This window comes from Watersipora subatra, chromosome 10 (assembly GCF_963576615.1).
Source record: "Watersipora subatra chromosome 10, tzWatSuba1.1, whole genome shotgun sequence".
NCBI lineage: Eukaryota > Metazoa > Bryozoa > Gymnolaemata > Cheilostomatida > Watersiporidae > Watersipora > Watersipora subatra.
Window position 1 is genome coordinate 59,319,435 of NC_088717.1, and position 106,645 is coordinate 59,426,079.

General features: G+C 38.6%; 2 protein-coding genes across 6 annotated transcripts; one reads left to right on the plus strand and one right to left on the minus strand.

The window, feature by feature from the left end:
* The first annotated feature begins 12,517 nt into the window (after nucleotides 1-12,517).
* Nucleotides 12,518-74,654, plus strand: LOC137407387 (rho GTPase-activating protein 7-like). 5 transcript variants are annotated; one of them, XM_068094028.1, is made up of 18 exons: nucleotides 12,518-12,602; nucleotides 14,806-15,088; nucleotides 21,389-21,537; nucleotides 22,495-22,692; nucleotides 30,907-31,144; nucleotides 40,428-40,458; nucleotides 58,446-58,599; nucleotides 59,503-59,566; nucleotides 65,123-65,413; nucleotides 65,852-66,762; nucleotides 68,718-68,912; nucleotides 69,289-69,524; nucleotides 69,719-69,904; nucleotides 70,091-70,223; nucleotides 71,902-72,172; nucleotides 72,326-72,500; nucleotides 73,072-73,201; nucleotides 73,375-74,654. In XM_068094028.1, the coding sequence occupies exons 4-18, from the start codon at nucleotides 22,604-22,606 to the stop codon at nucleotides 73,664-73,666; spliced, it is 3,396 nt and encodes a 1,131-aa protein (XP_067950129.1). In that variant the 5' UTR covers nucleotides 12,518-12,602; nucleotides 14,806-15,088; nucleotides 21,389-21,537; nucleotides 22,495-22,603; the 3' UTR covers nucleotides 73,667-74,654. The 5 variants fall into 5 exon arrangements, with proteins under 5 accessions (XP_067950129.1, XP_067950128.1, XP_067950131.1 ...); XM_068094027.1 differs by lacking the exon at nucleotides 12,518-12,602 and having other exon boundaries at nucleotides 14,700-15,088; XM_068094030.1 differs by lacking the exons at nucleotides 12,518-12,602; nucleotides 14,806-15,088; nucleotides 21,389-21,537; nucleotides 22,495-22,692; nucleotides 30,907-31,144 and adding an exon at nucleotides 35,600-35,803.
* Nucleotides 74,655-74,789: 135 nt separating this feature from the next.
* On the minus strand, nucleotides 74,790-88,160 carry LOC137407388 (protein amalgam-like). The gene is made up of 9 exons (XM_068094032.1): nucleotides 87,949-88,160; nucleotides 79,907-80,034; nucleotides 79,698-79,827; nucleotides 78,818-78,960; nucleotides 78,049-78,225; nucleotides 77,284-77,485; nucleotides 76,331-76,476; nucleotides 75,273-75,417; nucleotides 74,790-75,028 (listed from the first exon to the last, which is right to left on the minus strand). The coding sequence occupies exons 1-9, from the start codon at nucleotides 88,007-88,009 to the stop codon at nucleotides 74,925-74,927; spliced, it is 1,236 nt and encodes a 411-aa protein (XP_067950133.1). The 5' UTR covers nucleotides 88,010-88,160; the 3' UTR covers nucleotides 74,790-74,924.
* Between the last annotated feature and the right edge of the window lie 18,485 nt (nucleotides 88,161-106,645).

Below are 106,645 nucleotides of genomic sequence, written 5' to 3' on the forward strand. Positions count from 1 at the left end.
GATAAATACGTGCTACATGACAGGGGAGATAGATTACTGGATATGAACATAAATTAGAGCCAGTGTTCACTAGATCTGGTCAGCTCATATGATTATGCAGAATTTTTTTCTTTTTAACTAGGTCCATATTCTTGGCAGCGATTGGTGACAGAAACAAGTTTTATCGCTGACTTTCCGCTCATCATCTTACAGCTCACTTACACTATCATCTCGATGAGTGTGTTATAAGTTGGAAACCAGTAGTGCGCTTTGCTCTAATTATGTGGCCAAGTTTCTTATCAGAGTCATTTCGAGTTGTTGATATTTCCATATCTCATATCTTATGTGTCACAGCGATACATCTAGCGAGCTGTAACCTTGCTGAACGTACTTTACATTTCACGTGCCAAAAAGCTTTGATTGCCTGCTTTCTGAGAAGCATTAGATTAGCCAGTATTACCATTGATACCTATCCATTCGACTATCACTGGTTATGATAGTGTCTCCTCAGACACAAAGATCCACTAATTAAATGTGTATTCAAGCCACCTGCTTGACCTGTCAACTGAGCTTCAACAAGTTTGATGACAAAAGAATAAGCTGAATGATGGTTGACTCAGAATGTTATTTGGAATTGGATTGTTTTTATTATAAACCAAATTTTAAATTCTTCTTCCATAAACACTATAATGTTTAAAGTGGCTTGCTAGCAATTGGGTGGTTCTGTGAACCCTTCTATTGTATAGGTTTTTAGATAGCTATGCTCTAAACTTACAAACAGAGATTCTCCATCACTGATATCTACTTCTTTGTTTCCAACTGCTGATATCTTCTCTACAAAAAGATTTTAAAGTTTGTCAGAATGAACGTAGCTTTAGTAGTACTAGGCAATGCCTTGTACCATACTCGGACAAAATTATGAAGATGGTCGTAGCTGAAATACAAGTATAAATTGTGGAAGGGTTTTGTTTATTTGTATTATTTTGTTATATTTTAAGAGACCAAAAGAAATGCTTTAGGAAGTATGGACAGATATTAATGCTGTGGCTACCGGCCATACACCTCTAAATAAAATGGAGTCACGATGTACGGTTAGCTCAGAACCCGCAGAGACTCTAGAGAGAGATGATATATTCGTGTCTCCAAAACCAGTGATAACAACAATTATAAAACGAGCGGAAATCTCCCCTACAGAAAAGTTTTTTAACTCAAAGAAAGCTCAGTGTAGGAATGCTTCAAGTTCTTCCAGAGAAAAGACCAACACGAAGCAACAAACCAATACTCAAGAGGATGCCTCATATAATACTCAATCTAGACACGACGATAGACTAGAAGTGACCACCTTAGCCACAGGCAGTTCTGCTGCCTTTTATCAGGATGATGAGCACCCTTTACACTTCCTGCAGAAAACTGTAGCAGGCAGAAAAGGAGCGAGCTCAGGTCAGGATAGACTTGATAGCCTTGACGAACATCCACTGCAGGTAAGAGTAATTGATGATGAACACTCACTGCAGGTGAGACCGATGATCTAGCATCTTTTACAATTTCAATTAAAGACCTGATTATTAGATTAAAAAAGATTAAATTATACAAATGAAAAAAATTTATTATAGAATTTTGACACAGTCGAGACAAAATTCATGTTTTTATGCAAAAATTATTTAGCATTAAAAAATGCCAACACGGCTGATTTTCGCAATACATCCCTGAGTGTGTGTGAGGCTTTTTGTGTTCCGTCTACATAGTAACTGATCAGTGGTTTCTAAAGTGGTCATATCTCTTGTGAAACATCCAAAGTCTGTAAAGTAAGGCTACACAGGTCCAGACTGAACTCCGAATATTAACACTGGTCCTGCTGTTTTTTATTGGATGGTCACACGGCTCCATCTGTTGTGTTCGGGATCATCCTTTAAGTCGATTGTTAGTGACAAAACAGAATGAATACTGCGGTAGCTAATAATATATCGACCCGAGGTAGCATAGGCTACACCTAGCTGAACCAAATTGAATACCTCTGAAGATATTCAACTCAGTTACTTCGACTGCTTCCCAAACAAAGTTCTGAAGTCAGAAGTGTTATTCCGATTGCTTCTTTACCCTCGGTCAATTTTTGTGAGAAGGTGAATGTCAAAAATAAATAAAATTAAAATAAGTAAATAAATAAAATTAGCTGTAAAAAGCGATTAAGAAAGTTATCCAAAAGAAATTTATAAAAGTTCACTAGCCAATCATCTGCTAGAGATTTTTAGCCGGTGTTGCGAGGACCGAACTCCTTCACAAGCGAGCACTGACCGATCTAAACGGCGATGGACATTAAAAGTGCAAATTAGCTATTTTTAATGCTCATATGTAAGTTACCTATTCCTATTGCTTAAATGTAAGTTACCTATTCCCATTGCTTATATGTAAGTTACCTATTCCTATCGCTTACATGTGAGTGCCTTGACGTTACAAGGTCAAGGTGTACCAAACAGTTCTTAAAGGTTGACTTGCAACAAAATTCGCATTTCAGTTATTTAGAATCAAAAGATTCACCATGTCTTACTCTGCGGTGTTGTAGGTGCAAAATATGTGGAAATGTGATTGCAAGCTCTTAAAAGCTCAAAAACGAAAGTTGATCGCAGCCATCACGAAACCGCCGTAGATCGGAATCAGTTTATTTCTCTGACGTAGTCATTACATTTGGTCACTGTTTTGTCACGTAATGTTCTCACGTGAATTGAAAGGCCAATACAAAGCTCAATATAAAACTTATCGTAGTACTAGTTTATGACAAACACTTCGGGTTTTACCGAAGACTCCGTATCGAATATAAATTTTGTAGATGCTAGCTACTTTACAGTTTTGTTTCGGCTTGGTCTAATCGTCTGGTCGTAATCTGATCATGTGACCCATACTTCACGAATAATTTCTGCAGCATTTTTCGATTATCACAGGTGACCAACAGGCTCGTCATGTTTATCAGACAATGATTTGTACTCCTTCGAGCTAAGGTTGAAAAATTTAATAAATTTTCACAGTAGGTTATAAGATATCAGTGCTGAAAGTAGCAGCATTACAATGATGATGAAATAGACGCTTAAGGACAATAGACATGGTTTTATTGAATGCATGAAGTATACTTGTGAAAATATTTCGACGAATGAGGTTGCGTGAAAGTGTAAACAGAAGCCATCTTGTACAACTATGTCCCATTTGAGCTGTTTTGGAAAGAGATTCTAATCTACGGCGGTTTTGTGATGGCTACGATTAACCGTTCCTTTTGAGCTTTTAAGAGCTTGTAATCACATTCCCATATATTTTGCACCTACAACACAGCAGAGTAAGACATGGTGAATCTTTCGATATCAAATAACTGTAATGTGAGTTTTGTTGCAAGTCTACCTTTAACAATTCCAGACTGCTGCTCTGCCGCTAATTCGGTATATCTTTAGTCAGCAACACTAAGGATATTTCAAACTCTATCAGCCAACCAAGATTTGAGCAAAATTGATCAGATGTACATGCAGTGTACTTACCATTTAACATACATGTAGCTCACTTACCACGATAAAGGATGTAAATTTACAACTATGGAGGCTTCTGGCTCAATGTACACAATTTTTCCAAAACACCAATCACAGAACACATCCATAGAGTTCCATCTGAAATGGTGTTGTAATGAAAAGTAAAAAGAGCTGAAGTTGTCGCCTCATTTACCATTTTAAACATGATAACTGATAAGATACATTGTTAAATAAACAGGGCGGTGATTTAGAAGACAACTTCAACACATGTTTGCAAACTCTTTCTTTCAGAGTTAGTTGGATGAAAGTTTTTGCAACAATACGGCAGTTATATTGCATTATTTAACCTTGGCAAAATTATGTAGCAAGTCGCACACCGGTTTTATATGGTATAGAACAAAAGCGAGCTGATGACAACAGCAAGTATGTGTCATTCGGTCAAACACAGGTTAACCTCACATCCTGTGGGAATACCTTCAGATGGGAGAGGAAATGCACTGCTTTCAAATATTATCGATTCAATTTTTGCAATAGCTGACAAGAAAACAGGGTGTTACATCATTTCCTCTCAGATTTTCAACCAAGAAGAATCACGCAGATATAAGCGACTGTAAAAAGCTCTTACATTTGTCAGCCGATACTCGTGCTAAAAAGAGAGGCATGTGACACTATACTAAGGGCAGGAGATTATTGACTTGACAGATAGCAGGCAGAGACTGTAACTCATCTTTATTTCAATCTTGTAATCAATTATCTCTGTCAATCAAACTGCTGACTCAATCTTAAGCCTGTTGTGGTCAGTTTTTCTTGTTCGTTTAGTAATAATATTTAGTCACAAGTGGGATGCGTGAAGCTCTCCACGCTTCGTGATTGACATTTCCATTACAGCCAGTGGAAGAGGCCGTTCTGGTTGACTCCCTAATGAACTTTAACCTTCTCAACCTGCTCGAATCAGTTTTCCCTGCAGTACTTGTCATTCAAGAGGCCCACCGTAAATTTTAATAGATAATAAAATTGATATGGGTGGCAGTGCTATCCTTTGGATGATTTCCTGGTTGTATAGGTGTTACTTATTAGATAAGGAGAACCATAGCTATTTAGGAATGTAGTGAAAACTCTACTATTGGTCTAAAAAGTTTTGATAGCAGTTCTGACACACTTAGAATTGGAACAGCTCCGCTTAAAAATCTGCCAACCATGGCTTTTGGTGATTCAACAAGTTTTTTTTGACAGTAGGTTTAAGATGGCATGTACAGCGTAAGTTCCTGCCAATTAGTTACACCCCATAGCATTCAGTTAGTCAATGTCATTTACATGTAGCATAAAATGTTATCTATTACCTTCCTAACACAAAGTTTAATGTCAAAATTGTCTGGATTTAGCCTGACGAGAATAACTGCTTTTTAGAAAACCGGAAATTATGTGTTAGCCAGAGAAAAATCTATTGAAGTACATGTCCAACCTTGGCATACAAATCTAATTTACTTTATATGTCAAAACTGTTGTATGTTTGAGCAGATATTTTTATAAGAGTACATTGTGTTTTATTTAAGTTGTTTCGCAGCTCAAAAACTTGACACTAAATACTCCAAGTACTTACCCATAGCATTGCAACATTTTACTTCCACTATTCGCTCTATTCTTCTTCGGAGCCATGATTTGGGAAATAAAAAGAACAGTAGCTAGGAAAGGCTGCATTACTTGAGTAGCACTCAACTTAATTTTACTGTCAAACTACTAACAACTAACATGTTTAATCAATCTGAAAGCTGACGGTTGTACAAGTTTGATTTTACATAAGCAAGGAGGAATACTGCATGGTGGAGTGTAAAACTGAATAATTCAACTCAACATTCAACTCAACATTCAATTCAACTCAACATTCAACTCAACATTCAACGCAACATTCAATTCAACATTCAATTCAACATTCAACTCAACATTCAACTAAACATTCAACTCAACATTCAACTAAACATTCAACTCAACATTCAACTCAACATTCAACTCAACATTCAACTCACCATTCAACTCAACATTCAACTCAACATTCAACTCACATTCAACTCAACATTCAACTGATTCAACGCGAATCAGCTCATACAGCAAAGGTTTTTCATTTGTTTTGAATAATTATGATAAGCGCCGCTTGGACACGAGTTTCACTGTCAACTTTATTATTAAACCAGATGAATGCCCAGAGTTGCACTAGGAAGAAAAAGGTTTTTGAGTAACTTATGAATATGTATACATTCATGAATATGAATATATGAATTGTATGAATTTGAGTGACTTGAGTCTAAATCTACTAGAATAGGAGCTGTTTGTTGTTTTGTTGGGGCATTAAAAAAAGATCGCAACTCACTGAAATCGGATGCAGTGATGCTGAGCCAGGGGCACTACCACTAAACTATGCCGCCATCTTGCCATAGCTTGGCATAATTGTGGTTATAATTGTTATGCATCAGGATCTCTGTTTTTGGGCAAGTCTGGATACGTATTTTCTTTCCAGTAGTTAAAGCTGCTAGTTTTAGTTCCTCTAGTAGTTCAAGCGTGTGTAGTTTAACCAATCACAATAGACTGGACATACAACAGACAAACAAACACTTTGATTTATATATACAGTGGGCCTTCGCCATACGATTTTAATTCATTCCAGTGATGGCATAGTAAGACGAAAATGTCGTATAGGGGGTATAGAAACCCATAGTAATTATATAATGCAAACACACCCTGGGAACAATCATCAAAATTTCATACACGTACTGTACATATTAAAAATTAGTAACAAAATAGGTAGTAGGTGTGTTAACCTTAGTAACTATAGTTACCTACAGTAACTTTATTGTATTTAGTGGTTATGATCTGCAATAAAATGTAACATTACATTGCACTATGTACAGTACGACTATATAGAGTTCTCAATTCGAAACATAATATAATATATAATATTATATACTTTAATAATAAAAAAGTTTATATTACATACTTTCATAATATAAAAATTGAATTTAAGTTAAATGAGTTAAGCTTACTAAACACATGCGTAAACCTAAGTTTTACTATGTGTTTTACTAAACTTCAACTTTGTCATCGGCTAAAACTGTATCACCGATCTGTTTCTGGTTTTGTTTTCACTATAACTTATGACGAATAACGCTGAACAGAGAAATAGCGAGCATCATATCTATTTCAGGTGGTGTGCGAGAGCTTTCAGTGAATAGCATATCGACATATTTGTTATTTCAATGTTTTCAGCACACCAACAGGCAAATTTTAATTTCGTGAAAAGATTTTGTTGATATCGTATGGCGAAAAAGGTGTTGTATGGCGAAAATGAAAAAACACCGTGTTCCACATCATAAAGCGAAAAATTGTATAACAGGTGCGTCGTAACCTGCGGCACACTGTATAGATGTACAACAGGTAGTTCGTAACCTGGGACGCACTGTATAGATGTATAACAGGTAATTCGTAACCAGGGACGCACTGTATAGATGTATAACAGGTAGTTCGTAACCTGGGACGCACTGTATAGATGTATAACAGGTAGTTCATAACCAGGGACGCACTGTATAGATGTATAACAGGTAGTTCGTAACCTGGGACGCACTATATAGATGTATAAAAGTTTAAATAGTTTTTAGAGAGGGAAGGATCCTATCATGTGTACTAAACAGTGAAAATAGCAAACTCACCTGACCTTGTGTAGACAACTCTAGTCATTTATTTAAGGCACTTCGTGTAAGATTTAGTTAATTTTGTGGATCTTGAGACTAATGTTTGAGGCCCTCTACAGCAGCCCGTATAACAACAGTTAATCAATACAAGTCATGTTCCTCACTGAGTATTGACTATCTGACAGGCCTTCTCTCTCAGTCATCTGTCACAAGCTCCCCTCCCCCTTCCCCCTCCTCAGCTATAAATCAAAACAATCCTGTACTAAGGCTTTTTCGCTTTGCCAGACAAAACTGAGCAAAACCGTTACAGCACATGGTAGCATCTGGTGGACTAACTTTTTATTAGAGACTGCAATGTTTAAGCAGTCTTTGTGGGCTGTACAAGATTTCCCTCAACAACTCATAAGTTCAATCGTAAAGTGGATATTTCTGTAACTCTTTGGTTGCTGCCACATGCCTGGCCTGTTGTCATAGTTTCACTCTGGTTCTCAATGATGTCCCTGGTTTTCACGTGTTTTATTATACACATGTGATGTATTTATGTCAGCCATCCAATAAACTACATACAGCATTTATATAGAAGACTATAATTATGAGCAGTTTTATAACCTCAAATAGCCTGCTAGTAAAATTTAACAGTAAATCACTAGTCACATCTGATAATCATCAGCAATCCATCCACTGGAGTTGTCTGTCCGCTAGAGTTGGTCTTGTCAAATTACCAATAACCTATTTCAAGAGTTAGCAATTATATTTCTCAGTTGTTAGGCTAATTTTTAATTTGAAAAAGAAACAGATACGTTCAAAATTATTTGACTATTACTATTAGCTGTTCCATGAGCAATTCCATTGGCCAACATCAAACATAAGCAAATCCGGGATGTGAGCCATGAGTTTCATACAATGGTGAGGATTTTCTTTTTAAATGTTGACTTGCAACAAAATTCACATTAAAGTTATTTGCTACCAAAAGATTCCCCATGTCTTACTCTGCTGTGTTGTACATGTAGGTGCCAAATATGTGGAAATGTGATTACAAGCTCTTAAAAGCTCAAAAACGAACAGTTAATCGCAGCCATCACGAGAACGTCGTAGATTGGAATCCATTTTCAAAATAGCTCAAATAGGACGTAGTTGAACATGATGATGGCTTCTGTTTACACTTTCATGCAACCTCATTCGTCGAAATATTTTCACAAATATACTTCACGCATTCAATAAAACCATGTCTATTGTCCTTACACGTCTGTTTCATCATCATTGTAATGCTGTCACATTGAGCTCTGACATCTCAAAACCTACCGTGAAAATTCGTTTAATTTTTTAACCTTTGCTCGAAGGAGTGCATATCATCCTCTGATAAACATGACGCGCCTGCTGGTCACCTGTGGTAGTCGAAAAATGTTGCAGAAGTTGTTTGCGCTAGTTGACAGGAAATATGGGTAACATGAGCAGATTACGGCTAGATGATTAGACCAGACTGAAGCGAAACTGTAAAGTAGCGAGCATCTATATTTGATAAAGGCTTTCTGGTAGAACCCGAAGTGTTTGTCATTAACTAGTGCTGCGAAACGTTCTATATTGAGCCTTTTATTAGCCTTTCCTTTCACTTGATCGCATCGCCTGTCAAAACAATAACCGCAATGTTTGAGTATGTCGTCGAAATAAAGAAATTCCAAACTACGGCGTTTTCGTGATGGCTGCAATTAACTGTTCGTTTTTGAGCTTTGAAGAGCTTATAATCACATTTCCACATATTTGGCACCTACAACACAACAGAGTAAGACATGGTGAATCTTTTGATATCAAATAACTGTAATGTGAATTTTGTTGCAAGTCAACCCTTAAACATTTCACTAAAAAGCCTATTTCACATACAGTCATACTTCGACTTACGAGCTTAATGCGTTCCGAGACTGAGCTCGTATGTCAATTTACTCGCATGTTGGTGCAATTTATTTATATATAGAACAATTAAATATATATTAATTGGTTTCTTTACTCTAAAAATGCAAATAAAACACTCAAAACAAGATATTGTAACAGAAAAAACATGTTGGTTATTGTCCTAACTTACCACATGCTTTCAAAAAACAACAAATAAAAAACAATGCAAGGAAATGTGATTAATTAAAATGTAAAATTAAATACATACAGTAGCAGCTAACGCTAGCATTTGCCAGGGAGGGAGATATAAGTGTTATTTTGCATTACAACAGTTGAATTTGATAAATTTGGATTTTATCAAAATCTTAAAAAACAAACTTAAAAGCAAACCTAAAAGCAAACTTTCACTTTTTGTAATTAAAATTTCTTCGGCGTTCATAGTTGGAAGTTTCTCGCTGTTTAGCTAATTTTTCCTTTGTTTCGCTTTCACGCCTAGCCGGCCTTTTTAAGATAATCCTATCTAAGGACGTTTGCCTTTGTCGCTCTTTCAACGTGTTGCGATTAGGACGAACACTGGTGTTGTCACAAAGGGTTAATGCACGACCGCTAGCCAACTTGTCCGAAAGTCTATTTTTATAATTTTTATAGATAGCACCGGCCTTTTCACATAGGCCTTCTCGCCTTTATTGAATCATCGTTTCAGTTACGCTGTCACCGGCCAATTGTCTAATTTTTATCCAATGCCTGAGCAGTCTCTCCATCAGCAGTCGTGAAGATCGCTGCGTCGTTTAGAAACGCATTATGGTTAGTCCTTTTGCAAACTAAATGCCCTGAATATAACCCTTCGGTTTGATAATTGTAGATGTATTTCTGTCATATTGCTGAGCTAGATCAATCACGCATACACATTTAGCATATTTTACAATAATTTTTCGTTTAATATCAATTGTTATCATTTGCTTTTTCTTTCCATTATCTTTCATTTTACTGGCAAACTTTCGGTCTACGCACCGTACTTTTAATTCACATAATTCTGCACTGAAAATTGCGCACAGAAAACACGGTATAAAAGTATAACCTGAGTAGTTGAAAAATACAGAGTGATGCTGTTCTCATAAAACACCTCCGGCATACTTGGCAACTGACTCACGTGCTCGTATCTCAAACATTGCTCGTATGTTAGTGCTGAAACTTGCTTAAAAGCGGGCTCGTATCTCAAATTTCTCGTACGTTAGAGCACTCGTAAGTTGAAGTATTACTGTATCAGTAATATTTCACATATCAGTAATATTTCACATAACGCATGACGTAAACTCCCCATAAATAAAGATGGTATAGACTTCTATTGGCATGAATATTTGGGATTGTTCATTGTAGATTTATATATATATATATATATATATATATATATATATATATATATATATATATATACTACTAGAAATTCCACTGTCATACAGCCCACGACCAAAGTGATATTGGAAAAAAGAAAGGGTACTGATGGTTGAGAAATGCAATATTAGCAGTCAAATAGGATAACTGCAATGGTAGCTGTAATGTACTGGGTGTTATTATATACAACAAATAGCAATAATGAAAGGAAAAGATTATATGTTTATATCTCTCCTCCTGCAAAAAGAGAAATGCAATATTGGCCAATATTAGAAGTAAAATGCACTGATATTATTAGAATAACCAATATTATTTATATAGTAATAATAAAAAACCAATGCACAATTTTGTTTACATTTCAAAACGGCATAGCTAACAATATCACGAAGTTGTGATATTTATATAGATTTTTAGAAAATCTGTACTACGTAGTCATTGTCCTGTAGTCATCCAAACTTATAATTAATTATTGCAATAATCTCATTAGAACCGTTAGAAAAAATATCATCGTCATGCCTTTACTTACACTGCGTTAGATTTTTAGAAAATCTGTACTACGTAGTCATTGTTCTGTAGTCATCCAAACTTATAATTAATTATTGTAATAATTTCATAAGAAACGTTAAAAAATATCATCATCATTTGCTTTACTTATACTGCGTTGGACATCAGTTAGAATGGGAAAGTATTCAAATGTGTCGGCAAATGAAAATGAAAAAATTGAAATCGGCAAAAATGAAACGATTTCTGTACTCCTATGTTAATTGCTAAAACCTTTGGCAATTCGACAATGCTATAGACTGGTGAAAAGTGCACGTTATTGTTTCGTGAAATGGGCAAAACTTCATCGTTCTATTATCTGTCCCTCGGCATTTCAATTTTCGGTCTTAACTTTTATTAAACCAAGCTTTTCAAGTGTTTTGTGGCGATTTTCGTTGAAATTAATCTGTCTATTTGGGTATAATCCGATCAGATGGGTAAGTTTTAAGATAATACCGACGGTTTACAATGACTTGGTAACATATTTAAATAGGTTTATATGTGTTTTGTATCGTTATTATACTTTAACGACTTTACATAACGATTCTTAAATTTGTTGATGAAATTTCTTGACGAGGGTTCGTCTCATTGTTGATGAATAATTTTCGTAAGTTGTGTGCACATGCATTTATCATAAAAACTCCCACACTTCGCTCCGCTCGTTTGGTCGTGGGATAATTAATTATTTTATAGACATGTATATATGTATCAGTGTGTTTATACTTTATTATCGCTTACAGATGAGCTGTAACACCGAACCAAGGAGAAAAATGGTGCTGTCTGTCGGGTCTGATGATAAGGCTGTCGTGAGATTCGTACTTCTGAAAGATAATAGTACTGAAATAGCAGAGGGTAACAGCGTCAACCAACGGACAACTGGCACAGAGGACAGCTCCTACCATCGGAAATTGATAGCGAATAGGGTTGCACAACTAACGAGTGAGGTGTTTGGATTGGATGCTAATGATGAATGTACAGAGGCAATGAGAGAGCGAAATGAGTTAAGTACGCATGACCATGCAGAGGAACCAGCAAACACCTGTCAAAGGTTGACGCATATAACTAGCGACATGGCTGCATCACCTATAAATGATAGTTCTATTTTGACACCATTAGAGATAGCTGACAACTCCAATCGACAGGCACTTGCTAGTGGCTGCCAAAAGGTGGCATTAACTGGTGATAATTGCACTGACATTGCGAGTGATGCTCACCACTTCCCTGAGAATATTTCCTACAGCCCCTGTGTTCCAACTAAACCTATACTAACCTTAGACTTTTCAGATGACAAATCACCCCTCAGTGATGACGCTGTATTTGAGCATACACAGATAGTAACTAGTAACGCTGCCAGCCAGGTAGCCAACAACAATATTCCACTTCATTGTCAAAAGGTTTTCTCTCCGCAACAAAGTTTGAGCTTCCCTCCTGATATTTGGCCATCATTGATGCCGACCTCGCGTGACCTTGGCAAGAAGAAGGAGAGAAAGGAAGTTCTCACTAATGGTTCCTTACGAAGAGTAGCAAAAACAGCTCCCACCAAAGCCACTCCTCAAACTTGCCAAAGGGAGAAAGTGGGCGTGGCTACTGAAACAGCTGATGCCGTGGAGAATATAAGGTAGCTGTTGTATTTTTTTATTTTCTTTTGCAAGTTCTATGTAAGTGGCAGTGAAGAACGGTCTTGCCATATGCCGGCCATCCATATTTTTTCAGATGTTTCTTATTCAACGATTCCAGCCAAAAGGTATACATAGTAATAAGCCATTGACTCAACATTTAAAAATTATGGTGAATAAAAATTTCAGAAAAAAAACGTTTTTATAATTGATAAGACTAACATAAACATAACCGCACATTTTCAAAGGTTTGTTATCTATTTTACCGACTTTGATAGGGCTGATTCCTGCTGCATTGATTGCTCTGATGTTCATCAACGCCGGAGAGAGACATCACGGCGTCTGCTAAAGATAAACTTATGCAAATCTTTAGTAGATTGTATCAGAAAGTCTCGGTATTTCCAATATTTGCGACTGTGTTTTATGTTTGAGGTGATCTGACTGCCAGGATTGCAATCAACAATACTTGATTGCAGTTAAAACGCTCAGAAAAAAATGTTATTATTGCTATAGTTGCTATTATTGCTATAGTTGATATTATTGCTATAGTTGTTATTATTGCTATAGTTGCTATTATTGCTATAGTTGTATTTATTGCTATAGTTGTTATTATTGCTATAGTTGTTATTATTGCTATAGTTGTTATTATTGCTATAGTTGTTATTATTGATATAGTTGTTATTATTGCTATAGTTGTTATTATTGCTATAGTTGATATTATTGCTATAGTTGTTATTATTGCTATAGTTGTTATTATTGCTATAGATGCTATCATTGCTATAGTTGATATTATTGCTATAGTTGTTATTATTGCTATAGTTGTTATTATTGCTATAGTTGTTATTATTGCTATAGATGCTATCATTGCTATAGTTGATATTATTGCTATAGTTGTTATTATTGCTATAGTTGTTATTATTGCTATAGATGCTATCATTGCTATAGTTGATATTATTGCTATAGTTGTTATTATTGCTATAGTTGTTATTATTGCTATAGTTGTTATTATTGCTATAGATGCTATCATTGCTATAGTTGATATTATTGCTATAGTTGTTATTATTGCTATAGTTGTTATTATTGCTATAGTTGTTATTATTGCTATAGATGCTATCATTGCTATAGTTGATATTATTGCTATAGTTGTTATTATTGCTATAGTTGTTATTATTGCTATAGTTGATATTATTGCTATAGTTGCTATTATTGCTATAGTTGTTATTATTGCTATAGTTGCTATTGTTGCTATAGTTGATATCGGCTATTATTGCTATAGTTGATATTATCACTATAGTTGCTATTGTTGCTATAGTTGATATCGGCTATTGTGTTAAAAATACAGCATTACGTGTCTCTATTTTGTTGGTCTCTTTGCAACTAATAGACATCATAATCACACTTTCGCTTGAGCTGAGCGTTTAAACCGCGATCAAGCTGAATCGATTTTATTCATTTGAATGATGAAATTCAAAATTCTGGCAGTCAAATCATCTCAACATAAAAAAGCACGAGTAGCAAAAAAATGCTGATACTTTCTAATAAAATCTACTGAGTTTTTATGTAAGACCATCGTTAAAAGGAGGCAGCCCTTTAGACATTGAGACAAAGAAATAAATGTGGCAATTTGAGTTTCAGCAAAATTGCTCTTTCATAAGGTCGACCTAATTTTGGTCGAGACACAGGCCTAAATGAGTTTCACTAATGCAGTAATTAATACTTGCCTCTGTTTATCCTTCCTTCCACTTCATTTCACTATTAGCTCGGCTCACGCAACGGGCCACACCTACAGAAGGAAAGTCTTAAATAAATCAATTATATTTTTGAATGATAGAAATTGATTTGCTGCTAATATTGTCAACTATTGATGAGAGGCTCAACATAATGCATCGAGTGTACTCACATGTAAAATTAGTCTTGTTAAAAGATTTATCTAAGCATAATAGGAATCTTTCTGTCGGTTCAGCGTGATGTTTGTTAGATTTACAAAAGGAACATTTTCCTACCGATGTCCAGATGCTGCCTGCAATGTCTAATTTATAGTACCGCTTGGCAGCAGCAGAAGTGCATATCAGCTGACAATAAGAACGGTAGCCGACAGCATTAGTTTTTCATCTCTGGCCATAAGTCAATTTCATCACAGTTGTTACTAGGAACTTTCTCGCTCGTGTTGGCCATGATCCTAATGCGCTGTTATTTCCTGTACAGGGATAAATCAGAGCTCGCCATTTTGTGTGACAATGGAGAAGATTTCAGTGTATCACCACCAGTCCAAAATACTCGCCTTCTTTCATCTTCTTCTCAACGACCCAACTCACTAGATCTTAAGGTCCCTCAATACTCAGGGAGCTCTACCAGCGCCTCCTCGACGCTTGTCAAGCAATCTCAGGACGTAACGCCGTCTCAGACACCTAAGAGCTGTGGACTCGTGAATCCAGGCTTTGTGTTTGAGACTGTCTCATCTAATGGCTCATCAGCACCAGTAAAAAAGGTGAGTACATGTTTGGTTGATTATATTCATTCCCTAGCGGCCATGTTGAACGTAATATGATGAGCCATATTGGATTGAGAGATTTCCTTGTGCTTCTGTGTGTTTTCATGATTCAATGTTATCCGGCGTCGTTGGTCAGAAAAACCGGGTGGTGTTTCTGGCAACTATAAGCTCCTTGGGCTTTTGAAAATTTAATTGTGCCCCTCCCGAACAATGCGTAGTTATTGCATTTGATCATCAAAACTTCAGCAATTCATATCATAATTCAACAGAACAGCACGTTCAGCTGTTTTCCAAAAATAATGTTAATGTAACGCTGCGATTTCCTTCAAAGATGAACTTGAGCAAAATGTTACTGGATTTTATCAGAAAGTATCGATATTGTTCTACCAGCTGTGATTGCTTTTGACGTTTGAAGTGATCTGACTGTCAGCATGTTTCAAGATTAAAATTGGCAAAACTTGATCACGGTTAAAAAGATCAACTGAAAGTGCGAGTATAAAGTTTATAGTTGCAGAAACTGACAGCATAGAGACGTGTAACGCTGCAACTTAAATGCAATAGCTGATACCAACTATCACAACTAGTAATGTCATTTCACACGTCTTGTTCTTCTGAGTTTTTCAATCGCGATCAATTTTGTTGATTTCAATCTTGAAAATTCTGGCAGTCGGACTAATTCTGGCAGTCGGATCACCTCAAACATCAAAAACAATCGCAAATGATAGTTTTCTCAAATGACTCAGAAACATTATATAAAATTATATAACACGAAGTAAGGAATATTCGTTTACGTTAAAATAAAACCTAAAAATTGTATAGCTTTATATATTAACGGTAATAATATTGAACATCCCAGCATGCAATTCATATGAAATAAAGCAACTACAACGGAGTCAAGTCAAAAACATCAACATTTCTTGAATGTAAGATCTGTATAATTATTCTCATATGGTTTAAAAAAGATAAAAGGATAAACTTGAGAAGTTGTGGGCTTTAATAAAATCAGTCTATTTCTTATCGATTACATGAAATACGAAACCAAAACATAACATATATTCTTTACACTATGTAGAATTTACATTAGAAAAGCGACTACCGTATCTTTAACTCACCTCAAACTGCTGATGGCATCAAGTAATGCACTCACCATGAGCAGAGGACAGTAGAGATTTGCCTAGTTTCTAAACATTTGTCGGGCGTGATATGAGTGTGCCCTGTCTCAGGGCTAGAACCCTCCATGGCTATTAATTACTACACCATCCTTGAATTGTCTCAGCATAGCCGTAGCCGTAAGGCTGGTTCACACTATATCGCTGTATCTCGGTATTGATGCCACAATACTTTGGTGATGGTCGATGATAACAATGTTCACATTATCACAAACCAATCCTATATGCATCAGGAAATACCTTGACCTAGTGTTCCCAGTTGTCTTTTTAAATTTTTATGAAGAAGTCTCTTTGTTTCCCGTGCTGGAATTGAAAACTAGTCCCGCAGCTACTATCTTAAACGGATATGAATAAATCACGCTATCCGTGACAGTGAATTACCATCGCCGAAATGTTTCACATTTGAAAGGCGGTCGTCGTTAATAGGCAAAGTATTGGGGAAGCTTGACAGCTGCCAACTTTCCCGATACCCCAGTGTTTCACATTTCCCAGTGTTTCACATTTCCCAATGTTCCACATTTCCCAGTGTTTCACATAATCAATGATGAACGTCGAGTGGAAAACAAGAGACCTGCATATTTGAGTAGCTGAGGTTTGATGAGTTCAGTTTGTTTTACACCCAACTACTGGTTTTCTCTTCCAATAACTGGCTCTGTCTCCGGCCAGACTGAAGCAACCAGTTTATCTAAGTATGCTCTTTTCATTAACCAAAATTGTGGGTCTGAAATCCTTGCTTTACCATGTTTTTATTGTCCTTGAGAGTTTTTTGTTGATGTCAGTAGGTACTTTAGCATCATTTTCTACTCAAATCCGTGAGAGTTTTATAATAAGTTTTATAATAATATTTAGTGGTAAACCATCTATCTGTCAAATCTTTCCAATACCTACATGGCGACACTTTAGTAGTAGTCCCTCTTACCAATAGCGATGTTATACGGTGTTATACGCTGAGGCTAAGCTATCTAACGGCTCTTTAAAACACTTGTATTCATGAAGATGTATGAATTTAGTGTTATAAAATATTCGCTGTTTCCATAAGACAGATGAAGCAGATTTGGAGTTGTGTGCACGTTGAGTTAGCGTGCGATAAGTGTGTCAATGAACACTCGCGTGTTGCCGATTACCGCCAGGCACTTTGTTAAAAAACAAAGTTTTTTATGTCAAAGGCCATAGCGCCACATTCGGAAATGCCCAAATCTGAAAATTGCAAAGTGCGAGAAATGCTTCAAAGTGTGGAAAACATTTGAAATGTGCGCTATTCCTACCTTAGCGCTGTTTCTACCTTTCGCCGTGAAACCTTTTATAAAAACTTTTGCGTAACACAACTCACTTGCGTTGCAGCCTTGCAGTTTCCATATTTTGCGGAAGACGCAAGGACGAGGATTGACTGCTTCAAGGAAACAGCGACAATCCTGCAGTACTTAACTTATCAAAGGAATTATGTAGCAAAACACATATTTGGCACTAAGCTAAAAAGAGAAAAAGCACACTTTTAATAGAACCCTTCCTAGCCATGGTTTACAGCTCCTACTGATAGACTGGTAGGTTTCAGGACTATACCTCTCCCCTTTGTACACTACTTAGGTTTCAGGACTATACCTCTCCCCTTTGTACACTACTTAGGTTTCAGGACTATACCTCTCCCCTTTGTACACTACTTATGTTTCAGGGCTATACCTCTCCCCTTTGTACACGACTTAGGTTTCAGGACTATACCTCTCCCCTTTGTTCACTACTTATGTTTCAGGGCTATACCTCTCCCCTTTGTACACTACTTAGGTTTCAGGACTATACCTCTCCCCTTTGTTCACTACTTAGGTTTCAAGACTATACCTCTCCCCTTTGTACACTACTTAGGTTTCAGGACTATACCTCTCCCTTTTGTACCCTACTTAGGCTTCAGCACTATACCTCTCCCCTTTGTACGCTACTTAGGTTTCAGGACTATTCCTCTCCCCTTTGTACACTACTTAGGTTTCAGGACTATACCTCTCCCCTTGTTCACTACTTAGGTTTCAGGACTATACCTCTCCCCTTTGTACATTACTTAGGTTTCAGGACTATACCTCTCGCCTTTGTACACTACTTAGGTTTCAGGACTATACCTCTCCCCTTTGTACACTACTTAGGTTTCAGCACTATGCCTCTCCCCTTTGTACACAACTTAGGTTTCAGGACTATACCTCTCCCCTTCGTACACTACTTAGGTTTCAGGACTATACCTCTCCCCTTTGTACACAACTTAGGTTTCAGGACTATACCTCTCCCCTTTGTACACTACTTAGGTTTCAGGACTATACCTCTCCCCTTTGTACACTACTTAGGTTTCAGGACTATACCTCTCCCCTTTGTACACTACTTAGGTTTCAGGACTATACCTCTCCCCTTTGCACACAACTTAGGTTTCAGGGCTATACCTCTCCCCTTTGTACACTACTTAGGATTCAGGACTATACCTCTCCCCTTTATACACTACTTAGGTTTTAGGGCTATACCTCTCCCCTTGGTACACTACTTAGGTTTCAGGACTATACCTCTCCCCTTTGCACACAACTTAGGTTTCAGGGCTATACCTCTCCCCTTTGTACACTACATAGCTACCGCTCTGGCCTGGAGTGAGTTGAACTTTTAGCTAACGATAAACTAAAGGCAGCAGTTAACATTAGAAATTGCGGCTTCAAGAATGTTTTTTATAATTTGAACTAAACAGTGTTTTATTAACGTTCTGAAGCCATAAAAATGGAAAAACTTTATAAAGTTGTTTGGTTTTCTAAACTAGAATATCTAAATAATTGTCCAATCTGTGTCCTTAATCATTTTGTGTATTGATAGATTTTTTTTAATTGGTTTGCTACTGCCAATGAATGTAAAGGAGGAACCCATGGATAGCACACCCCAGGAGTGAGACATTTAATTAGGTTACTGTAATTTTATAGCCAACTCTTGAAAGCTGAATCTGGGAGTATGACTAAAATAAAAAGTTGTATTTCATTGGTATCTCTAAATGGGCTTCGACAGGTTCGGCATGTGCGGAAAATGATATAAGTTAGTTTTATCGTCTCCCCCAATGCCTGACATTGGCATAACTTTTCTAACTGACTGTAGATTAGCTGTCAACTTTGGCCTAAAATACTCTTCATGCATCAGCATTAAAAACTGGGTTCAAGAATTTTAGTTTGACAACACAGGTATGTTATTCCACTGATATCCAATTTATGGCAAATGAAAGGCATGATTGCATTGTTATTAAATTATTGTAATATTAAAATGCTGTCAGTTTTCATTTGCCCAGAATCCAGTCAATTGCATGAACAATAGAATACTTAGCTGCAGCATAGCTGGTTAGTGACACATTCCAAGTTTATATCTAATGGGCCAATATATTGCTTCTTGGCACTTCAACATTGGCCTTGGGCTGTAGCTAAAAATTTTCTTAGCAGGCAGACAAAGCTTCAGTAAATATTGGTGGGTACTAGGAGCTCATACTGAAGACTGGCAGCTCAAAGTAAACATAGTTAGCAGTAGAAAAGTGTTTTTGAATCTTTGCCATTGTGTTATTGCATGTTGCGTCTCTGTTTTGACCAGAGATGAGATGTTTTCATGATAAATAACTCTGATTGACACATATAGAAAGGTCAGTCAGGCAGGGATGTTTATCACAATTATTTTTTATCTGTGTCTTCTCTCTCTCTCCCTCTCATTCTCCCTCTCCTGCTCTCCCTTTTCCTCTCTCCCTCTCTTCTTCTCTCCTTCCCTCTCTCCCTCTCTCCCTCCCTCTCTCCCTCTCATTCTCTCTCTCTCTCGCGCTGTGTCTCTCACGAGTTGGAGAGGAAGTTTTCCATGTGCCTGTATTCTTGTTTGAACCTTGGATACTCATGCTCCCTATTCGGGATATCCTTGTTGTCCTTAGCTACTCAAAACATTAGAAACCCCAAATTGATCACAGCTTTCTTTGGTGAGCTCCTAGCTTCATCTGATGTGTGTTGGTTCATAGCTTATGACAAGACTTTTAAAATGCTCCATGATTTCTGCTTCTCATCAATTCTGATTGAAAGAGTCATTAGTGTCAATCAGAAGTAACAAGCTGAGACTTTGATCCCTGAAGCAGGACTCGTCATTAGCCTGTCATATGCAGCTGCATCCTCCTGGCACTTCCTCGCATGACTATCATCATGCTTCTGCAAACTTGATGATGGCCCTGCAGGGAACGACATTATCACATGCAGAGAACATCTACATATGACATTGATTCCCCTCCAGATCTTACTCATATGAACTAGGCAGAGAGAGGGGGTAGAGAGTTAAAGGGAATTGGGTGACTAACAGAGCCTGGTGGGGAAGTGAGGGAGGCGAAGGAGGAATGGGAGAAGGAAGGAGTGGAGAAAGGAGTGGAGTGAAGTGGGGGAGAATTAGGGGTTACGTACATACAATTAAAGTAAAATTAAAATAAATTGCTTTTTTTACAGTTTTTTGTTTTTGTTTGCTTATTGCTGGGATAACCTCTACTTAATCTTAGCTGATAAGCCAATTAGATGCTTACAAATTTGTAGATCTACCAAGCGGCTGGTATCCGTAGAGTAACTCATTTCCATAGAGCAGTTTATATTCATAGACTAACTCATATTTACATGTATATAGTAGCTCATATTCATAGAGTAGCTCATATCTATAGAGTAACTCCTATTCATAAAGTGGCTCTATCCATAGAGCATCTAGCAAATAGTTACAGGCAGGGTTTACAATGACTAATTTAAACATTCCTTCATTTATATCCATTTGCACATCTACTTGATGAGAAGGACAGTTTTATGATCACAGGGAAGGAAAGTGTTTCTCTACCAAAACATTTTTTGAATATGATTTTTTACAATATATTTTTCAACTGTTAGTAACGTCTATTACTTCAAGGGCAAAACAGGCCAATCGAACTAACGCCATTTCAAAAGAGACAAACATTCCTTGTTAAATAATGGAAATAATTGGTTAATATTTCCTAGCCATCACCTGATACTTTCTCATGCATGTCAGGTAGGAGGATATTTCAATTGTTCACGTAAGAACAACTATATAGAAGCATAGTATGAGAGTTAATTTGAGGTGAGTTCTAATATGATGGCTTCTCATGCAGGAAGATAAATCCCCTAATGCTCCCTCGCTCTTGGACATTCTTCACAAAAAACACTGGGCTAACAATAGTCCAGGTTCTACTCTCACTAAACGACAGACGGAAGCCCAGCCTTCGAGCCCCGATAGCCCTACTAAGCCTTCAGCATTTCGGTATGTTAAAAGGCAACAACACATTGTGTATTGAAGATAATCTGAGCACCATAAATATTCACCGGGCTTAGCTTCCAACTTGGCAATGTTTCCTGATGACGAGCATAAATATTTACTGCTGTAGCATACATTATTATTATTATAACACTAGCAGTTTGCATCTTTCACCCGGACACGAATAGCTTTTCTCTCAGTCCAAGTATTGCCTGCTTGTGTCTTTTCAAGTAGTACCTGCTTGTGTCTCTTACTTCATGTAGTACCTGTCTGTGTCTCTTAGTCCAAATAGCACCTGCTTGTGTCTCTCACTACAAGTAGCATCTGATTGTGTCTCTCACCCTGAGTAATACCTGTTTGGGTCTCAAACTTCAACTAGTACCTGCTGATGTCTCTCATTTTAAGTGGTACCTGCTGTGAGTATTTTACCCCAACTAAAGCCAGCTTGCATATTCTAATCCAAATAAAATTAATTACAACTTTCAAATTTCTGTAAGGAGAAGTTGTCCTACCTTTAAGGCTAGTTTTTGTAAAACAAGATAACTCTCTTGCTCATGATCTCATGAAAATTTATATGAAACACCACCTATTCTATGAAAAATAATAAAAAATTAGGACTAAAATTAGGATGCGTCCTATACACAGTTACACAGTTTTTCCATCATCTTGGGGGCAAATATCCACTGTGTCCTTCACATGGTATCGTCCTATATGCGGGTATTTATGGTAGTTCACCTTAGCAGTAGTCAAATAGCTTAGACTCTTAACCTGCATCAGAATGGGCGATTCCATTTAGTTCACTTTAGCAGTAGTCAATTATTTTAGACCCTTAATCTATATAAGAAAGATTTTACATCAATGAAGTCAGCTGGATTGTCGTCGTTAAAAGTTGTTCTGAAAGGTTCCTAGACCAAGTTGGTTTCAAGAATGTCCGTGAGTCAGCTTTCTCTACCTTTCTTACAGGGCTCGGCATGAGTCATACCGCCGTGTCGTTGACCAGAATGCGAATGCTGACTTGTCACAACAAACGCTGCCATCGAAGCTGAGACGGAACTCGGGAGAGGCTCCGGGTATGAGAATGTTTGGAAATGTCTCAGAGATATTTAACACGCTGCCCTCTCGTCCAGAACACAAAGCTCGTACTTCCAGCGAATCAGAAAAGTAAGTTGAACTTATTGTGAAAGGTCAAACTAACAAGAGGTATAAATATATATGTATAAAAGAGATATTCCGTAAAACATAATAATTGTAACACTTCGCATGAAAGGAGATTTTCGCAAACAATTTGCTGTTACAGGAGTTGCCTAACCTTTGTTGCTACTTTTTAGAAATTTCCTGCAGCTTAAAGGTTGACTTGCAACAAAATTCACATTACAGTTATTTGGTATCAAAATATTCACCATGTCTTACTCTGTTGTGTTGTAGGTGCCAAATATGTGGAAATATGATTACAAGCTTTTAAAAGCTCAAAAACAAAAAGCCGCCGTAGATTGGAATCTGTTCATTTCTCTGACGTTGTCATTACATTTGGTTATTGTCTTGTCACGTGATGTTCTCACGTGAATTGAAAGGCCAATAAAAAGCTCAATATAAAACTTATCGTAGCACTAGCTTATGACAAACACTTCGGGTTTTACCGAAGACCCTGTGTCAAATATAGATGCTCCGCTACTTTACAGTTTTGTTCCGGCTTGATCTAATCGTCAAGTCGTAATCTTCCTGTGACCCAATACTTCGCAAATAATTTCTGCAGCACTTTTCAATTATCACAGGTGATCAACAGGCTCGTCATGATTATCAGACAATGATATGTACTCCTTCGAGCTAAGGTTAAAAAATTAAACGAATCTTTACGGTAAGTTATAAACTAAAAGTGCTAAAAGTGACAGCATCACAATGACGATAAAATAGACGCGTAAGAACAATAGACATGGTTTTATTGAATGCGTGAAGTATATTTGTGAAAATATTTCGACGAATGAGGTTGCATGAAAGTGTAAACAAAAACCATCTTGTAACAACTACGTCCCATTTGAGCCGTTTTGGAAAGAGAATCCAAACTACGGGGGTCTCGTGTGGCTGTGATTAACTGTTCGTTTTTTAGCTTTCAAGAGCTTGTAATCACATTTCCACATATTTTGAACCTATAACACAGCAGAATAAAACATGGTGAATTTTTGATGCCAAATAACTGCAACGTGAATTTTGTTGCAAGTCAACCTTTAAAAACTTTTCTTTGCAGGCTAAATATTTTTAAGTATATACGGTAGAGTATGGTGTACAGTATATAGTATACATTGTGGTTTGCAGTATATGGTACCACGTACAAAGGGCTTACTAGTGTGATTTTTTATGTACAAGCCTACAATGTATATATAGGCAGATTGGTCAAAGCTAAACTATTGGCTAAATTGGAGCACCTACCACCCTATCAGTCTACTATAACTATGGTCGACTGTGGAATTAAATGTGTTATTATTTTAGCATAGCACATGAGACCAGATTTAGTACATTACCAGTTGCTAGCAAAGGTCTGCTTGATGGCGTATGAGAACTCGAGATTTTCCTTAATTCTATCTTTAAAGTCGGATTCTAAAGGCGCAGATAGGCTCGTTTGAAAGGAGGGTAGCTCTATTGTTACTTTATATTAAAACTGTACATGTCCCCAGTTTGTCGGTGTAAATCATGTAGAAATAACAGCTTTAGAGATATGTATACACTAGCTGCTGGTCTTTCAGGTCAATGTAAAAACCTGCTGTGCCACTCTAGCGAATATGCAGTGAGGATTGCTTCAAATTCAGTCAACCTATTTTAAAGCTATTAGCATGATATTAGTTTAACTCACCTATTCTGCATATAATGTATATATGTAATGTATGTATACACTGTATATATACTATACTAGATGAATGCGTGGTGTTGCACGGGTACTAAAAACAACTTATAAACAGTAACAGGTAAAAACAGTAACAGGTCATGTTAGTTGCCTGCCATTTGCCATTAGCTCGTCACATTGCCAATGGCTAATTTGAGAGAGCAAGCTTTAGTGACGTTGCTTGCGTAATGTAACGCAGAGTGCTATGCGTATTTTAACCGACATAACGACTCATGTCTCCTTAGAAATCAATTGCATCTCTCATAGCTTAATTGGTTAGATTATCGTCTGGTGAATGGGAGGTTTGAGATCAAATCTAGCCTTTCAGGCGAGATCAATCTAGTTCTTTCATTCCTAGATTTTAATAGCTATAGCTGGAAAGACCAAACGACTGACTTTGGGTTATATATATATATATATATATATTTTTTTTTCATATATATGTTGTTTGCATATATAAAAATTTTACCGCCCATTGTGCTCTTCAAGTGAACGATTTAAAATTATTGTTGGTACAAACAACTGAAATGGGTTCGACAATAAATTTGTATTTTTGCTGAACACATAAATGTAAGTGTACCATGTATAATATATATACATGTATATAAAATGTTTTAGTTAACTACTTTACTATTTAATGTTGAACTTTAAACTCCAACCTACTTTTGTGTATTCTAGTCTATTTCGGCAGCAACTACTTCATATTTCGGCAGCAACTACTTCATATTTCGGCAGCAACTACTTCATATTTCGGCAGCAACTACTTCATATTTCGGCAGCAACTACTTCATATTTCGGCAGCAACTACTTCATATTTCGGCAGCAACTACTTCATATTTCGGCAGCAACTACTTCATATTTCGGCAGCAACTACTTCATATTTCGGCAGCAACTACTTCATATTTCGGCAGCAACTACTTCATATTTCGGCAGCAACTACTTCATATTTCGGCAGCAACTACTTCATATTTCGGCAGCAACTACTTCATATTTCGGCAGCAACTACTTCATATTTCGGCAGCAACTACTTCATATTTCGGCAGCAACTACTTCATATTTCGGCAGCTAGCAACTACTTCATATTTCAGAACCTTACAACTAAACTGCCTGTAGCTATAAATAATATATCGTGCTCAATACCCCAACAACCACTGCTAAACAGTGCTTCTGGCGCTAAGGGCTTTTAAATCAGTTCTTCTGTATATTGGACAACTCTAGCAACACCCAAATGCCAACCCTAATTAGTGTTTAGTGAATAAGCATTGAATTGCGAGTGAATCGCATTTTGTTAATAGAATATATTTGTTTATTTTTCTTCAGAGCAATCAGATCAAAAATGAATCCAAATGCAGTTTTTGAACCATTATCTAAGCTTCACTAGATTGAATATAATCCCTGAAAAAAGTCTTGACATACTTTTTTGGTGAATCTTTATCTTTGGTTGCAGCGATTTTTAACCAAGTTTCCAGATGCTTTCTCCTAGGAAATGATTTTAATATCTTATACTAGTAGATTACTAGTCTACTAGTAGACTAGTAGATCAGTCAGTTATCTGTTTATTTTTACTAAAGCCTTTGTTATCAGAACCTCTGATATCAGCAGCAAATGTAGGCAGAACCATTCTAAATATTGAATAAGTTAGAAGAGATCATATTCTGATAATATACTGGGTGAGCTATGTCCTAATAATATGCTGGGTGAGCTCATATCCTGATAATATGCTGGATGAGTTTATATACTGACAATTACGGAGAATACATGTAACTCATTATATAACAAGAGCATTTAAAAAATACAGGAACATTGTTTGAAGCTCACAGCAGCAGCAGTTGCTGATGCAACTGCTGCTGCTGCTGTGAGCTTCAGCTGCATTTGCCAAACATTGAAATGGTCTGCACAACACAAAAAAAGTTTTTTCCAACAAAATAGTGTTTTTTTCATTACATTTTTATAACAATAATATAAATATCAAATATAACTAGAAAAGATTCTAATTTAATTAAGAATGTATAAAACTGAGAGATTTAATGCGACTACCATCACATTAATGGCAATACATTAGTTGGCATTATATTATGTTTGTGACTCTTACCGCTGTAAGGACACTATAATATAATATAATATAAAGTACTTATTGATAGTTTTTATTACAGCTTATGAGAAGGAAACTGGTAAAATTTATTTCATGATAATTTCCTTAGTTAGCAAAAAACAATACATCTCCGATCTCAATGAAATTGTTATAAATAGATGGAATAACAAGTGAACAACATGCATACATGTATAGACTAGTGAATGTTGTGGTATTTTCTGTTTACAGAAAGCAGAACTTTATATTATAGAATATAGGTGAATCGAACATGTATCAGAACTTTATATTATAGAATATAGGTGAATCGAACATGTATCAGAACTTTATATTATAGAATATAGGTGAATCGAACATGTATCAGAACTTTATATTATAGAATATAGGTGAATCAAACATGTATCAGAACTTTATATTATAGAATATAGGTGAATCAAACATGTATCAGAACTTTATATTATAGAATATAGGTGAATCGAACATGTATCAGAACTATATATTATAGAATATCGGTGAATCAAACATGTATCAGAACTTTATATTACAGAATATAGGTAAATCAAGTATGTATCAGAACTTTATATTACAGAATATAGGTGAATCAAACATGTATCAGAACTTTATATTACAGAATATAGGTGAATCAAACATGTATCAGAGAACTTTCTCTGTTCATAAAATTTAAAGAGAGATGCTCTAATCGAATTTGAATCTATTGATTAGTGTTTATTGTTTATGCAATTATCATATGTTAGTAAACATCTTCATAGACATAAAGAGATAGTTGATACTAGTATACAGGACTGATTTAGTTTGTGTAGCTATGCCGCTATCATCATAACTACATTGCAGCACATTATTGTCATAACAAGTGTTCATATCCAAACACCGCTATGCATCAAAAGGAAATCTTCACATATTTGTTTTGCATAACATCCTTTGATATGATCATTTCAGATCTCTTGAAGATTATAAGCTAAAGCTGTGTCAATTTCATTGAAGACACCGTAAACACTGAATAATGTAGTTTACTGTTAAGAGTAGACAACTCTTAATGAGAGTTTGTCAACAATCTTTACAAAGTTACATTTGTATCAAAACTTACCGTGACAAAGATTGTATGAAAAGATGGCAGGTAAAATATTGTTTCTCAATTCCTATATCTGTTCCAGGTTTGCCGAAAACTTCTGTTAGTAGATCTGTCTGATTAGAAAAGCTGAGTACATCACGCGTGCAACCACTTAAATCATGGATATGCATACTTATAATACGTGATACGAACATACAGCTGTAGTTAATAGACACATATGTTACCCATGACACATATGTGGTATGATTGGGTACACATGTATTAGATGATAAATACGTACAAATATGTAGCAGCTGAAGAAGTGTGTAAAGTTTGATGTGTAACAGTTGATGGATGTACAAGTAATTAACAGTTGACACACAAGTAGTTGTCAGTTGGCACACAAGTAGTTGTCAGTTGACACACAAGCAGTTGTCAGTTGACACACAAGCAGTTGTCACTTGACACACAAGTAGTTGTCAGTTGACCAACAAGTAGTTGTCAGTTGACACACAAGTAGTTGTCAGTTGACACACAAGTAGTTGTCAGTTGACACACAAGTACTTGTCAGTTGACACACAAGTAGTTGCCAGTTGGCACACAAATAGTTAACAGTTGACACACAAGTAGTTGTCAGTTGACACACAAGTAGTTAACAGTTGACACACAAGTAGTTGTCAGTTGACACACAACTAGTTGTCAGTTGACACACAAGTAGTTGTCAGTTGGCACACAAGTAGTTAACAGTTGACACACAAGTAGTTGTCAGTTGACACACAAGTAGTTGTCAATTGACACACAAGTAGTTGTCAGTTGACACACAAGTAGTTGACTGTTGACACATAAGTAGTTGTCAGTTGACACACAAGTAGTTGTCAGTTGACACTCAAGTAGTTGTCAGTTGACACACAAGTAGTTGTCACTTGACACACAAGTAGTTGTCAGTTGACACACATTAGTTTGCAGTTGACACACAAGCAGTTGTCAGTTGACACACAAGCAGTTGTCAGTTGACACACAAATAGTAGTAGTCAATGGTCAAATACATACCAAGCGAATACAGGCTAGTAGCTTATAGGCGGGCCCAAAGACGAGGGTTGGGCTAACCGACTAATATTTACCAAACGAGATATAAAACATTTTTCTGTTCTTCACCCAGTAGCCAATGAGTACTACTCTAATGATAATATGGTTATCTCTCCAAATAGCTGCTATATTAGCTCGTAGTCAGTAGAGAGCTTGATGTCTACTAGGAGAAAAAGTCATTGCTCAATTGTTGGGTCTGCACTCACCTATGCACATAGTTTAACATCTATATTTTATAAGCTAGCGACTGAACTTTGCAATACTAAAAACAACCAATGATGTGGAGCTTTGATTTCCAAAGGAATCCAAGTGATGCACGCAATTATTAAGATCGCTCTTTGTGTAGGTCTATAGAGCGGTAGGTGGTATGTTAAGAGCTCGGCAAAAATTTTACTAGCACTTGGAACATCTTAGCGGTTCGAGAGTGTTTTACAGCCGACTCTCATACCAAATCATATAAGGTAGTGCTAACGGACACATGGGTACTGTTACTGCACACACTAACATGCGTGGAGCGGTCTCGGAATTTGTCGTATATTTGGATGTTCCGGTTGAGGGAGAGTTTAGAGAGAGAGCCCAAACGACGTGTGGTGCTTCTACTTTCACTGCCAACAGGTAGTCTTTGCTGTTATACACATGTAGATCTATGCTCTTACCTTCGCACTTAGACTAATACCAAAGGTTGGGAACTGCTTGGATCTACTGAGGTTACTGTTAGGTTGTGTGGCACTACCTTCTTATAGTCGTATAGAAGACTTCTTTTCGCTTGAGCATATCGTATTACAGCATATCGTAGCCTTTAACTCTTTCGCTACCGTAAGCCGATGTATCGGCTATCACGGTAATAGAAGTACAGACTGTAAGCCGATGTATCTGCTTATCAATAGGGGTTCACTTTTCTTTTCCTTATGAAGCCTACACATTAGCTAGACCAATCAAATTTGGTCTCCAATGAAACAACCTTGTTGCCAATCACGTGCAACCAATAGAAAATCTTTTTGCTAAGCAATTCCATTGCTAATCATTTTTTAAATCGAGAAATTCAGATCTCTATCGACATGGCAATAAGAAATTCACCGCGTTCGTTCAATGCAAAGGAAGCCTCAGGAATTTTGCGAGAGTGGGATTTACTGAACAATTTTATACTTTTCTTGTAAAGAATTTTGTTCTGAATAAGGTGCATTTTACAGCAAAAAATCTGCATTTATTCTCAAGATATTGCATAAATACTAGGGGTAAATCGAATTTCTGAAAATCTGTTTGAATTAATTTGGTCAGAATAGCGATTTTAGCGCAGCAGCGAAAGAGTCAACATCTGATTTGATGGATTTTTGATTGCGTAACTTTTTTTGATCACATAAGCAGAGTAAACAAAGGGATTCAGTCAGCGGTTTAAAGCTGCAGGTATTTTGCCAAAGGTTGTTAATCTTAAGAGTAATATACTAAGGGACCTGCTATGTTATGTTTTGGGCTATGTTGAATTTAGGGTTAACGTTGTTTAGGGCAGCTGAGCAGATGGTTTAGAGTTATGATTGGATGAGAACACTAATATAAGCTATCACATTAGCGTACACTTACCAATGAGACAGATAGCAGACGACTCTAAAAAAACATGTTTACCAACCTCTTATCACATAAAATGTTACAGCTTTTGATACAATGCACAGCGAGAAAACATCAGGTCTACATGTATGTGTTGCAACATCTGAGACAATAGTTTTCATCACTTTATACATTGGCTTTTTACAGACCCTTCACATCTACTGTGCCTGCTTGGAAACTGAAACATTTACAAATTTTTCATATTAGGCGCGATGTATCTGTCATCTTCTGTACTTCAAACTTGTTATATTAGCTGCACGTTTTTAAGTAATGAATTCTCTGCCTCGATTTTACCTCTCCTTGCTCAACTTCAACTGCCTTTCTCAGAAAAAGTGTAACAACAAAATTATTTTATCCAACTGCTAAAGATGATGTCTTCTAGGACATCAAGGATGCTCTGGTCAAGTGGAAGGAGGTTCTTTATTCATGCTAGAAAAACTAAAAATTGCACTTGCAACTCTGATGCACATCCAAACTTTGATAGTTAGGCAAAAGATAGTTTTTTTCAAGTCTGCTGTATGATTTCAGTTGCTCTTTAGTAAATGACCTTGACCTCTATAGTAAATGACCTTGCACCAATATAACTTCCTGACCAAAAAGCCAGTAAAATGCCGTACTGCCTTTTTATTATTGTCTTCCTTTTTTATTCGACAGGCTCAGCCCTTTTGGAGATACTCTGTCCAGAGAACAGGACCTATCAACTGGAAGATTATTACAGGTGTCAGCGCCTACAGGAACTGGCAGCAAACTAAATCGAAAGTTTTCACTTTCTCCCAGAGTGATCAGAAGGAAGATTATAGCCAAGCTGCAGCAAGAGCATGACAAGTCTACCAGCAGCGGTAGTGAGGCTGACGAACAGGGAACATCTTTTTCCAAGTTTCGTCAGCAAAAGGTTGGTACTATTGCATCATGCTTTATCCCACACCTTAAACTGGTTGCTTAGAAGCTCCTCATACCAATCCTTGGTAAGAGCATTACTTGCCAGGAAAATATAAAAACAGAAGTATGAATGTGCAGTTGTAATATACATGTAGATAAGGGACTATTGTTGGAGGTATGAGTTAGAGCATATATAACAGTAAAAGCTATGGAAAGCGATAGGAGTATTTCAAGCCATAACCGACATAGTAACTCTCCTAGCACACACTATTTATGGAAAAGGCACATTTATACCAGAGCACATGTGCTCTACCTGCTGCGATTAATCTAAACTATTTTAGTTTAATACTAAAGCAGTGCTCGGTCTGCGGTGTCTGGAATGCCTTTTTACTATGTAAGATGTTGCAACTACCGGAGTAAATGAAACATTTAAACATATAACTACCGACTTCTTCAAGTAGGAAATACTTGATACAGAATCTTTATACTCTCTCAACAGTTTTGAACAAGTAAAAATATAATGAGAAGCTGCACTGACCCCTCATCATGTCTAAGCCCTTGTTACTTTTAAATGTGTAGCAAGTGTTGCCAGTTCATGCAACTAACTCTGCACCCTAAAGCTTACTACTTTTCGTAAACTAATTATTTTACCTGCAGGAGCAATATGTTACTTGTAAAGACAACATATAATGGTTCTTGTTAGAATCAGTGTATGTGGTAGAAATAGGCAATCTCGAAGGCACTCAAAATAAACAAATTTCTTAAAAAGGTTTTAAAAAAACTTGTTTTGTGGTTTTACCATAAAAACAATCCACAAGTCATTTTCAAAACTTTTTGTTACTCACGGAGAAACTACTTTAATAGCCAAAACATTAAAAGTTTAATCTAAAAACAAATAAAAAATAGATTTGTAAATGCAGTGCCAGTGAATTTTATGTGAGCGAACTAGTAGGTTTTCTTACTTATAACCCGACAAAATAAGCTCCTGTTTAAACTACAAGCGCTGTTGAATGTTGGTGACTTGTTGTCAACTCATGCATGTTCTACATATGACCTAGAAAGTTTGATACCACTTGTCAATAGTTTGTGAGGCGCCATGGCAAGTGACACTATGACAAGTGATGCCATGACAAGTGACACCATGACAAGTGCTATCATTACAAGTGACACCATGACAAGTGACCCCGTGACAAGGGATACCATGACAAGTGACACTGTAACAGGTGACACCGTGACAAGTGACACTGTGACACTGTAACAAGTGACACCGTTACAAGTGACACTGTGACAAGTGATATCATAACAAGTGCCAGTATTTAGCAAGCCTAACCTATGAGTTTCACCAGTGTTTATCAACACCCAACATTAATTTTTTTAAAGAGAGCCAGTAGTGCCGAAGCCAATTAACAAATAAATAAATTTAATCAGGTTTTACAGAAGGCAACAGCACCTTCAAGTCTAGTATTTCTTACAAGAACAAAGAGTTCTTCAGACACGAGTCTGATTTAAACGCATCCGACAATTGACTGATTTTATGGATTAAACATGTGCATCATTTAGTCCGCTGAGTCTTTTGGTCTTTTGTCATAATCAATGGTTATGAGTAACTTGCTTGGCACTCTTCTACTAGTCAGCAAATTATCTTTTTACAATTACTAATAGTTTTATTAGCTAAACAAATCTCGGTCTTTGCTGCAAATGAATAGTCAGTCAAAATATATTTTAAATCGGACAAAGGATAGGTTTTAGCAATCGTGATATTAACAAGCTTTTGTCAGGAAGGTAGGTTAGAGTCCGTGTGCGTTATTCAATACATGAAATAATGATGTAGGTATGGTTTGATAGGCTTGGCGTATATTGTACGTGTGTAATGGACTGGTGAGTGCATCCGCGGATTGGCTCATTAGAACAGTCAGCTGTCTAAGCTGATAACTTCTCTAACATATTAAACACGTAAACATACATAATACCTGACATATGCTCTATCTCTCATCCTTCGCCACTCCTTCCGACCCTAACTTACTCATTTCCCCAATAGAAGAAGCTACAGCAAGTGAACTATGGCTAAGGGTTAGCTAGTACAGCTATTGCTTCAAGAGTTACGGATTCGTGTTAGGCTGAAAATACGCTGACATTTAAACGCAATCATTTATAATAGTGATTGTTACTTTGTTTTTGCATCAGACAAGAAACTCTCAGCGATTTCTGACTATCTGCTCACTTTGGTTGAAAAACTGTCTTGTGCTTCATAATATTTGATCAGCTGTATTAATGTATTAATCTTGTAGCCTATATTCTAAGATATCTATAATCTAATTGTTTCACAAACATTTTATGTAATTATTAGGAGTCATCTTCTCTATATATTTAGGTATTATTGAGAGTACGCAACTCCTAATATTTTAGATTATTGTTTCTCTCACGTTGGCTATGTTGTGATGGATACTAAATTAGTTGTTCTCCTTGGCAAAGCAAGCTTCTCACCATGCTGTACCTAATCGCTAGAATTTCATGTTGCTTCAATCTTCTATAGGAATAATATAACATTGTGTATAACGTTGTGTATAACGTTGTGTATAACCATTCATAACGTCTACCATGTTAACCACAGTCTCTGTAACCTATTTGAATCAATTTAAACCATTATATAATATACCATTATTAAGAGAAAAAGAAAAAAGTAGTCCCAGCTTTTAACTATTAATAAAAGGAAAGCAAACACTTCAGAATTATTCATTTTTATATGTTTACATGCAACCCTTAATAATGTTATTGGTTATAATACTACTTAACACAATCACAATCTTACAATGACGATCATCAATATACTAACAGAGATGACTGACTTGTTATAGGTCCATGTTTGGTAGGAATGTGTTTGCTGTGACTTGAAGGTTCAAAAAGATTAACTTTTTTCAAGTTCCATGATTGCTGCAAGAAATCAAATATGAAATCATTATTCATCATTGTTTATCCATGTTTTTAAACTAATATTCTAGTTCATTGAGTGTATAACATTACAATAAATTTAAGTTTTTTACATAATACGTTGTTATAATTACATCTCAAGTTGTACTGTCATGGTATTATATTATTTCTGTCGACAGCTAAAAAAGTAAAAAGTCTTTAGTTCTGATACTGCTCTGATGTAATGGTTTGGCATCGTGTCTATACAATAGCAAACTAGTCATGATTGATATCAATTCAAAGCTATTGAATAACATAGAAACTTTGGCAGCAGCTCAACAAGGAATATATTATGTATCACTAAAACCAGTGAGTCACAGAGAGAGTGACAATTTATTGGCAATCAGACTGCAATATGTTAATAAGTTGTGTCAGTCAGTTTTCACTAGTCTTTATTGAAGTTCAATATTTGATGATTGTATTGTTTTTCCTGTTATTATATTAAGCAATGCCATATAAATTGTGTTTTCATGATCAGCATAATCTTGCATGATTCGCAAGTTTGCGTAATCCAAAAAACAAATACGACAAAGACCTTGACCTGCAGGTCAAGCGAGTTTTGTTATTTGAAAATTTATATCAAATGCTTCCTGCTTGCGAAAGATGGAAACAGCACTTGTGATGCGCAAGAAAAAACTGCGTAAACTATTATATTTCAATTTCCACACTTCAGTCGTTTGTATTTCCATTTGATGAGACGGGAGTACGACATTATGTCCTCCGGTATATAATTCCTTATATTCTTAACAAAAATCTCGCGCTAATCCGCTACATACAAATGTTCATTGAAATACTTATTACGGGTAACTTATCATCCACACAATAAAAACAGTGATAAACTTGTCGATCAATTGTTCGAGCGGCATCGTATATCAGGCCTATTTAAATTGTAAATATGGATTCTTCTGATGTAACTTTATGATATTATTGGAACCTAATTTTAGATTTTGTTTTGTCACTCATGCTATCTCATCTCAGTATTTGTGACTCTGCAGAGATTAGACAGAGTCACTAGACTCGACAGTATAAACTGCCCATAAGTTGAACATGCCAAAGTCCCAATGACCCAGCTAACAACCATATTAGCAAGCATTTAACTCTAAGTTTGCACAGCTGTTAGACAATTTTTTAAAACTTGTAACTCGCCGAACTGGCTTTCGTTTGCAATACCTTCAATTGATACGCGTAATGGTTGATACAGGATGCTACAGATAATAATATCTTAACAAAAATACTGTTTACTTGTTTTCCTTTGGGCCTAAGGCTTAGGAGTCGGAGTTGCTGCATGTCAAGTGCTCTCCACTCCGCTGGCTTGGTAATCACTAAGTACACAATTGTTGTTTGTTGAATGGTAGTTAGAGGCAGTAGGTGGTGCTCGTTGCCCGCGACTAACCAGCTAAGCCCGATTAGTGTTCAGTCGCAGGGGCCATTTATACGAATGCTTGGTTCCCTGTGCAGATCGACTAGCGACTTTATTAAGCCGTTTGCTAACTTCAGCGATTCTCGCTTTAACTAGACGAATGTCTCTTCGGACATGGATAGAATAGATAGCAATGTAGCGTTAGATATCTGTTTTTCCTCGCCATGGAGGGCATTTAAACTTTGGTGTCCTCTGACTAATAGAGGCAAGTACTACTGCGACCAGAATACTAATGGATATTCAAGCTCCGATTTTTCTGGAATTATCTACAAGACTCCTGTGAAGGTAAATAAATTTGATAGCTAGTAGCCGTGAGAGATACTGAAATAGAGAGCAACATCAGTAAAAGCAAATGTTGTTGTCATTTAAATATGTCAATAGATTTTATAGATAATATAATAGATTATCGTATACTATCGATAATTTAATCTATAGTTCTATAATAGATTAAATAGCTTCTCAACTTTTCTAAAGCAAACGCTTGCTGGATTGTTTTTTGGCGTTGGAGCCAGGTTCTTGTACATGTGATCGACAATAGATTGGTGCAGACTTTTCACATGACAAGTTCTGATGGTAAAAATTTATATTTGCGCGTGCAAAGAATGAACAGCTACAAGCTAATAACAGTTATGTTGTTTGCTGCATACAATTCAGATAGAATAATTCAGGTCATTAGTGACGATGTGCTATATTTATAATAATGTTCTAGTTAAATAAACTGTCATTTATTAGGTAGCTTCAGCCCTTCATCTCTATACAAGTGTTATTTATATTTTATAATATATTTATTAAATTAGTTCTCTATTAGCCAAGTTGGTCAAATTGTACAGAAAACCAGAATCAAGTGAGGGCTGAACAAAAAAAAACATTAATGCAGGTCTGTCAGCCACTCTGGGTCGAATATAGAACTATTGCTACAGAATAAGCACTCAGCATTTGAACAAATAACATCAGTTGCCTCTCATTCTTATTGGCGTCCATTTTAGCTGCTAATCATTTCAGTTTTTTTATGATCGTCAGTCAGCAAAATAGGTCTGTTGTTTTTTTGGGTTATATTTATGCACACAGATCTGAAATTTTTTACTGTAATTATGCTGTCTACAAAAGTTATGTTGAAATTATGTTAAACATGAATGCATGAGTCGATATTAACTACTCGCAATGATAACCGCTAGTGACAAGTCATTCCGCACGTATTTTTCTTTCAAGCGTTTGAACCGCGATCAAGTTTTCTCGATTTTAATCTTGAAACATCCTGGCAGTCACATCACCCGATGAAATACCTGCTTAGTTTCATAAACATCTTGAATTTTGTCACAGCAAATTGGAAGGAGGTGATGATATCAACATTTATAAATTAACTTGTACTCAGACAATATCAAAGACATACTAGGGATTCTCTCACATGTTTCTCTAAACATGTCGGGAGATGTTTAAAAAATGCACCCCTCTGTTGTTCATATCATCAGCTAAACATCCTGACCGGATTTTGTCACGAATCTGCAACAGCGTAAGGATGCTAATCCAAGAAGCAGTATTTCAATTTTATCATGTTCTTTCCTCGCTCTGTGATGCTGCCATAGATAGCAATGGGCGGAGTAAACTTAGATAAAACAACGTGTTGCTGGGTGGCTGAGGTAGATAACGACTCTGTTTTTGTCAAAACCAATTAATTCATTCGAAACTTCTTTATACAGCACTAAGCTTTGTGGAAACATATCAGCTTATAATAGCTTACTAGATGGCTTACTGGTGGCTATCAGAAGCTTGTAGGCATAGCGTAAATCCTGGTTAGCTGATGAGATTGTTATGCAATATAGTCCTTACTAAAATTACTTTATTTTTGCACAAAGGAGCGCATTAACCTCCAGTGTAGGCGTATGGAGATGAGACTAGGTTCAGTGTTGATGGCGACAGTACGCCCCCCAGTCATTCATAGGCAACAAAGACCCAGCTTGTTTTCATTGCTCTATAATGGCAGATATAATTATAGCTAGTAATTTAACTGTAACACAGTATTGTTGTACAAAGATGAGATGGCACCTTGTCTGAGTCTATACAATAGATTGCAGTTAGGAAGAGTACCTGTGGCTATCTGTCAACAACTAAATATTACCCGCTACTCTTTTGCGATTATATAGTTGAATTTTCAAATTGACGTAAACATTAATAATATGCTACATGTTAACTATGGTAATGTTTAGTACATGTTAACTATAGTAATGTTTGATAGATGTTAACTATAGTAATGTTTGGTACATGTTAACTATAGTAATGTTTGGTACATGTTAACTATAGTAATGTTTGGTACATGTTAGCTATAGTAATGTTTGGTACACGTTAACTATAGTTATGTTTGGTACAGATGGTGCTTTAAGAATTCTTTTAATGTTTTGCTATGAATGTTCTAAATAAAAACATTGAAAGTGAAAAAAAATTGATATGAATAAATGTTTTTGTTTAAAACTGATCCGCTACCTCAGCAAAATCTTGTTGACGCTGGCCGAATCTTCTTTGTAAACAAGCGCAAAAACTAAATACCACGTTTCACAAACAAAAGACGGAATTGTATATCTTTCAAAGCTGTCAAGAAATTATTTATTGGTTTTTGTGTTTGGTTAAGTTTACCACTTATGGGAGGCCGGTTAAAGCATTGTGTGGGGAGCTTCAAATCTTGCTACTATTGATCAGCGCAGCTCTAACTCTAGCGAGTAATTAGCGGTGCAGCTCTAGGTGCACTCATTGAACCATTTATTTGCAGGCTGCGGATACAGACCTCTACATATATCAACCATTTGCTTATCTGTCATCTATGCATCCTTTACTTTAAAACCAATTTCTATTCAACAACTGCTAGAGTCAACATACGCTCACCAACAGATCACTGTGATAGCATTTAACACTACTGAATAGAGACAGGTGCTCTCTCGAGCTGGATGACACCATCTCGAGCTTGGCTAGTCATAGCGCACTCGGTTTTTCCTTGCCACATTGAAATTAATAAAATATTGAGGTTAGTGCTGAGAAGGCACACAATATTTGTCTAGCTTGTCGTGTATGAAAGCTGTCAGTGTGTAAAGAAAGCTTACATAGCTGGTAGAGGAAAAAGTGAGAGCTGCCTATAAATAGCTGCTCTTTGATTTGAACCACTTCAAAGAGTCTTTCGACTACTCTCATGGCAGGGTATAATAACTAGAGCGGACAGGTGTCGCTTATCTCAAACAGCTGTGGTAGTAACTCTTGCTAGATGAATACGAAGACGCCTGCTCCACTCTTTTATATATATTGCTTTTTGCCCGCAGTAAAATCTACGCCTTCCCTAACTCCTTAGACACTGTAAGCACCGGAGTTCAACAGTAAATATATAAGAAGCCTTAATATGAAGCTAATAACAGATTTGAAGCGTTTAAAAGAGGCTGGTGATCAACAGATGGTTAAGTGCTGATATTGGAATCCTTGACCAGTTAAGGGCGCCTAAAAATCAAATGTTGACCTATATTTAGTACAGAGTATGATATGACTCGTTGCACGTATATACGTTGTCAGTGATGCGTATATATCACTAGTGACAGCTGGACAGTGTATAGTATGCTGTTAGACTTGACATGCCAGCATGTGACGTAACCGGGATACCATGCTTCCTTCAAACCTCTTCTGCGGTTGAAACACGCCAGAGTAGTGCTGATGTAAGGAGCAGACCATTGATGTTATGCTCTTTGTGTTTACCTTGTAAATTTAGACATTGTTTTGTTAGCTTAGTACAAGCAAATCCATGCAGTTATGTCTACAAATACCAGCTCCCGCTCAGCGTGCCACGTCCTCCTCGCTGCCAACGACAGCGCGTTATTGTAGACTTCCATTGCTCCAAACAGCACTGAGTTCTTCAAATTACCTGATTCTTGGTGAAATACTCTCATCTGTCACGGTTTAAGAAAGCAGATCAACAGGTTTTAAAAATTTGACAATTTCCTTCATTTCACCAACGCTATTAACTTATATTAGCTCATGAAAGCTTGGTTATCTTATCTTGTATCATTCTTGTTGACCGACAACAACAAAGGCAAACAAGCAATGATGCAATTCTACGTAGTTATCTTACTTTTAACTATTACTGTTCGTACTGATCTCAGCAAATACGCATTAAGATAGCAATTCATTGAAAGCTCGTCACTAGCTGATTGTTCAATGCATGTTTTGTAATAGCTTTTTCCTTGTCATTATTTTGCTTAAGCTTTCACAACGACAGTAAGAGGCCTAAAAGTCGGATAAGTGGCCCGTCAAGGCATGATCACATAACTGTAAGACCTGGTTTATCCAGAAAGTTTGCGATGAATCGGCAACACGATTCTAAACCCAAAATAATTTTTTGAGAGTAAACAGTGATGATGAATCTGAATAAAAATGACAGACAAATCATTCAATTTGACTCGCAAAAAAAACTTTCTTGTTTTAAGAGAGTAACACTGTTCTTGCTATTTCCTATTCTATTTAAATGCAGTTCATATTTCAACAAATGAATGCGATGAGTAAACCTGCTGTGAAAAATAAAATTAGTAATTACTTTCCCAAAAAATGTCTTTTTGATCATAAGTACAAGTCAGTTGAGCTTTACCAAAACATAATAAGCATGACACGACAGCTGTCTAATTTTAAACTGTTTAGCTGCCATTGCTTCTCCTCAAACTGACATCACTTTAATCCCTTTCTGACCCCCTCATGATTGTGGGTTGTAAAAGATCTAAAAAAGGAAGTTGAATTTGAGTGGAAGAGATCGATTGTGACTCACTGTGCTGCATGTTAATACAAGAGAATCTGCTGGGTACCTTATGCCTTGTTTTTGGTCGTATGTAGCTTGTTGCTCGTGCTTACTCTGTAGACGTCACCCTCACTCCTTTATTTTTGTTTGTAGGATTCCTTGCTAACAAAGAAGACAGAACAGGGTGAGTTGTAAGCATAAATAATATTATATGTTAGGGCAGTTGTCTTCTCATACTTCAAGGCCACTAAGTTCAGAAGATAACTCCGAAGGTACAAGCAAATTGTTGTGAAGGGCACTGCTGCTAAACTAAATTGGCCAATGCTGGAACGAAATGTTTTGTTAATTGCTATTCTGTGAGTATCAGCTCTCAGTTTATTCCCCTTAGTCAGAGATTCCTGCATTGCTTTATTAGCCTGAGAGTAAACTTCGGTACTTGCCACGTCTCCGTACGTCTCGCCTTCATCTCATTTTTATATGCGCAACAATTTAAAGTTACACAGTCATCTGAGGAAAGGAAATGCAAGTGATTTGTAAAATTGGGGGTTATGTAGTCCGACACTCAACAGTTTTTGCATATTTTATAACTTTATCTCAAGCACAATTGCTTTCTATCCTGTTGCCTTTGACAAGTTTCATACTCCTGTGTCATATATACATAAATGCATGTCACGCCTGTATCCGTGTTACACATATGTCCCACAGAGCTCTGTGACCCTATTTGTGTCACATAATTGTGTCATAAATGTTTGTCACCTGCGCTACTCCTCACTATTATCTTGTGTTCTCTGTTATCTGAGACTAACTCAATTATACAAGTCAAGAGGCGTCTTATAACTGCGACCAAGCAGTTCGGCTTTATCATGCCACTACAGAACAGACCTATCATATATCACTAGTAGCGATCACATCCTTCTAGTTGGCTTCAGTTCGGAGCCTGAGAGCATCACAAAACCATCACTCCATTTCTTGTTCTAGATTCTTCCATCTCTGTCTATGTTGCCTTTGATGCCTTTTAACTGGCCTAATTCAATATCATATCACAGTTGATGGACTTATTAATGCAAGCTGCTGTAATTGCTCGGCTTTCGCTTCTTTCCTTTCAGCTATTGTACAAACTTCTCTCTCTCCAGGGAGATGCTCTTACTATCCATTTACCTCATCCCCTACCCATCCTCTTCCCTTCTCTTCTTCTCTCAAACCCCCTATCAGTATGCTCCTACACACCCATAGCGGCTGATCTTCGGCAAAAATATGCTTTCGCAGTTAAGGAAGATTTGCCTAGTCGACTGCAAATGTCCTTCCTCACAACGTGCTGGGACAGCGTTGAGCTCGAGCAAAGGTTGGTAGATATAATAGATCGCTGTCGGTAGATATAATAGATCGCTGTCGGTAGGTTTATCATCGAGTTTGTATCAGTTCCTCTTGAATGCGTCGTTGCACCAGACAAGGAAAAATGTCGCTGTTTTATGCGGAGTAGGTGGTGACGATTACTGACTCAGCATTCACACCTTCTGAAGAAGCTATTTTTAAGGTCTTTACACAGATTACTCGATGTTTACCTCTATGACAGGTTATATAACTCTCAGCAGTTTTTAAAACAGATAATAAGTGTTTGACTTAGACAAAAATAAGCTAAGAATGTAAAATTTAGAACTAACACCAAAACACTGGTTGCCACAGCAGAGCGTATACCTCTGCAGCTGCCTCGTTATCACTACATAGTACCATTCCATTTCTCTTGACAGTTGTTGCTTATAGCTGGTCAAGCATCTATCTGTCTATTTATAAATGAGGACTTAGTTCGTTGTTTCAGGTATGCCTACAAGGGGCAGCTTAGACTAGGTTGATTACAGTAGTTGTCAGATGTTCCCTAAGCAGTTTCTGTGCCTGTTTTCACTCACCACTCATTGCCTTTTGTTCTTTACATCTTGCTGCTGATGAGTGTGTCACAGAGATGTTGCTGAACGCAGCGTGTCACCGCTACTAAAAATAAACCTTTTGGGCAAAGTTACGTAGCAAGAACACACAGTTGCTGGCCGTTTTACGAGGTCGTTCACTGTCCAACTTGATTACCCTGATGCTTGCCTGACTGTTGTTATGCGGTGGTTCCAACAATCTTGGCAGACCAAGTTTATGATACCTGCAATTCCACTGTGGCAAGGAGCAGCAATTATATTTAACGAATATGGCAGGTATCATTAGGAACACTTGTATGTATTTATGACAGAGCAAAAAATAAAAATTGGCGAATGACATAATATCAAAACGTAAACAATGTTTAGTTATTTGTTTTTTTTTTGCAGATATATAATAGTCTAGCATTGAAAAGATTTTAGCAATAGACTTGCTGCTTGCTGGCTATTTCGTCATAGGATTGTTTTGTGTGAATCATTGTTATTATGTAATAAGAGATGAATGGGTTAAATGTAATGGATTCCAAAGGCATCAAAACACATCAAAACAGAGAAGCAGAATTAGAAGATGTAATTTGACTTTGTCTATGTGTAATTGATGAGCTTGTTGACGTCAACTGAAAATGATACGAAGTTATAATTTGGATCTCGATGTCACGTTACAAGTGTGACTTATCAATAACTCTGAGTCTGAATGGATGATGGAAAACACTGCTAGACTCATACAATGTCATATCGTGTTACACAATTTGAAATGTGTGACATGCTCTATCAAGCGTTACAATGCACCCTCATGAAGCTCGCAGTTTTTGTTATTTGTGCATTTGAAACTGATCATTTAAGAATAGAGGCAGGCAGCTCTGAGTGCGAGACCAACGCGGCAGCTCATTCTCTTTAAAAGGCAGCAGCACAAGCTATTTAATTCACTGACCGATCATAGAGCCATAAACACCAGACAGCATCTGCGAGCAGGAGAAGTTTTTGGCATCAGCCAAGTTTTGTCGAATAAAATGTTCGTTCATATATTATTCCAGCAGCGAAACTTTTAATCCGCTTGGTTGAGGATAGCTGCTAGTGCACTGTACGGTTGCATCGTTCATCGTTTATCTGCTGTGGCTTCTCGGCAAGAGTATTATTTCAATTAACGGCATTATGACCGTCACTGTCATTTCTGCCGATTCGACAAACATGTTGGCAGCGAGAGAAAAAGACAAGACTGAATGTGTCACTAGATCAAGTCAGCGGTCAGTTGGAGAAAGTATCACTACGTACCCTCTGTATAGAACCAATACATTCCCACGAAGCAGAAACAAGGCTAACTGTAGTAAAAAGCCTGTAGGGTCACCTGTCATGCTACCTTTGGATTCAGAGAAGATATCTGTGGAGTTGTCTCCTCCAGCTATACCTATCTCGGGTTCTCTGCGAGGTTTCAGACGAGGGTTTAGCGAGCAAGTACAAAGAATCAGCCGGGGCACAATGGACAAACTCCATCGTATTAACAGGGCGCGAAGACTGGCAGGTGAGCCCCTTCTCGATCGTGTTTATACATTTTTTGTCACTCACTGCCTCTTTTCCAGTTTCATTTCCTGTATTCTCCAAACCTCTGCATGTTTATCTTTTGTATAGTCTGCGTCTTTTCTTTTTATCTGAACATTACTAAAGCATGTTCTCATCCTGCTCATAGATATCCTATAGCCAGCATTTTGATCAGCTTAGCTGCATGCATCTGAACTGGTCTCATCATATGACATGTCTCGAAAAGTGAAAATTTATCCTTAGCCACCTACGGAATTTCGTTCCGCTAATGTTAATGATAGTATCAAGATGTCGCAAATAAATTGCTATCAAATAGTTTTTGTGGCATTTTTCATGTTTTTATTGCTTAATTAGGCAGAGTCTTCAGAACCTATGCCTCATTTGGTCTGCAGACCAAATGAGGCATAGGCTCCTTCCTTGCAGGAGTTATTAGGGATGCCCTAGTCCTTGTCACATCAACTACTATACCTACCACTGTGTACTCCCAGTCTATACAATATGTCTCATTCCAACCTATGCCATACCTGCTTCTCATCCTACACCATACCTGCCTCTCATCCTACACCATACCTGCCTCTCATCCCACACCATACCTGCCTCTCATCCCACACCATACCTGCCTCTCATCCCACACCATACCTGCCTCTCATCCTACACCATACCAGCCTCTCATCCTACACCATACCTGCCTCTCATCCTACACCATACCTGCCTCTCATCCCACACCATACCTGCCTCTCATCCCACACCATACCTGCCTCTCATCCTACACCATACCTGCCTCTCATCCCACACCATACCTGCCTCTCATCTCACACCTTACCTGCTTCTCATCCATGCATGTGTGGCTTCAATTGTCATCTCAGTCACTTGCTGACAGCTGCCATATCAATTCCATTCAACGTTTGGAGAGTATCTGTTTCACTGCTGCTCAATAAGCTAAATGTCTTGACCTTCCTAGTATCTAAACTAGCAGTCCGACCTGACTTAGCCTCTGAACCATCACACAGCGAGCTGATAGACTAGTTTTGCTGTTGCCTCAGGTTTGCAAGAAGTTAAATAGTAACCTTCGCATTAGAACACTTACGCTTACCAGCAAGTAACAGGTCATGGTTACGCTCACCAGCAAGTAACAGGTCATGGTTACGCTCACCAGCAAGTAACAGGTCATAGCTATGGATGTAAAATTCTGACCAGAGTTGAAAAAGCTTCTCACAATTGAAATTCAAAGGAATTAGTGACAACTGAATTTGTCAAGAGTGACTCCAAGCACCAGAAACGTGTCATGATTGATTGGTGATATGGTCTCATCGTGACCCTTCTGATAGCTATAAAGTGTCTGGCAGGTTGAGGGGCAGGTTGAAGGGGAAAACAGGCCAGGCACAAATGTAAAAAAGTAGAAAGCTGGAGTCGGTCTAGTTTGATATAATTAAGACCGACAGATTTATACAATATTTATACTAGCTAATGGTAATTACCTCCTCCGCAGTTATTCATGTTAGGGAGTGAGTGGGCAGAGAGTGCTATTCATGAAATGTGAGTGTTTTCTACAACTATGTTATGGAAGGACAGACCATTAAAATATTTCAATGAGTGCAATGACTTTTTTACTGCCGATCTTATCTAACATGATGTAAATCAATAAAATGAAAATGGTAGAAATGCATGGAAAACGATCACACCTGGGCACTTTGTTTTTCTGTTCCATCATCAAAAACAACAACGACTGTATATACTGTTAATGTTACTCAAAGACTCACAGATGTCAGCACTTGCAAGGGATGTCAGCACTTGCAAGAGATGTCAGCACTTGCAAGAGGATGTCAGCACTTGCAAGAGGATGTCAGCACTTGCAAGGAGATGTCAGCACTTGCAAGGAGATGTCAGCACTTGCAAGGGGATGTCAGCACTTGCAAGGGGATGTCAGCACTTGCAAGGAATGTCAGCACTTGCGAGAGATGTCAGCACTTGCAAGAGGATGCCAGCACTTGCAAGGGGATGTCAACACTTGTAAGAGGATGTCAGCACTTGCAAGGGGATGTCAGCACTTGCAAAGAGATTGTCAACACTTGTAAGAAGATGTCAGCACTTGCAAGGGGATGTCAGCACTTGCAAGAGGATGTCAGCACTTGCAAGGGGATGTTAGCACTTGCAAGGGGTGTCAGTACTTTGCAAGGGGATGTCAGCACTTGCAAGGGGATGTCAGCACTTGCAAAGCAGTCATAAGCTTTGCTGAACCACTCAAGTTTATAGCTATTTATCAGCTACCCAGTACTGTACACATAGTCTCATCATCCTTAGCGCTGCCATCTTCTGTCATCATCTCAAGTAAATGCTGACATTGCTCCGCATAACTGACAGATGAGCAGGATGATCTGCTGGCAGCGGAGCAAACCATCTCTTCAGACACCTTAACTTTATGATTCGATTATAATAGGCTATGGTGACCCCCTGACCTAGCATTACAGCATTAATAGTTTAATGATAGCGTGATGGGTGTGTGAGAGTGTTATGTGTGCACAGTACTATACAGCACTATAGGGGCTGGGCAGCTCAGGTGAGCTCTTCTTACCAGCATCCTTCGAGATACCAGTATCCCTTCTCAGTTATCTCTATCTCTCTCGCTACAGCTGCATTGTTTCTTCCAATTACACCTAGCCTCTCCACTCCTAAATGCTTATCTTCTTCTAGATGAAAACCTGAATGTTTGAGGTTGTCTGGTTCTACTACTAATGTGACCAGATATGGGGAATTAAAGACATGTATCAGGTCATCTGCTGCTGGTGTCTAAGCATCCTGTGAGTTGTGAGTTCTGAGTTGCCTGTCTGAGTGCCATATTTGTAAGGGTCATAAATGAGACCATATACTTCTCGTGTTCTGGCAGTTAATAAGGATGCTCATACTAGAATGAACACAGTTTCCACTGATTTAGCCGGAATGAAGGTTCAGTAAAGAAAGGAATGCAGTTTGTGGCATTTTGCTTCGAGGAAAACAATGCGTGAATAAGAAAGAATGAGCCGGATGCTGTACATAATGCTTACAAACTTGTTGTTAATGAAAGAAACTGGTGATATAAGAAAGTTAGTGTGAATGAATGTACAATGAGAGACATTCACTGAATATTACAGGCTTTTTGATGCTTCAATAACTTAGAATGTGTTTCATCTTTCAATGAGTCGAGTTTGTAAAACGGCTACTATGGAATGCACTCACTTGACTTTAATAAATAGAAACTTGAAGGCCCAACTACCCAATAGCGACTCAAATCTTTGGTTTATCAGTGTTTCACTATGAGAAGACAACTTCTAGCTTAGTTTAAGTAAGCTAGAAAATAATCTTACGCATTTGTTCTGCTTTTTTACATTACTTCTTTTTTATAATCATATTTTACTATTTCTTCTGAGCAGCGAAGCTCTCTAAAAACTGCATTCTGGTATACAAATAAGGAAGTATAATGAAATGAACAATAATATCATCTGGCACAAAGTTTCTCTAAATAAAGGATTGTTTATAGATGGGCTGGTCAAAAAAAGCTCCCCACTTTTTTTATGATCTATACAGCGAGGTATCACTCTATCTATTGATGTAATAGAAGGCCTCTAGAGAGTTGCCTTCTCCAATTATGTGCAAACAAGGTTCCAACGTGAGTTAATACATTACATCATTATTAATTGAGGCGGACGTGTCAAGAGCATAATCAATACTCGTTACTTGAATTATCCTCTCCTGCCAACAGAAATTCACCAGATGCGTTTGTTTTTTAATTAGACGTTGGTTTTGGTTAGCTTCAAGTGGCTGGTTGGCAAGAGCTGACGATTGTAAAATCCACAGTCTATGTTCGGTTCTATCCAGTTACAGTTCAAAAGCGGAGCAACTCTTTTAAAATGAGCACTTGTATAAGTGTGTCATTTCTAGCAGTAGGATAATTGTCCTCCCTTCTTGTGAATCCCGAGGCAGTACTTACGTCTGTCATCTCACTCACATCGCTATCTATATATCTGACATTCTACTATTTCTCTCTCTTTGTACCTCCAGTTTTCAAGTCTCTTCTTACTCTCCGTATCAAGTTTATTTGAGGGTAGATTGAACTAGTCGGCGACAGACTAGGGGTCCGTAATGAGCCTGCTCTGGCTCTTTTGGAACTAGTAACAACGCTTTTCACTACTAACAACTAGTAATAATGAAAAAGTTACAGCTCACTGCAACAGATATCTGCTGTGGCTTTCGCACTGCTAGAGAGTTCAACACTAGAACCAGCAAAGGTAAGCTACAAGGAAGATCAGTGTAAATACTGCGTCTAGATTTGCTTGTAAAGCGATTAAGGGGAAAATGGATAAATGCCAGAGGCTCGCTCGGTTTAAACCAGAAAAAAAGGCTGTGGCGGGTTGATGGATAGAGATAATATGTTTATGAACTTTTTGACCTGAGTGCATGTATCGTCCAACTCAAATAGCCTTGCGAGCAGCATCAATTATCTTCTCTTGTATCACGTTTGTCTCAGTTTCTCCTATCTCACACCAGATCTGCCACTGCTTTCACAGCAACTCACCTTTCAAGCATGAAATTTTATCTCTAGTAATTAAATTTCCTGTTAGTGGTTTGAACATGAGAGATACCAGAGTTGCTTATAATTATATTGCTGAGCATCGTCTCCTCATCAAGAAGGCCAGTGAGAGAGAGGATTGTCTACTTTGTGGGCTGATCGCTGTCTTCAATATAGGCTGCGGCTCCATCACACCATCTTTTTAGGGCACTAATGATTTTATGTGAATAAGACTAGACTGAGAGGATCCCAGTTCGGTGTGTATTACCAACAGAGTCTAGTAGTATACCCGCTTATCTCATCTAACCTCAGTTATTCTACCGAGTTTTTTGTGCTATAGAAGACAACTCCTCTATTGATTTATAACAGCCATCTGCTATTGCTGTTCAAATGATGCCGGTCATGTTGTGTCATGACATCAAGTAGACAGAAGTTTAAACATTGTGAATATTCACCAGTTGATGTGTACAAATATTTAACAGTCTCGCTGCCTTCGAGTATTGGTGGCTGATTCCTTCTCATAGATTGTAGAGATGAAAGTTTATGAAAGATTTGGATCTTAAAGTACCAATTATATTAACGGATTTGTAACTCTTCATGTCAAAACTTTTTTATTTTTTATATTCTTCCAAGAGATAATTAGATGATGCCGTAACTAGTAATAAAGTTAGCGGTGGCCCAACAACACTTTCAACGTGTATACAAGTTCTCAAGCTATTAGGTAGTATGGTAAGGATTTTCTCTACAGAAGCCAAAAGTACTTTCTGTGACCGGCTGAAGCGTAAAATCCAGCCGTAAGTAATGCGATGAGATGTACCAAAGAGGATATTTTAGACCAATGTGATGTAATTTACTACTTTCTACATTTTCAATAATTGTCAGCATCATAAGTATTGTGTTTCAGTCAATTAAATATATATAATATATATAAATATATATATTTATATATAGGCTAATATATATAAATATATATATTTATATATAGGCTAATATATATAAATATATATTAAATACAAGTTGAACAAAATAAGTCTCAAGTTTCATCTTATAGCCACTTGTATTCACTTGTTTAACACACTCCTACTCTAACACTGGCCACTGGTCACACGCCCGTTCTTGTAGTAACCATATGCGTAGCTTAACACTAGGTTACCCTGCAAGGAATTAGGCTAAACGTTGAGAATTCTATTTTTGGCTGATGAATGTTGTGTGAATATTTGATACAGAATTGGGGGCAGTTTGTTTACTCGAGGGTTTACCAGTTATCTAATGTCTTATAATCCTCTTGTTGGTTCCCTCTGGCTAGGCGTGTTGCCTTGAACGTTATCAAACCCTGATACCGCTCATCCTTATCTTGCCTTTTGTTTTATTGCTGTGTGTCAGTGCCTAGGGCTCTTGTGCGTGTGCTGTATGGTTTAGGGCACTTACGTGAGCTTTTCAACGTATAGAACACTCCGTCTTTAGTATGACACGGAGCACTTGCCTTTGCTTGCCGAGACTCGGTATAGAGCACTTGTTACCGAAGGTCCTATCTGCCCAAGGGTACTTGTTGCTCATATGTACTCGTACACGGGGTTATATCACCCTTTTTGCATATATATTCTCAGTTCACATCAATGCTTTACGAGTTGGATATTACACGCTGCCTCAGTCTCCAGTGTCGGACATTGGTTGGTCATCTCATTTTCAATACGTAGTCATGGAACCTTCCAAAAAGCAGCTGAAGTTTCTAAGAAGAAGTTTTTCGTATACATCTGATAACATTGCTCAAGCTTGTAGAGGTCAGTGGGGTATCTAAGCCTGTAGAGGTCAGTGGGGTATCTACCCTCAAGATCTCAGTAAGATGCTTAGACACAATAGGAGATGAGAGCGTAAGACGCAAAGGCAGAACTAAAGCGATGTACATTTGCTAGTTCGCTAAAGGTGTTGGTTGGGCATAGATCTCCCTTTCTCAATTCTCGTACCATAAACAGTTGTTATAACTTTAGAATCGCTTCTCTTAGCAATTTCAATCAGAAATGCTGCTTCTTTTCTCTAAACTATTTTTTTAATTAATCTGCTTGTTTTTATTGATAAGCCTTAACTTTTGCGAATCAACTTGCATCGATAAAAAAGTTTAAACCACGAAAAGGTAACCTTGCATGCCATATATTTAGTTACTTTACAAAAAGCTATCATCAGGCATTTGTAGACGTAGTCCTGTGATGGCGCGTGTTGCGAGCTAAAGCAGGCCGTACCGAGAGAGTGTCAAGGGATCAAAGTACCGTTGATTATCTTATCTGTCAGCGCATATGTAGAATACTGGCTCACCATATGTACCCCTTGTTTGTTCATGCTCACTGCTGCTTGACTTCTCGCCTTCAATAGAAGGTATGCTACTCGTTTCTTCAACCCACATTTCATTGGACCAGTTTTATAGTCTGTTTAATTATTTCATCTTTCTGTCTCTACGTGTCATTCTCGCATCGCATCTTCACGTTTGCACCTATAGTTCTCCTGTATTTTACTTATGGATAGTTTGTATGCCGAGAGGTTTACGGTAGTTTTCTGTTTGTTATCTATTTTATGGCAATTGAGTTAATCTACAAAGTTATTCAGATTTTTTGTTTGTTGGAGCAAGGAAGCTATCAAATGTATATGATCTTAGTTTTGGCTGAAGACGAGGCTGAACTCGAGCCTACTTTGGTTAGTTTGCTCTGCGCTTATATTGAACACTGCTGACAATTCACACGCTTCTACAATGAGGAGACACAGCAAGGTGTCTGCACGCTCGACAAGATGTCTACACGCCCCGCAAGATGTCTGCACGCTCCACAAGGTGTCTCCACCACGACAATGCGTATTCGCTTTATCTTGTTGATCGCTTGTAAAACTTGTGATACACAGTACTGTTATTTTCATTAAGGATTGCTCTTTGAGTTTATCTTTGTCTGATTTCCTCTTATAGCTAAACCGGGCAACACTGCAAATAACTACAATTCGCATATAGTATTTTAGTAGCACATTTGTTCAAAAGTTCACATGAGTGAAGAGTGGGCATAACTCCTACTTTCTAACTACATCTTTGTACTACTAACTGGTAACTGTGTTAGCCATAGTTCTGATCAAAATAGCCAATCAGTATTATCATGGGAGGCTGTAAAAAACAAAGGCAAAGGTTCAAAGTATACTTACAGAGTATCATATCGTTTATCAGTACAGCTAAAGGAGCGTGGATATACAACACCCATCATTTAATAAAATGCATTACAGTGGGTCCTCGGGCTATGATGACCCTGTTATACGATGTTTTTGTTTTACTATGTCACACACAATGTTTTTTCATCATCACCATTCGAAAAATTTTCGCCAGACAGTATCAACAAAAAGATTTTTCAAAATTAAGATTTGGCAGTTGATGTAGTGAATACATTAAAATATCCTAGGACACTTATGTATTCGCCTCACCTAACTTTTGCGTTTTCGTGGAGTCATCCTCTCACGAAAATTTCATGAGCGAAACTAAACTATCATAGCGGAATTAAATAGCTTTGTTTATTGGTAGTCCAAGAAACAAATGGCAGCAAGTGATCAAATTGCATTATCGATCTTGGCCACACAATTCTACCTGCGGTTTACAAATACAAACTAGTGTTAAATTGAAAAAAAAATTCTCATTAGCGAACTAAACCTGAGGAAGCTAATTATGTTTGTTCCACTGCATTTATTTTCACATCACTATATTTTCGCACTCATCAGAGCTGCGAAATTAAGTTGCATCGAAGTTTTACTCTGTATGCTACTCACGAAACTAAATACTAGCAAAATATAAGTGTCCTAGGGTAGCGAAGATTCCACTTGCTATTCACTGAAATCGCGCTCACATTGCCTGAAGGAGATACAAGGCTTGCTATCTCTTAGTTCAGCGTTATTCGTTGTAAGTTACGGTATAGTGAAAACGACACCGGAAACGGACAGGTTCTAGGTTTCAGTTTTGGGCGACAAAGGACAAAGTAGAGGATGGGGACAAAGTAGAGGATGGGGACAAAGTAGAGGATGGGGACAAAGTAGAGGATGGGGACAAAGTAGAGGATGGGGACAAAGTAGAGGATGGGGACAAAGTAGAAGATGGGGACAAAGTAGAGGATGGGGACAAAGTAGAGGATGGGGACAAAGTAGAGGATGGGGACAAAGTAGAGGATGGGGATAAAGTAGAAGATGGGGACAAAGTAGAGGATGGGGACAAAGTAGAAGATGGGGACAAAGACGGAAAAAGGCCGGTCGGCGGGCAAGCGGGAAACGACAAAAAAAGGCCTAAAATGATATTTTAGCCAAGGACAAAGTTGAAGTTTAGTAGACTACATACTAAAACTTAGCTTTAAGTATGTGTTTAGTAAGCTAAATTCATTTAAATTAAATTCAATGTTTATGTTTTAAGTTTAATGTTTCTAAGGTTTCGTCTCAAAGGTAAGAACTCTCTGCAGTACATACAGCATATGTGCGATACATACAGCATACGCGCGATATGTAGTACATTGTGATGTTACATTTTATTGCTGATCGTAACCACTAGATACACTAAAGTTACTAACTTGGAATATATACAGTACGTATGTAAAATTTTGATGGTTTTAGCAAGGGGTTTGCATTAGATAATTACTATGTGTTTCTATACTCCTCCATACAACATTTTAGTCTTATGATGCCAACACTGGAGCAAATTAAAATCGTATGGGGAGGGTCCACTGTACTAGCAAGGCTTCTAGCAATGGCTAATGCTACATTTACCAGGGCAAGGCAATTCTCAGCGTGTGAAGTGTGTTAATATTATTGAGCTGTAATGCTAATAGTCAGGTATATCCTAATCATGCCTGGTATGAGCTGTTTGCCTGACGGGCGCTCCTCCTAGGTTATGCAAATGTTTACACCCAGCCTCTTTCCACACTAGACATCTTGTTTACTTACTCTTGGTCATATAATCTTCACAGCTACCGTTCCCGTTAGAGTTGAAGTTGTTTTCTCACAGCCATCAGCTAGCCATCATATGGCTGGCTATAAATAAGTGGTCTAATTTATACTTAGAGAAGAAAGCATCGAGGTGCCAAGGGAACGCGATCGTTTGTATCTGCAATCAAAGTTAATTTCCTCTCGCGTGGGTCCTACGCAGTAGCCAATCTGCTTTTGGCTCTCATAATTCTATAGGCGAGCACGAAAAAGTAGCGTAATTTGAGACAAGAGTCATTTCGACCTTTTATGTAACAAGAGGTGGAAGCTCTCATCTAGAGATATGATGTATAGCTTTTGACTGGACATGCTAGAAGAATGTATCGCATGGCTCCTTTGTATCTTGCTTAGACTAAAATTAGGAGACAATTTAATTGTGCATCTGTTCAGGGGGGCAAACTGGATATGATATCAGTATGTGCTGTGGGATTGGCTTGATTGCAGTTTCGTAGGCCTATTCTGGAGACAGCAAACTGGGCAGACGCTAACTTTTTGTTTCAAATGATCCACCTTTACAGCAAGTAAAACTTGTTTCTTGTTGACAGCGGTATAGATGATGCCGCTAGGTAGGGAAGCATTAACAAGTATTGGTAGTCATATCATTGTCCTTCACGCAACCGAAAGACAAACACTAACCCCGAAGCACTTGATTAACTTGTGAATGGTTGATAGGCTTAAGGATGTTCATTAAGTTCTTCTGATTACAAAATTTAAACAGAATGTAAAAGTGATTAAAATCACTATTCTAACTAGTCAACATTTCAATAAGCTACCATATGAATCTTCCGAAGTCAATATCGTCTCATTTGTATTATCAAGTTTAAACCTTGTGGTTCGGAGGTATCACCGGATGAGTATTGTATAGAATATTAGCTTTTGAGCGACTAATTCACAACGCTGTTGCAAGGATTTAGAAATAAATTTAGAAAACAAAATCATTAGTTTTTATTATGAATCTTTGTCACCATTTTTATTTGCAAGAATCGTCTGTTTTTGGTAAATCTACTGCACCCGTAGGAGGAAACTAGTAGAGTACTCCCTATTAATAGGCAAAGCCGATCCTAATGAAATCTTTGACCAATGCTAAAAATCTGTTGTATGAATAAAATTCTATTCAACAACCAGCAAAGGAGGTTTTTGATATCCATGGCAAAATGTTTAACATTTGCATTGGCAAAGTGCCTTGAAGCATTCCGATGTTGTGCACTGTACAAGCATTTCCTATACACCTGGTGTGAGACTATTATTTTGAAGAACGCATTGTGTAATGAAGCGCTCAAGTCATAAGGGGTAAATTGCTATATCCACCCTTGTTCTGATAGGAGATCTGCCTACTGTAGTACAAGCGCATTGTGTAATAGTCTTGGGCAAAGAAAGGAAGCCTCAATAATCTGAGAGAGAAGAACGCGTGTGATAGAACAGGCATGCTGTAGAGCGCTGCCTGTTCTTGTTGGTTGTGTAGCTAGAGGATATATTCATACCTATCTGGGCTCTGGACTATGCTGCTTGATCGAATACTCTCAATCTTGCAATTCAGTGATTATGCGCATATAACAGGTATTGACAAGTGGAACAGGTTCTTGACATGTGCCATCTTTTACTAGCCTTTACAGTATTTTATACTTTGCATGACCTTTGCCGCAACTATTGAATCGTTCATCCAAACTAGTCTAGTCTGTGTAATAGACCTGGGTCATATAGACTGTCTATATGGTCATATAAACTGTCTGTATGACTATATAGACTCTATATGGTCATATAAACTGTCTATATGGTCATATAGACAGTCTATATGGTCATATAGACTGTCTATATGGTCATATAAACAGTACTTGCAGCAAACGTCTTTTCAATGTTTTTTGTTATTATCGAATGGGGGATGCTACTTTAGTGCTGTTCAAAATGAAGCAAAGCTTCGCCAATGTTTTTTGCTTGACAGGCAACTGTTATCGACTGTCAGAATATCTTTGCCTGACAAGCTTTTTTGCATGCTGCAAACTGGACTAATTGTTTTACAAGCACTACATAGTACAAGTTACTCTGTTCAACCATTTCCAAACTGCGTAATGTGAAAGTGAAAGATTTTTTTCATTAAATTTATGTTTTATTTAACACAAAAACTAAACCAAATAGGATTTTAATAGAGAATAGTAACCGGGATTTGTCATTCCAATATTGCGCAGGGAACAATCAGGACCACGAGTGAAGCATCAATCTTATAGGAGTATAGTTGAGTGAGGACTCTGTTGGTCTTATCCTCAGTTTTCTAGACAAGTAACTAAAGCTAACTATTACATCTGTTGTTTTAAATAGCTCTTCTTATAAAACTTTGCCATCTTGTTCAGAGTCTAGAAAAAAGATTTTCATTTCTCCTGAAGCCGCTACCGTATATCACAATAGCCATAGAGTTTTAGAATATGAGCCCCTCAACTGTTCATGTGACGCATTATATATAGAACCAGAGGCTAAATATGTCGAACATCATAAGGAGGAATTCTAATATATATCTCATAATAATGAAATATAGTAATTTACTAGTAGAGATCAAAGGTAAACTCTAAAGAAATTTATGAACAAAAAAGTAAAAGCTTTGAGCTATATTTTTACATACATGTATTTGCATGAGATTATAGGTGGGTGCAAAGTCTGGGGCTTCATTTCTGGCACCCGCAGTTTATCACTTCTATTACTATTAATCCCAGTCTTGTTGTTATTTTGATCAAATATGAGTACGAAGTCATCTCGCATGCTGAATGCTTTTCATTCATCTGCGCTCATCCTCTCTCCTTTATTGCGGTGGTCAGTAATCTCTATGATATCTGAGCCAATTTATTTGTTGAGTTGATCCTATACACTCAATTGACTGCAATCAGCAGGAATTACCGCAAACTAAACAGCGTGAACTGTCTCTCAATTTATACCCTCGTACGGTTTGTTTATAAGTCTCTCCGTGTCGGTTTCCTGTGGTTTGAATGTTTCAATATTCAAATGCCTGCCTCTAGCTAGTCATTAGTTTGTTAGATTTGAATCGGGACAGCACCATTTCTTGCTGCCGCTGCCATTACTATTTTCTCTCACTGCACATCTACTGGCATCATCTTTGTCTGACCTCTTCATAAAATTTTGGTAAGCCCAGTACTTTGAGCTTAAAACTCCAAAATTTTGCTTTGTAGTTGTCAAAATTGAACTTTTCGTTTAGCATATTTTTGATTTTGTATAAGAATTTGAAATGACTCTATTAGTAGACCTTGTATTCATAGTGTTCTTAGTCTTTGTAGCACAATATTTAATTAGCTTGGGGTACTTCTTAGAAATCATTGATCACCTGACCTAGAGATGGTCAGGGGCCAGCTTCTAATGACCAGCAACTAGTTGCCTCTATCCAGTCGCCCCAACTAGTCGCCTCCATCCAGTCGCCTCCAACCAGTCGCCTCCATCCAGTCGCCTCCAACTAGTCGCCTCCAACCAGTCGCCTCTATCCAGTCGCCTCCACCCAGTCACCTCCAACTAGTCGCCTCCAACCAGTCGTCTCCAGCTAGTCACCTCCAACCAGTCGCCTCTACCCAGTCACCCCCAACTAGTCGCCTTCGTTCAGTCGTCTCCAACCAGTCGCCTCCATCTAGTCGCTTCCAACTAGTCGCCTCCAACTAGTCGCCTCCATCCAGTCACCTCCACCCAGTCGCCCCCAACTAGTCGCCTCCACCCAGTCGCCCCCAACTAGTCGCCTCCACCCAGTCGCCCCCAACTAGTCGCCTTCATCCAGTCGCCTCCAACTAGTCGCCTCCAGTTAGTCGTCTCCACCCAGTTGCCTCCAACTAGTCGCCTTCAACCAGTCACCTCCATCCAGTCGCCTCCAACTAGTATGCGACTGATATTTTTGAATTATTCATGGACATCCTTTGCTGGCTGATGAACGAATGTTAATATAAACATTCTTGGTCATCCCAGACTTCCTGCAAGAATAACTTGCACTAGAGGTATTGGTTATTGTTGGGGAGAAGTTTTCCATGCAAAACTTAACTATATATCACTATTTCCTCCCATGTATTTCTCCTGTGCGTTTCACTCGCTTAGCCAAAGAAGACCGAAGATTTCTCTCTATTCTCTAGTATTGAATCAGTTCTAGTCAAATTACAATCTATTATTAGCATTGGTTGCACACTGTCATTGTGCGTGCGTCCTGGAGTTGTTTCTCCTTCGAACAAGGTATTTTCTAGAAGCATGAAGATAGGAGCTTTTGCTGTATGCAGGCCAGTCTGGATGAAGACTCACTCATGTATTAGGAATCTAATTTTGGCACAGTTCTTGTTGATTTGATATCTAAAGTACATTGATTCATGCAACTCTGGGATGGTCTGTCCATTAATTCATATGGTAATCCAGAGATGCAGTCATTTCCTCTCAGTTGCTCGTTTCTACGCAACGAGAAATAATGGATTCTCACCCATAAGCATATTCCGATATGCTGAGCTCTGTACTTCTAGGAATGCCTTTATCGACTTGTAGCTGCATAGATGAAGTCAAAAAATAGACGTGGGGTTTGAGACAAAGAGGCGTGGCTTGAAAAAAGGGGTGTGGCAGCAATAAAAGTAGGCAGAGCCAGGAAAATGCTGGTGGAACTGCACAGATTGGCTGCCAGATAATTAGGCAAAATAAAGGTGGCATCAAGCTTCCTTCTGTGCAACGAGATAAAACTTAGAAGATTTAGTGCCAGTGATAAAACTTAGAAGCCTTAGTGCCAAGGCTCTATAAACTCCAGACTTATTACATGCCAAATCATCATATCTAATCTGCGGTGATGAGCTGGCTTAAGAAGAGGAATGAGAATTAGGGGTGGGGCTAGTGCTGCCCACGACTCTATTTGAAGAATGTTGATAAACAATAGCCTGGCTAACAACAGATGTATTTATTCAACAGTAACCCATAATTTCAATAATTGGCCTGGCCAGTAATTAGAGGCACTTACTTGCAGACACGAGCTATAAATAGTGCTGCCTTTAATCAGACATCTTGTGGGTCAGCAGTATTGGGGCCTGTTTGAGTCTTGAAAGGATTGTCCTGCAGGCACGTTGCTTTTTAGATAAAGATATTTAATTGGAGTGCTAGAATACTAGACAGAGGCTATGAGGTGTCTATGAGGTGTCTATCTTATGTATACTAAGATATTCTACTTTTCCTTATAATTGATTTCAGAAATAGAAACTCTTGAGGCTATCAGTTGGCTTGTGCAAGCGGGATTCCCTCAGTATGTCCAGCTATTTGAGGAAGCACAACTCCCATTAGACATAGACACTGTTCAAAGAGACCACTCATTCTTGGAGGAACAGCAATTAGAAAGCCTTTATAGGTAAGAATGCAGTATCTATTACTATTGTTGCTTGTCTCTGCATAGAAGAGTGGATAACTCCTCGTCTATGAGGTATTAAATCATTGACACATGATAACAATTCCATTCAGTCAACTACATACTAATCATAGCACTCATGTAGGAATATAGTTCATATTTTATGGCTGACTACGCTCCTTATAACCCCCATGTTAGTTATTAGCTGTGTATCCACTCCCTCATACATGTACATCATTGTCACCCTATATCTACCAAGAGTCATTTACAGTCTACACCCTCTCTTCATAATCTACCACAGTTCAGCTATTTTCTACTCGGTGTTCAACTGTGTTCATAGTGTTCACTGTTACTTACGCCCCTGCTCACAGTCTCCCACAAAACTACTGTTGTTTACACCCCTTTTCATATACAAAGCTGATGAGTTGAAGGGATCCTGGTACAAGTATCCAGTAACTTTGTATTTTATAATTAGAGACATTTCTCTGCACTGGCTGACCCTCGACCATTGTCTGTGATAGACACCTCTATACTCTTGGGTGCACTACACAATTAACGTATAGCATGCAGTTGTTAAACTTCTAAGAGTCAGCCCTGCCGGATAACAGTTCATCAATTGTGTGGCCAGCGCTATGCTTTTTTGTGTGAATTTTTTCAGACCACCAAAGTTATACATGAGAAAGTAACATTTGCTCTGTATAGTTGGTAGATGACAACTCCGAGTCTTATTATTATTATTGGTGGTACTATGTGGCCGTTATTAGCTGTGTAACTTTTCTATTCTCGTCTCATTCTAATTTATTTCAAATACTCATTTTGAGACGTGAGAAAGCCAAGGTTAAAGGTTGAAGCCAAGGTTAAAGGTTAAAGTCAAGGTGATAGCATTAGTTCACTTTTGTTTTGTAGGCGGCTTAATATCTTAAACAAAAGTGTCCATATGAAGCTGGATATCAACAGCAAGAAACCATCGGTAAGTAACTACAGTAATTGTTCACACCACGTAGAAGTGTAAAAACTCTCAGCTAAAGCGAATGTAGCTGTAAATCAGCAAACCCGCGATGTTTGCAGAAAATGACCATCTAATATTCTGAAATTTAATTTTTCAACTGTTTGCAAAGAAATATTTACACATGTTAATACAATATTTTTTAATTTAGTTCCCTCTTGCTATTCTCTCGAGATGTGTTCAGCTAATTTAAAGCTGCGGTAAATTTGGCTATACAATAGGCAAGTGGTGTCACAACTCCACTTTTTCTGTAAGTCATGACTGCCGACTAAGCAACTGGTCAGTGAATTCTGGCTATTACACGGAGTAACCCGAGTTCCTTATTCGTCTACCATCTTACACATATGCCATTCACGGTGCCCCTTCAACTATCAGATCTCAGTCTGAGTCGGTATATTAGAAAATCTTACAAACCTTCAGCCATTTATAAACTTTTATCAGGCCGTGCAAGAACTTGGGTCAATCTTATTGTAAATGTGGAACATGTCTGTTCTTTATTCTTTTGCTGCTTTTCTACCGTAATGTTGAGGCGTCCTCTACGCGTGTCTGTACTGTTTCTTTCGGCTGTTGCAATTCGATCTATCAGTTGTGTATATAAAAGTACCTTGGGGGTTTGGCGTTTGGGAAATTGTCACAAAATGAAACATTGTCAAAATGTTCCATTTTGACAAGACCCAAACCCCAAACTCAAAAGCATCTGTGCATATCGCTTTTTTTTATTCACATGGAACATCCCGCTAGTAGCGCGTCCACTTGGGCGTCTTGTCAAAATGCAATTCTTTCCAGAACTCTCCCACACTCAGTGGTTTGGGTATTTATTGTTGGCCACAAGCTAGTCATGTAACAGCATCAGCTGGACGCTGTGTGTAATTGCCTAATATAATGCATAAGCTAATATTTTTAATGTCACTATGTTTCATGCATAAGGAGTTGAAGTTGTGTGCACATTGAGTTATCAAGGAATAAGTGTTTCATTGAACATTCGCATGATGGGGATAAATGCGGCAGTTTTATTAGAAAAGTTAAGGGTTTCAATGCCAGAGGTCAGAGTTCGTAAAGCGACGAATACGGAGCAGCTCAAGTCGAAATAAGAACGTTTGAAGTGTGGAAAACGTTTAAAAATGGGTTTTCACAAAAAACTTTGTAGACTTTATCAGAAAGTATAGATATGTTTCTTTTATTTGCGGTTGTTTCTGATGTTTGAGATGATATAATAGCCAGGATATTTAAATATGAAAATCGAAGGTGTGATTATGACCTATAATCAATAACCTATAATTGCAAAAAGATCAATCGTATAATGGCTCGTAACGCAACAGCTTGAACGTAATAGCCGATATCAATGATCGCAAATATCGATTTTAATTTGGGTAATTTAATCTTTGGGTATTTTCTTGCACATCTGCAAGTGCCATTTCCGTCTTTCGCCTGTAACAATCGATAAACATTTTCGAGTAAGTAAGCTCGGTTGACGCGCTGATTTTCGCCGTTTTCATTTTGCGGATGATGCAAACTTGCGGATTAAGAGTGGATTATGCGTGGATTAAGCGTGGCGTAGAAACAGTGTGAGTTGAACAGTTATAAAATTGATGACTATGCCATCTTGCAGCTCACGACCAGAGTTTTAATCATTAAGCTATGGCTATCATTATTAAATATTTGTGGTATTACAAGGTTTCAAGAATAATTTTACTCCAAGGCACAGAGCCCTGCACAATAGCAGAGAATTAAAATTTTGGCTTGAGGGAGGTATCATGCTAGGGTAGAAAAGACTTTATATGAACATTGTGTACACAAGTCTTTAGTCGTTCCTCGCAGGCGGATGTTTGTTCTAGTGTGTTCCTGTTGTAAGCAAAGAATTATGTGAGGGTTTTATCAGAGATAATCTGACCACAGAATTGAGTGCGACGCTACTTAGACTTGTTGTCCAACACGTTCAGCTCTACAGATGTAACAGTAAACGTGGTAACACCCTGACCACCTTTACCTTAGTATCTCGTTTCACCTGTGCTCCCATTTCTGGGATAAAAAGAGCGCCTTGCCAACAAAACCCTGCTGGGCAGTGCGTCCTGAACAGTGCTGGCTTGCAAAGTACAGCCATATCACTGGAATTTTAAGGTCGCTGTCAGTGATAGATGTTACAAGCTGCCTTCGAATACTAGAGGCATGAAAAATTTCAAGTTCAATGTTCTCCAGTGTCTAGGTTAGCTTCTGTGTCCCAGCTGTTGTCATATCTCAGGAAATCCTATTTCCCCTGTTAGGGCGCATTTTATTTTCATGACTGCAATAATTGTTAGACTCATTGTCCCACTAATGTGTGAGAATCTCACTCTAAGCAATACGATCCTAGGCTAGAGCGTGTAATGAATACTTGAGGTTAGAAGCTAGAGAGGCGCGTGTTTACAATGGGCCATTGAGAAGAGAGATAAGGCCGCTTGTATACACGGGCTAGAGGCTGGTACTGCTAGTATGGCCGCCCTTGATCTACACTGTACAGCTAACAATCTCGCCATTCTACTGCTCGCCACTTTGCAAGAAAAAAGAAAATATCAAAAACTTGCGGCATACAAGAGACGAATACACCGACCAAGTCTTGGGGTAAGTCGGATGGCAGCGGCTGTGTAACGGTTGTTTCAAGCTGCCTTGGTCAGCTCGCTTCTTTGTTTTCAACAAAGTCCTGGTTGACTTGTGATTTGATAGGATTTGGCGCGTGGATACTTCCCTCTTGATGGTCTCTCTATGAAGGTGTTAAAGGCTTTTGTATCCATTTAAAATTATTTATAAATGCTTTTCTGATTTTATCAAAGTTTTTGTTAAGCCAACGTAAGCAAACACGCTTGTTTTGAGAAAAATCGCTGGCGTAACACTAGGGGAGGTTTGAATTAAACTTAAAGAATTTCAATGAATGCTCGTAACAATGACAGCGCTGATTAGACTCGACTATTTAACTCTGCGCTTTTTTAAGGAGCCAGAAGGGTTACGGCGCAAGACAAAGGAGATCCTGTCGTGCTGCTCTCCAGCCATGTTTGCCTGTTAAATTGGCTGTGTGATTCAATTCTAATTCGGTTCTTATAAAACTATTTCATGTTGTGAATGGATACTGGCTGACTGTATCTCGTTTAGCTGCTGTCGAATAATGGCGGTGGATAGTGTGACACTTTCCGTTGGTGAAGCTAGAAACAAGGTTTGTGGTAATTCTAGGGGTAGGATAGATGGTGGTAATGCTAGGGGTAGGATAAACAGTGGTAATGCTAGAGGTAAGATAGACAGGGGTAACACTAGGGGTAGGACAGACAGTGATAATGCTAGGGGTAGGATAGACAGTGGTAATGCTAGGGGTAGGACAGACAGTGATAATGCTAGGGGTAGGATAGACAGTGGTAATGCTAGGGGTAGGATGGACAGAGCTTTACCATTTTAAAAATCATGCTTTTTCTTTTCTAAATTTGCTGCCACTTAGTCTTTGATTAGCTCAGGCCCCTTGCTTCTTTTCGACTGTGCTAATGAAATGTACTGTCTTTTCTATATGAAGCAAGAATAGTTGGTTGTCTAAAGGGCATGTCTTCTAAGGTTTGACTAGGAAATGTATTGCATACTGTCTAATCGCATCTCTGCCGTTTCTGTCTTCAACACCAACATATGCCACTAGGAGTTGTCAGTCAGCTGGTTTGTGTTGATCTCATGAACTAGTACTCATAGTAAATCAACTTTCACCTCACCCTGTCTCCACACAAATCATCCTGAAATTGTTTATGCCCAATTTTTCATTTTTTTGATCATTTAGGAGCAAACCGTGACCCGCTTTCTTGATATCCTTATATATCAGATGTCTGATTTCTAACTCATATGTTATCTCTCTGATATAGAGTTATGTGTTATTAAGGTAAATATAAAACTAATGTCAACTTAGATAGGGTGGCGGGTGCAGCTTGTCTCTCTGTCTCTCCTACAGAACTCTCTCAGCAATCACACTTCGTAAATCTGAACCCCCTGTACCTTGTAACAAAATTTTTTCAAAACAGTCAAGAAGAATTGCTTTTCTTCTGAAATTATTGTATAACGATACATGATAGTCCTTTTGTACTTCAATGGAGAAGTCTAGCTTAGTTTGCAGAGAACAGTGCTTTTCAGACAAGTTTCCAGCGAGATCTTTTTAGATAATACGTGAATAGCCATGATGAAATTAACATATTCCTACAACCTCCCGCCTATGCCAATAACCCACGCAACTAGACTATTAGCTATATATATACTTGTATATTATACAGAAGATTGCTGTGAGTTGAGATTCTTGTTTAGCGCAGCACTGCTGACTTACGTCTGTGAGTAAAAAGCATGGCCTGTTGATAGTATGATGCTGCCAATGGCTGAGTTATATTTAGCTAAGCAGACAAATTACAAAGGGCACTGCCCACCCCCCTAGAGCGTTGCTTTGGTGTAAAATCTATCCATTCACCTATTATGTAATAAAGTTGCTTCTCCAGCAGCTCTCTTATGGCTGACATAAGGTAGTTAGCCAGAGTGCAAGCCTTTTTAATTCTCCGAAGAAGTAGATGCAGAGCAGGGCACTTGGGAATGAAAAAGCTAAAGGAAACGTTTAGTCAATGCATTTTGGACTTCTCAAGTTAATCACCATTCTCATCTTTTTAACTGCCGATGAATCAGTGCTTAGACTCGCCAACAGGTGGCAGCATTTAGCGTATCTTTAAGGGTCAACTGTGAAATACAGGCAGCTTGCTTCGTGTCTGTAAAGTGATGTCATCATTACTACAGGCCTCTGCTTCTGCTGACTTGTCTGAGTGCAGATCGGTGTGAGCACTAGTTGATCTTTTTTATTGCTGCTGATGCGTCATCTCACTGTTGCCTCTCTTCAGCAAGTTTTTTACTGCTGCCTCTCTCCAGCAAGTCTCTCACTGCTGCCTCTCTTCAGCAAATCTCTCACTGCTGCCTTTCTCCAGCAAGTCTCTCACTGCTGCCTCTCTCCAGCAAGTCTCTCACTGCTGCCTCTCTCCAAGTCTCTCACTGCTCCCTCTTTCTAGCAAGTCTTTTACTGCTGCCTTTCTTCAGCAAGTCTCTCACTGCTGCCTCTCTCCAGCAAGTCTCTCACTGCTGCCTCTCTCCAGCAAGTCTCTCACTGCTGCCTCTCTCCATGTCTCTCACTGCTCCCTCTTTCCAGCAAGTTTTTTACTGCTGCCTTTCTCCAGCAAGTCTCTCACTGCTGCCTCTCTCCAGCAAGTCTCTCACTGCTGCCTTTCTGCAGTACCATCTTTTTTGTTGTCTCTGAAGCTCCTCAAAGTACCAGAGTGTGCAGAACATGCATATTCTAGTAGACTGTCCCCAGACTGAAGTGTCTCTCCTAGCCTGATAAGTGGATAGGTGTCCTACATGGTAGTTGGGGTTCATACATGTTAGCTGGAGTTCTAAGATTGTAAATATAAAAAGTCTTGTCATAAGCTGTGTATCCTGTAAAGCTAGTAAAGAGACACATAAACAGATACTCTACGAAGCAATGTTTTGCAGTATGCTACCGGAGGAGAAGAGGACGAAGAGGAAACCTGTGTTCTATCAGACAAATGGTGCTACGAACAATCGTCGGGTCGTTGGTTTCACGTAGACCCTGTAGCTAGATTAAGGTCGAGCTCTAGCAGAGATAGCGTCATCACAGATGAGACAGGAGAAGAACCTGCGGGCAGCCCCTCTCCAGTTCTACATCTCAAAGACTTGGGCTATAGCAATAACAATACTCTCAAAGTTAATGTGACAAATGAACAGAGTGCCAGTGAGAGCAGTTCATCAACTACGAGCCCAAAGGTAAAGTATGTGCATCAAAAAAGTTGTCTATGAGTTAGAACAGCTCATTGTGATTAAGAGAAGACAACTCTATATTCGGCTACTTTACTGTTACTAATGTACAAAAGAGAAAACATGTAAATATTTACATACATTTGCATACATGTATACTGTAAATGGGTGGATGTACATGATGATATAGGTGTATCTTTGATGAATCAAAGAAGGTACATCTAGGAATGGTGTTATTTGATAGTGTAATTAAACGTGGGTGAACCATTGAGCAGCCGTTAGGAGTCAGGGCCCTTTCAAGTCGTTCTATGTATTAAGTCTCTTAACATGAATAGAGGCATGAATAAAATACATCAGCTATGAAGTCAGTGCAGTGTAAACTTGGTCTGCCTTAATTTAAACATAAAACTGAAGGGAACAATTAGTCTACTATGTGCTTACTTGCAGAGCACCCAGCCTTTAGAGATCAAGTCAAAGCGCAATGGAGGATTTTTTCAGCGACATGTTGGATCATTGACTAGACGTAATTCACAAAAGGGATCTAAACGAGATCGGACAATCGGAGGAGGGGGTGTTACCGCACCTTCGATAAGTGCTCCTACGCTAGTAAATAATGAAGCTATGAATGAGCGAATGGAAAGGCTAGGATGTGTGCAGATATCAAACGGTGAAGCGAGTGAACGTGTTGATGGTGGTCTGTTGCGGTCAGCGTCGAGTGACCAATGCTGCGACAGCTGCTCCCTCAATGGCTACCTTACCGAGTACCGTCTCCCTTCTGACTATGTGCACGGCACTTTTCCTAAACAACTTCTTGAAACAAACACGCCTTCTAGACAAACTAGCATATCACAATGCTGCCATTCTCGAAGCAGTAGCACTAAGACAGGTGTCCACCAGCAGGCTTCATCAAATAGGCTTAGTGTATACGACAATCTAGACAATCTACCATTGGAAGATGATTTTCCTTCAGTGACAGCTTTACCTACTCCAAATACTCAGGCTCGAAGAGAACTCGACGCTGTTCTACATGATTTGCTCATAAACATAACCAAAATAGATTTCGATTCTGGTGGAGATACGCTGCCGAATGTGACAGCTGCTTCTGACTCAGCAATTGTTTCTCCTATGAGTGAGGAGTTGTCCTCTATCACCTCAGACACGCATGCAGACACTCTCGAACCGTTGAGCCCAGAACTTACACCAGAGCAGAGACGTAGAGGCAGCGTGAAAGGCAGCAGTAATGAGGAGCTATCGGGAAGCCTGGAAGAGGAGACAGGTGATGCAAGACAGACAGAAGAGACTGTGTGGAGGGAAAGAAGAGATTCTGGAGTCGGTTCATCGCTAACCAGAGAACCATCGTGAGTAAACTTTATGTCAATATTTGATGCAGCAGTGATTGCGGCAGTTGAAAGTTAATACATGGGGCTCGGTTTATAATGGGGTTAAAGGTCAACTTACTCAAAATTGTACTAGATTTTATCAGAAAGTATTGGTATTTTTCTATCATTTGCGTTTGTTTGTGATGCTTGAAGTAATCTGACTGCCAGGAAGTTTCAAGATTAAAATCGACAAAACTTGATCGCGGTTAAAACACTCGGAAGAAAAATAGGTGCGGAATGACATCACTAGTTGCTATAGTTTATATCAGCTGTTGTGCTCAAGTTTCAGCATTATGTGTCTCTATTCTGTCGGTCCCTTTGCAAATATAGACATCATAATTACACAATTTTAAACAATAATTATTTTGGCAGTCAGATCTTCTCAAACAATAAAAAACCAATCACAAATGATCGAAAAATACCAATACTTTCTGATTGAATTCACTGAAATTTTGTGTAAGTTCGCCTTTAAACAAAGAACATTTGCTAACAAGAGCTGATGTTGTTATATAGCAGATGAGTTGATGCTGTTATATAGCAGATGAGTTGATGTTGTTATATAGCAGATGAGTTGATGTTGTTGTATAGCAGATGAGCTGATGCTGTTATATAGCAGATGAGTTGATGCTGTTATATAGCAGATGAGTTGATGCTGTTATATAGCAGATGAGCTGATGTTGTTATATAGCAGATGAGTTGATGTTGTTGTATAGCAGATGAGCTGATGCTGTTATATAGCAGATGAGCTGATGCTGTTATATAGCAGATGAGTTGATGTTGTTATATAGCAGATGAGTTGATGCTGTTATATAGCCGATGAGTTAAGGCTGTTATATAACAGATGAGTTGATGCTGTTATATAGCAGATGAGCTGATGTTGTTATATAGCAGATGAGTTGATGCTGTTATATAGCAGATGAGCTGATGCTGTTATATAGCAGATGAGCTGATGCTGTTATGTAGCAGATGAGCTGATGTTGTTATATAGCAGATGAACTGATGTTGTTATATAGCAGATGAGCTGATGTTGTTATATAGCCGATGAGCTGATGTTGTTATATAGCAGATGAGCTGATGTTGTTATATAGCAGATGAGCTGATGTTGTTATGAAGCAGATGAGTTGATGTTGTTATGAAGCAGATGAGTTGATAATGTTATATAGCGGATGAGGTGATGCTGTTATATAGCGGATGAGGTGACGCTGTTATATAGCAGATGAGCTGATGCTGTTATATAGCAGATGAGCTGATGCTGTTATATAGCAGATGAGCTGATGCTGTTATGTAGCAGATGAGCTGATGTTGTTATATAGCAGATGAGCTGATGTTGTTATATAGCAGATGAGCTGATGTTGTTATGAAGCAGATGAGTTGATAATGTTATATAGCGGATGAGGTGATGCTGTTATATAGCGGATGAGGTGATGCTGTTATATAGCAGATGAGCTGACGCTGTTATATGGTAGATGAGCTAACGCTGTTATATAGCAGATGAGCTGATGCCTTTTGGATAAGAATAGTTAGTCGTGTAGTGCAGTCCATACTTCCTAATACTGCCAAAGTTGAAATCTGAGTTGCACAAAGTTGATTGCTTTCCAAAAATAACTACATATGTGTTATTCTTCCAGTCTTGCACGGCTATAACACTTTAAAGAATTTAATCAAGAGACTATCACTATATAACATTGAGAGCTTTGGTTCAAAGGCGGTAATAATCCTTATTTACTTAGAGGTGATTCTGTTGCCAAAGCCTAGACAATGGCTAAAGTATTTCAGATTTTCCTTGACCTCCATCAAAGCTATTGAGTTAGAAAGCTTGTGTGTTTATATCACTCCAGAGTTGTTCCCAAACTAAGGCTAGTTTTGAAAAGTATAACTTTTGCCAAGTTCTCAATGAAAAATTGGGCCATAAATAGAGGTATCACTATTGATAGAGAACGAAAGAAGAAAGTTCGTTTAAGATGGCACAGTTTCGTTGCCTCCCATAGGCCTAGTTTCAACTCTCTCAATCAGCACATTTCGAGCTTGTCAGCGAGCCAAATCATGTACTTGCGGCGACTAGCTCTGCTCAAAGTAACAAGTCTCATGGAACAATACTCGCCTTCCCACAAGTCTGGCTTCTCTCTCCAGTGAGTATTCTTAACTAACAAGGGTTAACAACTCCTCTAGCAACACATTTCACACAAATAGTTGCTTATTTATTAGTGCCAGGCAATAAATATTATGTGAGTCAATGAGCCTTTGATCAGTTTGGTGTTCAACAATTGCTTACTATATAATTAAAGTATTCTAGTGTTTAATGCTATGGTAACAATCTGTAGTCACTGGTATAGAGTCTGAAATAAGATTGGCTTATTTGGTGAGAAAGTCTCATTAGGGCAAAGTCTAGCTGCTAGTCAAGGATTAGAGGTAAGAACCGGGAGTCAGCTGACTGAAGTATGAGTGACGCTGCCTTAGCACTTGAGAGAGCTGATAGGCCATGCTGATATCTGCTGTGGATTGCAGGCTGGTCAATAGGCTTATGAAGAAAGGAGGTAAACCTACAGATTACTCTGATAAAACAGTCTTTGGTCTGCCACTTTCACTTATCCTCCAGAAGACAGGACAACCCTTACCTCAATGCATTCTTCATGCTATGCGCTATCTTAGAAAGTCTGCATCAGACTCGGTCGGCATTTTTCGCAGATCTGGTGTGAAGAGCCGAATACAAAAGCTGCGGAATGACCTAGAACAAGATCCTGGTGAGTAAAAAAAGATATCTTAGGTGAGAATTAAACCTGTCCGATGTCTTCTGTGAAGCTGTCTTACTTTGACCATCTAGTTCAGTAATCAATTTAGTACAATCAGTCGTTTGAAATGGTCTACACAGGAGTTATCCTCTACAACATATGGATGTCAAGAGAACACAACTTTTACTCAAACTGTTTTTATACAGACAATGTGGCGCAGTTTGACAGCTTTCAAGCCTATGACGTCGCTGATATGTTCAAACAGTACCTGAGAGAATTACCTGAATGCCTTGTAACCACCAAACTATCTGACACCTTTATCGCTATACATCAGCATGTACCGCAGGAGCTAAGGCTAGAGGCTATGCAAGCGTGTGCCCTCCTCCTACCTGGTGAGACGATAGCGAGGCATCTTTGCTATTCATCATAGTTGCAGTTCTACAGGTTTTATTATGAGCCATTGCCCACAATGAACATAATTTGTCATTGTTGTCACCATCGTTGAATCTCATGTCCGCTTAATGATATTAAGAGTTTAGGATCATGTCAACTTGATGCTTGAATGGTTCTGTTTGCAGATGAGAGCCGTGAGGTCTTGGAAAGCCTTTTATACTTTCTATCAGATATGGCCTCCTACCACGAGGAAAATCAAATGACGGCTAACAACCTCGCAGTTTGCTTTGCTCCAAGTTTATTTAATATTCACAACAGGTGGGTGGCAGCTCGAGATTTTGTCTGTCAGATTCATAACGGGTAGCTGTTAGCATGAGATCATACGCTTTAATTAACACAGAATTGACAGGCTTTAGCATGAGGTCTGGAAGCATAGCTCAACATCTTAATTGAGCTTAAACTTGTTGCTTTGTTTGGTGATCGAAACCAAAGTAGTTAAGATCGGCCGTGTTAAGCTATGGGGTGGAGTTTCCTACAGCAAAATCTTCCTAAGGCAGTCCAGTTTAATAAAATAAACTCTGCACCACGAGAGTCTGTTAATCTGACTTAAAGCTGGATAAAAAGAGTGTCCTGCTGCAATAGTAACATTAAAAGAAGTGTCCTGCTGCAATAGTAACAGTGAAAGTACTGTCCTGCTACAATAGTAACAGTGAAAGTACTGTCCTGCTAGAATAGTAACAGTGAAAGTACTGTCCTGCTACAATAGTAACGGTGAAAGTACTGTCCTGCTAGAATAGTAACAGTGAAAGTACTGTCCTGCTACAATAGTAACAGTAAAAGTACTGTCCTGCAACAATAGTAACAGTGAAAGTACTGTCCTGCTACAATAGTAACAGTAAAAGTACTGTCCTGCTACAATAGTAACAGTATAAGTACTGTCCTGCTACAATAGTAACTGTGAAAGTACTGTCCTGCTACAATAGTAACAGTAAAAGTACTGTCCTGCGACAATAGTAACAGTAAAAGTACTGTCTTGCTACAATAGTAACAGTATAAGTACTGTCCTGCTACAATAGTAATGGTGAAAGTACTGTCCTGCTACAATAGTAACAGTAAAATTACTGTCCTGCTACAATAGTAACAGTGTAATACAGTATTTTGGAAATTTTGGTACAGTAAGCTTGCTGGCATTTGTATGCATTATAATTTAGACCATCAAACAACATGACGTTTTCAGTTTTCTTAGCCACCTTTTTTTAAAACATCTTGTAGTGACAAAGGATATTAAAACTGAACTGTATTTACAGTCAGTGGTTCAGTCCACACAAGTGACTTTAATTCTCTATAGAAATATAATAACAAGCCCAGCATTTGACCATCAATATTCTATGTTATTTTATAGTAAAGTTGATATTATCTTCTCTTTTGAAGTTTTATTGGTCAGTTTGACTTTTGTTATGTAACTGAATTATGGTATTGTTGTCATTATTTGTAGCCCTTTATTTGATGTCATATAGATCTCAAATATAAATTTAAAAAAATGGCTGAAAGTTAATATAGAGTGCATGTGAACCCTCACCATTAGAAAATAAAAACCGGAGACATTCTTGTCTCTTTGACACAACAGTAAACTTCTTAAACACAAAGTTCAGTCTTTTGGTAGTTATTTGTTAATTTGGAGTTGTCTTTTCAATTTTTAGATATCGGACTACGCAGCATTTTACTTATTCTTAGTTCTCCTATAATTATTACTCACATAATTATTACTCACATAGGCACTGATGAATTAAAAATCAAAGTGTTTCATTTGGTTCCTCTCATTGTTTCAAACGTAAACATACATATCATAGACGTGTTATTTTACATTATATAAATATAGACGGTAGATACACTAACCGAGTACGCTTTTTTCTCTAGATTGCCCTGATGCTTGTCGAATGTTGCGTAGCGAGCGTGAAAGAACAATAATGCACGTTTTATTCATTTGCATGTCCAGATCTGCCCAAACCAAGAGTCCAAAGACTACGCAAAAGAATGCCCCCATAGCTGATCAAAAGGAGATCCTTGAGCACAGATCGGCTACAGATTGTCTCACCTCCATGATCACAAACTGCAAGAAGGTGTTCCGAGTGCCTGAAAATTTCTTTAGTCAGTGCTCTTCATCATCAGCCTATACGGATGGGGGCGAACCTGCCCCACTATCCTTGCTCGGAGCAGCTCCTGACTACCATTCTCACACTGAGTCATGCATTCAAGGTCTTCTCAAGGTTCGTGCCCAATTTTCTGTTGTACATGACGTGCAGGTTTACTTGTCACACGAGAACAGTCTATTAGTACGTTCAGAATTATCTGTGTAGTTTTATCTTAGAACTCGAGCAAATTTTTATAAACAGGCCAATGTGTAGCGATGTCTTTTTCAGGAGAGCAAAGATAAAGGCTGGACCTCAATTCCTCAGGTAGCCTTGGGGCACGCGGTGACGGAAGAGGTCGATGTATCATACAAAAAGGTGAACGATAGCAACCCTCTAAGGCTGTGGAAATGCTGCATAGAGCTAGAGGCAGACCCACAGGTTATATTACAGCGGGTGCTTAATGGTAAGTCTGACCTCTGCATGGCCTTGACTGATATATCAAACGTGTTTATGCCAACTCTTGGTTTGATGGTTTCAGCTGAACGTATTATTATTGAGAATGAAAAAGTTCATATCTTATTAAGAAGTTGAATTTTGTTGATTGAAGTTCATTTTCTTTGAAACACTTGTGACTTTCTCTCTTCTATTCCACCTCCATGACATGTAACAAGATATCTACTTAACTAATAATTATTTTTCATTTTATTCATTCATTCCTCACGGAAACAATTAAATCATGACCCCTGTAGTATAACATGGGCTCTTACAGAACTCAAAATTAGTTTTTGCGAGGTGGTTCTTTTTTAAACTTGGCTATGCTAGCATGAACCTTAATGTACTGCCTGGAAAATATGTCTTTTACTGTAAAAATCTATGACCATTGTCTTACTAGACATGACTGGTGATTGCTGATAAAGCTTGCGTGTTGCTAAAATGCTTCACAAAAAGGGGTTAATGGCATGGTACAGCAGGTGGTCGCATGGCAGGTGGTTGCATGGCTGGTAGGAATTCAGGGCATCATTTTGTTATTATAGAGAGGCAAAAATGGGATGAAGATCTGCTTAAATGGCGAACGGTAGAGAAGCTAGACTCAGAACTAGATGTGTTCCAGTATGTGATGACTAGCATGGCTCCTCAACCTTCAAGAGAATATTTAGTACTCAGGTGAGTTATTTGATCAAATTTATTACTGATTGAATTTGAACTGATCAACTTACATTCTAGGAATACCTCTATGGAATATTGGATCCCTTTATGGAAACACTTTTATCTACAGCAGGAGTTGCTAGTTTTATAGCAAATCTACTTTCTATAATAAAATGTTGGTTATTATACAGAACATGGAAGTCAGACCTGCCAAAAGGAGCCTGTGCGGTAGTAACTCATTCGATAGACCATCCAGCGAGTTCTCTAGGCGGAGGAATTCGGGGCATGGTCCTAGCATCACACTACCTCATTGAGCCCACTGATGGAAGCCGCTGCAAGCTAACACACATATCACGTATTGACAGTCGAGGGCGGCAGCCCAAATGGTACAACAGATCCTATGGAGTGCTAGCCGCAAACAATCTCATCAAGATTAAAGAGAGCCTCTCCAAGGATTTGTCTGTTCATGAAACTAAACTGTGAATCACTTCGGAGTTGAGATGCAATCTTAAGGGTAAAAAATAATATATCTGATGTATTTTTGAAAATTTTGTAATTATATTTAGGTACTTCAAAAATAACGAAGTCCTGAATTAAACTGTGGCCATCGGTCTTACAGCTTGTAGTTAGCAATTTTTTCCCCCCGAGTCCCATTTCATGACATCTCTTGCTTTTTTAAGCTTGAAACAGAGACTGATGCGCTCGCTTGGGGCTCTACTCCCTTCGTGACCTATGCGAGAGTTTTTTGTTCACAATGAATTAATTGTAAGATAATTGGTGCTCAACACAAAAGGCTTTTGTCATTCTAGAAATGTAAAGCATAATTTTTAACACGTAATAAGCCGAGACGGAGAACTGCATTTTACCTCCAAGTATTAGACGTCTGTCTCTATTTATCAAGTACTTTTTCTGTAACTTTTTTCTACTCAAATGACAGCGGTTGTGACTGGAGGGAAGACAGGCCCCGTCGTCTATCAACTCTATTACACTCGCTACCTCTCTTAAGATCATATCAATTTTTTTACTCATTTCCTTCGTAAATAACTAATCACAATGGCTAACAATCACTTCTACACATCCACTCACAATTGGTGAGTGAACAGCGGTTACTAAATGGTGTTTGTTTCTTTATAAAGCACCTGCCAGCACCCATCACCTTTTCTTTTTTATCTCAGTCACTGCAACTACATGTACTTAAATCTAAAACCATGACTGTCACAGAATACTATTTTATTATAATTGTTGTTTATATCTTGTTCTCATATTCATTATTAATGTATAAAATATATTTCTAATTATAAAACATGACACATATCGGACATCGTGTTGATTGATCACATTTCGGATTTAAAAATAGTGATGACAGCTTTGTAATCACTACATAAACAATAGCAACTAATCACACCCACTAGCCACTTGCAGTAGACTCGCAGTGTTAGCGAATGGTGCGTTTCTTATAAAGCACCTGCCATTACGTGCCATTGGTAATATCTATCTCAGTCATTGTACCTAGATGTATGTAACTGAGGGACCATAACTAGTAAATGTATGTAGTATTATTTTATAAGATATACTCTCTATGCATTTACATCGCTCTCACGTCAGCTGTTGATGTATAGAATATATTTTCAATTATAAAAAAAGACAAATTTTATGATAATGATTGAATAACAGGTTAGACAGGTGGTGATGAGGGTTAAACATGCTGTAAGACAAGATAGTAGTTTGAATCTCCTATCAATCATCTGCCAATGGTTAGTCTGATGAAAGACACGGCTAAGACTAGCATGAGTGTAGGGGTGGTATGATAGGCCTTACTGGGGACCCCGGCAAATGTGTTGATCCCTGCAACATACAATCGATGTGCCTTAGATATTGTAAACTAATGGTAGGATGGAACACTAAAACACAGGTGTGGTAAGTCGAAATGAAAGTCTTAAAGGCTGACCACAGAATCGCAATGATTTTTGGCACTCCGCATGTAGTGTCAGTTTTATACTTTCAGTGGTCAGGGTCATAAGAGAATATTTTATACAAAGTCATAGCGTACTTTCAGATAAAGAGTGTTAAAACAAAGGAGACAACTTACTGTAGAGGGATACAACAGCCTGATCTCTTCCTCTGTTGTTCGTGGCGCTACACACATAATATATCATATCTCCCGGTTCAACAGTGGTGATATCAAGGGAAGTGAACAGGGCATCTATGGTGCTCAGTCGACCTACATTCATAATCTAAAAACCAAATGATATTCAATAAACAGCGATAATAATAACAGAGCTAGACAGCTAGCGTGTTGAAAGAGAATGTATCTTTATGTTAATACTAGCTGAATACCCGGCGGTGGATGGTTAATAGAAGAATTACCCAATGAACTTGAGTAACTTATGTTAGTTTAAATCTTTACTATAATAAGAGTCGTGTCTGAAGACAGGTTAATAATTGTTACGTTACAAGTAATAATCTCTAACGCATCTAGTAGCTAATAGTAACCAACAAGATTTTCTAAAGTGCTCAAGTGTCTTACTTTAATCGATGTAATGAATTATTCCTTTCCTATTACTTCCTTATTCCTATTATTCCACAATTATTCCTTGGTATGACAATGTAGCTGCTTGTCCTAGTGGGTTAGTTCGATTGACTCTGCAGGTTCTGAATTCAAATCCAGTGCAAACCAGATGTTTTGTTCCTAAAACTTTATCGTTATAACTGGACACACAAACATCCAACAGACAAACACCGAGATTTATGTAGATTGAATACAACGGGCTTGCCATGGAACGGATATCTGACAGGTAACAATTACACTCCCATTCCAACAAGTGGTCATATACCATTTGCAATGATGATTTCGTCGAATACAAACTCTAGAGTATTTGGAATGATATTGTACGTTGCTACGTACACAAGGGCATAGCTTATAAACAGCAGTTCATAGCGAATTGAGAGTTAACTCTGCGATTGACTCTTAATAATCCTAACCACAACTACTGCCATAGAAGTGAAACTTAATTATTCCAAAACACATAATTCTCAATCAACAGATAGATTGTGACCCAAGGCTTGAACGGCTCATAGATGCTGCATTTTAGCTTCAACCAAAAGCTTAAAGCCCTCTGATCATCTAGAATCTCCTTAAGTACGAACCTTTTGCTCAACGCTGTACTTGCTGTCTGTCCTTATGACCTTAGCATTTGCAAAGAATGTGTTATCAAATTCTAAATCTCCTCTTTCATAGCGTTCTCCATTCTCAGGTGTCATCCCATACCAAGTCAGGTCAGGTCGAGGGTGCCCTGTATACAAGTCTAGACCATTTAGAGTTTTTAATAAAGTTCAAAGAAGAACATATTTTAGCTTCATCTAAACTTGAAAAATATTACATTTGTGAAAAGAACGAGTTGGGTCAGCTAGAGAGATACCGTAAAACCTCTAATTGAACACCACCTTTATTTGACCGCCACCTCATTTTGACCGTCGCTTTGACCTTTACGAACCCAAAATAGCAAGTGATCAGTAGAAAATTGTCCACAAAATCAAACTAATAATGATGTGGTTACATCAATGACAATTAATTATTTTGTTGTTGCTGTTCGCATCGAAGTCCGCTTTCTAAACAGTAGACATTGTGGAGGGTACTGGACAACTAGAAGATGATCAGTAGACATTGTGGAGGGTACTGGACAACTAGAAGATGATCAGTAGACATTGTGGAGGGTACTGGACAACTAGAAGATGATCAGTAGACATTGTTGTATCAAACAACCAGAAGAAGATAGAATTGTTTCGAACGAAAGCAACAATCAGAACATAATTGGCCGAGCAAATGATGCATTTTAATTTTTGTTTCTGCACGTTTTATAGTAAGTATGGTTTGTTTAAGTCACTTGTTCTTGAATATATATTTGTAGCTATTTGAAAAATACAACGCCAGCCTCTATTTAAACGCCACCTATATTTGACCGCCACTATAGGGGAAGGGTTAAAAAAGAGCGGTATGGTGTTTAATTAGAATTAAATTCCAATAAGTTTTTTATAGTATTTCCCATGACTAGACAATCAAAAAAGACAAGATGCAAGTATTAAGCTTCAAACATGCTCACCCTGCACCCGACACCAGATCATCACCCTCGTGTTCTCCCCGGTGTCTGAGCCATAAGTTGGTTCAACAACAGTCACAGTAGGTTTGTACTGGACAGAGAGTCGTGACAAGAACTCATCGGGAGGCCGAATATTGTTATCAGCGCTGCATCGGTAGGACCCTGAGTCAGTCTTGCTCACATTATTTATGGTTAGGTTCTGCCACTGTTAAACCAACAAATCGTCAGCCAACAATTACACTGTATAATTACACTGTATAATTACATGATAGCAGCCAAAGTACATCATACTAGCTCTAATTTACATATCATGTCAGGGAGTCATCTACTAGAACTAAGAGAGGATGTTCAGGGAGTCATCTACTATAACTAAGAGAGGCTGTTCAGGGAGTCATCTAATAGAACTAAGAGAGTCGTTATGCCAACAATTACATTGTACAATTACATGGTAGCAGCCAAAGTACATCATACTATCTCTGACCTACATATCATGTCAGGGAGTCATCTACTAGAACTAAGATAGGCTGTCCAGGGAGTCATCTACTATAACTAAGAAAGGCTGTTCAAGGAGTCATCTGCTAGAACTGAGAGGCTGTCCAGGGAGTCATCTACTATAACTAAGAAAGGCTGTTCAAGGAGTCATCTGCTAGAACTGAGAGGCTGTTCAGGGAGTCATCTACTATAACTAGGAGAGGCTGATATATAATTGAGACTCCTTAAGAACAAATCCTTTACAAGCTTGTAATAAAACTAATTCTGTGTACTAACTGTGTCCGTGTCAGAGAGTTGAAGCCTGGACTGAACAGCTCTTTTAGATGGAAGAGGTGCACCACTTGCCCGACTCCATGTTACGTTTGGACCAGGGTTGCCTTGCGATATACAAGGAAATATTACCGTTCCGCCGAGGAGAACATCAATTGACACAGGAGATGCAGCAGTCTTTATCTACAGTAGTAATGATTCATGTTGATATTCCATCATTCTTTTACTAAAATAACACTGAGTCCTATTTGCTACTCTGTGTGTGCTAGTCTATATACCTATATAGACCTCAGTGATTGTCATTCATCTTTCCACTTATAGTGATAAGGTGACAAAAATCCACTTCGCAGAGGATTCAAACTCAGAACCTCCAGGTATACAGACCAGTGAGCTAATCCACTACACTAGTGTCATTACCATACCATGGCAAGGACAATGTAGTGTCCTTACCAAGTGGCCTTAGTATCAATAAATATAGGCCCTGCCCTTACCATACCATGGTAAAGGACAGGGCCTATATTCATGCAGCTCGAGTAAAAATACTACTGACTTGCTTGACGTTAAGCATTATGCGTTAACCTCATTATGCGTTAACCTCATTATGCGTTAACCTCATTATGCGTAACATCAAGCTGGCTTTGTGTCTATTATTATAGTAAAGCTTTAGACTAGCTAAATTTACTAGATTACCAGACAAGTTGCTCATATACAAACTGTGTACTAGTCTATCATATTTAGTACTGTAAAATAGGTGAAAAAGTGAGAGATAGCAAACCTTTGGAGGAGATAGCACAGTGAGCTTCACTCTCATTGTGTCAACAGGAAGTTGCTCATTTGGAAGCCGTACACGACATTCGTACCAACCGTTGTCAGGAAAGGTGGCAAGATTCACCGTCAGCGAGTAGAGTATATTTGAGCCTAACCAATATCATGAATTCAATGCAGTCAGCATTTGCCCACGTTAAGTTCACATACAATAAAAACTAACTATATACAAGCACTCACAAGTATCCTGCAGTAAACTGAGAAGACAACTACTATCTTATTAATGGTTGCCATTGTAATATGAGAAGACAACTACTATTATACTAATGGCAGTCATTAAGACTGACTTTCTGCAGGTAGTGAACATGAGGAATTACCCAACCACAATCCCACATGAACAGTTATTACGCATAAAGGTTTTTAACAACCACCATAAAGCAACAAATTGCATAGCATTAGCAAAAAAATAAGGAGTTGCCTAACCATGACCATATCCATCACCCATGAAATTATTGAACATGGTATAAGCTTTGAATGTAATTCTATGTAACGCACCTGTATAACCTGCCTGCCAGCTCGAGCTCATCTCCTGACCAAGCAATTGTTAGGTAGAGCACACCGGAACCCGTTAACAATCAGCTAGCAGTAGAATAAATGACAGAGACCCAGTTACAATAAAAGTCAGCTGAGAGGTCACATCATACTACATAAATTATAAGTAATAGTTACTGTCTCCGCCTCAATTCTTACAGATAGTACAACTGCACCCAGCGACATGTTAAACTATTACGATGTCTGCAGACACAACCCAAGCTTGTCCTTGACCTCATGGAAGAGCTAATGTAATGTTGATCAGACGCTTTGCTGCTCAAAACATGAAGAGCTCTTACTTGTTGATTCAAAGCAGCCAATCACATACTTTTCTTTACCCTCTATAGTGTTATGCTCCTCTTTAATAGAGCAGTCAGAGGAGATGGTCTTGGGCGCGCCCCCAGTTGCATTGAGAAATACCCATTCTACCTGAAAGGGATAACCAAATGGCACATATGCAGCATATTCACTCAGGCTATTGGGACTTGAATGTCACACTGCTACTCACACTCGCTTGCTCTTGGACATCTCGGTCGGTCGTAGAAACTGTACAATTGAGAACACCCCCTGCGCCGGAGGATACGACCACCTCTTCGGGCTGTCGAACTATCAGTCCACTTGACTGGCTGTTGACCCCTGCAAATATTTACATACCCTACAAGATGAAAATATTCGTTGGTCATAAAAATTCGCGATTTCACGAACAGTCAATTCCGTGAATTATTAAATTCCGTGAATAATTAGTTCTATTTTTAATCAGAAGGGAAAATAACTACTGCATGAAATTAAAAACTAGCCGCTAGGCAAGTTTTAATATAAATGCTAAACGTAGTTGAGTTCCAAAACATTTTTAAAATCATTGCCTGGGCTTTGAGCTAACACCATTGCCAATGCATCACATTTCTTTACAAAATTATTCAAGGTTGTCACAAGATATGCAAAATGGCGTCATCGCAAAAATAGCCGCTAGGCAGAAGTACTAAACCTAGCCGAGTTACAAAACTTCTTTAAAATCATCGCCGGGCTTTAAGTTTTATTGCCATTGCATCAAACTTTACAAAATTATTCAAGGTTTTCACATGTTATTCGGCATGGCTTCGTCATTGCAAAAAATCTCTCCTCGTCTTTTTACATTGACATCAACTCATCAATTTCTAATACCAAAGTTGAGGACGATCATGATCTAGACATTATGGTATGTATTTGATTTGCAGTGCAGATACGTTTTTCTATAATTAACTGCATTAGTTAATTCTTTTGTTTAAAAACTGATTGCTTTCATTAAATACTTCAGCTATTGTTTTTGTACTTCCTTAACACTTATTAATATTTTTTCTTTTTTGTGTTTACTGCAGATTGAGAATGAAACAACCTACTCTGAATACGAAAACTAGAGACAAGTAGTAATATTCATCAATGCAGGAATATTGGCAGAAAAGCAACCAGTCAACCTAGACCCTTCATCGACAACAACTCCTTGATATCGCTGCAGCAAGCATGATTAAATTATATATTTTATTTCATATATAGATATATTATAATTTATTACAAGCTTGAGTGTACAAATAAAATATTTCAAATACAAATAAAATTTTACAAACGATGAATGGAGTAAATATAAACAGTTTAGTCCATATGGCGGTTGTCTAGCAATAAAATTAGACTGGTACTCTTGATTAGTGAATACTAGCGTGTAATGGTGCTCACTGACTAGTTATTTTGGTAATAGCAGCTCTGTCACTGTCTTGCGTAGATGTTAAAGGCGATTCTCTCACTACTACATGACTAGTAAGGAAGTTATCATCAGAACTCTCTTTGTGGCTACTATTGCAAAGTTCTGCCGGTTGGCCAAAGATTTGTGCTCGTAAGGGCGTTTTTGTTCCTTTTTGAAAACAGATATATTCTCCTCGTTAGCAGCTGCGGTAACTTCTATCTCAATTTCAATATCTCCCTGAATGATTGGTGATCTTCTAAGGATGACATCTACCACCCTTGCAGTCATTGTGCCTCTGTATATGATGAAAGATCTCTTTCTCTCTCTCACACTAAAGCAAATAACGAAGCAATTGGGATGGAAAAATACATATGGCGTTTTACCGAAGAACCAAAGTAAAATTCAACTAATTTAGTAAATGGTTTTGAAAAAACTCATTACTTACCACAAATTGTTGGTTCATCAAAGGCATCCAAATTTATGAATATTCGTGAAAACCTCGGAACGCAGCAAAAAACTTATAGCTTAGCACGATCGACCCGTAGTTGTAAGCTAAATAGACAACGAAACACGCAATGTGCGCATGCATAGGGTTAACTCTATTGCTAGACGTAATAGAGTTAACTCTTCATAGAGAGTGACAGTTGTCAGCCGCGATTAAATTAATCCGCAAATATGCATGAAATGGCAATTTTCGCGAAATTTACCTCCGCGAATAAATTCATCCTGTAGGGTAGAACTTTATTTACGAATGAACTCATTTGCTGTTCGACAGTCATTTCACTAAACGGAAGTATCTAAACACTATGGCAACTTTACAAATAACCATGGTGAGTGCAGAGCTACGAAAGTGAATCAAACTTTCGATGAAACAGAAGATCAAACCACTGTAGTGCTGAAGAATGTGAGAGAAAATGAAGGGTATCATTTCAAAAACAACTGTGAACATTGACTTGACTCTTTAGTTCAACGCTCACAATAGCTTCAACTGCTACCATATACATGTACATAATGCCAGCTGCCATCTACTGTAGAACTTGTTAGTGAACTTATGTTACAAACGACTTGAAATGGAGTTGATGAAAGTAACTGTCGCTAGATGTACTCTATTCTGTGACCAAGGAGTGAACTGGGAATCGCTTCAGTAAGGAATCCATACATTTGACTACCAAGGTTCTTGGTGTCATAGATGTCTTAGATAGTTCTTAGATGTCAATTGACCTTATCAGAGACAATTTTTATCTGATAGCACTATCCCAAGTAATTTGGCAATTTAAATAATATATGTCCACAAGGGACTCGACAGTAGAGTTGCCCCGATTTTGGTATCGGAATCGGTATCGGTGCCGATATGAGTGTCAAGTATCTGAATCGGTATCGGCCGATCTTTTCTTAAAAAATCTGAACCTTCCGATACTTTTTACAGATCAACCATTTAGCAGAAAACTGTATTTTAGCCTGCTATACTAATAAAAAAATCATCAGCTGTAAGCTTCTTACTTTTACTTAATGAATTTCAGGCCTGCCACACAATTTATTTCATGTCTATAGCCTGATCAACGCAGCGAAGGAAACTTTTTAGCCAGAACGTAAACAAAAAGTGTGGTATTTCCCAATTACAGCGATAGGGTTTATTGCAAGCAATCACGAACAAAATAACAAAAATGGGAAACAAGAACGCAATGCAATATTTCTATTTACTAGCATTACGAAAGTACTTTAAACAGTCGACGCATAAAGTTATCTATCACTCTCTTGATCCTAATGATACAATGGATCGTTTGTATTGTACAAAAAACGGTAACCCCAGTGGCGTATCGGTATGAGCCTGTCCTCCAACATCTGTTGCAAGGGAATCCCCCTTCAGTACGCTTGGCTACATTGATAATGATGGAAGAAAAGAGACGTCTTACTGAGATAATTGAATCACTAACGGTTTTTAAAAGAAACATTGATCTGCTCTTAACTTGTACAGGCACAGCAGTTCATCCAACAATAGAAGAGGGACTTCGTTATCACAGATAGAACTGTACCATTAACAGTAATTACCTTTATTTACAAATTACAAGAAACATGGACTGTTTTGTTACTACATGCACGGTATGTCAGTATGTGAATATGTATATATTTTTTTCCATAAATGCAAACAAATAAATACAATAATATTCATGTTTTCTTTGCATTATGTTTGTATTTGCATAATAAAATGAGCTACTATCTATGCAACACAAAATATCTGAATCGGTATCCGAATCGGATATTTTTCAATTAGGATCGGTATATCGGATCGGTATCTGAATAGGCTGGTGAATTTAGAATCGGGGCATCTCTACTCGACAGCCAATAGCCCAGTGCTTGAACTCTAGCAAAAGATACCAAAATTATGCAAATTGATAACACTCTAAAAACTTGAAACACGATAGTTGTAAAATATTAAAGTTTCCTAACTGCATTAAAACATACAACTTTGCTTTAGCAAACTCTTCCCCGAATGCCTGTCACGAGAAAATGCAGGAAAGATAATCACTATGTTTCCATGACTCACATAATCCGCATGATTCACATAATTCGAATGATCCGCAAGTTGAGTTACTTTGCAATCGAGCGTTTTAATGAACACCTGCCTATGCGGATTTAACACCAGCGCTGACCCCATAGGTCAAGTATTACTCTAATTAATGACTCTATAAAATTAAATAGTCACGCTTAGCGTGACTACTTATCGTTCGGAACGGAACGTTGGCGCATTGAGACTGCTGAAATCGAAATAAAACGACTGAAGCGTGAAAATGTTTTCAATGTAATAGCCATCGATATTCTAATGCGCATTTATCGCAAGTACCGTTTCAATGATTCACAAGCACGATGGATTCGATAAAGTTTTGCGGATCACCAAACTCGCGGATTTATGCCGTTTCCATGAAGCGGATAACTTACGGATTGGCTCAAATTTGCGAATTATGTGCGTCATGGAAACGCAGTGAATGTAGCACAAAGTAACCTCGCTTTTAGTTTGAACGTAAGATATTGTCTGAATTTTACTGTCATTTTATGTAATCAGCCATTCATTTCCAGTTCAAATTCCATACTGAACCCTACGGAACTACCAAGTGCATTACAAAGTGTCAGTACTGAACCGTACTGGCACTTTGTAATGTGGTATTAATATTAGAAACTCTCTAACAGTTTTCGACTCTTCACCAGATCCGCATAACAAGCTGTAGGTCTATTCTAATTTTTGCAATAACGGTTCAATTTTTGGGTGTTATGTCGACCATTAGATGTATGGAGCTTGTTGCATTTTTGTTTCAGTTGAGACACGGTGCCTTTGATGTTAGTGAACATTTTCTACATACTAACGAGTTACAATGATCTAATTACTTATAAAGCTATCGGTTGATGACATCAAATGACACAGTGGATGATGCCGAATTCTAACAGATAATTTCTACCGTAAGAACAAAACCTTAAATGTTGACTTGTAACAAAATTCACATTACAGTTATTTAATATCAAAAGGTTCACCATGTCTTACTCTGTTGTGTTTTAGGTGCAAAATATATGGGAATGTGAGTAAAAGCTCTTAAAAGCTAAAAAAACGAACAGTTAATCGCAGCCACACGAGACCGCCGTAGTTTGGATTCTTTTTCCAAAACGACTCAAATGGGACGTAATTAAATAAGATGCTTCACAAATATACTTCCTGCATTCAATAAAACTATGTCTATTGTTCTTATGCGTCTATTTGATCGTCATTGCCATACTGTTACTTTTAGCACTGATATCTTATAACTTACCATAAAAATTCGTTAAACATTTTAATCTTAACTCGAAGGAGTACATATCATTGTCTGATAATCATGACAAGCCTGTTGGTCACCTGTGATAATCGAAAAGGGCTGGAAAAATTATTTGCGAAGTATTGGGACACATGATCAGATTACGACTTGACGATCAGACCAAGCCGAAACAAAACTGTTAAGTAGCGAGCATCTATATTTGATACAGGGTCTTGGGTAAAACCCCGAAGTGTTTGTCATAAACTAGTGCTACGATAAGTTTATATTGAGCTTTTTATTGGCCTTTCAATTCACGTGAGAACATCCCGTGACAAGACAATAACCAAACTGTATTGACTACGTCAGACTACGGCGGCTTTTCATTTTTGAGCTTTTAAGAGCTTGTAATCCATTTCCTATGGCGCCGTACAGTGCCTCGCGTTGCGCGTTCACAACTCGAGTTGCACAACTCGAGTTGTGAACACGCAACCCGACTTTTCAAAAGTAAGGTGCAATATATCGGTATTACGGTAGCATAACCGTAGATCTGGTTATATTAACAATGGTACATCAATAGGCACCCGTTAGCTAATAGAAATTAAACTGTATGTACTGTAAAACTAGAGCTAATAGCGAATTATACTGCACCGAGTTTGCAACTCGAGTTGCACAACTCGAGTTGAACAACTCGAGTTATATTTACCAACTCGAGTTGTGTAAATATAACTCGAGTTGTACAACTCGAGTTCATCAAAAATCCAGGCCGAGTTCTTTTAATAGCAATTCGAGTTCAACAACTCAGCTTGAGAACAGCTCATCATTTCATTTTCTCTAGCTATATTTTCTATATATGGAATTTATTTTGGTGCATCATTAAACGCCGTTGAAATAATTTCTATGTTCATTTTCGGTGTTCATTCAGTTTCTTGTCAGGTTCTAGAGAGATAACTCTTTTTTCATTTTATAAAGAAGTGGCCTACTTCCCACATAGATTGTTTTTTAGTTTGCTTTTTACATTCTACAATTGTTTTTTGTCTTGTTATATTTATAGAAATAAATATGCGCAAATATTGCCAATATATATATATATAATTTAAATGTCTATATATTTAAACTATTATTATTAAATTTCTGTAAATGTTCTGTAAATGAGACACCCCAATTACTCACTTTGCTTTTTTACAAACCCGTGTTAGTTTTGCGTATAATACAACTCGAGTTAATCATAAACCCAGGCCGAGTTGTACAATTCGGCAACTAGAGTTGTACAACTCGAGTTGTGAACACGCAACGCGAGGCACTGTAAGGCGCCATACATTTCCACATGTTTGGCACCTACAAAACAACAGAGTAAGACATGGTGAATCTTTTGATACCAAATAACTGTAATGTGAATTTTGTTGCAAGTCAACCTTTCATGCTTTATTTTTTAATGACATAGAAAACTGCAGATGTCAATGCCACTATCGTATGGAAATATCACCAAAACAGAATACAAACAGGGAATGAAGCCAGACCACAGGATAAGCATACAATATGTACAAGCAGCAAGATGCCCCAAGGCATCAAAAGAACCAATAATTATAAAATATCAAAAAGCAAATTAGAAATTACAAAGTGTAAGGACTACATCACAGAAAATGAGCTAAACACCCTGTCAGAGAACCACAAAAGAATGATTGGAGACGAAACAGAGGATTATACGTATACAGGTCTATCACCCGCTGTCAGACAGAGCCTAGATACCTAGAGTAAGCCACGAGCTCCACCCTGCATGTCTGCATCATGTAAACCGACTGGAGACTTACGCAAACAAGATAACTTCGCACACCTGACAAAGCATTGAGCCTCAACACTCAACCTACGCCATACAGGCCACCCTTGCCATAGCTAGACATCTGTCAAAGAGAACAGCTTCAATGACTCAGCCTCTCTTTCTTTCCTGAAGGCCTGCTTAGATGCTCTCCTCTCTGCCTGCTGAGAAGTCTCTCTCTCTCCTGCCTATGTAGCCTCATTTTCCTTCACCAGTTGAGCTTCTTCTATTTCACTATCTCAACTGCTGAGCCTCTCTATGCTTGACTGTCAAAACTCGCAGCTGTACTGAGCAAGCGAACATGGGCGACCGTTCGAGTAACAGGTGGTCTACCTTTTATCAGTTACTTTAACCTTTTGTCATTAACATTATTGCTTAGAATTTTGTTAGTTGTGTATTATAATTGGTGTACTTATAGAATAAAGAAACAACCTTTACTGATAAATATCAGTACTGCTTACTATAGCCTAACACCTTCACTCAGACCTGCCAACCTTGGAGTGGGAAAAGGAGTGCAATGAAAACGCGGGATTTGATAAGTGGGGTAAATTTTCATAGCATATAAAAACACCACAGCGAAAGATAATATAACTCCATATGGAAACCGCATGTCGTGGAGGTTATTGATAGATGAGAATGCCACAAATATGTTTATACATAGTTGATTATTAGTAGGAAGTATATGATTACTACTTGAAGATTGTGGCAAAAAACAGGGTTGCTTGGGTAAAAGGGGCAATTGCGTGACAATGGCGTGAGATGCGTGAGGCATGGGGCAATTGCGTGAGTCTCACCCCAATGCAAGAGAGTTGGCAGGTATGCTTTCACTAGTACCTAAACCAGTTATGATCAAAATAGTTTCCACAAGCTAAGCAAAAGTGCACAAACTAAACATAGTCAAAATAGAATAAGATGGCAAAGCAAACTCAACGCTGATGTTGTGTGTGGATTCGGATTAGTTGTGCATAACATAAACCCTCGATAACCACTCATAACACCTCTAAGTTGATAGAAGGCGCAACACTAACACTGATAGTCTCTTCTCTAACATTAACTACCAGTGACAATGAAGGTGAACCACAGTCTCTAAAATACAACAGAGCTGTTACAAAAGTTTGTTTGTCACAGCAAAATGTATACATGTACATGTAGTACAAGCAACGTATGTACGAAAGCGTCAATGACAGGCTTTGAACGCCGTGATATGTACGTATTTAAATATCGTTTGTATTTATCTGGATTACCCTTTTGATAGACTGACAGCAGTAACAACATGACCGTCAATGATCTCTGCATTTCCACCATTTTTGTCGTAACCGAGCGTCTCTTGTGGGATATTACCAAATGATGTTGCGAATTTGGGAACCAGCAGCCTTGATTCTCAATCGGTGTTGAATTCGGGCTCTATGACCTACCTACTTTCCAAAATGTAAAATGTATCTTTTACTGACCGTCTATGCCGTGATACCTAAAGTAGCCTTAGATCTTATTTTAACCTTTTCGGATAGTCGCAACTGTCAAACACGGGAGATAAAGCCGCTTCGCGCAGGCAATTACCTACTTTGCGATAGCAAGACCCCACTTCTGGTGCAATTCGAATTTACGGGATACGTGCAGGCCTGCCAACTCTCACGCATTGGGCCAACTCACGCAATCACGCCAAAGAAAAAATGAGTGAGAAATGCGTGAGATTTTTGTCCCAATTTCCACAATTTCATATATACTATCATTGATACATCAATTGTCCCAAAACCAAATCTCAAACATTGCCCCACTGTTGGGTTGGCACGCCTGGATACGGGTGAAACCATTAATATACAGCCCCCACTGTAGGCGCTGTATATCATTGGTGAAACGAAGCTTGCGCTAACTATTTTTTTATTTACTTGTGGCTAGTTTTTTAAACATACAAGATTTTGTTGTCTCCAATCTAGCTGATAACAAACCAAAAAAGTAGGACAACTTCGTGAAATGCCAGAGATTCATTTAAAAGTAGCATATTTATTTAATAGAAATGGAATTTGTTTGCAAGACCTATTTTTCATCAAGTAGTTTGTATGTGAAGCAGTAGGTTTACTCTTGTAATTTGGCCAATTTTTAGTGAATGAACTGTGGTGGACGAAGGGCCAATACTTTACACTTGTAAATATTTTATTATATGTTAGTATATATATTTTATATGTCTGTAAATATTTTATTATATGTGGTGTCCTTTTTTTATTATAGCCTTGTTACCCGTTATGCTATCAATTATCGTCGTTTATGTTGTCACTAGCTGCATTACCCGCCTACAGGAACAGATTCACGCGCAGCATAAGGTTTATTGAGAGTTGTCTTTCATACAGTATAACAACTCCAAATATGCAGTCTACTGAAACTGTTGCCCTAATGTATTATTTGTTGTTTAGATACTTTGAACGTTCAGTTTATTGACAGAAACTTCATTAGCTGTGTTCATCTTGACAGTTGTGAACAAAGAGAAGGTATTATGAAAAGGCTATTGTAACAAAAAGCAGAAAGCTTTCAGAAAGCACAACGAGATAGCTTTTAAAACCATGAAGCTGCTATTATTACAATACTCCCACTCAGTTACATGGTTGCACCAACAGCCAGTTCGTGACACAAAAAAAATACAATGATCGTAATCAACGAAAAAGCAAAAATATAACAGTCTTGTGTTCAGTGGTCAGACAATTAATTAACTCAAACCCAACATGTCTCTAAATTTGACAAATCGATCATATGGCAGCGGCTTCGTGAATATGTCAGCGATATTATCATTTGTCGAACAAAACTCGGTACAGACATCACCAGCTTCAATCGCCTCACGAACGTAGTGGTATTTTACATCTATGTGTTTTGTACGCTTGCTAGTTTTCTGGCTGTTCGCGATCGCTGCAGCTGATTGATTATCTACAAAGATGATTGTAGAATTAAGTTGCGTGGTTCTAATATATGAGAATAGCTGACGTAACCACATGCACTCAACAACACCATCAAACAACGCAATATATTCTGATTCCGTAGTAGAGAGAGCAACGACTAGCTGACGCTTGCTGGACCAGCTGATTGGACAACCAGCATTAATGAAGACTGCACCCGATTTCGAGTGCCGGTCAGCGTCGCTCGCATAATCTGCATCTGTGTATCCAACCATCGGTTTACCTTGCTTTCTAAAATTCAGGCATAAATCTTTGGTGCCCTTCAGGTAGCGTATTACTCGTTTGGCTGCGGTCAAGTGAGTCTGGGTGGGGCAAGCGTTGAACTTGGCTAAAGCTCCCACTGCTTCAGCAATACAAGAACGAGTAGATACGGCAACATATAGTAGACTTCCTACCATCGATTGATAGAGATTGGGATCTGCTAATTTGCTTCCATCCTTGTGACTCAGCTTTACATCATATGCTGCCGGAGTTGCGACAGGCTTACAGTTTTCCATGTTGAAATTTTGAATTATTTGTTGAATGTAAGGCTTCTGACTTAGGCGCATAGAATTTTCTCCTCTCTCAATAAGTAATCCCAGACAATGATGAAGCGGTCTGAGATCCGTCATTTTGAAACGAGATGAGAGAGCCGATTTTAATTCGGTCATCTGAGCACCAGTGTCTGACATTATACACAAGTCATCTACGTAGACACCAATCATCACTTTCTGGTCATTTTTCCAGCGAATATACACACAGTTGTCAGCGGAGGACTGCATGAAACCTAATGATTTAAGAAATTCATCTTATACCATGTTCCAACATTTAGGCGACTATTTAAGTCCATACAGCGAGCGATTAAGTTTGCAGACTAAATTTTCTTTACCCGGCACAACAAAACCCTCTGGCTGTTCCATATACACCTGTACATCTTCTGACAGTTTTCCATTCAAAAAAGCCGTTTGTACATCCATTTGGTGTATCATCATATCTCTCTCAACAGCATCCGATAAGAGTGCTCGCAGAGATGTTCTGTGAATCACGGAGGCGTATGTTTCATCGTAATCCACCCCAGCCTTTTGTGCATATCCCTTTGCCACAAGTCGAGCTTTGAATCTATTTATAGACCCATCAGACGAGTGTTTAGCCCTGAAAACCCACTTAGAGCCAATCGCTTTGCGCTCGGGCGGAAGATCAACCAGTTCCCATGTACCATTGTTGATCAGTGATTGATACTCATCATTGCTGGCTTTGATCCAGGCATCACGATTTGTGCTAGCCTGTGCTTGCGACAAACTAAGAGGCTCCACAATGTTGATTGCTGAGTGAGCAGAGTGACCAAGGTTTGTGAAATCATCAATACCAAACCGAACAATGGGTTGAGTGGAACGTGGTGATCGCCTATGTGTAACCGTTGGTGTTGGAGGATCCTTTTTATTTTCTGATAGGTCAATATTCACCGCTTCAGAGTTGTCTGCACTTGGCTTTGACGACTGATTTGGTAAACCCAGCTTGGTTTCATCAAAGGTGACATCACGTCTTACCTCTATTTTTCTAGTGATCGGATCATAGAGTCTGTAGGCTTTAGACCTAAGGCTATACCCCACAAACACCATTGATTCTGCTTTCTTATCAAGTTTACGTCTCAGCTAATCGGGTATGTGAGCATAGGCTAAACATCCAAAAATTTTCACGTGTCCAAGATCAGGTTTTCTGTTGTTCCATTTTTCATAAGGAGTTGTATTCCATTCAAGTGCTCGTGTGGGGAGGCGATTACGAATGTGTACCGCAGTCGATATTGCCTCTGCCCAGAATGACTTTGGAAGGTGAGATTCAGAAATCAACGAGCGAGCGGCCTCACAAACAGTACGATTAAATCTCTCAGCACAGCCGTTTTGTTGTGGAGAATAGCGAGTGGTGACTTGGTGATGTATACCTTGGGCTGAAAGGTAACTCTCAAACTCATTAGATGTATATTCTCCACCACCATCGCTTCTAAGTGTACCTATAGTCTGACCAGTTTGATTTGTCACTAATGATTCGTAAGTTCTAAACGCCTGGAACACGCTAGATTTGTCACGTAAAAAATATATCTGCACGTTCCTACTAAAATCATCAATAAATGAAACAAAATACTTGCTACTACCCAAAGATTCATTCTGCATAGGGCCACACACATCCGTATGTACCAATTCAAGAACCCTACTTGATTTAATGCCACGGTCAGTTTGAAATGGACGTCGAGACATTTTACCTTTCACGCAAGCTTCACAGACACCTATTTCGCCGGTAACATTACAACCATTTTCACACCAATGATTCATGTTTTTGAGGCTACTTACGTTTAAATGAGCGAGACGTTGATGCCACAGTAGGGAGGAGGACGCGGCAGCATTAGCAGTATGAATAGCAAACTCGACACCAAGATAATATAGCCTGTTTACTACAGATCCTGATGCTATCAACATCTTTCTTTGATTCTTAATCCAGCCTCTCGAATGTCCAAACTGTACTATATATCCTTTTTGTGTAGCCGCTTTTACAGAAAACAGATTTCCGTGTAGGTCAGGTATGTGTAGTACATTGTAAAGTGTAGCACGTCTAGTTTTATTTCCATGAATTTTTATTTGCAGCTGAACAATACCTTTTCCAACTACTTGAACTTGAGACCCATCGGCAACAACAACGTACTCAGGTGAATCTAGCTTAAAATAATCACAAAATACAGCTTCATTTTTCGCCATGTGACTGGTAGCACCGCTGTCGATCAGCCATTTTTGAGAGTCAACATCTGTCTCCAATACAGTAAATGCCGATTCATCATCTTTGCTATTATCATCGTATGTAGATATTTTGGCCTGGTGTGGATTTGAGTTACTGTTGTAATATCCATGACCTCGTTTTCGGCTGCGACGCGATTCACGGTTCTGATTATAGTTGTTTTCAGGACAACCATTTTGATAATGTTGTAAAGACCCACAGATATAGCAGCCTTTGGATTGTTGCTGACTATGTTTAAAGCGGTTACTTGCTGACAGTAGAGCAGTGTCAGAGTTCGCTTTAGACCTGACACCACCAGAATCGCTGGCTGGAGTCAGTGCTCTTTGTTCTCTTTTTTGTTCTTTATTAAGCAGTGTTTGTAAAGTAAAGGCCAACTGTAAAGTTATATCGTCACCGCGAGCCTCGAGTGCAGTCACTACCGTTGAATAGCTTTCCAGGAGGCTTCCAAGTAGAGTCACCACCTGGTCATCTTCGCTAATATTAGCCTTAATAGCTGCAAGTTTATTAGTGATAGCTTTCATGTGACGTAGGGGGTCTTCAATTGATGAACCTTCGCTCATAACAGTCCTAAAGTACCGTTTCTTGAGAAATAATTTATTTGCCAGTGTATCACATTCAAAGTGAGCTCTGAGCTTGTTTCACGCAACTCCTGGGTCCTCACATTCACTGATGAGATAAATAATACTATCATTCACAGAAAGCACCATGTGGGAAAAAGCTTTGCTTGACTTCTTTTTGTACTCGGCTTTTGCGGCAGCGTTAGCATCATCCTCCAGAGTAATGGTTCCATCCACATATCCAAATAAGTCCTTAGCTATGAGTAGGTGTTTGAGTTTGAACTTCCATGTGGCATAGTTATCAGTGTTCAGCTTATCTATAGTCCAGCCTTTCTCATCCATAGTTCTTTGATAATATTTAATGGGTTGACTGGGCCCATAACCTGTCGTTTAGATACTTTGAACGTTCAGTTTATTGACAGAAACTTATTAAGGTATTATGAAAAGGCTATTGTAACAAAAAGCAGAAAGCTTTCAGAAAGCACAACGAGATAGCTTTTAAAACCATGAAGCTGTTATTATTACAATATTCCCACGACCAAACGAGCAGAGCGAAGTGTGGGAGTTTTTATGATAAATGCATGTGCACACAACTTATGAAAATTATTCATCAACAATGAGACGAACCCTCGTCAAGAAATTTCATCAACAAATTTAAGCATCATTTTGTAAAGTCGTTAAAGTATAATAACGATACAAAACACATTTAAACATATTTAAATATGTTACCAAGCCTTTGAAGGGTTACCACAAATTCCTAAAACTAACCCATCTGATCGGATTATACACAAATAGACAGATTAATTTGGACAAAAATCGCCACAAAACGCTTGAAAAGCTTGGTTTAATAAAAGTTAAGACCGGAAATTGAAACACCGAGCAACAGATAATAGAACGATAAAGTATTGCGCATTTCGCGAAAAAATATCGTGCACTTTTCATCAGTCTATAGCATTGTCGAATTGCTGAAGGTTTCGGCAATTAACGTAGGAGTACCGAAATCGTTTAATTTTTGCCGATTTCAATTTTTTCATTTTTATTTGCCGACACATTTGAATACTTTCGCATTCTAACTGATGTCCAACGCAGTGTAAGTAAAGCAAAAGACGATGATATTTTTTTAATGTTTCTTATGAGATTATTACAATAATTAATTATAAGTTTTTATGACTACAGAACAATGACTACGTAGTACAGATTTTCTAAAAATCTATATAAATATCACAACTTTGTGATATTGTTAGCTATGCCGTTTTGAAATGTAAAAAAAATTGTGCATTGGTTTTATATTATTACTATATAAATAATATTGGTTATTCTAATAATATCAGTGTATTTTACTTCTAATATTGGCCAATATTGCATTTCTCTTTTTGCAGGAGGAGAGATATAAACATACAATCTTTTCCTTTCATTATTGCTATTTGTTGTATATAATAACACCCAGTACATTACAGCTACCATTGCAATTATCCTATTTGACTGCTAATATTGCATTTCTCAACCATCAGTACCCTTTTCTTTTTTCCAATATCACTTTGGTCGTGGGCTGAATGACAGTGGAATTTCTAGTAATATGTAAATTGTCTACTGAAATTGTTGCCCTGAATATGCATACACATATTACATGTCAATAATGTTGCAGAGAATAATGGGAATCTGCAATGTGTTTTACAGCTAGATGCGTGTAAAATCTAGTAAATATTCTAGATTCACGTGTCTAAATTCATGCGTCCATCTATACCCGTCTATATTTGCAGTTGACGATCGCGCACTTCTGCCGCCGAGCCCCCGCCTTGGCTGACCAGTCTTTAACCGCCGAGCAGTTGACAATCGCGCTCTTGCACTCGCTTCGCAATTAATCGCTTTGCACTCGCAATCAATCGGCCCGCACCCGCCTCGCAATCAATCGCCTCGCAATCAATTGCCTCGCACTCGCCTTCTAATCGATCGCCTCACACTCGCAACCAATTGCCTCGCACTCGCAATCAATCACCTCGCAATCAATCGCCTAGCACTCAATCGCTTCGCAATCAATCGCCTCGCACTCGCCAACTCATTCATCCGGAAAGCCGCGTCTGGATACTCTCGCTGCACTCGGGGCGAAAAAGGTCTCCCGCGCATCCCCGAGTGACGCCACGGCCCCAAATCGCTAGCTGCATTACCCGTCTACGAGAACAGATTCATGTACAGCAAGAGGTTTATCGACAGTTGTCTTTCATACTGTAAAACAACTCCAAATATGCAGTCTACTGAAATCTTTTGCCCCGATCACACTACGCATAAACGTATGCAGTCATATATGTCAATAATGTTGGGAGAACAATGGAAATCTGCAATACGTTTTACAGCTAGTCTACAATGCATCAGTCTCAAACCACTCAAATCGGCATTGCCCTATTTGTGTACAGAGAACTGATAATGAAATTGACATTGCTAGGCAAACTGAAGTTCTTCAAACTGGCAGTATTGAAAAGTTTTGCATCTTCTAAAAAATTATACAAAATATTTTGCTATCGCCAGCATTTATTGAATAGCGACTACATGCTTAAAACACTAATCATAGCTCACCAGTTTTTGGTCTACAGCTTGTGTTTTGACATGGTATATACAAACAGTAATGAGGTTGTGTCAATAAAATTTATACGTATAACAGCACAGACAGTATGATGTCAAGGCAGATACAGCATTAGCACCTTACAATAATAAAACATAGCGCCAACATAATAGCCTTTTTTATGAGATACAATAAGGATAACGAATGCATGAAAATATATACTGAAAAATATGTTAGAAAATGCTGCATGTGGTATAGCAGAACATGAAGAACATAGCATGACATAACAATAACACAATGTTAGTTCAACGCAACACTTGCGGATAGACAACATCTTTTGTTTTTCTGTCGGGTGTATGAACAAACAGTTTTCGGCTGGTGCCTACTTTTTAGCAGGCAACGTACAGCTGGTCATGGCTAAAGCAGGGTGACAGTAAGTCGATACCGGCTGCTTTCTTTCTTTTCACCATCACCTATCGCAACCCTCGGAGTACTCGTGCAAGTTCTGTAGTAGTAAGTTACAGTAGGCCTACTCGTAGCTAGAAAAAAAAATTAGTAACTCAGCTGCTGAAGGAAATGAACTTGTCCAACTATCACAAACAGTGGCAAATCCAACGATATTAAGTAGTTGAGGTATGGCAATTCATAGACAATACAACATTGAATAAAACGTACTAACCTTTTCGATGTAGAAATTTAGTAGGTAAAACACAGTAGCAGTACCCGTGCAAGTTCTGTAGTTCTGTAGTACTCGTAGCTGGAAAAAAGCAAAAGTTTCTCAGAAGGAAATGAACATGTTTACTATCACAAACAGTGGCAAATCCACTGTTTGTGGACTCCATTCTCAACCCTTTCAATGAAGTAGACTCATTTATGCTTTTTTTATGGTCGATCGCCGTAGACACATTTTTGCGACTTTCTCAACAAATGCTAGTAACTGAATTTTATTATTCGTTGATAACATAACCAATGATCTTTAGGACTTTTATGGTAGTGACAGTGTTGTCTTAAGATTTCTCTATAAAATTAGCCTAAAGTTTAACATTTCAATCTTTGTTTGGGGATTTTCAACTAAAAACAAAAACGAACATTTTTGTGTAAGTTCATCAAAGGCGTCCGAATTAGAAAACAAATAACTACTTATGTTGATGACATTATAGCCGATTCAGATTTTTGTGATTACACAGATAATAAAAATAGCAAATTAGCAATAGCAGCACTGACTCTGATGGCGATGAAAGTAATGGTTTTGTAAAAATAAGGAACATTGTAGAGGATCGTTTTGCTTTGTAGCTTCACATTGCTTTATCAATGCACCAACTATAGATACAACAAATCTTTTGTATAGCAGTGCTTGTTAACATGTTGGCAAAATGAAATATATAACCAAAACAAACGTTCTAGATGGAGTTTGAAATTGAAAAAATATTGTATACATATTAAGCAATATCGGCAAAATGGCTGGCAGCAGGCCGATGGCTAAATTTGTACATGGACGCAAGTGAAAGGGTTATGTAGTGGAAATGTGGCCATTCATAGACAATATAACATTGAATAAGAAGTACTTACTTTTTTTATGTAGAAATTTAGTAGGTGAGAACTGCGTTTTTTTCCAGTGACCGCAAGAAACCAACGTTTGCGTGACCTTCTCGGTACACGTTGGCAGTAAATATTAATCGCATGTAAATTACTATTCATTAATTTAATGATTAGTACATTTGTATAGCTGTATAGGTACCTTTGTATAGGCCGCAGAACTCAGGACGGTGCTTTTTAACACGGCAGCAACTTTGCTGTTTCAAACGCACCAGTGTCATTGGGCACCGTAAAGAGGCATGCGCTAACCAGAGATGACATGTTTTTGTTGTAAAAACGATGAATAGGTTATGTATAGAGGCGTGTACTAACCGGAGATTCCCGTTAATGCGCCCTAGATACCTAGTAGCGGCTAATAGTCCGAAAAGTATGGTACTCTGTAAAGCGGACAGACAGATAGACAGACAACGATTGCCGTTTATTTAGTACATATCAACGCACTAGCGGGCCTAATTATTCACATTGTTAGCCGGTGTTCTTACTCGCTTCCATTAGCCGGAACGAGCGATTTTATTGTATATAAGGGAGCAACGATCACTTAGTAGAACAGAGAAAATGGCCGTACGCTCCTCGGCTAGTGAATTTTCTTCGCTATTAAAACATTGAACAAAATCACACGCAATTTGTTTCTGTAAGAAATAGACAAGATCGTGCCAAGCAAAGGCCGGCAAATTCCTTTACACTGGTGGCAGCAGTGGGATTGCGCCGAACCCAACAGGCACCATCTAGAAATTTGGAAATCAAACTCCGGCAGACCTGGCCCTGCTTGCAAGATCAGCCTCAGTAGAAGAAACCGGAGTAATTCGGCAAACACCGAGAGTTTCGAATCTGGCCAAGATAACTGTACAGCTATCCCCCACATTCTTAGAGTAGCCTGGTGTTTTAGAATAAGCAAGTTATCCAGCACCCCAGAGAAGGGTTGATGACTGGCTCTACGCCAACCACCCGCACTCTGTAAGGCGCTCGATACTGCCAAAAAGGCTTTCGCACTCCAAGTCAGGCCACGATCGTCTATAACGGTTGCCTTCACTAGGAGAGAAGCTCAAGTCATGTCTCAAAGGAGGGCAAGGAGTGTAGACCGGGACACGGACCAACTAGCTGACGCCATTGGGCAACTTGTCAGATTAAGTCGGAGCCCAGAACTGGCCTCCCAGTTCAAAACACTCGAGTATAATGGCGTCGGAGACCCAGAATCTTTCATTACCAGATTTAGAGAAATCACAGCTGCAAATAGGTGGCCAGCACACTGCACCTCAGAGAGGCTTTGAAGGGAGAGGCAGAGTCCTGTGGAAGGGTGGTCAGAGTGGCAGCCATCTTTGAAGCCATCCAAGCCCGATTTGGACTACCTCCCCTGTTGTAATGATATTAGTACAAGTGCGAGTTATCCTCTCATGTTTATGTTTTCATTAAGAGTAGACAATTCTTTCATTTAACGAGCACATTATATTCATGTCTGGGGATGACCATGCGTTTTCGGTTGAATACAAAATTAAAGAGAAACGATCTTATATCGCTCTCGTTATAATCCAAGCCATCCTCTCCATCTGTGTAATACCAGATACCACTCAGTCAAGAGTCAAAAAAGTTGACTACTTTTTTGACTCATAAGGGAAGATGCGTGTATGAAAGACTTCCCCAAGGCTTTTGTAGTGCCCCGGAAATATTTTCAGCAGAAATGAATAGAATACTGAATAGGATTGAAGGAGTGATAGTTCATATAGACGATGTGTGTGTATTTGGAGAAACGGAAGAGAAACATGACAAGAGTTTGGAGCTGGTCCTGGCCGCAATCAAGGCGGCGGGTATGACACTGAACAAGTCAAAATGTAAGTTTGGTCAAAAAAGTGTGGAGTTTCTTGGGTATATCATTTCCAAGGAGGGTATAAGCGCTGGACAGGGAATACAAGGAATACAAGACTTTCCCACACCCACTTCCGTGACACCTGTAAGAAGTTTCTTTGATCTTGCAAATCAGTATGCACGCTTCTCAGAGAAGCTTGCTGAGAAGAGTGCCCCTCTGAGGGCTTTGCTGAAGACAGGTATTGAATGGCACTGGGGTTATGCGCAGGAGAATGCATTTCAAGAAGTCAAAGAGCTGTTCAGCAAACCAAGCATCCTTGCTCCATACAGTACAGAAAAGCCCACATTTGTGACCACAGACGCCAGCAATCAAGCACTAGGAGCTACTCTGAGTCAACTTCAAGGTGACAGCACCCGTAAGCTAGTGGCGGCTGCTAGTAGATCCCTTAGTGAAACTGAGCAACGTTATGCAGCAATAGAAAAGGAGGCGCTAGGAGTGTGCTGGGCAATGGAGAAATTTTCTCATTATGTCTTAGGAATGAAAGATGTAATGATTGAAACAAATCACAAAGCCCTCATTCCCTTGTTCGGTAGTCAGTTTCTAGATAAGCTGCCTCCCAGAATTCAAGGCTTTAAATTGCGACTACAGAGATTCTACTATGACATCAAATATGTGAGTGGAACTGACAACAAGGCAGCAGATGCACTATCACGATATAACACTAGGGAACCAGAACAGAGTGATATAGTACGAGTAGAAGTGATTGAGAGCTACGTACGAGAGAGTGTGCATTGGAATGAAAGTTGCGACAGATTGGAGAAATTCAAAGTGGAACAAAGGGAAGATGAAACATTGAGACAGGTAATTCATTATGTTGAACAGGGTTGGCCAGTTTACCTTTCATCCATGGACACAATCCTGAGGCCGTACTTTGAAAGGCGGGGACTACTGACTATGAACAAGGGACTGCTGATGTTAGGCATGAGATTGGTGGTTTCCCTATCCCAGAGAAGTCAGGTTCTTGAAGATATACACAAGGGACATTTAGGCATTACTAAATGCCAAGCAAGGGCTAGAAACAGTTTGTGGTGGCCGTCTATGGCAAAGGCAATAGAGGTACAGATAGCTAATTGTGAAGTGTGTAAGAGAGAATTGAATATAACATACGAACCCCTGAGACCTTCCGCTACCCCTGATCGCCCTTGGCAAATGTTAGGCACTGACTTTTTTCAACTAGAGAGAAACAACTACCTGATAGTGACAGATTATTATTCAAGATACCCTGAGATAGCTTTACTAGGTAGAGATACTACATCAAAGAATGTCATATCCCGCATGAAAAGTATGTTTTCCCGGCACGGTATTCCAGATTGTTTAGTGTCTGACAACGGACCGCAGTACTCATCTGAGGACTTTCAGAAATTTGCAAAAGCATATGGATTCACCCATGTCACAAGTAGCCCGAAGTATGCTCGCGGCAACGGTGCAGCTGAGAGAGCGGTTGCAACAGTAAAATCCTTGCTCAGCAAGGAGAAAGATCCATATATAGCTCTCCTTGCCTACAGAGCATCACCACAGTTTGGAGTATACTCTCCTGCTGAATTGCTTATGGGATGGATGCTGAAGACAACAGTGGCAGTACATCCTGATAGTCTAATGCCAAAGCTACCCGATCATGAGAAGTTTAAAGCCAAGAATGAGCTTTACAAAAAGAGAATGAAGATGAACCACGATATCAATCCCAAGGTAAAAGATCTTCCAGCAGTGTATGGTGGAGATCGTGTTATGGTGAGAGATAGTAGCCAGGAGGGCACAGTAGTCAGAGCTAACCAAGATGGCGATCGAAAGGTTATCAAAGAGGGTGATAATGGTCAGCACTTGGTACGGAACAGGTCAGCGGTAATTTCAGTTAATGACTCTACTGTAAATGCGGAAAGGCGCAGAGTTAATGTCAGATCAGCTATGACGGCAACCCCGAGGATGTGTATGCAGCTCAAGCAACAGCAAGATAAATATGAGGCATAAGCTTAAGAGTATGGTAACTACCATACTGCGACATGCTGCTACATCATATCGCTGAGCAACAAACTATGAACTCTAGACAATCACTATAGCATATTATTACGTACCTTACTCTTGACAAATATTCTTGTTGTTTACTTGCTTTGCATTTACCCATACAAATTTACGATAGCGTATGTGGTTGTCACAGGTTTTATGCGCCAATTTATCTTAGTAGATCATTATCTAGATATGCCAGCTTTTGAGCTTGTGAAGGGATGTTGTAATGATATTAGTACAAGTGCGAGTAATCTTCTCATGTTTATGTTTTCATTAAGAGTAGACAACTCTTTCATTTAACGAGCACATTATATTCATGTCTGGGTATGACCATGCGTTTTCGGTTGAATGCAAAATTAAAGAGAAACGATCTTATATCGCTCTCGTTATAATCCAAGCCATCCTCTCCATCTGTGTAATACAACATCCCCGACAAGCCAGAACAGAGTTGAGCAGTTTGAAAAAAAGAAACTCAAACCTCCCTGCAGGAACACGCAACGGAAGTTGAGCGGCTAGTCCAAATAGCCCACGCTGAACTGCCCGAACCGTTCAGAAGTAACATGGCAAAGGAGTACTTCTCAAACTCCCTAAGCCATCCCATCCTATAGCAGCACCTTCTAGCGGTACCCACGGAGACTCTCGCAGATGCAGTTCGAGCTGGATGAGAATTTCTCCAGATCAAATCAAGAGAATCGAGTCTGGGCAGAGCCGTCTGGGCTGTAGAAAACTTAGAAGCCAATACAGGACATGGTGCGGTACGCAGTGTCGAACAAGACACCTTAAAGGTTGACTTGCAACAATATTCACATTGCAGTTATTTGGTATCAAAAGATTCGCCATGTTTTACTCTGTTGTGTAGTAGGTGCCAAATATGTGGGAATGTGATTAAAAGCTTTTGAAAGCTCAAAAACGAACAGAAAATCGCAGCGACACGAGACCGCCCTAGTTTGGATTCGCTTTCCAAAACGGCTAAAATGTGACGTATGTCTGGGAGATGGTTTATGTTTACACTTTCATGCATCCTTATTCGTTGAACTATTTTCACAAATATACTTCACGCTTGCAATAAAAACCATGTCTATTGTTCTTACGCGTCTATTTTATCGGCATCGTAATGCTGCAACTTTGAGCACTGATATCTCAAAACATAGCATAAAAATATGTTTAATTTTTAAACTTAGCTTGAACGATTGCTTCTCATCTTCTGATAGAAATGATGAGCCTTTTGGTCCGCTATGATGGTCGAAAAATGCTGTATAAGGTGTTTGCGCCATATGACGGAAATTGTAAGTCACATTATCAGATACTGTTAGTTTCAGTTCGTTTGATCTATCGCAAATAACAGATACGATTTCTTGTATTAAACTTGTTAATTTCAATTCGTCATAATCTCTAACGCGCTACATCGAGTTTGTGCAGCTGGCAAGCTGAGAAGCACCTTTTTTTCTTGGCCAAAAGCAGAGAAAAGACCAGACCTTCACCGGGCGTGGAGCAACTGGGTGAAGCTGGATGTGACAAACTTTATTTATTCCCCTGCTTACTCTTACCTTTGTTTTTGCCATTTCAAAGACGACATGTTTTCTAACCTGTTTGCATACTCCACATGTCACCAAAGCATGTGAGTAATTTATTCTATGAACCACTTGTATTATTAGTAGTAGTAACTCGGGTTATTTTCTAGTATTCTCCTAATACTACTGTATTAATCTATATTTAATATTACAATATTAATGTCATTTAATTGGAATATGATATTATTAGCATTTTATCTTTTTAATTCTGTGTGTTATTCTTATTATAATAACAAAACTAATTCATACTGCATATCTATCTGTAAAACGTAATATATTAATCTATAATTGATAAAATAATGTTATGTTTCACGATTAATTTCGCCAAATTTCTTAACCCCACTCACTTATAGATATGTTATATAAAATAGTTATTGTCATTTTCTGGTATCATCGTTAATAGCATATTAATATTATTAGATGATTATTATTTGTTGTATAAATCGATGTACTCACATGTACTGATGTGAAGATGAAGAAGAGCCTCGGTCTTTCGTTACACTTCCTTATATCCTCCCCTATACTGCCTTACACTAGCTTATCTACTAGCTTGACCCACTTGCTTTATCCAGCTTTATGCACTCACCCTAATTACCAAGACCACCTGTACTGCCTTGAGCTCAGACACCAATATAGCCTGAGCCTAACAAATCCCATAATACGACATGCCCTTTCTTTTTGTTTTGGGCCACTCCATCACTACCAACAAGCAGACGTAGTAACTTACCTTACTTGTGTTGCTCGTTACCTGACTCCATTAGGGCAGTCTCCATAGGCTATGCCTCTGGCTTGTCTGACCCTGTGCCACCGTCTAAAGTACTCTTCTCGCTAATGCCAGCTCCATTTCCAGTCTGCACTGGCTTTTCCATCACCCTGACCTCCGCCGCTACCAATACTTTTACCGTGACCACTGTCACTACCAACACTCCTTCCACCAACATCTCCAACACTACTTCCACCAACCCTGACTAGCCCGGAGTCTTTTGGTTGGGTCAGTAATGACTCCTCAACCTCATCTCCGTCTCTTCCGTCTTTACCTCGCTCTCCCCAGTAAGAGGCAGGCTCGACAGGCTTCCTGTGGGAGGTCTCTACCTGGGCCGTAACCGGCTTCACAGGGGATGGCACCACAGAGCTGGGAGTTGGCATAGGCCCAGACCTATCTAGATCGACCTCACCTGCAACCAGTGCAGGTCTGCTACCAGCAATTCTCCTCTGAACCTCGGCTAACTCCTGCACCACTACCCTGAATGCCTTGACATTTTCCAACTCCATGACTGCTGCCTCCCATTTGGCTTTCAGCTTAGCCAATTTCTCCTTCGATTTCCCCCGCACCTCCCTTTCCTCTCTTTCAATCTCTGCTACCTTTTTCTCATGACCTTCTCTGTCTAACATTCCATTGCTGGATACCTCGGCTAAAAAAGAGCAAACCTTTTCCATTACAGACACTGGTTCAGCTACTTTCTCAGCACCTTTCCTTACCTCATCGTAACTCTGTTCTCTATCACACCCCATAGACACTTGCACATCTCTGGTGCCTTGGGCTGTCCCCTGTTGACTACCAATTTCCACGTATTCGCTACTCTTCACTCCTTTGGTTTTAGAAGTCCACCAATCTTGACCTGTGTGACCTTTCTTAACTTCGCTCTCTCTGTCAGACTTATTTGTCAGGTTTTGCAACTCGACATTATCTGAAACATAACTTGACCCAGCAATAATGGTTCTCGACGAAAACGGCTTAACTAACTTAATACTTCTACACTCCTTAATAGCCTCAAACTTACTTTCGCATAACGCATTTACAACAGCAAATAATTTAAGCTGCCTCAACTCAGTTATGCCCAAGAAGTTCGTTCTCAATCATTTCACCACATGAACTTCAGCATCCATATGCCTGTCTTTACTTTCCAAATGAACTATTATATTTCCAACCACTTTTAACTCACTACCATCATCAGTTTCTAAAACTGTCGACGGTTTCTTTAACCGTAGGTTCAACTTATTGGCTGTTGCCTCGGTTACCATAGACACCTCAGCCCCAGTAGCAAACGTAAACTTTACATTTACTCCATTAACTTCTAAATACTGCACAATTCCCTGGCCTAGTCATTGATCTTCACAATATTTATCTCTATAACCAGAGAATCTAACACTTCTGCCCTTACTATTATCCCAGTACCCTTCATCATACCGGCTCATTTCGCGCCTCTCCTTATACTTCTCCCCCTCAAACCTATCCATACTTTTGTCCCTGTACCTACTAGACTTGTCTCTCATTTCGTGGGGGCTTTCTCGTCCCCTGCACCTCTCCCTACTAATATCCCTGCTGCCATATCGCTCATAGCTACTATCACGGCTACCTCCTGACCTCCTGCTGCTACCTCGTCTATCGTAGCCTACATCTCTTCCCTTATCCCTGCAATAACGGGATACATGTCCTCGCCGTCCACAAGAAAAACATTTAATGTGGAGACAACTCCGCATCTCATGGCCACTACCTCTGCAATTATAGCAAACTCTATCTCTACTTTCCCTACTGTTTTCTCCATGTCTAGAGACATAACTTTCCCTGCTATTGTATCTATACTTCCTACTGTCACTGTCCTTGTTATACTCCCGGCCTCTTGTCCCATATCTACTAGTATCACGCTCCTCACTACTATTACTACAATACCTTCTACTACTACTAGGGCTACCTCTAGGGGAAGATCTACCCGGTGAATCGTAGCTTCTATCACTACCATTACTCCGGTACTGTGCGCGACTGCCGCACTCTGATTTCCTTGCTACCTCTTTTTTAATCTCACTTTTTAAATCGCTACCTCTACTATCTGCTCTCACGAACCTGTCTGAATAATTCGCCATCTCACGAGTCCTCAATGCCTCATGTAACAACTCCCAAGTCAGATTGGCATTCTTCATCAAATCTCTACTTACTTCTCTATCTCTCAACCCGTTTACCGCCACTATAAGGGCAAACCTTACCCTATCATTATTGTTAGCCACCTCTGCATATCTGCTCAAACTCTCTACCCGTTGTAAATATTCTCTATCACTTTCTCCAAGTGGCTGCCTAGCCGTCCGAAACTTATGCCCCTTTACAGAACATACTCTCTTGTCTACCATAATTATCCTACAAAACCTCCACTGCCCCTTCATAAGTAGAATTTATACCATCTACGTTGAACCCTGCACCCCTCAATACTTCTCTACCACTGTGCCCAATAGCTTCAATAGTAGCACTAACCTAGCTCTACCTGTCATAATAGGTACTCTATTGCCATCTTCATCAGCTACATAACCTTTCTTCTCGACAGCACTCTCAATACACAAATTCATCTCCTCTATAAATCTCTCCCACGACCCATCACCATGCTCACCGAACACCAGCTTCGGAAAACCACTCTCCATCTCTACCCAACACAATATATCTCTCGCCACCAATTCACTCTACCCCACTCGTATAAAATTAATGTAATTCTCACCTCCGAATACGTGATAAATATTTACACCTCACCAACAACGCTACTTCACCGCTACAACACCACCCTACCTCACGTCACCTCGCCTGCACGCTCGTGAAAGGGTCTAATCAACCGTTTAAACTTAACCCCGTAACCAGAAAAATGTTCATTAATGATAACACAAAAAGAAAAAAAATCAGAATCCTGTCAACTGCGCCATGTTGTATAAATCGATGTACTCACATGTACTGATGTGAAGATGAAGAAGAGCCTCGGTCTTTCGTTACACTTCCTTATATCCTCCCCTATACTGCCTTACACTAGCATATCTACTAGCTTTACCCACTAGCTTTATCCAGCTTTATGCACTCACCGTAATTACCAAGACCACCTGTACTGCCTTGAGCTCAGACACCAATATAGCCTGCGCCTAACGAATCCCATTATACAACATTATTAGTACTAGAAATTCCACTGTCATACAGCCCACGACCAAAGAGATGGCCAGAGATATTGGCAAAAAAATAAAGGGTACTGATGGTTGAGAAATGCAATATTAGCAATCAAATGGCTCTGCAGTGCAATAGGATAACTGCAATGGTAGCTGTAATGTACTGGGTGTGGGTGTTATT

Coding starts and splice junctions, on each gene's coding strand:
- LOC137407387 (XM_068094027.1), top strand. CDS start 14,774: ATGATCCTAATGCGCTGTTATTTCCTGTACAGGGATAAATCAGAGCTC. Junction 59,567..65,122: donor TCAACAGCAAGAAACCATCG/GTAAGTAACTAC, acceptor AATGTTTTGCAG/TATGCTACCGGAGGAGAAGA. Junction 70,224..71,901: donor TTATTTAATATTCACAACAG/GTGGGTGGCAGC, acceptor TTGCATGTCCAG/ATCTGCCCAAACCAAGAGTC.
- LOC137407388 (XM_068094032.1), bottom strand. CDS start 88,009: ATGGTGGAAATGCAGAGATCATTGACGGTCATGTTGTTACTGCTGTCA. Junction 77,486..78,048: donor AACTCTCTGACACGGACACA/GTTAGTACACAG, acceptor TTGGTTTAACAG/TGGCAGAACCTAACCATAAA. Junction 75,418..76,330: donor AGTACAGCGTTGAGCAAAAG/GTTCGTACTTAA, acceptor TTTGGTTTTTAG/ATTATGAATGTAGGTCGACT.